At 31.4% G+C, this 144,179-nt stretch overlaps 1 protein-coding gene across 5 annotated transcripts; it reads right to left on the reverse strand.

Annotated features, from left to right (window-relative positions):
- Window positions 1–16,911: 16,911 nt before the first annotated feature.
- LOC134715488 (probable G-protein coupled receptor 139) lies at window positions 16,912–111,289 on the reverse strand. 5 transcript variants are annotated; one of them, XM_063577692.1, is made up of 3 exons: window positions 111,167–111,289; window positions 64,327–64,399; window positions 16,912–18,298 (listed from the first exon to the last, which is right to left on the reverse strand). In XM_063577692.1, exon 3 carries the CDS (start codon window positions 18,287–18,289, stop codon window positions 17,018–17,020), a length of 1,272 nt encoding a protein of 423 aa, XP_063433762.1. In that variant the 5' UTR covers window positions 18,290–18,298; window positions 64,327–64,399; window positions 111,167–111,289; the 3' UTR covers window positions 16,912–17,017. The 5 variants fall into 5 exon arrangements, with proteins under 5 accessions (XP_063433762.1, XP_063433763.1, XP_063433760.1 ...); XM_063577693.1 differs by lacking the exon at window positions 111,167–111,289 and adding an exon at window positions 95,556–95,638; XM_063577690.1 differs by lacking the exon at window positions 111,167–111,289 and adding an exon at window positions 78,512–78,638.
- Between the last annotated feature and the right edge of the window lie 32,890 nt (window positions 111,290–144,179).

A 144,179-nucleotide genomic window follows, 5' to 3' on the forward strand; every position in this document is an offset into this window, starting at 1 on the left:
GAACTTGATTAATGATTGATGATTTTATACAATGTGGTAGTCAACGTTTTAACAGCGAATTTACCAGTTGTATAAATTCGAGAAGGAAGTTTTAAATCTAAACATTTTAAAGATGTTTATTTCTTTTCAGCATTTTAGTGGAATGGTTATATGCTATTTGTAGCCGTATGGTATTAAGTTCGTACAAGATGCGTTTTCTGTTTTATTTTTGGAGTATAATCTGTGGTAGGTTTGATCTTTTCTCTCTTTTCATTGTATATAATACATGCGGGTCATACACATCTGTTGTATCCCCTTTACAAGAACTGCATTAATTTTGAAATGTCGAGTCTAGCACATTTGTTCTTCCTGTTTTCTCACACGAACTAATATTTAGACAATATACGTATAGTGTCTTGAAATATGAAATTTATTTGTATGAGGCTTAGAAACGGGAAAATGCGAGGTTCTACCGAGCATTTTCCCGTTTCGTGCCGAATACAAATAAATTTCATATTTCAAGACACTATACGTATATTGTTTTTATACTGAAATCGAAAAAAAAATGAAAAATGAAAAAAAAGATGTAACAAAAATTGTTCAAAAAAGTGTTTGGAATTTCCCTCTTGAGGTACCATTTTGGGGTATTTCCCTATGAGCGTAGTCCAGGTGGTAAGACATTGGCGTATTAAGGAATTAGAAAGGGAAAATGAACTTAATTAATAACATTTGATAAACATGATATATAAATAACCAATTTGAAGACATAAAAGTTTAAATTGAAAAAAGTTTGACCATTGTTACTTTACGTTGTCATGGTCGTGACGTGATGTTGTTGATGAAATACAATAAGGAGGCGGGGCTTATAGGTCAGTTGGGGTCATTGACGTATAAAGCTAACGTTTATACGTATAGCTTTATCTGAACAGTAAACTAGCTGATTGCAGTATAAAATAGTGTAAGTGTACTTGCAGATCTAGTACAAGCGTCAGTAGTATACGATTTGTGAATCAAAATGAAGGTACTCCAATTAACGAATGCTTTACACAATAAATTGATTAAGCATATACATATTTTCATATCAAAACAAAATCTTAAATAAATATAATGGTGATTTGGTTAGTTGTTTAATGATGATATTCATACGTTTTGAATCAAATACGTGATACATTTAGCTGTATTGCTGAACCAAACGCTATCTAAAATATATACAATTAAGTCGTTTGTTGTAGGTATTCTGTCAATGCTGTTTGATTCTTAGCTTCTTTTAAAGTTTTTGAGAAATGTCTTTCACTTCATCGCATTGGTCTGAATATGAATTTCATATTTGTAAAAGATGAGAACATATAATACAGAAAGACTTTGAAAAGTATAAACCTTTATCGGTAATTTGTACATTTTCCCTTTCATCCTATTGCCTAATATTAAATCAAGCACAGAACTCAATCCTCGAAATTAATAGGAAATGGCTTCAACATTCATGCAGTAACGTCAAGATTTGTCCATCCGCTTTAATTTAGTATCAATGAAAAGCGCGTGATGTTGTTCATGCCAACAATCGAACAACTATCAAGAGGCGTATAACGAATAAAGACAGTCTTATTTCAAAATTGCTTCCTGTAATTTCATGTCAAAACAACTACAACAAATACTCAACACATTTGTAAAACAAACTGATAAAAAAAAAAGGTTTTTTTTCTTCATTTTTTAGTACTGATTTAATCAGCTCGCCATTGTGACTTTGTTTGATACTGTTTTAACAGCGAATTTACCAGTTGTATAAATTCGAGAAGGAAGTTTTAAATCTAAACATTTTAAAGATGTTTATTTCTTTTCAGCATTTTAGTGGAATGGTTATATGCTATTTGTAGCCGTATGGTATTAAGTTCGTACAAGATGCGTTTTCTGTTTTATTTTTGGAGTATAATCTGTGGTAGGTTTGATCTTTTCTCTCTTTTCATTGTATATAATACATGCGGTTCATACACATCTGTTGTATCCCCTTTACAAGAACTGCATTAATTTTGAAATGTCGAGTCTAGCACATTTGTTCTTCCTGTTTTCTCACACGAACTAATATAATAGTGTAAGTGTACTTGCAGATCTAGTACAAGCGTCAGTAGTATACGATTTGTGAATCAAAATGAAGGTACTCCAATTGACGAATGCTTTACACAATAAATTGATTAAGCATATACATATTTTCATATCAAAACAAAATCTTAAATAAATATAATGGTGATTTGGTTAGTTGTTTAATGATGATATTCATACGTTTTGAATCAAATACGTGATACATTTAGCTGTATTGCTGAACCAAACGCTATCTAAAATATATACAATTAAGTCGTTTGTTGTAGGTATTCTGTCAATGCTGTTTGATTCTTAGCTTCTTTTAAAGTTTTTGAGAAATGTCTTTCACTTCATCGCATTGGTCTGAATATGAATTTCATATTTGTAAAAGATGAGAACATATAATACAGAAAGACTTTGAAAAGTATAAACCTTTATCGGTAATTTGTACATTTTCCCTTTCATCCTATTGCCTAATATTAAATCAAGCACAGAACTCAATCCTCGAAATTAATAGGAAATGGCTTCAACATTCATGCAGTAACGTCAAGATTTGTCCATCCGCTTTAATTTAGTATCAATGAAAAGCGCGTGATGTTGTTCATGCCAACAATCGAACAACTATCAAGAGGCGTATAACGAATAAAGACAGTCTTATTTCAAAATTGCTTCCTGTAATTTCATGTCAAAACAACTACAACAAATACTCAACACATTTGTAAAACAAACTGATAAAAAAAAAAGGTTTTTTTTCTTCATTTTTTAGTACTGATTTAATCAGCTCGCCATTGTGACTTTGTTTGATACTGTTTTAACAGCGAATTTACCAGTTGTATAAATTCGAGAAGGAAGTTTTAAATCTAAACATTTTAAAGATGTTTATTTCTTTTCAGCATTTTAGTGGAATGGTTATATGCTATTTGTAGCCGTATGGTATTAAGTTCGTACAAGATGCGTTTTCTGTTTTATTTTTGGAGTATAATCTGTGGTAGGTTTGATCTTTTCTCTCTTTTCATTGTATATAATACATGCGGTTCATACACATCTGTTGTATCCCCTTTACAAGAACTGCATTAATTTTGAAATGTCGAGTCTAGCACATTTGTTCTTCCTGTTTTCTCACACGAACTAATATAATAGTGTAAGTGTACTTGCAGATCTAGTACAAGCGTCAGTAGTATACGATTTGTGAATCAAAATGAAGGTACTCCAATTGACGAATGCTTTACACAATAAATTGATTAAGCATATACATATTTTCATATCAAAACAAAATCTTAAATAAATATAATGGTGATTTGGTTAGTTGTTTAATGATGATATTCATACGTTTTGAATCAAATACGTGATACATTTAGCTGTATTGCTGAACCAAACGCTATCTAAAATATATACAATTAAGTCGTTTGTTGTAGGTATTCTGTCAATGCTGTTTGATTCTTAGCTTCTTTTAAAGTTTTTGAGAAATGTCTTTCACTTCATCGCATTGGTCTGAATATGAATTTCATATTTGTAAAAGATGAGAACATATAATACAGAAAGACTTTGAAAAGTATAAACCTTTATCGGTAATTTGTACATTTTCCCTTTCATCCTATTGCCTAATATTAAATCAAGCACAGAACTCAATCCTCGAAATTAATAGGAAATGGCTTCAACATTCATGCAGTAACGTCAAGATTTGTCCATCCGCTTTAATTTAGTATCAATGAAAAGCGCGTGATGTTGTTCATGCCAACAATCGAACAACTATCAAGAGGCGTATAACGAATAAAGACAGTCTTATTTCAAAATTGCTTCCTGTAATTTCATATCAAAACAACTACAACAAATACTCAACACATTTGTAAAACAAACTGATAAAAAAAAAAGGTTTTTTTTCTTCATTTTTTAGTACTGATTTAATCAGCTCGCCATTGTGACTTTGTTTGATACTGTTTTAACAGCGAATTTACCAGTTGTATAAATTCGAGAAGGAAGTTTTAAATCTAAACATTTTAAAGATGTTTATTTCTTTTCAGCATTTTAGTGGAATGGTTATATGCTATTTGTAGCCGTATGGTATTAAGTTCGTACAAGATGCGTTTTCTGTTTTATTTTTGGAGTATAATCTGTGGTAGGTTTGATCTTTTCTCTCTTTTCATTGTATATAATACATGCGGGTCATACACATCTGTTATATCCCCTTTACAAGAACTGCATTAATTTTGAAATGTCGAGTCTAGCACATTTGTTCTTCCTGTTTTCTCACACGAACTAATATAATAGTGTAAGTGTACTTGCAGATCTAGTACAAGCGTCAGTAGTATACGATTTGTGAATCAAAATGAAGGTACTCCAATTAACGAATGCTTTACACAATAAATTGATTAAGCATATACATATTTTCATATCAAAACAAAATCTTAAATAAATATAATGGTGATTTGGTTAGTTGTTTAATGATGATATTCATACGTTTTGAATCAAATACGTGATACATTTAGCTGTATTGCTGAACCAAACGCTATCTAAAATATATACAATTAAGTCGTTTGTTGTAGGTATTCTGTCAATGCTGTTTGATTCTTAGCTTCTTTTAAAGTTTTTGAGAAATGTCTTTCACTTCATCGCATTGGTCTGAATATGAATTTCATATTTGTAAAAGATGAGAACATATATCACATATTAGGCCATAATCAAAACAATATAATTATTGTTTTTACTCTACATGTGTTGAAGAAGAAATTAAAATTTTCAAAGGTCGACGCATTTCTTTAAAATATCTATAATTGATCTAAACTTGAAAACAACAGCTTCGGTTTTTATGTCTACTGCAATCGAACATTTGTCACTGCTTTAAGATTCAATCTTTAAAAAAAACCCACCACCATAATAAACGAACGATACTTGAAAAAAGACAACTGTTCAAGATGTCCGATGTATCAATTACTTTTCTTATGATTTAATTCCACTTTATAGTGCTATATCAAACGAATAAGGACAAGGAATGTCATCTATTTTAACTATATATTTAATCTTAGCTTAATCTTGATTTCTATCAGTGTTAATTAAATCAAACCTCTCAGCGCTCCCGTTTCTAATATGTCGCGCTCCAACGCACATATCAGAAACGGGAGCGCTGAGAGGTTTAATTTTAGTTAGACTGGATTTCTATAATGGTTGGTTGAGAAACAATGTTGATGATATATTCCGTCATCAAACTACATATCTAATATCATTTATATGTTTTGGTTTGTAGTTTGAAATAAATTTGGATCGGGAAAAAAATCGGAAAACAGTAGATGTATGCCACATGTAGATCAGTATCTGCTTAATATCATTCCGGAGTACGTCTCCATATTGCCCTTGGTTTTTCACTTTTGTTATGACATTGGCAGTCTTTTTTCGATTTATGAGGGCCTGCTTAAATGTAGTATATAACAGACTTTTCTCCGAGGAGATACGATATTCCAGGGCTTGCGTTTTTCATCATGATTTCCATGAAACAAGGTTGCTGCTTAAACAAAAGCGACTCAATCAAGAGTCCCAAGTGGTGAAGTCAAAATCATTCCTTCGAACATTTTACAGACCCCATCACGAGTTGGTTGACCGTTATTGAAAATCTATTTCAGAGATGACGACAGAAATATTTTCAATCGTCGTAACCAAAATCCCGTCCTCCTTTTCCCCCCGAATGTAATTACCGAATTAGAATTATCATCGGTTGTTCTTACATGAGCAACACGACGGTTTTCGTATGTGGGTCAGGATCTGTTTATCATCCAGGGGCACATGAGATCAATCCGCTTATTCGTGTTGCTCAGTCCTTAAATTTCGATATTTGTATACTGTATTTTGTCTTTTTATTTGTCGTGGTTTTGTCAGTTTATTTTCAATTAACAGATTAGGGAGTTTGAATATTCTTTGATAATTCATCCCTCTCTTTTGTATTCCGTCTTTCTTTTGGTGTCAGACCACCAATTACTCCCTCCAATTTAGAACGTATGTAAAAGTAGCCCTACTCTGACAAAAAAATAGTGCTTTTGATGAACTTGTTTACTTAAACTAACCAACAAATATGCAGAAATAAAACTTTTGGTTAAAGAGACATATATTAAGATCATTTTGAGCCAAATTTTACTTGTCTATGAGTTTGCATTAAAAATTGAGGATTAATGCGCTCCATAGTATACTAATTTTAGATTTTTTAGAAAACCAGGTTTGTTTTTTTGAGTATCTCTGTTTGATGGTCAGTTAATTTGTTAGAAGGCTTTAAAGGTATGGTGAAAATTGGCATGTAGAATGCTGATACATGTTCAATTCAGGATATACGTGGTTTCTATGAAGTTAAACTTAAGGTAAAATATTTAGAAAGCTGTGAAAATTGCAAAATTTGGTTGAACAGATAGGGATTTTTAATTGGTGGTCTGACACCTTTTACACTGTGAACTAACCTAGATGCAATACGTTTGTAGATCATTCGATTCCAGATGTTCCCTTTCAATCTACTGATTTCTTATCATAGTAGTACCTGTTTAAAGAGATTTGAAGGGTTTTTGGTATACTTAATTTATATATTATATAGATGATAGACTGGCATAAACGAAAGCGGATTATCTTTAAAGCAGTTTGTTTTCAAATTAAATGTATGAGCTCATACTTAGAGTCTTATGATTGTCTCGTTTGATTAGATACTGTCCACTTTAAAACATGAAACTGATCGTTTTAAGGCTATCACTACCAAAATATACTGGAAACAATCATCGTTCACATCCACCGTACGTTAAGCAAGCAACAAGCAATCAAACATTGTTCACACCCACTGGACTTTAAGCTAGTAACAGTCAATTAACTATTGTGTACACTAACTGGACGTTTAGCAAGCAACAATCAATCAATCAATCAATCAATCATTGTTATCACCAACTATACTTTAAGAAAAAACCACAATCATTCAACCAACCAATCATTGTTCACACCCACTATACTTTAAGAAAAAAAAACCACAATCAATCAACCAACCAATCACTGTTAACACCCACTGGACTTAAGTTTACAAAAAATCAATCAATGCACTTTAATGGAGCAACGGTCAATTACTGTTCACAGCCCCTGGACGTTAAGCAAGAAACAATCAAACAATCATTAAAATAAAATTGAGAATGGAAATTGGAGTGTGTTAAGGAGACAACAACGTTAACCCGACCAAAGAGTTTTTTATAACCGCAGATAGAAACAGGTATAAATACGTACTTAACAAAAACAACCAATGACTCAACATGGAAGTTTTTATCAATGAAAATCATTTACATGATATATATTTGATTCATGTTAGATTTACTTCACATCTGTTTTATATGAAAATAGTAATTATTTAGGTCTAACGTTAATATCAAAATAAAACTGAACCGCCATAATGACTATGATACATTAGGTTACTCAAAAATAGCAAAACAATGAGCAATGACAAAAATTGAGACAGAAAAGACACGTGAACATAAAAATTAATAGCCATACTTAACTATATATCTTTCTTTAGTATTAATTCTATAAAGAAATTTCCGACTTCAGATTTTCGAAATTGGTTAGCATATTCTGCTCCCGATGGTATCCAGTCGTCCTGACCGATGGATACTCAATATCAAAAGTCAAGTTCTAAATGACAGTATTTTTTTTTTAGTGACATTATACCAATTACTAGTTAAATATAAATTTTCTTAGTTTGTATAGACCTGTATACTTTGAAGAAATCATTGCCAAAATAATTTATTTTTATCTGAAATTACTATAACAACAATATGTGTTACAGTAATCTCAGATTTTTTTATGCAATGCATAGCAGAACATTTAATAGATAGTAAAAGTGATTGAAATACCTTGAAGATGTCTTATTTAATTAAATTTAGTTTACAGTTTAGCTGCCAGTATTAGTCTGTTCCTAAAACCTTACTTGCAAAGTGTTAAAAACAATAGCCCATGATGAGTTGATTTATTTCATGTATTCGTCAAAAGTTTGTAGTGAAAGATTGTTAAAGGCATTCTGGCGAAGCTGTTAAAAGCATTAAAAAAATAACCATATTATGCTTTGGAAGATTCGTTGTTGTCAAATAAAGGCAACAGTAGTATACCGCTGACCAATAGTCGTATATCTATTTAGCGCATAACAATCCAGGTCACACAAACCAAAACCGGGGGAAACACATTAAATACAACAGGACTGGAAAACAAAGAAACAACAGACACACTGAACTGATGCATAAACAAACGTTAACAAACAAAGAAATGGACTATTTGATAACAACTGATATATTCATAACTTGGAACATGACATTTAAAGAAAATAATGTGGGTTGAATCTGGTTTTATGGTTAGCCAAACCGTCAACACCGTGTACGAACCTAATAGTATTATGAATTTATACTAGTCAAAGAAACCAGGTTCACAATTGAGTAAGCTAGACGACCAAGAGATCCACCAGTGACGCTCAAATAATTTTAAAAGTTAAAGGCTAGATAAATAATGAAGTTAAAGAGAAATTGAGGACCTAAAATTCCGTGAGTTTTTGTTACATGTGTATAGCGTATGTAATCTACAGTTGATTTTATATCGAAAAACAAATAGGAAAATATTACTTGTAGGTTTGATAGAAAGTACACAGTGAAATATTCATAAGGATTAAAGTTTTGCACACTTATGGCCTATATATTTTGTTACAAATATCTAAAACTAGTTTTAAAAGATTAACATAATGATAACTGCTGTACTCCTATTTTTTACATTTTTTTCTATTATTTCTGTTTGTTTTGATCACACACTGTTGTCAAAATATAAATGAAATTTAATGCAACTTTTATACAATTTAGCTAGCTATAAAACCAGGTTTGATTCACCATTTTTTTCATAGCAAAAATTCCTGTACCAAGTCAGGAATACTTTCCGTTTCGAATTTTCTTTGGAATTCGGTATTTTTATTATTTTCCTTTTCGGTTAAAACGAAAAAAGTTTACATCAGTCTTTAATTAGCCCGACCGAAACTATAACAATTAGAGAAAATTTACCTTTAAATATCTATGAAAAGTTACAGAAATATAATGTATAGGGCAAATGCAATCATACTATGCCTGGGATAAGAAAATCCTTAGTATTTCGAAAAAATCATAATTCTATAAATAGGAAATTTATAAAAATGACCATATAATTGATTGAAGTGCTGACTACTGGGCTGTTTATACCGTCGGGGACGAAACTTCCACCTGTAGTGGCATATACCCAGTGGTGTAAATATCAATGACCATATCAAGGACCAGCTAAATCTTATTCTTGGAACAATAATTAGATTAATTACTATGAATAGCAATACGACGGTTGCCACATTTGGAGAAGAATCTACTAAACCTTCCAGACAAACTGCTATCAATCCCGCTTGTTTGGTGGGTTTGCTTTGCTCAGTCTTTTGTTTTTGTGGTGTGTTTTTCACCATTAAATCGTGTTTTTTTTGTGTGTGTTTGACATGACATTGTCAGTTTGTTTTTGATTTATGAGTTTAGCTATTATTGTGGTATATATCGAACTCTTTTGTTTTAGATAATCTCCTGGTTGAATAATCCCAAGAGCCATCAAACTGTTTCTTTCAGTTTTACTTGTCCGTAGGAAGTTAATGTATTTTCCAATAAATTTCTGAATTAGTAAACGCAGAAGGTAGATCTTTTTTAGATATTCGCCATTTAATAACTGATATACTTGGTTGCAGATTAGTTTCACACACCCGACATTAACCCTGTTTTGTATAGAGTTTGGGTTGCTCAATCTTAATTTTTTTTCAATATTGTGTTTTGTATACTGTTGTTTGTCTTTTTGTAGTTTTTGGTATTTTGTTTTGAATTTTTTGTTTTTCATCGACCTACGAGTTTGAATATCCCTTTAGATTCAGCATACTCTTTTTGAAAAACTAAGGCTTTTTTTACCTCTGAAATAGAATACCTTAGCTGTATTTGGCTAAACTAATAAGGAATTTTTGGTCCTCAATGCTCTTCAACTTTGTACTCTATTTGGTCTTTTAAACATTTTTTGATTCGAGCGTCACTGATGAGTCTTTTTTTAGACGAAACGCGCGTCTGGCGTTAATACAAAATTTTGATCCTGGTATCTATGATGAGTGTATTTACACCGGTAGTATTCTTATACAATTGTTTCCATCCGTTTGGAGATAATGCGATTCCAGATGTTACCATTCGACCTACTGATTAAAAATCCTAAAACCTGGTTTAAGAGATTCGAATTGTTTTTGGTATACCTAATTCGTATTTAATATAGATGACAGACGGACATAAACAAAAGAGGATTAGCAATAAAGCAGTTTGTTTTCAAGTTAAAAGCATAAGACCGCAATTAGACTCTTATAACCGTTTGACTTACCAATATTCTCTTTACAACTACGAAACTGATGGTTTTAAGCTATGTTAACACGATCCAAATGTATGGTTATTAAAACAGCATACTTATCTTAAAAAGTTTTGAAATTCAGCATACTTTTTTATAATACAAATCAAGATAAGTGACAACATTGCATAAGAAATGTATAACAAAAATACCAAACTCCGAGGTAATTTCAAACAAATTGAAGTCCACAAAAACTGACAAACCAATCGTTAGACATATCAACCAACTAGACCGGAAATTATTTCGTTATTGAGTTTTGGTTTGCTGCGCTCTAGCTGACATTAAGTCAATATTGAAGTTATTCTATATTAGAAAAAAAGCAGATAAAAGTCGCAAATACTTTCTTAAATTTCGGACATACATGTATATGACTCAAAGCTTTATTTACTTATTCTTAAGATCAGTATACATTTTGAAAACACAAATGAAGTATTATTCGTTTATGTATAACTTTTATAAATATTCAGATAAAACTAAACTGCCCCAATTTGGTTCCTCGAAAATATAAAAATAAACAGTGAGTAATAAAAAATGGAGACAGAAAAGACGCGTGACCTATCAAATAACTAACGACAATTAAAAACCAATTGTTCAGAGAACAATTGAAGGTCTTTCCACTGGTAAAGATGAAATATAAAAAAAAAATTAAATGTTAGTTTATATGGCTTAAAGCAAAGGTCAAAATCTAGAACGTCCTATTAACCTATGTACTTGACCTCAATTTCAGGGTCACAAACCAAGGACCTTAAATAAAAAGACCCTAGGTCTTAAATATGTTTGTTTAATGAGTAATATCACTTTACGCATAATTCTAAATGTAAGATGGGCAAAAACTCTTATTTATTGTCTGTGCACCCTTTCAACCAAAATATACAAGTAAGGACATGTCGCAACTAACAATTTAGAAAAAAATAATTTGTCGATGTCTTGTACGGTTTCTAGAAATGAGTGGAAATAAGCCAAATTCACAAAATTTAGAATATGACCTTGACCTTTGACCTTGACCTTATTTTCATATTTTTGGACCAAGGACCTCAAATCAAAAGATCCTAGGTCTCTATTACTTATGGTTTACAAGATAGAAATGCATATCACTTATATAAAATGCATAAGGGGAAATAACTCTCATATGGAGTGTTCATATCGCTTCGGTCAAAATAGGACAAATAATGCGAGGGATATAACGAGCAATTTTGTAAAATAAATTTGTCGTTATCTTTTACAGTTGCGAAGGAGTCGTGGACACAAGGAAAACAGTGTTTGGGGAGATAACTCCTACAAAGAAGAGTATTCAGTTACGCAGGGTAAATTTCAAAAGCGCATACACTGTTCGATATCATATACCAAATATCTAAACGACATATTGTGAAACAAATAGTTATCGCAAGAACAAAATTAGGAGGAAGAAAAAAAAATAATCAGAAGAAAAACAATAGAAAAGTGGAAAGACCTAATTAAATACCTGTCTAATATATCAATACTAACAAAATGTTTCCGACTTAGATGTTCGAAATTCGTGGGAATATCCTGCTCCTGAGATTAACTTAACAACAATGTGTTACAGTAATATTTGATGTCATTGATTTTTTGCAATTCGTAGCAGAACATTTAGAAGTTGGTAGAAGTGATTGAAATATTTCGTAGATATTTGTTTCTATTACATTTAGTTACCAGTAAAGGGACCAATTGAACTCATCAGGGGCTATTGTTTTTTGTAATAAAAAAATTAGTTATAGACGAATATATTGGTCCCTTAACTGTTAACTAAATGTAATTTTTTGACGTGGTAAAAGTACATATACTCTTAATTTTTGATTTTTCTGTTCAAGCGTAGGATGGTTGTTCTATCTTCTTTTCTTTTATTCAGTTCAATCATACAATCATATACAAAACATAATTTTAGTATAGATAGTACATATTATAAAGCAAAATAGGATAAAATCAATAACCATGTCAAGGACCAACTGAAGACAAATCTTGAATCAATTGTAAGATAAATTAACAACACGACTGGCGCCACATGTGAAGCATGATATGCTTAGCCTTCCAGAACACCTGGATCACACCCATTTTTTTGGCGGGCTTGTGCTGCTCAGTCATTACTTTTCTATGTTGTGATTTGTAGACTTGTACATGTATGCCTTGTATCGTTATTTGTTGATTTTTTTTATCATGACATTATCAGTTTGTTTTTCATTTATGAGTTTTGAGTTTCGAAGAATGAAATAAGTCTAAAACAAAATGGAAATAGGTTTTCCACGTATATTCAGTATATTCCAAATCTTGATAAGTTAAAAGTAAGGAGAGCTTATGGACAGCGTGATGATGTTTTGGGTTCTTTTGTGCCCATTTCGTTCAGTCTTATTGCACAATGATAGAATATGAGTTGACTTCACTGATTTATTCGAAATATTTATAATTGAGTGGATGGATTTAACATGAACTTATTACTGGTCCTCGAATATATACAACCAAAATCAAAACACTGCATGGTGACCTGTTTTTCATTGCTTATAAAAAGGGATTTCAAGTTCGAGTTTACGTTCTAAAACTTTTCATTCAGTAACCCTATATATACGTTACAAATATTTTTCTAAACGTAGGTTCTGTTAAAGAATATTCACGAAATACTATGAATTTCCGATTGAATGTCCAAAAACTGAAGAGATGGCATAGTCTTACAAAATGTCAATTACATTGGCGGGAAAAGCCATTTATCAGTATAATATTTCATTATATTGACGTAAAGGACGAGGATGGTTAGACGATAAGTATGCTGCCTTCACTTTTAATCCCTGTGTAAATATTTTTACTAAATGGAAACATGACACCAGTATAACCTTCTTCCTTCATCAAAATACTACAGGAAAAAAACCAGAATCGTTAGAAACCGTTACGGGCAAAATTTTGTCATTTCTGATTGAAATTGACATTTAAGCTATTAATTTTTGAATAATTACTGTACATTTCTGTCATGCGTTATTGGAGAGAATTTGTTATTAATTCATATAACAGAATTTTTATTGATCTTTTACTGACATTACAAGATCAACAACATTTTACGATGGGGTCTATGGGCGCAGATTTACGTGACCAGAATCTCAGTGTTTTGTTTACAGAAAGTACTATGTGTACGTTATTTAAACTAAGAATAAAAAATACCTGTTTCTAGATTTAAAGAATCTAGCTTTTTCAGAGTTTCAGTTCTTATAGACATAACGTTTTATTCTCAGATTTTTTTGTTTTTGTTAACTGTCTTTTAGTAACTGTGAGTACTCTTTGATCTGTTTTTTGTGTTCTATGTGTTTTTGATAATTGAAACCAATTTTTAGTATCTACGAGTATACGCAGATCTGCTATTTGTGTTCTTTGTGTTTTTGTTAATTGTTTTTGTGTGTTATATCGGTTTGATAAATAAGCGACCTTTTCAGCTGATTTTATAGTTTGTTGTTCTGTAATATCAAGAGGTAGACTTTGGTGTCTGCAAACACGTTTACCCTTGTCGCTTTCTGTATGATTTTGAGTCGGCAAGCCTGTACAGTATGGGTGTTGCTCATGGCTATAGATGCTTATTTTTACGTCATATGGTCTCTGGTGGAGAGTTTTCGCATTGACAATCTTATTTTTTATATGGCGTGGTTCTCTTGTAACGATAGTCGAGACAGGATTAACAATGTATGCTGCAGTAAGGAGATAGAAGGGAAGTTCTTCATAACGCTGTGATGATACAATTCGTTAGTCAAATATCAATTAATGAAAAGCCCTTGAACACCAATATTATTTCTCTAATATTGAATCATGAATGTGTTAATCATTGCAATAACTATTGGGAATAAGGAAGTCTTTAAAAGAGAATAATACTAGTAATCAAATCTAACTGTATAATCATGGGAATATGTATAATGAGAGACTTTATACAAGTTATTTCTATCTTACACATTGTTTTGTGGTTTAAATAATGCTAAATATATGCTTGAAGCCGTCCAACAATGTCAAATTAAATGCTTTACAGAAAAGAGTGAAAAAACTTAACTTTTTGTGCTTGGTGTTGTTTAACGTGTGTTCTACAATTTTCGTGCTCATTTTTTATTTTGTGATCAGAAAACTCTGTTGGTGCCTGTTGTTCCTTGTAGCCTTCTTTTGATTAAAAAGACTTAAAATTGAATGGTACTTGCTGCTACTTCGCTAGGCAAACAGCATTGGTGAGTGAAAGCAAAAACTAGTCGGCTCGGAGTCAGAATAATGTGTCTTGGTAAGTTGACATATCGGCACTTAGCTTGTGCATAAGCACGTTAAAAATTCGCCTCAACATTTCAGTCTTAATTATAATTCAACCCTCATCCACCACCACTTATATGTAAGGATTGGGTCATTGAACTTCTATGTAGTAATTCTTATTTTGAATGAAAACACAGCTATATTTTTGTGAGATCTCATATATATATAATACCCAAGTATTAATGAGTAAACACATAAAGCAACAGCTATGGTGTTGGTTATTTACTGACATCCTTATAATAAATGATTTATTATGGTCAAATTTATGCATTTGAATATAATATAATCTACTTAGCTTCATGTAAAGGACTTTGTGGGAATATTTTTTCATATAAAACTTAATGTGGAATCTACAAAATAGCTTTACAGTCTTGAAATTCACAAATTCATGAGATTACATACGGGAAATCAATAAACATTTCTCAATTTAATAAACTTACTGAGTATTAAATAACATAATTGTATTTGCGAGATGACAAATTTCACATATTACATTCAGACAGTATTAAATACATTAGTTGTCGTACAAAGTAAATAATTGAAACTTTTTATTGATTTTGTTAACCTTCACTTCGAATACACCGTAGAAACTAATGCACTTCAACACCAACCGATGTCTTTCTTATATAAGCATGAATTTGCACCTTTACATTCAATTCAGTGCGAGATGGAAAATGTTAAAATTAACCTCATTTTGAAACGATAGTCCACATAATTTTGGATTTTTTTTTATCGTTTTCTTGCTGCGACACGCTTTGTAACGTTCATAATGACATTTCTTAACTTTTGGCCCTTAGATCAACATGAAGACCTTCTTGCCTTTCTTATATAATTCTGATTGGTATATATGGAGAAGCCGAGGTGCAAGTGAAAAACAAAAATATTTGGTTCGGAGGGTTGTGAATCACTTTTTTTAGTTTACATTTAATTTTTCGAAATGCAGTGGAAAAATGGACAAATTATTCACTTTGCTAATTAGCATGAAGGTCAACGCTGTAGAGCTGAGACTGAAGATTATGTCCTATAAAAGGCTTATAAACACCAAAGACATAATGTGGTTCAGTATTTTTGTTATTTTACTTTTATACGATTAGATATTCTACACATCAATATAATACTAAAACAACGAGGTCCAATTTGTCAGCCGTCATTGGGTAAAAACGACAAATCAAAGAATTCAACTTTATATATAGCTTATATAGGAGAATGGCGTTGATTAAAATTTACACCACTCCAGACCCTTTTGTTTTCCACATAATTAATATTGCAAATAATTAACAAGTTCCGGGTCGAATCCGATACCGATACCAATAGTATATTCACCTGTTACCAATACCTTATCTGTACGTTCTGCATCTGACAGGCGCACCACCAAACGGTGTATTTAGGATTTGCTATATATAAACACGGGTCATAATCACAAGGTTGACAATACTAAATTATATCATTGTCGCATTGTTTCCTTATTGTAGCATTTTAATCAGTATGACTTTAAAAGATGACAATACGAATACTAAAAATCTAGACTTAGAATAAGGCGTATAGGTACAGTTTCCAATTTGTTAGCCGGCACGACGCAAAACAGCGAAACCAAGAATTCGACTTTATTAATATCTAATATTGGACAATGCTGTTGATAAAAAATTACTCCATTCCAGGCCCTTTTTTTCAACTTGAATAGTTAATATTACGAATAATTGATAAGTTCCAGGTTGACGATTTCAAACAGAAAGATTTTGAAAGTAGAGAAAACTGTGCATCTTATAATCAGAATGACTTTATCAGATGACTAAATATCCAGGCTAAAATAAGGCTAACACATAGTTATATACTTTAATTCAGTCATGGACCAGCGATTTCACGGGTGTGTTCTAGTTATATTGAATGTTTTGAGATGCAGAACTTTACGATTTTCAATTTTGGGCCAAAGTATTACGGGATTAGGGAAAGAATGCTTTTTCGTGAATTCGGATGGCACCCCTCCTAACATCTTCATATGAAGGGATTGAGATCTAGATAAGACTACATTTTATATTCTCTATTCTGTTGTCTCAATAACGTATACTCAACATCAACTTTTAAACAAATTTTCAACAGCAATACTATATTTTCCTTTGTTAATTTGCTATGTATATATGCATGGCTCAGTAACATATTAGATGAAACAATATAATTTATATGAAGCAAAAATCAGTTGATATAAAACACATATAAGGCGAGATGTTACTAAAGCTTCACGTGAACTATAATACGTCATATAATGATCTCATAATGGCGTCTCTGAATCGTCAACGATCTTGTCGTTTCCGCTATGTCCATTCGGTTGACCATTTATCATGCGCACTGTTAAATGATTTGAACTCTCTGGGTCTGTTCGAACATTTGTATATTCGGTATTCCAAGATGGAATATGTTTTTTCTCCTTACGACAAATTATCCTTCGAACAAAAGATAGAAATTCCTCTCGAAATATTTTACCCGTTATCAAATAAATATAAAAGTTGAAAGCATAATGAGTCAAACCAATCTCTTCAATGATACTTTTAACAAGTATGTATCGAAAATGACTAGACCACTGATGAGTCAACGCTGAGGCATCTACTAAGTTGTATGTTGAGTTGTCTGATAAATAAGGCATAGTACTGTTCACTAACGAAAGCGAGTCTTCAGGTTCCACACTGTATTGAACATACAACGCCACAGCTATTGTCACTGGAAAAGTCGTGAATATATGGTAAAATGAAACTGCAATTAACATCACTGTTGTAGCATTTCCGTGAGATTTGGCATGAGATTTTAACTGATGTTTTTCAAACTTTGAGAGTCTTCTGGCCTCATTTATTACAAGGACATTAAAAAATAAAATCAACAGCGGTACTAACATAAATACCACGGTCTCCGAAAACCAGGTCCAAACTGACCAAAGAGATTTATCGCCATTTTTTATTGCTGAAGGACGAGGAAGACACTTGGCAAATTGAGAATTGTACGACCAAAAATAGCCTTGTATGAGGTTCATGCAAAGGCAAAATATTGCGAGACAGACGATCACTATCATAGCACGTGTTGTAGTGCAGAATCTTTCCCGCTTAAATGGATGGCAAATTGAAATATATCTTTCAACTGTAAAGGCTAAAACTAACAACGGCGATAAGTATTGTGATGTCATAAAAATAATTGGATAGAATTCACAAAGAAATTTAACATCAAGTGTGCTAATTTCCCAGGTATCATTCAGTTCATGAAACACTTGCAATGTAAGAAATAACAAATCCGACAAAGCTAAAGCTGCAAGGTAATATCCGGAGGAATTCGACATCCTTTTTTGTAACCATATGCATAAAGCGAATATGTTTCCAGGGAATCCTATGCTGTAGGTCAATAACGTCACATATCGTCCTACTATTGTTTTCTCTGGTATATATTTAGAATAATACTGAGACGGATTAACAAATGAGATATTTGCAGAAGGAGGAGTTACTGTTGAAGGAAGAGAAAAGCCAATCTGATCCGATATATCTGAAATGTTGTATTCCATTTTATCAGCCTGAAAAAGAATAAGAATTCATTTAATTTTCCAACAAAAAATTTGTAGCGAGAGAGAGTCAGTTCGAATTGTTTTTGAATTTGTTATTATACAATCCCGGAGGAGAACTAGATCAATTATGCTTAAGGGTCGTAACATTTTATCTGGCTATAACCGTTTTACTATCCTATTTTAAAATAACAAATAAACCGCTAATGAATACGACTTAGGATGTATACGAGTACGAGACAGCAACGCAGCAATGATATTGTTTGTACAGAAATGACATGCAGTCTCAGAAATCCAAAGAATGGAATTCAAAAATAGACATGTAGCAATCCTTGTCAAGCTTTAAATACTAGTTATAGTGTTTAGACAATTTGTATATATATATAAAAATATGAAAGAGGAAGATCTGTATTAAGAACATATTTTTGAATGGACAAAAACACAAAGATATAAATAAACATTATCACTGATGAGCTTCCTGACTTGATATATATATGCATTTACGGCGTATTGGTTGTATTAGACTACAAAGATGATACATATTTATGATTTCTTTTATATTTAACTTTCTACCGCCGTTTCAAAAACCTACAGATGTTTGCATGTCAGTTTCTTGTAATCCCAACAAGAACTTCCTGAAGAGGACTCAATCATACAATATATATCAATTGTAAATTTGTTCATTATAGAATTATACAATGCATGTGTCACGTGATGGTAGATGTTTTCCCTTGAAAGCTTCGGTTCTTTTTTTTTCTTTATTTTATTCGTCTTTCCTTATTTGCCCGTTCACATGTCTTGTTATTTTTAATTTGTCTCGTTTGTGTATATTCCGATTATGATCTGATTTCTAGCATGCTAACGTTAACACAAGAATGAGTAAAGGTACTAGCGTCGTCGGTGGGTGGTAAACAAAGGCAAACATACACATAATGTACATGTCATTTCAAATATTCAAAATAATTCAAGAATTACTAGGGTTACATCTTGTTTCAAGAGGAAATTAAAAAAAAAACTCAAAGAAATATATTTAATGTGGGTTCCATACTCTGGCAATATCATTGGTTCAATATGTATATTTTACTGACATGATAACGACCAAGAACAAGAAGAAATGTTTGTGGAAACTCACATGAATCAAAATATCCTATTCGATGTTATGACATAACATGTTAATTCCTTATATGTAGATAGGCACATGCATAATTTTGAAGGTCTCAATTGATGAAATGAAATATGCATATCTATCATGACCAATATGATGTGTTCATCAAAACCATTTACACTAAACATTAACAAACTGGCCTAGATTACATAGGTTATTTCTGAAGACGATAACATAGGATCTTCTGCAATGTTGAATCAAAATAAGATCGAACTACTATGATAATAAATGTTGGTATTCTATTGGTATATATAGTTTGTATTACAGTAATCAAGCACTCGGGAATAAATCGCTGTATTGGAAGATAGCATATTCTGACCACCAAAACAAACAGAATATGTATGAGGTCAAAACCTCTTAGGATATGTACAATACGATGAAAAAGGATCAATTGCTTTTTTCTTGCAGCTTGTGAATTTTTTTACCCGCAAGAATCATTTTATTAGAAAGAACAAATTACAGATCACGAGTACGTGGATGATTTCTGAATTTACGAAATTTGTAAGTGATATATCTTTAATATTCATAGATCGTTGATCATCTCAACGAGATTGATTTTCTCGCTTGAGCCGGTATGTTTTTTTCGGTCATTATAATCACTTACATACATTGTGTTATGTTGTGCAAGCATTATGTTCATTTGCTTCTTCAAAAAAAGATAAATGGATGCATTAATATTAGAAACACCCAAAATCGATGAAGTTGGTAAAGTCGAGTAAACCGATTAGTGTTATCAAATTAAAAATTAGTCTTCAACACTTGAGATAATTATTTGATACATGTAAATTTTGAGCATGTTTGACCTTAAACTCTAGAAGTCTCGTCTAAAAATAAACATACTGATGCTCGTGAAGTATGTAGATTAGAGTGACATAAAATATAATTGCCACTTAGGAATTATACATAAAAAATCACATTTACGGAACTGAATAAGCAATCGATTGCAATAAATATGCTCGTATTCTCATATCGGTATGACATGTAAATGAAATACATGTGGTAATATTCTTTTGTATAATTGCGAAGTGTTCTGTAAGTGATTTATAATATAATTCGCAACTTAATTAATGAGCATTTTGCGTTCAATCTAAGCATTTATTCCATAAGCGACTTTCTGACTGACAAAAAATAAAATACATGAAGGAAGGAGAATTTTTATTTCTAATTGGCAACTAGAAAACATTCATTCCACGCAACATAAATCTGGAAGAAAAGAATACGTGATTATTATGTATTATGGGAAAAAACGTGTAGTAAAGTATCCACGTCTCTGGGACCGAAGTACTTTGTTAACAGCACAGTGTATTACAAGTTACAGGCAATGATATGAATTTATTCTCATAGGAATAATATGGTCCAATGCTGTACAATGTCTGGTTCGAGTGGAAACAATTAACAACTGATTGACAACTTCATAATTACAAAAACACTAATCTGTCAGAATTCATCAATGTTGGAGAGTTATTGTCTATAAACTGTCTTTATTTCTCAATACAATCTTATATAACAAAGCAGGACTAATACAGAGACTAGGGAAAACCAAATATTGCTATTAATGCCAATATGTATACAAAGCTTCTCAATAGAACTTTTAGTTTTGTACTCTTGTATATTGTTAAGTAAACATTCTCTTAAAACAAACTGAATTCCATATATGAATCATTGACGAATGTTTTATCATATTTTTGATAACACAAGCTAGGAAAGAAATATAAAGACATTTCTTTAATTGAATGGAGGAATTTATGATGAAGCATACACAAAAGATATTGGCTTAGCGTCGATGGGACTTCAACCGAACACTTTGCGAAAATTAGCAAACTGCTGTAGTATCTTACTTCAATTCAACCAGATAAAAACTGTTCGTGTCATTTCAGTGTATGTTGCAACGAAAAATATTGCTGCCAAAGCTCTACAAAAAGTTTTTGTTTTGCTTTCTCTTACAGTCATCTGTGAAGGGAAATACACCAACAAACACACAAACAATCAAAGAAAGAGATTGATGATTCTATGGGGTAAATATTACCCTTGTTTCCCATTATTACCAATTTTCCCAACCAAAAATATTTCAACTGCACAATTGTTCACCATTACAGAAAAAAGACAATCCATCATTTTGAAAGCTCAATCTAAACAATATTTTTTACAATATAGCGTGAAATGAATCTACTAAAACCATATCTAGCTATCAATTTAAGATAAATAGCTGCATAGTGAGCTTCACTACGATACGTACACAAATCAGAACATTGAAGAAACAAAACATGTAAAGTGTTTGAAATTAAGAATTCGTTAAAACATACATTAGTCATTTTAAGCATGTGAACTATTGCATAGTTTTTAGAAATCAAAAAGGTATTATATTCAAACCTTATAGAACTACCATTCTCAATAATTTGCCGCTGAAGTTGAAAGATAAGTACATCGCTCAAGGCAAAATTGAGCCCACTTTGATGAAATGAACAGCGTCAGATAGAAATCTACCTTCGGCAAGTGCACGATTATAATACATGTATTATAGCTTATATTTCAGTGGTTGTCGTTTGTTGCTGTATATCATATTTGTTTTTGTTCAGTACTTTATACATAAGTTTTCACGTTTGAAATGGTTTTACATTTGTCATTTCGGAGCCTTTAATAGCTGACTAGGTAGTAAGGGTTTACTCATTGTTGAAGGCCGAAAGGTGACCTCTGTGTCATTTGGTCTCTTGTGGATAGTTGCCTCAATGGCAATCAAATCACATCTTCTTTTTTTAAAAGACTTTAATTGACTTTGGAACATTCAAAAACGAAATGAACGATGTCTCTTTTGTAGATTTCCTTTTAACAGATTACTCAGATATCAGTTGTCGCTGGTATAAGGTTATTTGCTAACTTGAACAGCGCCCTTTCCCTTAAAACACATTGTTTCTGCGAAAAAAGTTAATTTGGTTTTGACATTGCAATAAAGACAATTCGATTAAGACTAGTAACTATTATCTTAATTTCTTACTTAGAATCATTTCTTGTTTCTTTGCTGTTTAATATGTATTAAGTTTGATGAATAATGTATACATAGTTTAGATGCACTTGTCTAAAGATAAATGACCATGTATACATTTTTATAATACTTTCTTTAATTGCAAAACATACAGAAACCAATTTTGGTTATGGTAAATACATTGACAAAACAAACATAATCAAACATAATGAAAACTCGACAATGTTTTAAGAAATATGATAAAAACAGTTACTGTTCTCCTTTCCTCGTTTCTAATGACTCTTTTATAAAAGAAACAACTGCTTTTACATCATTTGGTGTTGATGGATTTAGTATTATCACGAGTTTATCAGTAAAACTAAGTGTATTAATAGACCATGTACTAATTTAGCCAGATGGTTTTATGATGTAAGTAAACACTGAATGACCATGTTATGTAAACCCCATTACACATGCTACTTTTAAGTGTATTGGGGAAGTTAAGAGTTTAAATCAGAGTAATTAAACGATGACTTTAAAAATGCAAAAGTTTAGTACCGACGTTTATGACTTTATTTGAATAATGGGATAATTTCTCCGGGTACTATATAAACTAGTTTGTTCAGTTGGTGTACTATCTGTGTATTCCAACTGAACAAAACTTTGTGTTTTTAATTTAAAGGTTAGTAGACTTTATACATTTTTGGTAACGACTTAATCATTTTAATTGAGAAAGAATTTGTGGACAATTAGTTATCAAAAGTACCAGGATTACAATTTTATACGCCAAACGCGCGTTTCGTCTACATAAGACTTATCAGTGACGCTCATATCAAAATAGTTAAAAAGCCAAATAAATAAAGTTGAAGAGCATTGAGGACCCAAAATTGCAAAAAGTTGTGCCAAATACGGCTAAGGTAATCTACTCCTGGGGTAAGAAAATCCTTAGTTTTGGAAAAAATTCTAAGTTTTGTAAACAGAAAATTTATAAAAATAACCATATAATTGATATTCATGCCAACACCGAAGTGCTGACTACTGGGCTGGTGATACCCTCGGGAACGAAACGTCTACCAGCAGTGGCATCGACCCAATGGTGTAAATAGTTATCAAAAGTACCAGGATTACAATTTTATACGCCAGACGCCCGTTTCGTCTACATAAGACTCATCAGTGACGCTCATATCAAAATAGTTAAAAAGCCAAATAAATAAAGTTGAAGAGCATTGAGGACCCATAATTGCAAAAAGTTGTGCCAAATACGGCTAAGGTAATCTACTCCTGGGGTAAGAAAATCCATAGTTTTTGGAAAAATTCTAAGTTTTGTAAACAGAAAATTTATAAAAATGACCATATAATTGATATTCATGCCAACACCGAAGTGCTGACTACTGGGCTGGTGATACCCTCGGGAACGAAACGTCCACCAGCAGTGGCATCGACCCAATGGTGTAAATAGTTATCAAAAGTTCCAGGATTACAATTTTATACGCCAGACGCGCGTTTCGTCTACATAAGACTCATCAGTGACGCTCATATCAAAATAGTTAAAAAGCCAAATAAATAAAGTTGAAGAGCATTGAGGACCCAAAATTGCAAAAAGTTGTGCCAAATACGGCTAAGGTAATCTACTCCTGGGGTAAGAAAATCCATAGTTTTTGGAAAAATTACAAGTTTTGTAAACAGAAAATTTATAAAAATGACCATATAATTGATATTCATGCCAACACCGAAGTGCTGACTACTGGGCTGGTGATACCCTCGGGGACGAAACGTCCACCAACAGTGGCATCGACCCAGTGGTAAAAGTACATTTTTAAACTGTAATCAGAAAATAGAAACAATGTACTCTTTTAATTTTATCAATTTAATGGAAAGCTTGATTTGTTCAATGTCATTTGATTTATTTACTTTATTGTATATGGTAATTATTACTATTTTAATTTGTAGTTTAATTTTAAGTTTAGTAGTGTACTATAATAAACAAAATGATCTGTGTATTCCAACTGAACAGAACTTTGTAACCGGACAATTTCAGAAAACCTAGCGGTAGGATAAAGTCCTAAAACACGAACAGCATACAATTTACTTGTCATCTGCATACACATACAAGTTTCATCCAACCTCTCTCTAAACCAAGCTGGGTAAAGTCTAACCCCAAACAACACCAAAACCAAGTATAAAAAGTGCTGGAGTCTAAGTATAAAAAGTAAATAATACGCATCTTATATACCACACTAAAAGTTGTATGGCTATAACCTCTGGTCAATAATGTGTGTTTATTGCAATAAATCAACATATTGTCAGCTTATTCTGTAAATGATTACCACTTTGATTAGAACTTCTCTGGAAATCTTCCTAAATTTCCAGACACAATTTCCGTTTTTTTTTTTATGTTTTGAATGTTCTTGTTTTGGTTCTATTTTCTTACAAAAAAGAATAATTACTTCAAGTATAAATTGGTGGAAAATAAACAAGAACATGTCAATCATCATTGATTTAAATACTAGTAGTTAAGTTCAAGAACTGCTAATCACATCATAGTAAGGTTTGTTTATTAGCATTTCTTTGTGTATGGGTTTTTGGTTTTTATAACTTTTCATGTGCCCTGCTTGCGCTGGAATTTCATGGAACACTTCTTGTAAACGTTCTTACTAATATTTATTTCACTTACATAAAACTGGCAACGGTTTTAATATAGCTAAGCATACGTATCTTAAAGCAATGACGGTTTTTTTTAAATATGAAAACACTAGTATTATTTAAAGAAGCTTTTGTAAAATAAAAAACAATGAGGCTATACTCATGTGTTTTAGGAAGTTAAAGACTCATTTGTAGAAGAAAAAACCTTCAAACTAAATGTTTGAAATCAAGTCATTATAGTCTGATCGGATAATTATTTACGAATATAATTCATTAGTTGATTGATATCTTACGGACACCACTGAATTTTCGAGTGACACACAGAGAGAGTATCTGTTTGTTAGACGGATACTCCTGGGAACTGAAATCTTATCAAAGTCTTATTGTATCGATAATGACAAAAATACCAAAGCTAGAATAGTAATCGTAAACAAAATCAAAGCATTGTGAAGGGTTCGAATTGAATCATGCAACACTACATCGCATCTGATTCTGAGATCGATGTCTTGATAATTATACCATTAATCAAGCTTTCTTGTGTCGAAAACAATAAGAAAATTTTCGAAAATGGAAGAACAGGCCAAAAGTTATCCTGATTACCAAATAAATTGAATGCATTTTGTAAAATCCTATATTTCATAACGCATAGAGTGAGAAGACATTAAAAATGTGTTTGTTTGCACGATGAATTATCGTAAATGTGAATGACAACTGTAATATCTTGAAAAATTACAAAACAACTTAATTGTCGGTAGTATCACGATACTTGAGTTGAAGCAATCTCTATCGATATTTGGTAAGACTAGGAATGATTACTTTTTTAACAAAAGAATGTTATCTTTTAAAATTAATGAGGTCCCAAAGGAAGGAGCAATTCGTCAAAATGTTTTATATCTTAGAGAAGCCGGAATTCAAAATTTCCTTGGTATTCATGCAGAAATTACCTAAAAAGTAACTTATGATGACAATATTGAATAAACGCAAGCATTCAAATGAACGCAAGCATACACAACAATAACTTATGACCGTGACATAACTGCACAGAGAAAAAAATCGCTCGCATCTGAAACGCAGAAACACTATTTCCTTGACCATTCAATGTATTTAGGGACCGAAAGGTTAATTGTATTTGTAATCAACAGGAAAGTACAGACAATTTGCACCCTTGGATCTAATGAATGGGACTGTCGTATACAAGTCTTCTCCTACGCTTATGCATTTTAAATGAGGCAGGGGCTGGTGAATTGATTGTGGCCAAGGTTTGGTGGATCGGTAGTCGATTGGAAAACAGTGGCTCAAAATCAATTCAGTCTGACTATGACTGAACATATCATTTCTTTAAAAGTGGTTATTGATACACACATGATTTTTTACATGCTAAATAATGATATTTATACAGTGATCTGTACTCATATGTTTTAGGAAGTTATAGACTCATTTGTAGAAAAAAAACCCTTCAAACTTAATATTTGAAATCAAGTCATTATAGTCTAATCGGATAATTATTTACGAATTTAATTCATTAGTTGATTGATATCTTGCGGACAGCACTGAATTTTTGAGTGACACAGAGAAAGAGTATCTGTTTGTTAGACGGATACTCATGGGAACTAAAATCTTATCAAAGTCCTATTGTATCGATAATGACAAAAATACCAAAGCTAGAATAGTAATCGTAAACAAAATCAAAGCATTGTGAAGGGTTTGAATTGAATCATGCAACAATACATCGCATCTGATTCTTAGATCTGTAACGCAGAAACACAATTTCCTTGACCATGCAATGTATTTTCAATCTCACATATTCATTGTTTCATTCCACTATTAGTACAGAAAAGTCCATGTTTTTCCTAAATAATTCCGGTCATAATATAGAAAAGGTGGTGTATTTTATCATAATAATCTGAGTTAACATCACCTCCAATTGCAATTGAAACAAATGCTGTATTTTTCTTAAGGAAAAGATTACATTTTAAACCAAATCACATGCTTTCAGCAAATATTTGATTATGCAAGTACCTATAATGGTTAACAGTAATATTCCAGAAAATGTTTCCTTTCATAAAATTGATTTTTTTCTTTTTTTTTCATTTTTTTCTCTCAATCTATTAACTTCATTGTTCGGGTAACAGTTACATCAGACTTGAATACAGAGCGGAATTAAATACTTTTTTGATTGAACATCAATATCTCTAATGTCTTAGTTTGTATACAGCAATTTTCATCTGTTACCGTAATTGGGTTTCTTAGAACGTATAATGGGAAACGCAGTTAATGCAGTGACATCTAAAACTATTACTTTAATCTTTTTTGTTAAAGTCATTAGTGGTAAAGAGCTTTTTATTGAGAAGTATGTACTTAAATTTCATTGTATTCTTTATTTTGTATAGATGTAGAATTTATTTGAAATTAAGTTTTTGCTTAAAAAGGGTAAAATGATACTTTTGGGAAATCGAAATCACAAAATTTACGACAATCACTGATGGTAGGGAATAAAAAAGATTGACTATATCAGAACCAAAAGAAAAAAGACAACTAATAGCGCACAGAACACTGTCCAAAGGGATTTAAAAAATATTGGACAACTCAAATGAATGCATGTTCGAACCCAGTTACAGATATCACATTTCTTTAACACAAAATACACCATTTGACAACCGTGATAACAAACAACTTTTTCAAAATCACTTTCTACTTTTTTTGCTTTACTCTTTCTTGAACTAGTAATTTGTACAAAGCAATAATGCTGATATGATTAACGACAATATGTGCAACAAGTATATATAATAAGACCAAAATTGCAAAATGATAGGGTTTTTTTATCTGACAGATAACGCCGTCCACATTATATTCGTTCCCCTGCTTTTTATTTTTATTTTTAACCAAAACGCAATTCTTTAAATTCCAAAAACAAATTTCATTGAAGGTAAAAGGAGGTCAACGATAGGCATATGTTCATGTCATAATCGAAAAATGGATTAATTATAGCTTTATATATTGAAGTGTTTATGAAGTCCTTTAAGGCGCATGTTATGAAGGTGTATGACAGTATAGTTCATAAGGAATATGACCGCGTTTTTTTTATCATCCTGTTCAAGTAGGATATTTGCCGAGAAATGATTGGCTGTGATCTTTCCATATCGGTCGGATGTCGGTTAGGTCAGTTTTACGGTAATGTTAGCTACTGCTCTGTAAAAATACCTATGCTGAACAGGGGCCAGTTTCACAAAGATGTCTTAGGACTAAGACATGTCTTATGATGGTCTTACGACGTATCTTAGTCCTAAGTGGGTTTCACAAAGTGGTCCTAAATAAGGCCATCTCTTAAGTTGGTCATAAAGTTAGGACTACACGAGAGGTGTATTATGATGGTCTTAGGATTGTCATAAGTTTATTTATATAAATAACACGCAGTTTTTATATTAATTTTGCAAAAATTATCTAATTCTCCTAATTCTTATCCAATTGTCTATTCTCCATTTCCTGCTCACAACTAAATCTTATTGGTTGAGGGATTATAATGATTTGTCAACAATGAACATTCGATGTATTGGTATCAAGAGTGCACGATTTTATCCTGTAACCTTATTTCTTTAAACCGATACAGGGACATTCAACTCACTTGTACAACAAATGTTATAGTTTTATTCCCTTTTCTCAATTTTTTATTTTAAGTTCATATGTACATGTATATTAGTAAATTATTAATAAACTTTTTATATAAGACTTATTCTTTATATTAATTTTGCAAATTATCTAATTATCAATACGCTTAGTAATTTAAAGGAAACCCATACTACATTTACATGAATTTTTCTATCAATCCATGTATTTTGTCTTTTAAATTTAAAGAAGTTGCGACATGTTTATGATATCTTTGCTAAGATCATCCTAAGACAGCTTCGAGACGAGGTCTGAGATATGTCATAGGATAGTCATAAGAGGGTCATAAGACATGTCCTAAGATATATCTTATGACATGTCTTAGGATAGCTTCGTGAAACCGGCCCCAGGTAGTTAGTAGTATTATGTTAGAACACTAAAATTGTTTTTCTACAAATTTTGAAAACCAAAACTTTATTTGTACAATTCTTTGAACATTTGTTGAATATACCAACATCATAAATTCTGATATGCATTTGGCAATGCATTTGTTTTATCTCATGCCAATCTGGTTTCCCTTCTAACAGAAAATTTACACTACAATTATTTTTTCTAACAGAATTACAAAATGCCTTTGCAACAGATGAATCAATTGGCATGTAAGACGTTATCTTTTTTGTGTACTGTGTTGATAAGATGCATGCAGGTTATTCTTTTTTATTTTTACTGTTAATGTATTGTATTCAATTATTTCATTTTGGGTTTTAAATTAGTGTAAATATATCTATAAATCGGTGCAAAACTGAAAGAAAGCAATTCGGGTACATTTGAATAGTGAGTTCTAATAACATTCGTTTGGGATATCGTAAAATATGAAAGGGAATGACATGCTTCAAGAAATTGCTTCTATTATCAGGAAAAAACATTTTGTTAAGTTGAGGTGAGATTTGAAGACCTTTGTTAAGTCGAAATAAATGTACAGCAAAACAAAAAGACTATAGATGAAGTAGATTAACGTTATCTAAAAAATAAACAAAAAAATAAAAACCAACAAAAAAACCCGAAAAATTATTATTTCAAAGCATTACCAGTTAGAAAGTATTTTACAAGTATGCTACAAATTCAGACAAATATGTTCTAGCATTCAATATAAGCTAAATTAAACTATATCTTGAAAATAAATCAAAAACCAAACTAAATGGATTGATATTATCAAACAGATAGCAAAGTTATAGACAATGATTGCAAACGATTAAGTTATTAACCTCTCTCCCCTCAAACACAAAAAATAAAAGAAAGAAATCTGCAAAACAATATAATCCTTAATTAAAAATGGAAAAAAATACACGTACCTCTATGTAATCAAAGTCCGGGAACTTGTACGCCATGATTAACGTTAAAGAGAAAATCTCTACGAATAACAAATAGCAAAACTAAACGGGCATATATTTACGGATATCAGTTTATATAATTAAGTGTCCAATGTTTGAGGCAAAACTAAATGCAATGCAATGGTAGTAATCACTAATGATTGTTTTGAAGACAAATCCTATATTAGCTCTGTCTCTTTCCAGTACATGGAAGCGTCGGTGTCAACAATAACCAATTTATGTCCTCTATGATTTATTTCTTGTAGAAACTTTATCTTGGGAATATTTGAATAATTTGAAAATGCTCAAGCTTTCTATTGATTCGAGTAGATAATTTTATACGAATTATCCAGAGTGTTCCGAATGTGTTTCTGACCAAGACGATTTCCGTTCAGTGTTTTTTTCACTCGAGATTAACTTGTGTAAAATTTACATTGATTGAAACGCTGACATAACACATTTTTCTTTCAAATGTTTTAGTAAATTCTTCTTTATTCTGTTCTCGTAGTTGAAATCGGTCAAGTTCTAACACTTGTAACAATTATAAACTGATCTTCCAATACCATTAGTTTTATAGCTAAGTTGTTTAATTTGTCCCTGGAGATACTCTCCGCAGTTATGTCTAACTAAAAGCAAAATACATAGGAACAAATGATCCAAAATAAGACAAAGTGATCCAATTCTCATTGCAATGTTAAGTCGTTCGATGTTATTTATATACTCCACTATCGCACGTGGAAAATAAAACATTCAAGATTATGCAAGAGCAAAAAATTATTGAATGCATTGCTGTCATGTACTCTATTGGTAAGTGATTTTCGGATAGGGCGTTTTGAAATTTTAATTACTTTGTGGAAATGAGACTTGACCATTAAGATTTCTTCGACCTAGAATGTTTTCAGTACTAGATTATTAATCGATAAGAATTTTTTACATTTCTCACTTAACTGTTTTATTTGACAATTGAAATGTTGATTTATTTATTCATTCTTTGATTTCTCCGACTGTGATTTGAATGGATTGGTGTACAAAGCAGTGTAAAGTTTTGCATATCTCATATGCGAAAAACAGATCAAGAATTTTGATTTTATTTTAACCCGTCAGGGTTTCATGTTTTTTTGCAATAAAGTAATTATATATATTTATTTCTTTAAGTACATTTATGATGAACAATGCCAAAGTTTGATCTTGCAAATCATTTCATATGTTGCTAAATGATAATTTTTTGTACACAAAAATACAAAACTATGAAGATTTGGTAACAATTCAAAAGAGACAACTTTCCACCAGAGACCAAACGACGTAGACGGAAGCAACTACACAACACCATACGGCCTTTAACAATGAGCAAAATCCATACCGCATAACTAACTTTAAAAAGCCCCGACATGAAAAATGTTAAACAATTCAAACAAGAAAGATTATGTGTTAGTGTACAGCAGCATTATTGCCTTATCAACACTTTGAGCTTGCTTTTAAAACCTGTGATGTTCTTTTCGTTAATTTAGTTTTTTGTAAATCTTTGAAATCATATGAAAAACTTCGACTTTCTTGCCTCTGGCAGGCGTATACTGCCTAAGCCAGATTTGACATAACTTTGAGGACTTTTTGGTTTTAAATGTTTTACAACTTCATAATTGATATGGCCTGTCGACTGCTTTGTTTCCGGAAAGCCACATACATGGTTCTTGTGTAGATGAAACGTGTGCCTGGCGTAGTAACTTATAAGCCTGGTATCTTCAATGAGTTTTTAAATTGTGTTACGTAACAGAAAGATAAAGAATCCTATGTCAGCCAAACTCATTTTAAACTGACCTATATTCTATTAGAACATCCGTTGATTTCTACCATACCATACAAATATTTGTCTAATGCTCATAAAAATGTCAGAGCCAACTGTACGTAAACGTTTTTGAGTACATATCAGACTGAGTAAACTACAAATGTAGCTATGTTGTCATTAAAGTTGTTTGGTTTAATAGAAAGAGGGTTAACCAAGTATAACACCACGTCCCTGTCAAAGTTGATCCGTCGTTGTCGCTATATCGCTTCTTATCTAAGCTAGAATCGGATCGTTTTTTAATGAGTAAAGAAGTTAAAATCTTTCATGTTAACTAATTTGATCAACTGAAATAGACACTTCAGTGTTTAAAAAGTGTCCAAAATCTTTCGTCAGATGAACCTGAAATGAGGCCAAAATCGGCCCTTATCGGACCTACTCCTTTGTACAGACCAGCTTTAAGAATGCCTCACCTGTTTATACTCGATAATAAATTTTCTATTATTTACGAAGACAGCTTTAAGACCAAAACAGGACACAATGAAAATTGTCAAATCCATCTAACTTGAAGGTAAACTTTGCCTGAGAAAGTTGGTACACTTGAACCTTGGTTTTGAAAAAAAAATGTTCTTATAATTATGATGACATGACGTACTATATATACCATGGTTCTTACGAGTTAACATATTTAAACAAACGAATCCGAATGATGAGTTTGTTTAAATATGTTAATGAGTAAGACACATGGTATATAAAATTTGTAATATAATCAAAATGATTGACAGTTTCAAGACCTTGAACTAATATAGGAAATTGATCGCGTTACAGTTTTATCCAATGAAATGGAAGCTCGCGCAAGTCACTTTTGCGCCTTTTTTATGATCTTCTGTGTATTTCACGTAATAGAACCCCAGTAACAAGGATTAAATAATTATTCTAATGACTGTAAGAATTGTTTTTTTTTGTTGGTTTTCAAGGTATTATACAAATTAATCATATTTTACAGGTTGTTCGTCTCATTGAAAAATGCATATTTATACATTTATAGTTTTCGTAAAAACTGCTTTTCTCAAGTTCCGTTATTTTATCAATTCGATTATTAGATTATTTATTAAAACACAATTTTAATGATAAAAACAATGTATTTAAACAGTGGTGGATCCAGGGATCGTAGATAGTGCACGTCCCCCTAATTGATCGCAAAAAAAATCATGTTTTTTCACAGATTTTTGTAGCCCATATTTATTCCTTTTCTATAGTAACGCCCCCTCTATTTTTGAATCGTAATTTAATTGAATTTTCGCAAAAGAAATGGTAGTACATTTTTTTTTCAAAACTGAAAGAAGAAACGTTTAGTAGTTTTTTTCCAAAATTAAAGGAACTCGTAACTATCCTATATAGTTTGAAAAGGGTTTCTTAAGATGTGGTACACATGCTTTATTGCTTTTTGTTATAAAATGAAAACAAATGCAGATCTTGACCTTTTCGTACATTTTTCAGTTTCTTAATATTTCAGAGGCGGATTTCTTTAAAAAAAAGAAAAAGGTGGAGCTTCAGCCATGGAATAACGTGAAAATGAATATGTTGTACCATAGCTTAAGCTCCGCCTTCTTTCCTTTGGATTCTAGTTGAGTTGCATATTTAATTAGCAAAGTATGGTACAACATCAATTTGCATATAATATACTATGGTTTTCCCTCACCACACTTTTTAAGCAAATTATTTCATTAAAACATCAAAGGAAAATAATCACATTTATGTTACAACTTTTTGTTAGATAAAGCTTAACATTATTACAAAGTAATTTTAATGAAATCTTGTCCTGAATTTAAAATTTCGAAACAGTTGCAAAACGTTTACCCCTCTCTTTATCTCTCTGATGATAACAATTTGTGAATGAGTTAAATTGGTCATTAACAGAACATTTCGGTGGAAAGTTTAAATTAATGCACTTATGTTGTTGCAAATAAAGAAAATAACTAAATCTTACAAGCTTGCATACAAAATAATGTAAACATAAAGATATGTGGTATGATTACCAATGAGACAACTCGCTACCAGAGACCAAAATGCTGTGTATGTAAAAAACTATAGATCCACCGTATGACATTCAGCAATGGGCAAAACCCACACCGCATTATAATGCAAGCTATGAAAGGCCACAAGATGACAACATATGAAATATTTCAAATAAGAATACCAACGGCCTGTTTTTTGGTATAACAATTATCGGAAAACAAATATGACAGCACAGACATGCATTCATAAATTGTATTATGATATAATATTGTTTACCGTTTAATGTGTATATAGCCATTCCATTTGTATAAAAAGTTAATTGTATGATTTTATCACCAGATATTCCGAAAAACACACCTTTTCGATTGAAAACATAAAGATTTTTCTTTGTTGATTTCTTTTCTTCACAACTATCATAGAGATATTTTAACTAATTGAACACTGCAACTAAACTACACTAATATTCATTTTAGTTACAGACATTAACGCTTTGATGTTTTGTCTTTTAACTTCTTCATTCTTTCAAAAATATTCTTTTAGTAAAATTAAATGAATATTTGCACGGATTTGCAATTTGTCAAAAATATATAGGGTATAATTTGTCGGATATGGCCTACAACGGACTATTTCTGATTTCTATTAGGTGTAACGTAACACATTTTACTCCTTACCATCCGATGCCGCCATGAAGTAAAGCTTTGTAGACAGAAGACTTAAAACATGATCACGTCGATTACATAAGTATTAAAGATGCAACAGATCATTATCTGCTGTAATAAATCACACTTACTGTGCAAAGAAAATATATCAAAAGTGAAAATCATATCTTTAATACAAATTTAATATTTAAACGTGGTGTTTTTATTCATTGATTGGTGTTTTATATAACGCCACTTTGTCGATAAAAGATTAATGATCCATTAACATACCGTAATGGCTAAGGAAAACAGTTCTTTTTTTATTCTGAAATTCCATTTACAATTAAAGAATGCAGACCCTGCTGAAATCTTGATTGATTACGCTGATCACAGTTTTCTCTGACCGCAAACTCTAATGGCCCATTATATATTTATTCATATTCTTTGAAATATAGGTTATAAACATATTTAAAACATATTTAGTATGGTATATGTTTATGTGCGTGTTTATCAGATAAGCATGACAACAATTTGGCTCTCATAACCTAGCAATATGTACATATCCAATAACAATTCGACAAATGAAACAAGATCCTGTTTGCATCCATTTGATACAAATCTTTCAGGAACAAATGAAATAAATTTCCTTGTTTGAATGGTTTTAAAATATTAATTTTTGCAGCCCGTTATAGCTTGCTGTTTGGTGTGAGCCAAGGTTCCGTGTTGAAGGCCGTACGTTGACCTATAATGGTTTACTTTTTACAAATTGTGCTTGGTTGGCGAGTTGTCACAGTTACACTCTTACCACATCTTCTTATATCAAGTGAACGAATAAATAATAAACTCAAAATTTGACATTATGGATGACACCAGTCTTTTGCCATCCTCAAATTTTAAACGAAATTACATTTCCTTTACATAATTGGTTGTCTTCTCACATTTCTTTGATTTATAATGTGTGAATCAAAAAGATAATTAATACTTGTATATAAGTATTCTAATGAATCAACTATTTTCTGAAATGCACACATTATCATGTTTGTTTTAGCGATTTTTTGTTAACGAAATGTAGGTTATTAGGTCAGACATATTCTTTTTATATTGCATTTTAAACTCGATTCAAATAAAAATCGATTATATTTTATACAAAATTAATGTAAACGGGGTCTAAATAGTGGATTCAAACTCCTTTTGCAAAGTTTAAAAGCATCAGTATTTTAAAGTTGATCTACTCAACATATTGGAAATTGTAAAATTTGGAACATACTGCCGAAACATACAGTTATTGATGAAAATATTTCAAAGAAAACCTGCCCCTTATTAAAACCGAAAACAAACAAACAAAATTGTTAACAACAAACAAACAAGCATCACCTATTGTTGAACTCATGATAGACATATGAATCAACATCAAGGTCTTATCACCATCATATGTTCATTTCAAAGAGAATGCATGATAAGCTAATGTTCGTTTAAAGAGGATCTGTGATAATATTTGAATTTATTATCAGTTTTTCTCAATTATTGTTTTAAATAATATTTTAGCTAGACACATATCACTTAAGGTTTGGCTAAAACATGACAACAGGATTTGAGATAATCTTCTACGCTATATACTACGTCTGTTTATAGTCGAAAAATCGTTTTGATCAATCTTTTTAAAATAAATATTTTAGCTGACCACAATTAAGGTTTGGCTAAAATATGACAACATGATTCTAGATTACCTGCTATGCTTCACAACGTCTGCTTATAGTTAAAAAAAACATCGTTTTGATGAAACTGTTTTGAAAAACAATTCAACCTTAATTTGTCATGGTCAAATAGGAAAGAGAAAATTCCCAGATTAAATTTTATTTATGGAAAATAAACTTTGTATCGCCTTAGGTCACGATGGCATGCACGCTATCAGTACCATCATGCGACATTTATCAAAGGATCGTTTGAAACACAGTATTCCCATAAAATAATCGTCGATTATAAATTGTTACTTATATAGATCATAAATGTCAGGCTCAGATTTGTAAGTAATTTTATAGACAACAGTCTTCTATTAACCTTTTAATCATGTTACCCGATAACATCACCGTACAAATTTAATGTAAAGCTATGGTGGTTATGATCAAAGTACATTCGATATAAGAGATAGTTATATTGGAATATCAGAAACCAAATTCAATAGAAGAATAATTGGTAAATTTAGAATAATGCTGATTACAATTAAATACAATAACGAATGAAGTATATAAATTTTCTTGTTTGTCTTCGCTATCAAAGATATAATTTGATTTCTAAAATACTGATGTTATATAATTCAATATTATTAAAAAACCGTTTTCAAATTGTCAATGTCTAACTTGCCCATATTTCAGAGTTAACTTGAAAGCATAAGATGACAAATAAATATATGAAGTGCCATCTTCATTCAGTCATTTTTCATTGCTGTGCTTTTTTATACCTGGTTTTATGGGTTATTGTTTATAACTTCAGCATCCATTCATATCCAATCATTTCGTAGTAATAATTTATAAAACATCTGATTCAGAGTTGATGCTGACAATGAATATACACAGCAGCTAGTCGCGAAAGCAAATACTTATTCAGAAAGCGTGTCTTATTGATGAGTGTTATGTTGTAAAAGTAGTGAAGCAGCTATAAACAATGCGCTCCTGCATTTCCTGCTTTCCGTACAGAACCCATTTTGTAAAAGACGTTACTTATGCAATCAAAGCACTGAGGCATTCGACAGTATCTTGTTTTTTAATAATAGCAACCCCTACAGGTAAACTCCTGGTGAAGTATATATAAGGCAATAGAAGGTAAAAGATGTTATAATATTTGAACTTAAGTTTAAATCTTGTCATATTGTGTTATCTAGAGAAGAAAAAAAAATATGAGTAGCTCAAAAGTTTCCTATTTCAGAAGATGAATGCGTTGCGCCGTTAAAGAACCAATCTCGACAGTTTATTTTGTGTTTCACTGTTTTATCCTTGTCTTGTGATATCTTGGTCTTTTCAATTTGGAATCGAACCCCGTCGAGTAAATATTACGACTTTTTACTTGTATATTTTCTGCTGTTTCACTATAGCTGTGACATTTAGATACAAGAGCAAAGACTGGTCGGTTTTCGATTACCTGTCTTTCTGTGAACTAATAACTCGAATGTCTGTCTTAAAGCTGTGTTCACACTGCCGATCAGATCAACTCGATGACCCCGATTGTCCAAATTTCCACGACCAAGCTCAACCAAATTCTTGATCGGGCCTGTTTACGACTTCTACCCTACCACCATCCGACTGTACACGACCTAAACTCGACAATTTACGACTCCTCAATGACTCCATCACGACTCCATCCCGACAACAAAATGAATACTTATTCAATAATTCCGATCAATTCACGATCTTTACACGATCTTTACTCGACTAGCTAGACCAAATCAACTATTCACGATCTCAGCCTGATTTCGACTAGACCAGATCGACCTGATCGTATATAGGTCGTAGGGATAATCGGGAATTGGAAGAGTATGCTCATTTTTAGTAAAAAAACGTCCGATGTTTTTTATTCCCTGCCACTTCGGAGTGAGCATTAAGTGTTACCCTTGTCCGTTAGTACGCACATACGTCCCAACATTACCCTTCTTTATAATGTTATATATGCTAGCTGGGGCATTATTGGTGTCCCATGGACAGATTCTCCGTTTATTTGGTTATATTGAGTAGAAGTTCCGAGTAAAATCATACATTTAAAATATCTACATAGAAATAAAGCAGTTGGATTTGTGGGCAAGGTGGTAAAAGCTCAGAGGGAGGGTTAATATCTGTGACGCAGCTTGTAGAGTACATAGAAGACGAAGACGATGGTGTAGACATCAACAGGCGCGGAGAAATCTAGGTGAGGCAGTGGCTGACACGATGACCACTGTGTGGGCAGTTTGAAAGACTTGCACTAACTCAATAAAGAGGGACCCATAGCTTGTAAAAACTTCCTCATAGTGAAAACTGATAAGTTTTATTGCTCTTTTTTGGAAATGACACTACAAAATGAGATTTGTCACTGGATTAGTACTTATGTTAGATAGCAATATACATAAACTTTACCATCCCCATTTCCTTGCTTTCCTACAAATAAAAGCGTACTGTTTGTCAAATATATGTGCAAAATGTAAGTATGTAATCAGTATTTTTCATAGATTTGATATCAAGTATTTGAATGGTTAAAGAATGCAAAAAGAGGGCAAAGATGTCACATATTTCCTCAAAATTTGACCCAAAGTAGAATTTCAATCCCCTGGAGTGATACCTTTTCTAAAACAGTTTACAACTTTATATATATATCTATCTATCAAGAGACCAAGGGTGCATTTCTTTCTAACCGGCAATGTTTGGTAAACGTTGTGTGCCGTTTGTTATGGTTTGTTAAACGTAACAGAAGTAGAAACAAATGCATCATTTGGTTAGAGGGGATTGAAATTTTGAGTAATTTTAGACCACGTTTTGAGTTATGACAAGAAAGAACACGTTTAGATTATTGATTTAATTTTAAAGTTAGAAAGAAATGCATCGTTTGAACAAACAAACAACGAACGACCAACTGTAGACGCATTTGCAGCGAGTGTATAGTTTGTCAAAGTTTATAATAAACTTGCAAAAGTATGTTAGAAACAAATGATCAAAACTTGTACTCGCTGAACAGTTTGTATCTTTACTGTTAGAAAGAATTCGCACCAAATAAAAATTATTTGTCTTTCGTCTCATTTTTGTGTGAAATTAGGTCAAAAAGTTCGGATGAAAAATAAATTGACTGTTAGGTGACCTATACATGTTATTGATAATTTCTGTGTCATTTGGTGTTCTGTGAAGAGCTGTCTCATTGGCAATTGTATATACCACATCTTCTTTTTTTATGCTACAAACATTTCTGGACAAACGGAAAATACGGACAGACAGAACAGAAAATAGCCCATAACATAGGTAAAATATAATCTTGATGTTTTTATAAACCAACTTTGAAAATATATATCATTGCACAATTACTTTAATATTTGAAAAATCCGCCGGTGCCAAAATTGCAGGATTTTCTTCCCTTTCCGGAACATCTGAGATCATCCCAGGTTTTGTTGGGTAACGTGTTGCTAAGTTTTAGTTTTTATGTTATGTGGACTGCTGTTTGTCTTCTCGTCGGTTACCGTTTTTTGGCTATGGCTGTGTCGGTTTGTTTTCGACCTCTGAGATTGATTGTTCCTTTTGTGTCTTTTGTCTCTCTTTTAAAAGGTTACCCTTCCTTGCAAAAGTAAAGACACGTGCTGTACACGGAGGAATTTTTGTACAGTTTAAAATAATGTTGCCAATGATATTTTTGCGGACGCATAGTTATGAGAGTTAATCAGATCTGCACATACTTTTAAAGAATCGTGTAGCAGTCATGTGATCTCGTGTATGGCCGAGTAAAGATCGAAGAGTGGTAGAATGTAGTCGCGAAGGGATCGGATATTGGTCGAGTTGGTCTGGGATAATATAAATATACAAGTCACAGTGATCTGGAAGCGATCGGGCATTGGTCGAGTAATTCTGAAAATGATCGGACATCAGTCGAGCAAAGGTCGAAATGATCGAATACTGATTGGTAGTTTTTTGGTATTCCGACCAAACTCGATCTCTACACGATCCTTTCCCGATCAATTCGACCGCTACTCGACGAATTCTCGATCTCTTCTCGAGTGACTTGCTTCTCGATCTTTACTCGAATGTTTTTGACATTTCAAAAACTCTCGGGTAGAAAGTCAGATCGATGTCGAGCAAGGTAGACTATCCCGAACATTCTTGTCGATTGTGTCAGACCAGTCTCCCGATCACGTAATTTGTCTCGATCGTGCTTGATCGAGTTGATCTGATCGGCAGTGTGAACCTACCTTTAAGCTAGGTTCCCGATCGCTCCATTATAAGCCGTTAGCTTTGTAAGTTTACAGGTCAAACTCTCATTGTGTCGGTTTGAACAAAGCAGTTTTCAAAACATATCACATTAAAAGAAGAATAGATAAATAACAGAACAGTTGTTTAAACATGCATGCTTTAGTTCAAAGCATTTAACCATTAAAATAACAAATTTCAAAAAAATACTGGACGGGTGTTTAAACATCAATTCTATGGTGTTGGCCTTTTGTTTATACGTTGTGAAACATGTTTTCGGTGATCCCTTATATACATTGACTATTTACTAAATATAATATTTACATACCGTGATTTTCTATTTCGATCTTCCAATTATCCTATTCTAACAACAATTAAAAGATAGCATTATGTACAATATTCATGTTTACCAGTTTCAACTTTTTCCGAACAAACAATAAAAGACCGATACCAATAATGTCAACAGTTTGAAAACGAACTTTGTACACGAGTTTTAACATGACACTTTCTATTCTTTAAGGAAATAAGTTTACGTTAAGTATTATTTAGGGAATTTATTCTTCTTATCTTTGTATGATTCCTGGCCAGCAATAAGAATTACACGTAATGCCCTCTTTCCCATTAATTTCTTGCAATATTTTGCTATTGATTTGCCGATCAATTATCAGCGTTGACACAACAGAGTGTCGTTGTAATGTCAGATGTCTCACTGTGCTTGCATGTTTTCTGACTTCTCAAACTTTCGTCCATAGGTATATCCGTTAGTTCTTCACGCAATTTACCACAGTTTAAATTTGTTTAATTGAATAAGTTTCTTATTATGAATTTAATGGGGTGTTTTTTTTGTTTTTTTTTGGATAAAAACAAATAGGAAATTATATTTTAATTTCTTTCGTTAATTTTTTTTTTACCACATTATTCAGTTCCTATCAAGCAGTACCATCAAATAATGGAATTGTAATGGATATTTTAACATGCTAGGTGGTTTTAAAAACTATAGTTAAAGAAATTGTTATAACATCATTATATATTCGTGTCCAATATGCATCATCTCCCACGCTTAAAACAATACAAACATTAGCAATGTTTACAGTAAAGGAAGACATTTTCCGGTTAATTACGTTAATTCTTTTTAAACTTTAAAAACACCATCAAAAGCCTTGGAGGAAGTTGTAAAAATAATGAAAAAAAGGTTTAAAAAAATTACTGTATATATAACTATAGCCTTTACCAAGATGTTGTTAAATGGAATTGCATATAATGTATTTATGGAGTTTTTCAATAACATATAGCCAAATTGTTAAAAGACGTCCTCCTTAATTAATGAAAACTATCATCCTTCTTTAACAATGATATTATGGCTGACCCTAAATCTGGTTTCTAATACATGTTGCCTAATGATGGTGTATGGCATGTGTATGCTACAACAGTATCAAAACTATGCTACAGATAACACTCGTGCCTGCATGTATATAACTTATGATACACTGTAACTTAGTCTACACGACTACAGAAACAACGATGATATTTGGTATACAAGTATACAACATGTTGAATAAAATCATGTTTCCAATTTATGTTATGCTGTTTCTTCCTTGTTCTTTTATTGTGTGTTTATGACACATGGTGTAGATATAGAACGGGGATAGTCATGAACGTTAAAGTTTTTTTTATCCAACCACATTGTGTGCCTGCATGTATAACTTCCAGCTTTTACGACCATGTGGTGTTCGTTTTTGCTTCTCTTTATGTCTAAGTTAGTATGTTTTTGGGAAGTCGGTATAACATAAACAGTACCATTTTTGCTGCACTAGATAGATGCTCATTTCGACACATATCCCATACCTCTATTTATCCGGCACCATTGGTATTACCGTACAATCAGATTTTTCTTTTTTTCAAATTATTTACTTTTCTCTAGTTCACTTTCTGAAAACGTCGTCATCTGTATCCCAGACTAATGAAATAACCTTCTTAATTAATAGACTAAATTTCTGGTGGGCCAGGCTTTCAGTAAATCATACAATACAAAGGCTGCAAACCATTTACAAACCTATTGAACTGTGTGTCACGTTATAGGGGTACTTTAACATCAATCACGTGACAAGATGACACTTTGCTAATAATTGATATGACTGGACATCTATGCACACTTGTGATAAATATACTTTCAAGAGCTTTCTTGTACTCTAGCGAATATCGGAATCAATCGGAATGATTTTGATATCGAATAAGAAGAATGGTGAATAAACATTGCGTATCATATTAATAGCTTCTGTATTCATTGGAATACAATATAGTCTTTTCCTGATTAAAGAGTTCTTTATATTTACCGAGGAATGTTGCAGACGCTTTTGGTTTCATCAGCAATTTTCAATGCTGCTTTAAAATGAATTCTCCTGTATTTAACGGGCCAATAATTAGTTTTGTTAAAAAAAACTTGTAGGTTGCGAATGATAACATTTATTCAATATGCTTAAAATATTCATCAAGTGTCCTTTGACAAATTTAAATGAACGCGGAGGTTTTATTTGTGTCTCTAGTTAATTGGCTTTCTCTAGCATTGTTTAATTCTATTCTCATAGCAGAACTTCCTTTATGTTACATTGAAATACAATTATAGGTTGGAATCATACTAATACCGACAGTATATACATTGAAGAAAGTTGCCCTCCAAAACAACCTAATCAATACCGTGACTGAAAGAGCGTGCAATCTCCGGAACTATGTATGCTTTTCTTTAGAAAAAGGTTGCTTTCCAAAAAACATATCAATACCAACCGAAAGAGCATGCAATTTTCGAAGCCTTATGCTTGTCTGAAAATGCTTAAAATCCCACGAAGATAGCAGGAAGACAATGTAAATGCTTTGTGAAAGATAACACACCTAACACTGTCAAACAAACCGAAAAAGCAACAAAATCAACAGGTGAATTAAACAAAAAATAGAAGAAGCGATAACCAATACGAGTCTGAGCTAAACTAGGATACATTGTGTTTCAAGGGAGGTCTTCCTGTCTCAAAAGTTACAGGTGTTTGGAGGCCGTTTTCACTAACAACAGCATCAAAGGCTTTCACATAATTATCATAGATAGTAATTTTCTAAAATATTGTATTTTCACAGGAAACATTTTGTTAAAAACGTTAATAATCAAAATAAAGAAATGCTTATAAATGTCAGTTTTATATTTCGATATATATACTCATACATTTTATATTGCCGTTGACACATATTAAATATGCCAAGGATTTGAAGTCATTTGAAGTCATTAATGTTCATGACTATGCCGTTTCCGCGTCTTTTGTGCACTGTCAAGAATTATAATTATGCTATCATGTGCTATAATCGATGTTCCTTTTATTTTATGACAGATGTCATTTGCAACTGTTAAAGTACGTTTCATTCATAAAATCATAAAAGTCGTAAATGGAGTCACTAATATCTTTATATTCATATTTTGATTTACGTATGACAGCTTTCCTCGTGTATTTATTAATTAGTGGTTATTTATAAAGGTATTCATAGCAATAACATAAAGGCATTAATCAGTTAATTAACATGTGATGGTACTGTTTCCGCGTTTTCTATAATGATGCGAGCTGTACATTATATTGCTGAAGAGTGCCAATCAAGCTAAGATAACATCAGGTACTAATAAGACAGAATTTACGTCTTGAACTTCAACATCTGCTATATTGTGCTATATTTATCGCTCTGTCTTATTCTCATGTTCTCCTAAATGTTTGCATTATTAGTCTGTAAGTACTGGGAGTCGTGCCAGACATATCGGTCTTGACTATTGACCACTACAAAAACAAACATTACCGATAGTTCAGTCAGTACGTCATATGAATAGTTGCCCTCTCCAGTCTAGCAGCTATAGACTTGACCAGAAGGAAAGGATATACATGGATAAACAAGACACAACGAACCTATGATAAAAGGATTAAAGTTCATATTTTGCAATGCAACTACTGTTGTGTCAATTGAAGCAACATCTGTAAAAGAGATGAAGGGAAAGTTCAAAAGTCTGTTTTGCCACTTTTTAATTGTAGGGTGGATGTCTCATTTACATTAACTCACATCCACTTTTATTCAGATTTTATTTAAGGATATTGATTGTGTGCGTTTGAAGCATTCTTTTGAATTCATCTCCATCAAAAAGAGCACTCAGTGCCAAAGATGTAATTATATAAATACTTCAGAAATACTTGTATTTCATCAAGGAATCTCCAATTTCGTCAAAGATCAGCTTTGTCTGTTTGTCTGAGGCAGTTCAAACACTTTAACAGTATGCATACTACATCACACGGGTCTGTGTCGAATGAACGGAAGACGGATTTGTCAGTTATTAACCAACTAATAGGGAGTAAATCTATTATTACAATTCACCAAAAAAAATGGGAGGAGAACGGGTTATAAACGTCCAATAAATTGGTACTATTATGACACTTTAAAATAATGCATATATGGTATTTAATAGTATTTATTAAACCTTAACAAAAACTCTGATGCTTTTTTTTAATTGATGGTTCCCAGTTTAGTGTCTGACAGATGTTTCGAGGGTATTTTGTTTACATTGCTTTCGTTTGGTTTATTGGGTAGCTTTGATTTACATCAATATTTGTGCTGTCTTTAATTGCGTCTTATTTTATCATTTCTGTTGATCTGAGACTACTATCTCAGTGTTGATGAATTAAAAAAAAGGTTAATTGACTGAACTTACACTACTCTGAGACTACTATAACACATGTTATAGTAGTCTCAGCACTAATATACTGTATTTCATTCCACTATCAAAACATAAGATAACAAGAATGTGTCCATAGTACACGAATACGCGATCCCCCTATAATTTTCTATGTTCAATGGACCGTGAAAATGGGGTAAAATCTCTAATTTGGCATTACAATTAGAAAGATTAATTATCATAGGGAACATGTGTACTAAGTTTCAAGTTGATTGGACTTTAACTTCATCAAAAACTACCTCGACCAAAAACTTTAACCTGAAGCGGGACGAACGGACGGTAAGAACAGTACAACAGACAGACGGACGCACAGACCAGAAAACATAATGCCCATAAATGGGGCATAAAAAAAAGGACAGACACAAAATTAGCCATTTTTCTGTGTACGTATTGTTTTACTTCCACTATCATGCAGTTTCCGTTTGTTGAATTAAAGAACGAATCTTTTTCTCCTATTAATGAAAATCAAAACGTCGCAAACACCCATTTTAAATAAAATGTAATGTGTTATTGTCTACTGATAACTTAGAAAGATATAAGCTTTCAACATAGCAGGAATATATCAACTTTCAGTTGAACGGCAAACGATTTAATGGCTTCTAAGGTCAAGACATTGGTCACGTGGTAAAAGGTCAGAGTTTACGATTTTTTGGTAAACGTGCACGCCTCGTGGTTTTTGGACTCGTATTGTCTTATTTGTACTCGTACATTAATAAAAACCAAAGAGTTCAATTCTAGATTGAATAAGCTTCCTTATTTTATATAATTATCATTACAAAGTGTTGTTAAAATGTTATAAATTCACGAGTGAAGTGAAACTTTTTTTCTGAAAATTTGCGTAGGTCCACGGAAAATCCTTTATAATTCCTCAAATGGGTTTGGTAACGTGTTGAGGGGTATAAAATATGAAGTAAAACCATTTTTTGCTTCTTATTTTACTATATCAGATCACAAAAACCCCGGATACGCAATTGTGTCAGATTATTCGTTGCGAAGCGGAGATCAAAGGGAGATAACTCGGTACGCGCATCGTAGGATATTGCAAGTTCACAACAGTAAATTCGAGTAAAATTAATGATTGCAGATATATTTCGACGATTTCTTCAGTAAATTTTCAATATTCCATGTTCCTCTACTGTTGTAACATTAAAATAGTCATGGAAAGGTTGAATATGACATTTTTTTCAAGTACTTACAGGTTATTGAACACTTCCAAAGAAGAAAATTCTGAACTTGGACTTATTGTATTTTCTCAAACACCCTTTTGGTAGATAGAAGGATACAAGAGGGGTTTATCAGTTGTCAGTAGAACCTGTGTTACAATAGAATTGAACTTTTCATTGCATGAAAGCAAACTGAATATGGAAACAAAGGAAATATAGTCTTTAAAATTGTGAACATTTATACTTTTGAATGAAAATAATATGAATTTGCAGTGGACAGAAGTACATGTACATGCAATGCTTGTTTTATTGTACCTGTTTTAAGATACAGTGGTGGATCCCAGGGGTTCTGGTGACCTCCTCTTTTTATGGAAGATTAATGCATTTGAATTCAGGGATCATATAATTAACTCTCCTTTTTATCCTTGGTTGAGAATACCACCACTTATGTTTAAAATTGTCTGGATTCACCCTGAGATAAGAACCTTTATAAGATGTACAAGTTATGTTGCTTGCCTTAATCAAGAGAAAATATCTGAACCCAAAGAACCAGAAAGGAATTTAGAACATAATAATCAACACAAAGATAACTAAGCAAAAGCTGTATTGCAACCTGATATCATGCAGTTCTCACCATAATTCCTATTATATGTATTATTTCAAATTTTGCTTAATTTTTCTTCTTTTTATATTTGAATTCAAAAGTCCTGCAACCGACTGTTGAGTGCATTCAATTAAATTATTGATTGAATAATAAGCTATAAAGCTGACCAGTAAATAAAGTTTGAAAATGCTTTGTTGAAATACAATAGTGGTATTATATCATAAAATATACTGAATCAACTTCAAATTTAATCCAAATTCATACCTATCTGCTCTAAAATGCATAATCAATTGAAAAACAAAAACCTGAGAATACTACAATGTATAAAATAGAGATTTCATGGACACTTCCCATGTTATAGTAGTCATAGACAAAAATAAAACTGACTTAAATAAAGTATGTTCATGTTTTTTTGTAAAAAGGACAACAATAAGATATTTATTATTCTGATATCAGAAATAATCTCATAGTATCAAATAAGAATGTCAGTTCTTTTAATTGAGATAATCAATTTAATCACATTATTTACTTTTATAAAAAAAAACTCATGACATTATCTGTATTTACAATCATGGACTATATAAAAGCTTGTCAACATCTCACTTACTTCAAATGCTTTTAAAATTAACCTGTTAGTACTAAAATAAAGAGATGTGGTATAAGATAAGATAAAATATTTTATTCTAATTAAAAAAGGCCATGAAGAGCAAAGTAATTTGTTACAATAATTTATATAATTGACACAATAATGTTGATATAAATCAGATAAACATGAATATAACCAACTCCATTCTTAGATTTTAAACCACAGCCAGACCAGGGCCACACATATATTAGAAAAAAGGGTATAACAATTATATCTTCTATTATCATGATTATTAAACAGGCAAATATTCTCAAAGTCTTAATTAAATCAATATCTGTACTGTATTTATAGTTTTCTGAGTGCAAAACATTTATTTTAAATTGCAACATTTTTCAATACCTCTAGATTTTCTTGAATAAAATGCCAATTAAATTTTGCACTTGTGCTAAACATTTCAAATTTTTTACAACTTATTATTCTATCATTAAATTCTTTTCTTTAAAAGTTATTACATCATATTACACCCTCACTATTTAAAGACCTAGTAAAGGAAGTCCCTGCACCTCGCTAGACCTGTTTCTTAGACAAGATGTATTATATAAATCTTGAAAGTATAACACGATAAAGGTTATTGCTAAGTATATAGTAACATCGACGTGCAATTCAGGTAAAGCAAACTGTCAAACATAAACAATCTACCACGTGTTTGTTGGCTGTACTTGAATTCAAAACGACCGTTCAGGCCTTATTTACACGAATTTTTGCTAAAGCAGACAGTTAAATATGTCTGTTTACCTTATGAGGTCTGTAAAGAATGGATTTGGTGGTATGACTTGTGTATGCATGGAAATATAATGAAGAAAACATTGATTTTTACCGTAACTTTTGAATACACAACATTCCCAAGGTATCCCCACAAAACACATGGCTACTTTGTCACGATGGCTGGTAACGTATAGCCACTTTCTAACGGCAAATCTAATTGGATGATCTCCAAATATCAATAATAAAATTGCTAATAAATGATTGGATACGAAATTGTGTCAGATTATAAATAGAGGAAAAAATGTAAACATTGAAATCCGCCATTTTGACGTAGGAAACAAACTAATTTTCAATCTTCGATTAAAGGACATTGCGCACATTGCCAGCGTATCATGCATAACCAGTCATCTGCAAATATATCTTTCAATATGTTTTTTACACTTACTTTTCTATGTTTTAGTTAATTTAATGTTTTAATTTACTACAGAACGGGACATCGTTCTCAAAGATGCCGTAGAAAAAATTATAGGTGGCGCTGTTTGTGGGCGTAAACCTTTTACATACGGGTCCTTTTTGTGTCGACAAATTGACCTTTATCTGTCAGATTCAGGCGTTTGCCGTCCAACTGTTTGAAAGTCATTTGTATAACCAAATAACTGTTCACAATACGACCAACTCCCGTAATAGTTGAGGTTAAACAGATAATGACACAACGGCTGGGAAATACTATCGTTTCATATTAAATTAAAAGCTTCTTCTATGCATTTGCTAGACTTGACCAAACTTAAGTAGCTGATATAAATCCAATTTGATATTGCAATACGGTTTTGATTAAAATTTAATGAAGTTTTCAGGTTTAATTTAATTCGTTTCTCTATCATTTTCTCGTATGTCTGCATTTTGCGCCAATTTTTTCTCGAAACACTTGATGTTCCAATCTATCACTTGGCATTGCTTTGACAATAACAAATTGTATGGTAATCAAATAAATACTGTGTTACGAACATAATAGACTCAACATTAATACAAATGTACATTTTCATTCCAGTGAAGTATGTTATGTGTCGTAACGATATGCATCAAACCATTTAAATGGATGTGTGTATAATAAATGCATCCGCATGTGCTTAATAAATCAAATCAATCAAATATTTTTATTGTCGTATAAACTTTACAGTTTGTGACCAACATATATTATCACAATAAACACAATAAACATATCATACATACATATCAAACATACGCATGTTTACTTTGTTGAATTGTACGTATCATGTCAGACTATAAATACAATTAACTTACTTACTGAATTACTTACTCTGAAAATTAGATGTATTTAGATAAGATTCTAGTTTGTAATCTTTTTAAAGTTTTTTATATAGATAAAATTTACTTTTATCATCAATGTTTTCAAATTGAGTTTGAATTAAATCTTCATATCTATTTTTCATTTTTGATTTTATATCGTTTTTTGTTTTATTCTCAATTTAACATGATACCATGGATACGACAAGAAATGGCCGAGACTAAATATGGTGTGGGTAAGAATTACAATGTCTGTTCTATGTGTTGTACTGAGTTGTCAAGTTTCCTGCGATTGGAACCCATAAGCTTTGATACTTTACATTTTTTCAAGAAGCATGAAAATAGCTTTTGACAAAAAACAAGAATCACATAAAACATATTATTAATACATTCTATACAAAAAACTGCTAAAATAATATAATTTCGACCGAAAAATAATCCTACTCAATTTTGGGCATTAATTATAGTATGTTGATGCATTTTTGAATATAATTTCAACAACGAAAATTGGAGATCTATTGTCATCGCCTTTTGTCTTTTGTTCAAATTTCATCTTTGCTAGATGTTAAAACTAAGCCAAAGTTGCGGTTAAAGGATAAAGTTGATTGGAGTAATGTATGAAACATTATATTTACATTATGATCTTACTAGGTCTTTGTCAGCTTTGATAAAATTTAGAATGTAAATGGGGAATGTGTCAAAGAGACTAGAACCCGACCACAACAGCCGAAGGCCATCAGTGGGTCTTCAATGCAGCGATAAACTCTATAGGCTGTTCTTGACAACGATCAGTCAATTTGTTTCTCTGATTTGATGGCAAATTACTGAGATTCCTTAAGGTACATAACATTTTCTTCAAAATTTATCTAAATCTATGTTCTGTTACATTTTTTTATTTGTTGATATAAACTTAAGAATGGAACTGAGAGAATATTTCAAAGTGACAACAATCCGACTAAAGAACACGGAAAAAACGAAGGGCATGCACTAATTGACTTCAACACAACGAGAAAATACCGTACCTGGAAAAAAAGATATCGATGCGTTTGACGTCTTTTGACAGGTATTGGAAATGTTTTGATTAAATTCATAAAAAAATATTGCAAAAATATAAATTAAGAATTGCTAATTATAAATTAATATAAAAGTGCAAAACAATAAGAATCTAATATGCCCGTTGTATGAACTTCATGGCATTGCATGCTCTAAAAATATATCTATTATCTATTATTATTATATAAGAGATCAACAATAATGGATGTATTTACGTCATGTAATCAATTACATTTGGCAGGACATTTGATGTAATTATACCTGCAAAAATGTATATTTATTTCTAAATATATGCTATTTGTCAAAATTACACTACAGCTTCGATTAACATTTGAACTTCATTCAATTCCTCTTTACACCCTATTTGCAAAAATGACAACCAGATCTAATGAGATGATAACGATAAACCAGCATGCTATTTTTGTATGTATTAATTATAGTCATCTTTTCCAGTATCTAGCTGAAGTACCCATTTATCGATAAACAGCTGAGATGGTGAATACATTGTACCTTCAGTACCCTTCCGGTGGTATTTGCGAGACTTTTTCACTGTTATTAAATTGTTAACGATGTTGTTGTATGTATGACAAAAATTTTGGATATTACAATTGCATACGGTCAAATAAAAAAAACCATTCTCGTTCCCTATTGTTATTTTTCCTTTTTGTACTACTAGTATGTTGTTCCTTCATACCGAATGTATATTCCCCAACTCGTTTGCTTTAATCGTGTCTGCAAATTCGTATAATATTTTAATGAACGAAATCATAATCTATGTATAACTAGTTAATTCATGATTAAGTCAGGGATTTTGTGAATTCTTTCATAGATACAAATATTTGGTTTTGAAGTGTGGTTTATCAGAAATGGAATATCACATCCTAATTTGTACGGATTATTTTATCGGAAAGAACACAATCTGTCTACGCATTAATTGAAAAAGTTGTGAACTATTTGGTATGTTAATATAACTTGAACAAGTATATAAAATAGTAAATTTTCTGTTAGATTTTTCCTCCTTATCAATCGGGCAATACATTCACCTTCTTTAAATTTCCTTGCTAACTCAAAATAAAAATTTCATAAAATTCCCCAAAAAGTCAAATAAACAAACCAATAAAAATCAATCAACAAACAAAATCCTGACTCAATGAGAAATAACAGAACACCCTAAAAATAAACAAACAAAAAACCCAACGAAGACGTCTACGTGCAAAGAAAACAGAAACATAAGAATTCAGATAATTGGCCAAAGAACGGAATGGTATAATGAGAATCAATCACAAAGCACAAAAAAACATGTTATTCTATGTATATCTTAAATAAACAGTCACTTGTAAATTGTATTATGGAAATGATCATAACGACTCGATTATAAATATTTGGGACAGATGGATTTTTGATAAGTTGTTTTCTATATCCTATTGCTAACAATCATCCACATGTTATACAGCTATGAGGAAAGTAAATACTTTCAGAAGTTGTTGCTTATTTCTGGGTTTTCAGTGCTCCGGAGGCCTCATTAAAATCGCGTTGTAATTCTACTACCGATCGATGATGACATAATTATATTTACAGAAATTTATCATAACGTTGGGCATGAAAAGTGATAGAATAGTTATTCGCGCGAAGCTCATCATGTTCTAGTTAAAAATATAATTAATTTGGCAATTTGTGCCTCATTATCGATCCAAAATGTTCGGAATTTTCTTCAGAAATTAATTCGGTCGATTATTTTTTTATCATCATTTATTTAATGATCTTCCTCCTTCGATAAAACTTATGTCGACTCTTAACAAACACATCTGCGTTTTTGTCAAAATGATTAAATAAACTAATATCTTTTAGATCACAGTTAACTATAAGATCGAATGCTAGTGCGGAACAATCAAGCTTTCTTCGTTTTTGTCAACAAAAGATATAATATGGAAAAGACCGTGTGTGGTCTTATATCGTGATATAAGATGAACAACTCAAGTATTAGCGGTTTAAGAACAGATACCTACTTTTCAATAAAATCCAATAAAAGAAACATAAAAGTTGGACAATACTGTTATCGAATAGAGTTTAGATCATGTAAACAAAATAAATAAAGACCAATAACATAAAAACATGTTCTTAAGATAAAACGTTTATGTTATATAAGGCAGATAAATGCGAATATCAAAAGATCGAAAGTTTGATTCACAACTATGTCTATCAAGTTGATTTGTTGTTATTTTAGTTTTCAGTTTTATATAAATAATCGATTTACGATTGATTGTGTGGGTGTTTCTTAGTGTCCACTAACATTTGAATATCAATCAAAAGCTTTCCAGATATTAACTGAAGTCTCGCTGTGGGGAAACTATAGCGTTGGAGAGGTCCAAATAGCAACAATGTAACCTGATATGCACGCCCTGGGGGAATAGTTTACAAAGATAAGCATAATATTACAGTATTGCATTGTTTTAGTATAAGGTAGGACTGGATATGAAAATATTTTGAAAATGGCATTAGACCGTTGGTTTTCCCGTTTGAATGGTTTTACACTAGTAATTTTGGGGCCCTTTATAGCTTGTTGTTCGGTGTGAGCCAAGACTCCGTGTTGAAGGCCGTACTTTAACCTAAAATGGTTTACTTTTTAAATTGTTATTTGGATGGAGAGTTGTCTCATTAGCACTCACACCACATCTTCCTATATCTAAGTACTTTATTGTTAATAAGAATTCATTGATTAAATCTAAATTGCCTATCGCCCAGTGGCAAATACTGAATGCATGTGCAGGATGACACACAAATGATGTATACATGTAACTGCTTTTGTTGTTTCTGTTTGTTTTCCTCGTTCACCTACCTAGATTACGATGATGGACATGTAGACATATGTCGCAAAGAGTTGCCTATAATTCTTATCATATAAACTGAAGACTTTGCCGAGACATCAGATGAAATTTCAAAAATACAACGATGTTTCTTGCCAAAGGAATAACGCTCAATCGCATATCTATACACCGGGACTGTAATTTTAGTTGACAATACAGAGTTACAACATGATAAGAAGTTTACAGTGTTATATTTTGCAATCTACATGAGATCTAACATGATGTTAGATCATTGAAAGGTAGTTCCAAAGGTGAAGTTTAACTTGAAAAAAACATTTTTTTACGCTCTCCCATGAAAAAAGAATCAAGTAATGAATGGTTAACTTGAAGATTTCCCTCCCCCTCAACCTCAAGAGGCTATAATAAATATAAAGCCTCATTGCTCAACTCAAATGGAAGACTGATGTATAGAAATATGGTTAAATTGGACTTTTTTGTTCACTAATGAGACTCATGCCGACGTAGCATAGTCCGGTCAGAATCGAAACGTTAAACAAAACCCTTTGCAACAACTAAGTGACGTGTCTGTATTAATGGCCATTTGCAAGGCAAATTTCTATCCCATCAATTGATCTTATTTTCCATGGAGGCTCTAATTTCCCAACCATCCACCTGTTGGTTTTTTTTTATCTTTTCTTTGAAGACACTTCCTTTTCGATTTATATTTTATGTGTTCTCTTTCTGAATATGAATGTAACATTGGTCACTGGACGTTAAGCAAACATTTATCAATCAGTTTCCTCTATCGAGTTTCTAAATTAATCATTTCCAATATAATCAATTAATAACTAACAGTGTACGACCTCCATTTAAGTCAATGTCGTTTGTAATAGATAAAACTGAAAAACTTGAAACCGACGGCGTGTTTCGTAAACATTCTTGCATGTGGGAATCACATGTGTATACACATAAACGTCAGTTTTGTTTATTTGTTGGATTCGTAAACCAAAATGAGGTCTATTTGTACACAAGAATGCATGTTATTTATATGCTTTAATCTTATCAATTAATGAAACAAGACTTCGTAATTTTCCCCAATCAAGATAATGGTTGTTTTCATTAATATCGTAATATACAATGATAGTGAAATGTAGTTAGTTACTGTAATTGTCACACTTTTTATGTATTAATAATTAATACGTTCTTAAATAGGTCCTCTATAGTAAATTTAATTGTGGACTTTACGGTGTTTTCTTGTGAACTTTAGCGGAGGTCATTTTGTTGACTTTAGCGGAAATTTTGTGGACTTTAACGGTGTTGTGGACTTTAGAGGAATTGTGAGCTTTAACGGTGCCACAATGCATTTTTAAAACTTACCAGGTTTTAAATCTCACCCCAGGAAAAATTTTGATGGATTAATCTGTCACAATAATGAAGCTACTCTCGTACAATATTGTCAAACATTTATGAATACTTTATCATTTATATCAAGAGCGGATCATGTAGAAATGCTTAACTCGCTTATGATATAGTATTATCATTTGATACTAGATAGAAGGTCAATGAGTTCAAAGTCGTACTCAAGATACTGAGAAGAAAATTTGTTTTGACCAATGAATCATGATCATGAGTTCAAGGTCATTTGACAATGACAAAAATAGATGTTACTTTAATAGGTAATACCATTATGATAAAATATTAACATGGACCGTTTCGAATGAAAATAAGGTTAATGAGAGATGTTTTAAAAAGGACACATCAAGACATCACTTGCATAATGAAAATATATACAGCTGATACGATATTACGGGGATTGCATTTTCTATAATGATTTGTTTAATATTGGTCACATGAAAGTCATTGCACAGATTGTTCTGGCCATATTCCTGTCATTCTTTCTACATTCATAACATTAAAGTCATAAGAAACGAGTGACCGGTGAAAAATAATGTTCTTCCAATTCTTGAACCAATGCATACAAACATCATAAACTTAGTCTTCTGTGCACGAATTTCTCATTTTTTTTCGTGTAAATTTCGTATAATCGTCATTTTTTTTTCAATTGGCCAGTGTTGGTGTGAAAATATGGCAGGTAATTAAAGTTCGTGTTTTGAATCCGAAGTTTAACGATTGTCCCCTGTTTGTCAACAATCGACATAAAATCAACAAAAAGCATGGAAATTGAGCACGTGTTTAACATGTAAATTCAGATAATAGTTTATTTTAAGGACATTCATGCGTATTGTGATCACCGGATTTTTACGAGGTGGGTCACACTGAGGTCACTTTGCATACGGAAAATATGTCGGGGGAATTGCTTGCTGGAAGCAAGCAATTGAAATAAAGTAAACTTCTTCTAAATATGAATAAATTAAAGAATTTTCCTCAGAAAAAAGTATATGTACATAAGTTTTATAATGAAAACTATCCATTGAGTTATAAAAAAACATATGCAATATTATTTTTGATTTGAGGTTTCTTATGACTTTAAAGGTCGGCAAAATTCACCAGATTTCTTCTTTTACTGCAACACGATGCAGAAACAAACATTACTACATATTTATAAACATGTATATATATATATATATATATATATATTAACTTTGGTCAAGGAACCGAAAATTAGGTCAAGGGCAAGGGAACCCTGTCGAATGGTTCTATAAAATAATTGTAGCATAGTTACTAACAAAAATGAGGGATAGGAAACACTGACACAGTCAAGGGATTTACCTTAGTTAACACGCTCATGACATGAGGTCAAGGTCATAAAAGCCGTTTCTGATGACACCGTTTATCTATAGACTAAATATTATAGTTGGCACAGATGATGCACCCACTTCCATATTTTTTACCTGATCTGAGAGTTGTGGTAATAAGTCTTGTGTATAAGTTTCATAGCTGTAGGTTGAGGCAAACTTAAGTTAGCCTCGGGAACGGAAACGAAAAAATCAAAAAAAAAATCCGTTTGTAAAGGTTTATAACTATAGAGCGGTTAAAAATCAAAATTGCTCTGTGTTTTGTGGTAGTAATCATTTTTGTCAGTTTCATAACATTTGGTTGAGGCAAACTAAAGTAAGGGAACAGTAACAAAACTTAACTCTCCCTTCACTACGACCGGGGCATAAAAACGAACATCGTTTTTATGATGGCGAGACAAAAATTAGATGCATTCTTGGCTAAAAACAAGTTAATTTTGAAAAAAAGAACTTAGTCCGATGCTTATATACTTCTAACTAAATAAGACAGTTCATTTGCTATTAAAGAATTGCTTGGGAAATTTATTTGTCATAAACATTCTAAATCAAAGCTATATAAGTGTTTCTTTATCACTTTTGAATTTGAATGAATTGCCACCCTGTTTTTCTCTCATTTTATAATTTTAAAAGATTTTGGCTCGTTTGGAATGCGTGGACTAATTCAGTTTCAAGAATGAATCTATTGTTTGTGTAAGTTATAAATAACTTAAGCATAGGAAAATATTTACGTTTATATCATTTTAACCCTTTATTTATTTGATAATAAATATCAGATTTAGGATTAAATTTCCGAAGGGAATATTTTATATTTTCTGCATGATAAATCACACAAAGTGTGAAGAAATTGAACAACAAATACTTAACCAGACTTGACAAATCTAAACAATATGTTATTTGCTCAAATATAACACCATTTTTAAAGATTTATTTTTGATAATGACGTCCTAATTTGGGTAACAGATGTGGATAGATTGATTTATATGTTTTATAAATTTTCCTTTTAGTTGTACATCTCCCAATGTAATAAAGTGGAAAACTGAATTAAAAAAAATGCGCAAACTTAAGAATGAAAATGCTAACCAATTTGTTATGTTTTTCAAACGATATCATTAAGTTTTATGCACACAAATTTAGACATATGTCACCAATTACACTTTGTTGTTGTTTTCTGCTAGAGTAATTTCTTCTCATTAAATTGGTATATAAAGGCAGGCAGAGAAAATGTCAAGAAGTACAACTCCCCTTAGTATTTACTAGGAATATAAAATTGAACGGAAAATTACTATGGTACAAATATAATTAATGTGTTTGTGTACAGGGAATCTCAAATCTTCCTTTTTCCACCGACGGTCAAGAAATGCTCGGTCAAATTCTTTAAAACATTCATAGAAATTATTCATTGGGCTACAAGTCTCATACAAGAACCGTTGTTGAGATAAAAAGGCATACGGAACAAACACTTGATTGCTTCTTGAAAATTATATGTGTTCCGAATGATTGTAAGAAAATATGTTTGTAAAAACATTTCGTTATAGGTTCTTGTTGTAATGTGATAACGTTAATAAAATCCAAAACAATCATATGCACATTAGCATATCACATCACAGATATAAATAACATAGTTTATATTACCCACATTCTTTATTTCTTCAGCAGTAATATAAGAAACAATGGCACCACGAAGCTAACGGTCTAAAACATTTGAATACCGAAAAGCTTTCATATATTTGCTGCAACCGTGAGAGAACTATAACAAGTTATTCTATAGTAAAACTCTACTAAAATATTCGTTCAGAATGAAATAAATGTGATCTGTCTTTTATCTCTTAAAGTATCAAAATTTAGAATAAGCTGAACAATTTAATTATAAATTATGACATTAAAAACTAGAGGCTCTAAAGAGCCTGTGTCGCTCACCTTGGTCTATGTGAATATTAAACAAAGGACGCAGACAGATTCATGACAAAATTGTGTTTTGGTGATGATGATGTGTTTGTACATCTTACTTTACTGAATATTCTTGCTGCTTACAATTAACTCTATCTATAATGAACTTGGCCCAGTAGTTTCAGTGGAAAATGTTAGTAAAATTTACAATTTTTATGAAAATTGTTAAAAAATACTCCTGGGGGGGGGGGGAGTCAATTGATCATTTTGGTCATGTTGACTTATTTTTAGGTCTTACTTTGCTGTACATTATTGCTGTTTATAGTTTATCTCTATCTATAATGATATTCAAGATAATAACGGCAAAATTTCCTTAAAATTACCAATTCAGGGGCAGCAACTTACAACAGGTTGTCCGATCCATCTGAAATTTCAGGGAAGATAGATATTGACCTGATAAACAATTAAACCCCGTCAGATTTGGTTTTTGAGTTATAATCCAAAAACTGCATGTTACCACATATGTTCTATTTTTAGCCGTGGCAGCCATCTTGGTTGGATGGCCGGGTCACCGGATACATTTTTTAAAATAGATACCCCAAAGATGATTCTGGCCAAGTTTAGTTAAATTTGACCCAGTAGTTTTAGAGTAGAAGATTTTTGTAAAAGATAACAAAGATTTACGAAAAATGGTTAAAAATTGACTTTAAAGGGCAATAACTCCTAAAGGGGTCAACTGACCATTTCGGTCATGTTGACTTATTTGTAAATCTTACTTTGCTGAACATTATTGCTGTTTACAGTTTATCTCTATCTATAATAATATTCAAGATAATAACCAAAAACAGCAAAATTTCCTTAAAATTAACAATTCAGGGGCAGCAACCCCCCAACGGGTTGTCTGATTCATCTTAAAGTGTCAGGGCAGATAGATCTTTACCTGATAAACAATTTTACAACATGTCAGATTTGCTCTTAATGTTTTGGTTTTGAGTTATAAGCCAAAAACTGCATTTTACCCTATGTTCTATTTTTAGCCATGGCGGCCATTTTGGATGGTTGGCCGTGTCACCGGACACATTTTTAAACTAGATACCTCAATGATGATTGTGGCCAAGTTTGGTTAAATTTGACCCAGTAGTTTCAGAAGAGAAGATTTTTGTAAAAGTTAACAAGACCGTACGCCGGACGACGACGACGACGGACGCCGGACGCAAAGTTATGTGAAAAGCTCACTTCGGGCCAAGTGAGCTAAAAATCACATCTTTAACAACTGACGCGATGCATACCATAATTATTTCTCTAAAGCAAGTGATACGAGATCTCTGTAATCTAAATAAACCTTCATTCTCAATCAGTGTCATAAAGATTTTACATGAACTGAACGGCAAACTGCATACAAACAGGCTGGTGCTAACAAATAACAGATCGCATATCATATATGCAAAAAATCTGTTTTGTTCTTCAAAGAAACATTGCTCACTATGGCATGTTAATTTCAATATCAATTGATTTTTGATTGCCCTGATTATTTTTTCATCCTCTTTTTGCGTGGTATATTATTGTTTAAGACCTTTTGTTTATGATAGAAAAGGGAGTTTATTGCTTTTTAATAAAAAATCTGTGTGTTGCTTTTAGTCTTATTGTATAAACAGAAAATTGAAGCAAAACGAAAAATAGTTTTTGAGTGTGAATATTCTAAACTAAATGGAAAAATAAAAAAAGGATAACACAAAGCCTTTACTCATTAACTCAAGAATCGGAATATGAGACAGGTTGCTACGAGATCAATCATGTTTGTTAATGCTCAGCTAACTTGGCTATCGTTTTGCAATACATGTATTTAGATATACCTAAAGGGACACTGACACATACCGACAAAAGAGCCAGCGAAAACCGAGACGTTAATTCGTGTTTTACCTTGATTTGGATATCAATCATTACCCTCAAGATTGATTAAGTGCAATATGTAGACATTCCAAGAAAAGTATGACATCGTTCAATGGGGTAATAAATCTTAAAGTCTAACAGAAATGCTACATATATACACACCTTGATAATTCAATGGACCCGAATTTAAAGGAAATATTTGTAGCCATTTAATTTTTGTTTGGTTTCAATTTGTGGTTGACGAAATATTTTGCTTAAGGATAGTTCAGTTATAAATATACAATTACGTTCATAGAAACAGAAAGAAAATCTCTAGCGCACATTGCAGAAGGAACCTGTGGCAAGTCGCACACACCCATAACATAAGTTGACCTTAAGGAGCATCAAAAGACAGACAATGAACTATAAAAAAACAAAACAAATCGTGTTTTTCTCGCTAATATTGGAAAGGAAATCAAAAGAGAGATGTCGTTTGATTTAATTAAATTCAAGGCAATAGGGTAAATGACTGACGTTTAAGTTGAGAAATTAGTCTTATTACAAATAAAACCAACTGCTTGTTGGAATTTGTAAGAGATTACGAGTTCTATCGCCGGCTCTGTTAAACTCAACTTGGTATTTCAATAACATATTTCACTTTTGAAATACTGTAGTTATCAAAATCGGCAAACGATAAATTATATACATGCATGTAGCTGTTACACTTTAAAAATGTGAGCATTCATTGATTTTGCAATTCTTATCATAACTGTAACGATAGAAGATGTATTCTTTATTTGAACAACCATACACTGTATCATGCTTAGGATTTAAACACTCGTGATACATGTTTAGATCTAAACGTGTTCAGGATTGTGTTTAATTTCTTAACTTTTTATGTAAGCACATAATATTTAATCATGACGTGAATTTAAACACGTTTAAAAATGAAAATGTATAGAAATTAAACACATTTTTCTAAGCTAAACAGGATTCTAAACACAATCCTAAACACATTGTACTGAGACACGTTTAGATCTCTACGTGTAAAAAAAAGTGCAAAAAGATGTGCTTAGAATTGTGTTTAGGATCTAAACACCATTTTTACAGTGTAGACATATTAATTATACACCGCTACTTCGGTGGAACAACCAACCTTCTACCATGGAAGTATCAAAGACAATATACACACTTCCATGTTTCTACAGATAATGCTAATTATTTTTACATATTACCTAAGCAAGCTATATTCTGTATTGGAACGTTCAAAACACAACAGATTCAGTAAACGTTTCTCTCAACGCCTAACAATATTTCGTACTTGGTCGGTTTGATTTCTCATCATTTATATAATCAGACCCAGAATGCATCAATCATTTGTTAGTTACGATCGTCTAAAGATTCTAATATGTTTACATTCGTCAAATGTCTGACCATCATAATACCAATTTGTTCCACTTGTAGTGAAAGCTATTTGTTAATGCAAATCGCATTTTTCTGTATAGACTGGCTAGTATGCCGAATGAAGCTATTATGGAAGTAACCATTGTACCATGTTGTAGTGTTTGACAGAGTTATTGGTTCGTTAAAATTAGTGCCAAGCGCACAATAAAGAATTTCTGTAGAAAAGTTATTTGGGATGAAATTGTTTTTCTTTTGTAAAGTGTTGATATCATATAAATATTATTATGAACTCTTTTGTATACATATTGAAAATCTAGTGTGTTCCTCTTGTTCTCGATGATGCACGTTTATAAGTTTATGCGGATTTGAAATACATATTTTAACCATTACTGTTATTATGGCTGTTCTTAAGGCTAGCAATTAAATATGGATAAAAAATTATGTGAGGTCTTCTTCAATGAAACACCGAGTACCGAATGACACAAATAAAACATTTTATTCTTTTAAATCTTTGTCCAAAATGTTGATCCTAGTATCTATTGAACAACGTGATACATTTTACAAATGTAATACAATGTTGCTGTTACACGACCATGTAAATATGTGTGTACATATATATGTACATGCGTTATAATAATGATTAACTTTCGTTTTTTAAAGCGTGTTTGTCATGATCTGTCATGATTGTGTCTTTCTGTAAAAAATATCATTTCAGTCAAATGCAACATTGCCTTTACAACATCTGCTATGTAAAAACTTTTCTAAATTATGTTTTTGACATAATCCTGTAAATTAATATTTCTCACAAAGATTCCCTAGACGTATACATTTCCTTTAGGTTTATTGGAAAAATAAAACAACTTTCTGATTAAGTGGATTAACACCGTAATCTCTTAAAAGGTATAAAAGATACAGATCAACACCAAATATCAAAGCTACACTTGAAAAACAGAAATTTGCATCATATCATAATGGATCTTGAGCAAAGTAGACACGATAAAATGTTGCAAATCATGCTTATCTAAACATTTTAAACTCATTTTTAATATTTGCATATGTGTTTCAAATCTCTATCAACACTTATACAAACCCTCATAAATCTATAGAAGTAGGTTACTATATTTTAGAGATTACTTAGGCGTAAAAATAGAACAAAAACAATGTACTCATAATTTGCGATGCAACATTTAAAACATCTGTTCACTTTAAACTTTAGAGGTAATTCTTTACAACGTTCACGCGTTCTTAAATTTCTGGATTTACCCTCATCGCGAACGCTCGAAGTCGAATATTTGAAAGCCTATGATGTATGAGAAACGAAAAAGTTGAAGAAGTGGATGACAAATAAGGACATAAGAAATAACTACATGTAAATCCATGTAATGTCAACTTAAAATAATTTTACGAAACTAAAGCTCCAAGTTCTGCATGCAAAGTTGACCTTGGATGTATTTGACCTCACGTTTTACCGTACCTATACATCCTTTTTGGATTTCATATTTTGCGTTCAAGTCTATGTAAATAAGGTTATAAAATACAGAAAACTGCGTAGGACGCATCAAATTTAAAGTGTTATTTTTTTCGTATTAAACTTCTTTGTTGTAAGTTAAAAGATGCAACATATTCTTTTGTACCGAAACAAATCTATTTAATATGTAATTTGCATAGGATGTTACTAGGTGAACTCTATTTGTCTATGTGTACTCTATTTGATCCTGTCATACTTAGTGCACGATACGGATAATTGGTGCTGCATATAATGCCTCAATATGATGAAAATAGGAAAGAACTTGTCAATACTATTCAAACATTTGGATCCATCTTATTACTCCTATATGCAGATTTTCGTGCTGTGTTGTTTAGTCATGCTAATTCTTTTTGTCATGATTTTAATAGTATGTCAGATGATGATAAATTTGTATTTTTATTTAGTGATGAAAATGTTTATTTTTACACTGCCAAAATCTGCTATGATATTTTACTGAAAAGAAAATGTTTATTATATTCTTAAAATTTGTTTACTTTTAAACTGTTTTATGTTATTCTTAACATTTGTATACTATTAATTTGTTTTATGTTTTATGTATGTAAATATATATATGTAAATGTATATACCTTTTTTTTTATAGTCTCTCATAACTCTTTTTAGAGTGGCTCTTGTTTTATATTGTAATATTTAAATTGTAATATTATGTAAATGTTTTAGAAGAGGTGAGACTCAAATAAAATATTGTCTTGTCTTGTCTCTCCTATAGTACACGACATTTTAATATCTAATAGATAATTAATTTCGTACTTATTAATTTTTATATCCTTCAGGTTATATTACATTATTATTACATTATTATTAATATCCAATTATTTTATGCCATGTTTGTGCTTCAGATTATAACATCGAAAGATGGTAGTATGCTGATTTTGAAGTATATATATCAACCATTCCAGAGATATTTTTTATGGATTTAGTAGGAAAAATTATGCTACAACATGCTTTTACAGATTCATACAAAATCAAATAAACACTTTATAAATGTGGTACATCCGAAGCACTTTCCTGTATTTACCTTCACCAGTAAAACTCAAACCCAAAAATGTGATAGCCAAGTATTATAAATATCGTCAAAGAGCGGAGTTATATGACCAAAAGGGGACCAAAATTAATAGCATAATTCTTCTACGGTCAACTTCAAATCCAATATCAATTTCGGAATGTACAAATCATACTAAATAAGTTTTAATCAGTGACTGTTTTTATTTATTAAGTTAATTGGCGTGAAAAACAAAAACAAAAATCATTTAGCAGGTACCAATGAGCCTTTGTTCTATGCTCTAATTGATATCTCTTATAATCTATAAAGGTTATCTTGTTTCCATATACCATTGTATATTAACACTGCAATCATATGTAATATGTCATGTTTTCAAATAAAAAAATACATGTATTTAAAACCAAGATGAATTACTTATATATTGAATATCGAGAGGAATATAAATATATCACTTACTTTTTCCAATAGAAATCATTTGTCCATATTAATTACTACTACAAGTCCTTAATTGCTGAAAGTTTATCGTAGCCTGAAAATATAAATTGTTATCATTGGATTTTTAACTCGTTAATAAGCACAAAATTTCCACAGAAAACTAACAAGCTCTAACACAAAATCAGTGAAGTCCAGCCAATCAATTCGCTAAAATGTTGATTTTATGCAGCATTAAAACAACATGCACGTCCTCTCCAAAATGTTAATCTGTGCATACGCCAAGACTTTCTGAATCTGATGAGATGTTATAGGTAAATCATTATATATCTTCATCTCCTGTACTTATCGCATTATGAGGAAAATATCGTAAAAATACGCCTGAATGAACTCCATATGACATATACTTGTGGTAAACGTGCTACGTTGGGTTCATACTGTAGGTTTATATACTATAGACGAAGGTGGTACACGAAAATTATAGTATATTAAACTCTTTATCAACGAAGTCCATCGTGATTAAAGACTGGCTTGACTGAAATTTAACAAAGTAACGACCAGCCTCATCCATTTAGAGTTAATTGAAACTCTGACATGTAATTTTATATATACACTAATAACTTTGTGTTCTTTTAAATCGACTTTTTCTTGTCCTGAAATATAACATCGCCCGAAAATCATAAACAAAACAGTGGAAGTAAATTGAGAAAGAGTTTACAATTTACTTTGTTTGCATAACCATTGAAATAGAAGCTGTACAAATATTCAATTTTGAAGTTAAACATTTTGCTTAGACAAAAACACAATAATTATACACTAATTAACCATTAGCAAAAGTTGACTACTTTTGAATTTACAAAATTTCAGATCTAATTTGCATTTTGATGGATGTTTTTGTAAGTAGAAATTCCAAAGTCTAGAACTAATAGAAACAGGTATTTTGATCGTTAGAAATAACACATTACAAACATGTAAATAAAAAGTAATGAGACCAAGAAATTTCCCATTAATATCCGTAAAATCAAGAGTATTTTTTTGTTTATTGTTCCAAAAATTGATGCCTCTAAAAAAGCAAAAGTTGGGAAACGGATTTAAAACTTAAATTTGTTAAATATTTATTATCTATACATCAATTACTTTAAATATCGTTTCTACACTCTGTTAATACAGAGATATGTAAGCGTGAAACACTTCAGTTACCATAGCGAATGCATCTTACTCTCTTATGTTATTCTTTTGCTAATGTGCAAATCTAACAATTTAACTTCCTGGGTCTATCATACATAGATAGTCGTAACATCCTAGTACTTAATCCAAAATCAAATATCAAACTTTCAAATGTATGTAAAGAGGGAAGAATCAAACTGATTTGACATTCTAAAGCGAGGCACACAACTGTTATTAATCGTTAATTTATACAAAAGTGTACGTAAGCAACAATGCGTATATCACGTGTAAAGAGCAAACACTTGTTACCCTTCCGGAGAATCCGAGATCAAATTTGAAGTTTCTTTGTGGTGATTATAGTAAACTTGTTTGTGTATTCGTCTTTTTTTATGGCCATGGTAGTTACTGCTTTTTCTGATATATGTAGCATTTGTTTGTACTTTACGTATTTTGTAACTCCTTTCCCCGATAATCATGTCAAGCATTGCATTCATATTTGTTCACAAGTATTTCGATCGTTAAACTTTATTTACTACAGGCACAAATGAAAGTAACAAATTTTCGGAGGGTACGGAGAACTTAGCGTGAAATAAATACAAATTCAATTGATCCAAAATTAATTTTTGATACATTCTGTACGACCCCTGGTGTGTGCATCAATTAATGCAAATCAAGAGATTATAATTTCAAATGATATTTTTACCTCGTTGAATGTTTTCACCGAATAAGCATTTCAAATATTATTTTTATAGATAAATTTATACTGCTGATTTAAGGTTTAAAGTCCGAAAGAATTTTTACATAGATTCGAAAATTCTAATAAACACCATGGCAGGATGGCAAACATTAAATATGAATAAATCTCTACGATTGAAGTCATATAAATAATACTGTTCCTTAACAATGCAGTTCAAAATATAAAAACATACTTTCATGGAGTTTCTATAATCTTTCCGTTCAATTTCACAATGTTAAATGCCATAATTTGAAATTTTTTAGCTTTCGACATGGTTTTTGGTAAATTAATTTCTTGTACAGTTTATGGCTTTTTTGTGACAAGTTATCCCGAAGTTTACGTCACATAAATCCACAACACCTGTTAATGTCGTTTTATTCCTCAGTCGCTAAATATCCAGATAATCCGTTTCTTATGAGAAAATTATTCCTTATAATTTATGCATCATTCCGAATAAAAAGAGATGTTTAAACCTTATGATTTATTTGTTGTATCAACCGATTGTATTCTTCAGGTATGTTAAATCACATTTCTGAACAACACTGAAATATAAGTACAAGATCATATAAAATCTGTAACATGGAAGATTCGGAGCAGGCCTGGTATTGCCTTGTACTATAATCAATAAAAATCGTCTCAATCTTTTTATTGGTACTTCAAAATCATACTTATTGCATACTTACAAGTAACGAATTTTCCCATGCATATAAGGTACTCATATAAATAAAATCACTAAATAGGTATAAATCTAAGCACTTGATACTTGACGAGTGAATATTAGTTTAAACATATTTTATTGTTCAAAATGACAAAAGGATCAGACACAAGTTTTACAACTTAGTAACGTCTTCTCCAAAAAGACGTTAATATTAACTGACATACATGCCAAACTTGTACATCTGTAGAATTATAACTATTATGGAGCAAATTTTCCGTCTAAATCTGATGAAAAACAACCATAATTGAAGCAAATGAAGTAATACTTTCATGTATTGATTGTAATTATGAAATTAAACGTCTCAAACATTTTAATTTCAGATTGACAGACTATAAAGATTCATTCAGAATCCTCTTTTTAAAGATGCAATGGTGTTTTTGACAGACATATATAATGGATGAATAACAACTTCTGTCTAGATGATTATAGAGCAGACACATAATTGTATATATGTAGAATAAGTATACTGTATGAGCAAGAAATCTGATTTATGAATAAGAAATAACAGAACTTTTGATTTTTGTCTGATTTGTTATACATGTACCATTCGATCAATATTGACAATCGCAGACCGTCATTATCAGATCGAGAATCCGATTGTTCAGCTTCAAGTAATATAACATATTACATCGTTTAATTTAAAAATTCCCAAATGGACAGAAAATTATCTCAACCTTAAAGAAACTTATATACTATATCATGGCCCAATGTATATAGTTATGTTAAGAGCCAGAGCTAATGTCAAAAGTTCAGCTTTACGACAGACTAGGTTAATATACAACATCGCAGAAACATAAATTGAAACGAGCATGATACTGAAAGACTAATTAAAAAAGCAAGTCCCTTTGCGCCATTTTCTTATTAAACCTCTCTTCTCGCCTTCATTTATCTTTTTAAGATTATTTTTTGAAGTGTTATTTGCGTGAAAAAAAGGGGGAACATAAATCGACTGTTAACCTGTAACCTTGCAGAATAATAACATTTGACCTTGCAGAATTGAAAAATGACAAATATTAAATATAAGATTTTGTGTCAAAGACATCTGTAAATAAATGATTGTTATGTTTGAAGATTATACCTATACATAATATAATATATAAGTATAATATAAGATTTGATCTCTAATTCATATTCCAAAACATAAAGATGAAATGTTTTCCACTGGACGTTAAGCAAATAACAATCAACCAATCAAGTTAAAGATCGAAGAATGCTACACGATTAACATATGATTAGAATATATGGTTCATTCAGATTTACCCTAGTTTTTTGACAGCTAGATATTTGTGTAATAATTATATTTTCCCCTATATAGATATAGGAAGATGTGGTATGAGTGCCAATGAGACAACTCTATATGTTGACTACGTACGACGCTTCAAACTCCATTATAGAAGATTGCTATTTTCTACCACATTTTTCTTTGCATAAAGAATGTATCTCAAGGACTCAAATATATTGTATAATTTATATATGTCACATGTATCATTTCAATAACAAATCAATTTTCAGAAAAATAAATGATTTGTTATAAATAAATTTAATCTTTATGTCAAATAGAACTATTTTTCATTTTAGGAAACATCGTGACATTCATTTTTATATAAAAATAAGAATTTATTTGCTTCGGAACTAAACACATTTATTCTAAAAACAGTTGTTGACATGACACGGGTTATGTTCTTCTCATATATGTTATGATGGTATGATAATAAACCCCTAACGGGAAGGATTGTGCCTGATGTTCATATGATGAAATCATAATCTTTCAGTCAGTTTAATTGAAGTCTGGAGCTGGCATGTCAGTTAACTGTTAGTAGTCTGTTGTTATTTATGTATTATTGTCATTTTGTTTATTTTCTTTGGTTACATCTTCTGACATCAGACTCGGACTTCTCTTGAACTGAATTTTAATGTGCGTATTGTTATGCGTTTACTTTTCTACATTGGTTAGAGGTATAGGGGGAGGGTTGAGATCTCACAAACATGTTTAACCCCGCCGCATTTTTGCGCCTGTCCCAAGTCAGGAGCCTCTGTCCTTTGTTAGTCTTGTATTATTTTAATTTTAGTTTCTTGTGTACAATTTGGAAATTAGTATGGCGTTCATTATCACTGAACTAGTATATATTTGTTTAGGGGCCAGCTGAAGGACGCCTCCGGGTGCGGGAATTTCTCGCTACATTGAAGACCTGTTGGTGACCTTCTGCTGTTGTTTTTTATTTGGTCGGGCTGTTGTCTCTTTGACACATTCCCCATTTCCATTCTCAATGTTATTCTCCTAATGATATTTTGTTTAGTTTGACATTCGAAAGTGAAGCTGAATTATTTATAATCTGATAGCACCGCTTTAAATACAAATATTTTGTTCTAATGCAGTGAAAAGAAAATGCCGTGAGACATAACCATAACCGTTTCTTTTTATCACAACATGACTTATTTTGCTTGTGATTGTCTTACTTTTTATTGGGGAACCAGTTCAGTCTAGCCTGTATTATTTTATTGTCCAGGTTTTTTATTAGTTTGCATTTTTGTTTGCATTTTTAAGTCAGTTGTGTGTTATGTCTGTTATGTATGTTTACACAGTTTTGGCTGCCGCATCCCAATTATTGTCACATTAATCTATAATTTCTGTTTGGTTTGCTAACCAAATTTTGTGAATATTACAGACTATAAACTACTGTCAGACATGTTGGAGGTTAAGCTAGCTATAACACCAGGTTTAACCCACCATTTTCTTCGGGAAGTGTCTGTTCCAAGTCATACAACTTTTTTTTTAATTGTCCCGTTGATTATTAGCGAATGATTATGTCATTTTTTATGGACTTCACGTTTTTCAATCAGTTGTAAATTATTTTTTTTTGTAATTTAAGAAGCAAAACATATCAAGAAGTAAAGACTTTTCCGGATAAAACTTTTATCTTTTATTGAATTGCATTTGGAAATGAAAGTTAATCAAATTTAAATCTTTCATTGATCGATTCCACGTTCTTTAAGTACGTTTGTGTGGTTTCACATTCAATTATCAAACAAAAATGTAACAAAGTTTTCACTTTAAAAATGATTATAAAGAATAAACAAGTCTTTAATCATTAAAAACAAAAACAAAATTACACGATATTAACAATTTGTGATTATAAAAGGGATGTATAACTTCAAGGCGCGATGTATCCTGCTTTCAAAATGTTCTACGTCATGCACCTTCTAATGAACAGATATCAAGAAGTATGGTTTCCGAGCACTTTCTCCACCAATTAAAACTGAGTGCCACAACATGGCAAATTAACATCAACATTCCTTCACTCACTCAATCATTCAAACAATCAATCAATCAATCAATCAATCAATCAATCAATCAATCAATCAATCAATCAGTCAATCAATCAATAGTATAATTGTAAAAAAAAACAACAATAAAATGACACTAAAATGAAAACTACTTTCATATTCCTGACTTGGTACAGTTATTTCATTGTGTAGAAAATGGTGGATTAAACTTAGTTTTAAAGCTAGCTACCTCTAACTTGTATGCCAGTCTTAAAGAATTCCATCGTATTGACAACAATGTTTGACAACAATGTGTGAGCACAACAAATTAAAGCTGTAACGAAATAGAAAAATGACAAAAAGAATACTAGTAACCAACTATCGTTGATGGTAATGGTAATGAAAAAATACATTTCGTGGTAGAAAAAAGAGGTCAAGTAATCGGGTGTGTTAAACTGAAAGACGAAAGTTGATATGATCTGAGCCAAGAAACAATTAGAAATGGACATGTGCAAAGTTATTCCTTTAAGAATTGGACAAGGAAGACAGTGAAGAAACAGATAACGACTTAGGTGATAAAAATCTTAGATTTAATTGTAAACTAAAACCATAGGCCCTTAGAGATGATTAGGAAGGTTGATATAGTAATTTCTTTAATTAATGATTGCAATTTCCCAGTTAAGTTGGGGTCAAAATCTTGCAGTCCAAAATAATATTTTTCAATCGAAAAAAATACTGGCATTCAAGTCACTCAATTTTCCATTTCTATTTGCTTTGCTTTTTTTTTATTAGATATTTCTATTTATGCTGTTTTGATCAATTGTTGAGCCTAAATTATAGCACAAACCATCTCATCGACTGAAAATATTAAGATTGCCTTAAGGTGGACTTGGTTTCCTAAATGACCACCTGGACTTCTAATCCGGCATTCAACATTATAGACAAAGTGGAGCGTCTCCTAGGCTGTGTAATGATGCATTCTTTAATGAGCAATACTGTTCAAATGGGAATGCTTAAAGTTTATTGTTCTGGCTGAAAACCGCCCTCTATAGCAATGTAGGTGTCATGTCTTAATATCTTTGCTTAGTTTTTGTTTGGTAACATTAAATCCCCAATACATGTAAATTGTTCGTATATATACGTATACACTCACTTATAAATCCTTAGACTTAAAGCAAATCAGAAATAGTTTGGTTATTTTAAATATCATAGAGGAGAGTGTCGACATTCCTTCTTTATGTCTGATTACAAGAATCCGTTTAAAGATTTAACTTCACAAAGCGGCATTTTGTCGATGTTCGTCAAAAACCCTCCCATCTTCATAACACTTTGAACAAACACACATATATATATATATAGTATCGTTCTAAAGATATATATAAATGCTTTCAATCACAACCACAATTACTTTACATCAACACAAAACTTTGACTACACTACAATGCAGTACACCAGTACTCTTTTCGAAATTTAAAGTTCGTCTACATTTTCTGTTTTAACAATCTGTTTCAGCATTTGTCTTCAATAAGAATGTTAAATGCAAAAAACAGATTATATTCTAATAAAAATTCTCAACGCCGATACCAGTTAGTTTTCTTATCCTATTTAGAAATTGAAAAACCAACAGACAGGGTTTACTGTAAGTACCTAGTGTGTCCCCTACCTGATCTTCTCATCATATTAGGAACATCTAATATACTAGTACATTTCTTTTATCATTAATTTTTACTTTCAGATTTTCTAATACCGGTGACGTTCTATTCACTCAATACCATGATACCATCCATAACTAGTTCCATAAAAACACAAAAAACGTTTTGACAAGTTTCCGATTTTTGTTGCAATAATTTACGAATTAATTGGTGATCACTTCTTTTTGTAATAATAATAATTTTAATGTTTTCTCAAGTAGTGAGATTGAAAAAAAATCTTTACCCGTGCTTACATATTGTTTCAGTACGATCGTGTCTGAACTGCATACTTTCAAATAGTTTTCAAAACTTCTAAAATCACATATGTAAAGATTAAATTGATTTCAATTCCCTTTCCATCTACCATAAATTAACTAACAGTCAGTAAAATGTTAATGATTTTGACCTTTTGTCCGACTATTTTTACATTTTTCGACTTAGGACAATATTTAGGGACCAGCTGAACCCGCCTCCGGGTGCGAAATTTCTCGCCATTTTGAAGACCCATTGGTGGACTTTGGCTTTTTTCTGTCCTTTGATCAGGTTTTTGTCTCTTTGACACATTCATTTTTTCCATTCTTAATTTTATTACTGAGATTTTTTTTTTAAATAAAACGTAATCGGTCTGTTCTCAATTTATCTAATATGTCATATGATTCAGTAGAAAGAAAATATATTAATCAATTGGAATGGGAAATATTATTTGCTTTTCCTCAATTGTCACTTTTGATAAAGTATACCTGCGCTTCAAACACAAGTTTAGTGACAAGAATGTCTCGTGGCAATCGATTGTAAACATTGTAAATGAATGAAAATACCAGAGCACCTGTAATGAGATACAAACCTGTTAAAATAATTGACAATGTGCATGACCGCAATTTATCAAAAATAGACACAAACAAAGCGTACACATCCCCAAACCCTACATAAACTTAGAAAAAGAAAAATGTTAGATATAAATTAAAATCCCTGGGGTATATAATATGCAAGTAACACAATATCGTACATAATAAAGTGACAAGACAGCTTTCAATATAAATGTCATTTTGTATCTAACATAAAAGTTTTCTTCTTGCAATATATTTAGCATAGAAACTGATAAGCAGTTTAAATATTTTTCAATTGATGAATTACTTTTATAAGTCAATTTAATTTATGGCGGTATAAAGTTTTTAACCCCTAGATATTGTAAGCGTGATGTTAAAACCTATAAAATTCGCTTTAAAGATTATATAGTGACGTTAAACTTAAAAAATATTTTTGCACTGTTTTTTTCCCTATTAAACTTGAATTTTCTCTTTTCTATTTCTAATAAGGAAATACAAATAACTATATGCATATACGTCTAATACATCAAAGAAAATATCTTAATGAAGAAAAGGGATTTTAGGTAAAGTACGTTTGACATGAGTATCACAGAGTAACCAGTGAAGCAGGAATACAAGAGGTAATCATCAGTTCATGTTGAATTTTTGAGTTTTGCTTTGAAAGCAACCGATTTGGTTGATAACATAGTTTTTTTACCTGTTGTGTTATTGATGAGTTATTATTGTTATAACGGATTTTTTTTTTAGTTTTAGTCAGTTGTTTCTCTGATTAAAAGATTTCCGATTCTTGATTTCTGGATTTTGATCCAGGTTGTGTGTGCTCCTCCATTTAATATTTTACAACAATGGAGATTTATAGTTTTTGTTTGTTCTGTTTTCCTAAATTTTACTATAGCAATTCTTTAGCACAAACTCGTATTTTATTATTTCGTATATATGGTGGACGTTAAACATGAAAAGGTACAGCCGAGCATCTACAAGAGATCGATTCGTTGCGAAATTTGAACTGTTTCTAAAAATATTTCCCCATTATACACCTTTCAGATTCAAACAAATTTTGAAAATGACATATTATTATCGATTAAACAATAATACAATGTTATATATACTTATTATACGATGGATATGAAAAGGTACTTGACAGGTGTTTTTTATATTGGTTTCCTGTTTATTGGAACATACTTCTTAGGTACAAGACATGTTTTTCCGATAATTGGAATCAGATTCCATCTTCCAAAGATGGCGTTATAGGCCAAGTACAAATGTACAAGTAGAAATTTCATAAAGTTTCCAATATTACAGCGTGATGGGTAGATGGGCGCGAAAAGAGTACATGTTATTAAAAGAATTCCAAGAAAACAGAGACTAAGTATGTTATTATAAAATTTCTCGTCCAATTCATCTTCACCAAATGCTGACAAGTAACACAAGTACACAATGACTTCATGATAAAGATTTAGTTCATTTGAAGACAAACCTCCCTTTAATTCTCAGTTGATAAAATTCGGAAATTATAAATAAAATTAGGTTCCAAAGTCACCATTGACAGTTGACCTTAAATAGATTTGGCCATTCACTCAAGACCCTTTCATATCACATAGTTTTTCACTGATCCCAGCTTCTATGCATCCTACAGTAGGCTTTCATTTTAAGGGTCGAGCGTTCTTGATGGAGGCTAATACAAAAAAGCGCTTTTGACGGAATCAAAGTCTTCGTATTTAGCAAAATGTCATTAAACAAAATCACTAAAAATGGCAAAAAATGCATTAACTTACCCCCCCCCCCCCAAAAAAAACAAAAACAACCCAACAATAGTAGCAAGATTAACATTCTTCAAATGTGTATGTCGTGTCAGAGTCATAGTTTTTTTATGTGTTGTTTCTTCAAATGTTCTTATACGTAACTAGATAGTGTTTGTATTCGATTTCAATTAAGAGAAGGTCGAGTCAAAATTCGCACGACACCGTATATGAATTATATATTTTGTTAATGAACCTGGTTGAATTATAAGATAATTTTAACTGATTTTTATTTTATTTCAATAGTGATTATCGTTAAAGGGAAAGACTATCGAAACAGATGACAAAATGTTTCCTTAGAACAATGAAATAAACAGAAAGCACTAACGTATTCATAAGAACAATTAGAGAAAGCACAGAAAGAACAATGTGCATCAAATCATAAAAAAGGATCTATTAGCAAACACCACAGATTCCGAACGACAAGAATATGTTGAACGTATCGTCTTTATGCTCATCGTTGCGTAGAAAGTGCACTCTTTTGTTTCATTACATGATTCAGTGTTGTATTGGTTTATCCATTACTCTAATGATGAGAGTACCAGATCCTATTTATTAAAGTGCATAAGGTTCACTAGCATATAAACATCAACCAAAATCTTTATATCCAATAAAAATTAATATGTTCACATCAGTTTGGCAGAATAACCTTGCTTAATGTGAACATCATAAATGATAAATGCTTTATAAAATATAAGTCAAAATCGTTCAAAATCGACGTAAACGTGAAAAATTAGCATTTTTCTAAAACTAGGAAACACGTTAGCCTTTTCCATAAATTGTTTACCCGATTATGTGTGTTGAACTTCAAAGCCACAATAAAATGCAAATAGCCCTTAACTGTGTATCAATTGTCTTGTCATATGCTTTTAATCATCACTAATCACTTTATGGCAATATGTTTGTGCATTGCTACTCCCCTTCAGTTTCGTTTGAAATTCATTAAAGCTCAACCCAGTTACGAAAAATGAATTATGGTTGAAAGTTGCCTCATTGGCAATCATACCCATAGCTCATCTCCACATTTATATATAATTAAAAAAAAAGAAGACTAACCATTACATAAAAAGTTTTTTGTCTTTCTTAAAATCATCGTGATATCAAAAATACTACTTTTCCCCAAAATGCGTGAAATGGAAAATGTTGAAACCAAATTTTAAAAAGGAATTTAATATTAGTAAGGGTGACTTGGGTCACTTATGTCTCCTTCCGACCAACAGTAAAACCGATGGGGCGTCGTATGGCTTTTCAGGATATACAAGTTCAAAGTCATGTCATTCTGGTTGGAATGTGGACGTTAAATCCAATACCTCGTTGAAAGTGGGTGACACGCTCTTTGAACGTCAAGAACCCTTGCAACAACTACTTGAGAGGCAGTAGTTGGTATGTTGCAAAGGAGAATGTATGTCCTTATCCAATATACCCTCATTTCCCAGTAACAGTCCAAAGTTTCCAGACCTAAACATGCACAACATGATTGCCACTAGACGTTAAACAACCAACAATCAATCGATCATATTTAGAGTATTGACGTAAAGTTCTTTTTAGGAATAGATACGTTAGCAATAAGGCACCGTGGAGCCTCTATTCTGTCCTAAGTGTCTATAGATGTCATATCTACCTTAATGATCACCGAACGCTGACTTTTAAACGAAAGTAAAAGATTGTATTAAAAAAGTATATGTACAATTATATCAACTTAAATGTTATGAAAATGTGAATGACAGCGAGTGAATATAAAGCTTTTATTAAAAAAAGTATACTTTTTAAATACCGAGAAAAAGTGCAGGTATAAACCCTGCTTTGCAAAAAATATAACTCAAAATTGTATATTTACAAAACATAGCATCATTTATATAATAATGCCCAAGTAAATATATGAAATACATAGAAAAGAAATTCATCTTATAAATAATATGATTTAGGGATACGGTTATCACACGCATAGTTTTCTGAATATATTGGATGTATTAATAATAAATATATAAGGATTAAAGACATAAAATCAAACTCACATGGTGCAATTGATTCATAAAGTCTAGTGAAGCTGAATCACCAGTAAAAATCCTTTTATCTAAATCATTTTTCTTAAAACTTCTCCACCTATTCGTTAAGTATAATGTCGATAAAATCAAAAGGTGCTCTCACATTCTTTAAGCATCAAATAAAAATTTCTTAACATGCTTTTTGAACCAATCAAAAGAAATTAATGCAAGATAAATATAGATTTAGTGGTCGTCTGCAATGCTAAAATTGGCGCTACAATTCACCATTTGTCATAGTTGTCATTAACCGATTTGATACATTTGTACTTGTAATTTATAAATATGTAAAATTTGTTCCGTGTTTAAACATGTAAAGGAAATAGATCCGCCACTCAATTGAGATTTAAGTCCTCAATCAATTAGTTTCTGAATAATGTATGCCTATAGATAGACTATACCAATTCTAAACATCACAGAAGGTATTTGGGATAAAATGTCTGAATCAACATAATAAGCAATAGGGCAGGGTATAGATGAAAAATTACACTATATAAAAAAAGTGCACATTAATTTGTGATTATGTTTGACAAGTGTAAATGGAGCGATGTACGGAATTGACCTCTACCAATAATATTAGGACGCATTTAAGACAACATGGTCAGTAGTTAACCAATGTTTAAGTCTCATAATTCAATTACGAAGAAAAACCAATGTAACAAACAAAAACTGAGGGAATCACATGAAATCCAAAAAGGATCGAGACTATAGGTACGTCTACATGGTAAGCGTTTCCTGCTTTGCATACAGCACTCGCAACGCGATGCAAGAGGCGAGAAACAGCCACTCTATAAACTTCATGATCTTAGAAAGCGGTAACAAACAGTCTGGTGAAAAACCCAAAACTGGAATTATCAGAACTATGATAATTAATGGGAATCCTGCATTTATGTCCGACTTTTATAATAAGTAGTCTTTTTTCACGTTTGTTCATCGATTTCGCAATCGAAACCTATAAATAATAGGTCTAATCTGGTTTTTAAGATACTTTGCAACTTGGTACTGGATGTTTGTCATACAACCGATTAATCAAGATCACACCAAAGGCTTGCTGGGCTAAAGAATTATGGCCATTAGAAATTATACACCTATGTTTAAAGGGGTCATTTGTTTGGCTCTTCAGTATGGAAATACGCAGCCATGATCAGTAACAGTAAACGCATTGTTGAGGGAACATTTTAAAAGTGTAACACAGTATCTGCACGTTAAAAAAAACACCTATAATTGGTCTGTAGGTGGAGAGTTGCAACCACTTTTATTTTCCAGTTGTAGCCAAAATTTCTTTTTCTGTCAACCCACTTTGCAGATCATATGCATACCTGTAAGATTGATGGCTAATTTGTGTTGTCTTTAATATGCATAAAGTATATTCCAAAACAGACAACAAGCCTTCAGATCTGATTTAAAACATATGCAGGAGAAGTACAAAGGAATATTGAGTATGATGAATTGAAATTGCATGTCTATGTATTTTTCATTGGAACGATCAAAGCTACAGAACATATCTGAACATAAATTCATCAAAGATTCATTTTAATGAATTTAACTTCGTGAGAAAAAAACATGACGTGTGATTCCCCCCATCCCTCTAAGAGGACTAAAAGTTCACGATTAATGGTATAGAACAAGTAGCAGAATATCAAAAGTTATATTTTCCAAAGAAGGAGGGTTATGAGAGCTCCAAAATTCGATCCAAAAAAGTATACTTCAGCTAGATATAGTTGCAAGCTTGATAATATTTTTCTATAGTTACTGTAGTCAAATGCTTATAAAAGGCAGTTTTAAAATAAAAATGTCCGGATCTTCCAGGATTACATACATAAGTTTATGACGGAAAATTCCCATATAAAGGATAGAATAGTTGAACATGGTTTTTTTACACAGCAAAGGGATATTTAAAATAGGCTGTGTTAATTTATTCCACTGTTGATTATTTTTGGAATGATATTACATAACTGTTCTTACCTTTTTTGGAGAAAATATGTCACTACAAAATATTCTTTACAGTAAAAAATCAAATTTTCAATTAACCGGAAATATCAAGAGGGATTAAAGTTAAATATAACATCTATAACACTTGACCCTTAGTTTACTTCACAATATAGGCATTGATGTAGACGAGTGGGATCAAATTATTTCTGCTTAAAATGATATAAAATTCCGATATGGCACAGATTAACATTACGTAAGCATTCGATTAATTCAAAGTAAGACATGAAAACCATTAATTTAATTATATAAAGAAATGACAACATTACATTAACGTGATAATTTTGCAAATCAAAATTATGTAAGAGAATTAATTTTCATTTATTTTAATTATATTGTTGGGTTCACGATGTATACATGACATAAAAACACGACTATAATGATTAGTTTTCTAGAAAATTTAGAGAAATCCATCGAGATTATTTCTTATGTCTGAGATTGGTGTTTCAATAATAATAAACAAAAAATACGGAGGTATAAACAAAAACCCTGTTGTACTTGTACCAAGGATTTGTGTAGTCTCCCTATTATTAATTGCAAATGCATCACAATATTCTGAAGTGCCCTTTGTGTCTTTGTAATTTTATATATGAACATGTTACTTGTGAACATTCTTTGATAAATAAAGGGAACGGGCTCTATTATATTGCAACCCCCTTTACTAAAACCAGATGCAACCATATACAAAACAATTTAGCAGTTGTGCAATGGTTGTTTCCAACAACAATCTACGACAAAGTTGCCTCTCTAAATGCAGGATGGACCCTTTTGTCAAAGGTTAAGACTAGTTCTTATTGTTGATATTATATCGTTTGAGTTTTCTAACTTTAATGGTTATATCCTCTTTTCAATGAGGAAACATGCTAAAAAGTTCTCCGTATTAAAGGCTTAATAAATGTCACTGATTTAGATATGAATAATCCACGTCAACATCAAGATGCTGTCATGCATTTGTTAAACATCAAAAAATGAAAAAGCATGTTACGACTAGATAGTATCAAAGCTTCAAGCAACATATCAACATGTAACAGTTAATGTCAAGGCGTGTATAAATAAGAGAATGTTTTGTTTTCTTATCGCCATAGATGAAATATTATTACATTTATTATATGAACAAACACCACTGCAGCCTTTGCTATCGAAAACAAACCAGCACGCAACAGACAAACACAAATATGCCGTTTTTGCATGCTTTTTGAACATTTAATTTCTAAATTTGTAAAGCAATTACAGATAATGTTCAATGTCTAATAGATAAACAGTTTTTTACTGTTTCTGATAACATCAGTAGAAAATACAAGTCATCATTTTCTCTAAATTTGAATTAGTTTACAAGTTGCAATTTAATTAGAACATGTCATTTCCAGGAGATTATTTGCTTGCTCCCTCTACACTTGTAAAAAGTGCGGTCAATTATAACGGAAAGGCTTAAACTCTAATAAAATTGCAACAAAAACTACTTGCCTATGCCTGTATGTGTGTCCAGTATCATGTCTGATATTAAATATACATTTACGAAAAGTCTATCAAGTTAAAAGTGGGGATAGCAGATGAGTTTGGGTTAACTTTGAATCATCGTTTTCATATTAAAAATCTTTAAAAAAAATGGTATTTTTTAAATTTTGTAATTGATGGAGTAGCAGCATATTTTGGTTCAATATAACAATTTCATCATCAGCACAAACAAGATTGCATAACGAAACTGACAAAATATCATGTCCATAAATTAGTAATTTTAACACAGAAACTTAAGATTGTGTATAAAACAATCTCCAAAATAGGCAACCGGAAGAAAACAAGGATGATTGCTTACGGAAACTTACAAAATTTCATAACCAAAAAAAGTTTTTTTCTCACTAAATCTTTGAAAACATGAAACAGAAAATTTGTAATAAAATAAATTTAGACTTGCAACAGACAACCTTACGACACCTCTGAAATTTGTTAAAAGGGTTCTTGCGAGTGCGGAGCGCATGGTATCGAATTTAATCCTTTTACTCCAAACGGGCTCCGTAATTATACAACCAAAAGAGCCATACGGACGCCCATCTTTACTATGGGTTGTACATCCAAACAAAGAAGTCGTTAGATGTTCATATACCTATAACAAAGTCCAACTGTGTTAAAAATTGACAGAAAGAGTTAAACAATGCTACATTATTCTGTGCGTGTCAGAAAGCTTGAATTTTCGAGTTCTTGTTTATTTAGAATTTAGATTTATTTTTGTGTGAGACGTTTAGTAGTATCTGTCGAATTAGTTGTCACTAGGTGTGGGAACATGTCCGTCGTTGAAGTATAAAATGTTTACTAAATGGATAAGTTATATCGGTAGCATTTCGTTTCGTTGGAATTACACAATATCTGTAACTCAAACTTTGGATTTATTGGCTTTAATTATTACATTATTACTAGAGGAATTGCATCGACACACAAAATTACTGTAAGAACAGTAATCAATAAATGGGGAATGTGCCCATGAGACAGAGTTCATACTCCCGCTTGCATATAACGTTATAAAGGGACATCATTAAAGAACGGTACAAGTTGCGCTACTGTGCTTGGTTTGAGCTTTGTTGTAATGATCACTGTGTATAAGTTTCATAAGAGTAAACTTATGTTATAGAACAGAAACATTTGCAAAGGGGCATAACTCTCGCTATGGTGGTGGCTGTATAAAATATTTTTTTCTGTAAATATCAGGTTTAAATCCAGATAGAATAAAACCATCGAAAATAAAGTTATTAATAGATCCTCCATAAAAATCACTGTAACATCATCCAGAAAAGGGAAGTTTACGATCGGGTAAAAAGTCTGATGATTTTGGATGTCATGTAATTTTTAGTTGAAGAATAGTTACCTATTTTTGATCTTGTAACTTCTGAATTTGTAGACATATCAAATAAAGTAATAAGTTTTACTTCAGAACTATTATTCTAAAAATGTACAAATGGATTTGATCGTGACCATTACTAACAGCCAATTGAAAGTAATTCAGGTCGTCAAATACGTGTTCGTGTCTACTTGATATCGTCTGGATCTTTATGGTATGTGATTATGATTGTAAGACACTCAGTATAAGGTAGTTGCTGCTATCAAATGGTATATTTCTACTTGCTCTGGTTAACTTATGTGTGGGCTTTTTCCTGTCCGTTTACTGTTGCAGATTATTTCTTCTTAGCAATACAGTCACTTCATATGTAAAAAAAATCATTGTAGTTTTCTAATCATACGATATTTGTATGTCACCCTGACGGAGGGTCGGGTGACATATTGTTATTGTTCCATTCTTTTTTTAATTTATAATTATTTATTCCACACTTTTATGTTACCCTGACGGAGGTCGATGACATATTGTTATTGTTCCATTCTTCTTTTTTATTTATAATTATTTATTCCACACTTTTTTGTCCAGACTATTCCTCAAAATTGGATGGACCAATAATGATGGAACTTTACCATAATGTTAAACCCCATTTATAGATGTGCAATCGGGGGTTGGCATTTCCAAGATGGCTGCCGTTGTCATGGAAACAGAAATAATGTGAAAAATTGAAAGTCTTCCAAAATGAATGAACTTTGTTGAAATGTTACTTGGCATGCAAAGACTTGCCATCCATCTTTATAATTTTCAAAATGGCGGCCGTTGCCATAGAAACAGTACAAACATGAAAATATTCAAAATGCTTTAAAATTTTTGAAAATTTGCAGAATGATGAATAGTGAAGTAAATATGTTAATTAAATTTTAAAAAATCCAAATGACAGCCACTTATTGGCTCTTGGCGGACCAGGGTGACATCCGCTATTGCTCGCAATGGCAATTTTTTTTACCTTTAGCAACCAGTGTTTTGTAGTGGTCAAGTTTGATTTTTAAATCAAATTTGGTACAGAATGATACGTATTTTTAGAGTGTGCATGGTCACTAAAACAAAGCGGCAATATTTCAAGAAAATAGACTCAGGACAAAATGAATGTCCACTTGAGGTGATCGCGTATTCTAAAGTCCTTCTCAGCAAACGAACTGCCTTTCGAGTCTTACTGCTGACAGGAGTAGTTTCGATGGCCATATTTGAGTACGCCAGTCAATACTGATGCGTCTATGCCATGGTCAATATAATACGTATAATGCTTTTTGTATTACAACACTCCATAAAGTGGAACAGATGTAATGACAAGAAAAACACATATTGTAAAGATGCCTTGTATGATAGATCTACTTTGAGAAAAAAGAACATACATTTATCTAGATCAGAAGTCGTAATCTTCAAATTAATTCTACCGTAACTTTTTAAACATTTAACAATGTTTAACAATTACTCCTTATGGGTTTTGTATATTCATGTTACAATAAAAGCATCAAATTTATGTTGCAATTTCCCTGAAATTTCCATAAAATGCTTTTGAGATGTCTTTCTGATAAGTATTTTACTCAAGGATTGGAGATCAGTTATCAATTTCAGTCTAATAAAAGGAACAAAAAACAAATTGCATGTCATTTTCAGGCGTTGATAGTCAACAATAGCTGTAATTCAATTAACTAGTCAACATAAATAAAAAGAATAAGATGTTATATAGAAAGAAAGAAATTCATTCGCAACCATTGGAGGATAAAACCGACATCACGTCTGCTAGCCAGTTCCCAAATGACATATATACAAACGCCAGGAAGGAATAAATCTGTCTTCTAGGACACATTCTTTGGTCAAATCGATTCAAACGTTTGATTAGTGTTATAATCTTTATTTCAATAAAAATTATGTTCTGAAACCAATTCAGAAAAAAACATCAGAATTAAATTGTTATTTAACTGATATATTACATTTGTTTGCTCAACTGCATTATGTGATTTCGCATGAAAACGGCATTGTTTAAGTAGATATCACGATAGGAAACGCACGCACTGGAGTTTCATATCAAGAAGAAATAAGTTTGCTAGTGCTGCTGGAATTTTGCTGCTTAGAAATGGAAAGTTAACAATTTGAAAGCTGAAATCATCAGTTAAATGTTCTCAATCGTCCAAGCAAACAACAATCAAACAACATTTTAAATAAAACCCCCAATAGAAAAGCAAGAACAAATTGGCTGGTAGGAGTCAGCTTCCAAATATGCCTCCATTGAAATACCAACTGTCTGTTTAAAACTCATTCAACGCACAAAAGTTTTTCGTGTCTTCGTGCAAATGTTTAGTACAAAAAGTACAAAACAAAGAGATGCTACATGAGAAATCGAGTACTAAAGTACCAGAAAATTATCTAAAAGTCGTGCTGATTCTTCCAAACATTCCCTTATTTTCGATGAGAGTCCAAGTAAGTTGTAGACCCTCCTAATGACACAACTCTCTTGTTTGATTGTTTTCATAATACATCAATATGCATAATAAATTGTTCTCGTCTTATTTTCTGCAACATTTGGCACTGGACGTAAGTAATAACACTTAGACCTGAAAAAAAGCTTTTACGCAGTGTTAAATACAACTTTACCATCCTGAATATCACTAATAAAATACAAATGCATATACATATGTAGCCTTAAGTATCAAATTGTTACATGAGCATTATTTAGTTTAAACATATTTAAACATATTTACTTATAGTGGATGGGGAAACAAGTTTTGCAACTTATATTAATTCCTTTCCACTTTGCGGGTGCGAGTGTTGCCTTGTAGCGGCTTTAATTTCTCTTTGTCGAAATCTACAAGGGTGTCTTTAACGTGCAAGATATATGGCTCTCTCTTAACACGGGTCAGCCATTTATCGTCCCCTTCCGACGGACTATCCTCGTTTCCTCAAGACCATACTCGCAAATGGTGTCAAGGGAGAGCCAAAACCGAGACCGTGAGATGTTCATCCCGGAACGGGAATCGAACCAGGAACCTTTGTGTTAGTAGTCCGATGCACTAATCAATTATTTAAAACAAATATATCTTGGTGACAAAAGTGTTTAGGTACAGCTTTATTATACTACAGTTTAAACATTGTATATCATTTTATGGGACAATTTACCTTATTTATGGTTTTAAGATGTGTGCAACTGTGGATATAAAAAAAGATATAAGTAATAAATTATGTGCTTTGTAAACAAATTGATGCAAATTAATTACTTTGCAACAAATTGACACAACATGTATTTTTCATCGAGGTCTTTGATGTTGTTCCGGACAACCACAATAGTACAAAATGTCATGCTACCCTCAATATTCAAACTATAACCTTGAATTAATGGTACATGTATACCTGAATACTAGGCCATACATTGGTGTGATTGACATGTCAGAAATTCGGTGAAAGGGTCATAATATCTGAAAACGGCTTTTTAAAGTATGCTTGATTTGTTTTAAAGCAATGTATATTTTGAAAAATAAAAACAGAATTTTTAAAATTCAAAGTAGGGTTAAACAACAAACACAAAACTAATTATCTCTGATCGGGTATGCAATCGAAAAAAAGGTCATACAAGCTGAGACTACTATAGTGTGTTATAGTAGTCTCAGATACAAGCGACTATAGCGTATATATGTTTGACAATTATACACTGCTGTTGAGAGGGCAAACTTCAACGAGAAAAATACCAAACCGGAAAATCCGCTTCAGCGAAATTTATTTGAAGAAAGAAAATACTGTGAATATGTACCTGTATTGATAAACAGGTGTAGGATCTGGTTTTTTTAATTGAAAGGAGAGCAGCAGGACATAGCCATACGTTTTGACGGCTTATCCGTAGCCCTTACTTTCTATGCACTTGTAATAAATCCGGATGGTTAACGTTCCGATCTAATTTAGTTTTTACAAAGGATGGGTGTGATTTCGTTATAGCCAATTAGAATTTCTGTTTTATCATGTAACGTTGTCTGACAATTAACAAATTTTGATAGGGGTATTATTGTTAGAGTATGGTGTGTGGCGTATGAAATTTTAAGCCTGGTACCTTTAATTACTATTTTCACCACTGGGTCGATGACACTGCTGGTGGACGTTTCGTCCCCGAGGGTATCACCAGCCCAGTATTCAGCACTTCGGTGTTGACATGAATATCAATTATATGGTTATTTTTATAAATTTCCAGTTTACAAAAGTATGAATTTTTCGAAAAACTAAGAATTTTCTTATCCCAGGCATAGATTACCTTTGCCGCATTTGGTACAACTTTTGGGCATTTAGGGTACTAAAGCTCTTTAACTTTGTACTTGTTTGGCTTTATAACTATTTTGACCAGAGCGTCACTGATGAGTCTTACTAAAATATAGGAGAAACGCGCGTCTGGCGTATGAAATTTTAAGCCTGGTACCTTTGATAACTTTTGTGATTGTATACAAAACGAAAGATACATGTACCATTGAATTTCCTCGTATATTCAACAATTTCTAATACATTTGGCAAATAATATTTGTGTAGATCATTGTTAAGAAGTCTACATGCCTATCTTTATTTCTAAAGTATCCGGGGTATAAGCAGGATCATGACAAGGAGTGAGTCTGTTTGGATGTGTAGAAGGTATTACGTGTAGTCATTTTAGTACGTGGGCGCTAATTTTGTATGGTTTTCGCTCTTTGCACGTTTAAAAATCGTTCGAAACTCTTTATGGAAAGTCTTGCGTGGCAAAATTTCTGCCCTTTCCTATCATACACTCCTTTAGATACGGAAAAATACTAGTCAAAATGTATGAAATTAGGACAGTTTGGTACTAGACCACCATCGACAAGCAACAAAGTTTGACAATTCACTGAAAATTGTACATAGGGTATGTGTTTTACAAGATGGTGTTCATCGCCGTTATATTCAACAGTCGCATTTTAAACGTCAATTCTACTTAACTTGGGTTTGTTGACCATTTAAATCTTAGACCTTAAAAAAGAACGACCAAATGTATAAAAACGAACGCCTACACAAACCATATACGTACGTTTAATCTGTTTTGAAAATTCTGTAACGATAAATAGATAGAGTTTTTGCAATTAACTAATTTCGTAAGATAAAAGTGGCTGTAAAAATAGTTTAAACATAAAATGCATAATATTGACAATAAAACAATGATCCTATCCAGAATTCAATTTGTAGAAATACATAAATAATTCCACCCAGAGCATGTTTGTATTGTTCCGGAAATTGAATTTACACATGGTCTATAATAACATACACTTTATTTCTCAATAGAGAAATAATCATTTGTTTGAAATTTGAATTGAAATGCTTATGAACTTGATATGTATATAGTAATGATCGTATGAAGAAATTTTTAAAGGCAATTATTTTATTAAAATTTTATTCCAAATCGGTCAATAAACAATAAACAACATTTGTCGGCTGTGATGCGAACACCAATAAATAAATCAATTATAATAGACATGCAACCCGAATAAATTCAGTTCCACACCGTAAAAATTAAAAGAACAAAAATATTGAAATCCAAGGAAAATCCAAAATTGAAAGTCATTTATCAAATGGCAAAATCAAAAGCCCAAACACATCAACCAAATGGAAAACAACTGTCATATGACGCCTCCCCCTATCGCTTAAGCGCCACAACTTCCCAAATCGTAATGACAAAGTTCACTATTTTTTGTATTCTGCGTTTGGTAGATCAAGTTTTATGCCGTTGCTTGCTTCAAACATTTCTTGTAATTTGGTAACCAGTATTGAAGAAATATTTTTCAATTTCTAAACTTTTTTAATACACAAATTATTACTGAACGTAATTATTTATACAAATTTATTAGAGATGCGTTAGAAATAAGAAACAATTCTTAAAAATATGGTAACAATTATATTATTATATCTATACATGTATATATAACTTGTGAAATTTTGAAATGTTGTTTTGTATATCATCATATGATTTGTAATGGAGAACACCGTAATGTAATTTAGTTATCTAATAAAGAATCTATTCGGCACTCAATTTTCTTCAGTAAAAACTAGCGAATTAGATATGCTTTATAGCTAGCTTAACCTCTCACTAGTATGAAAGTTGCATATAATTGCATCATATAAAACACAATGTGTGAACAAAACAAACAAACATAGTATAGGCAAAAATGTCAAAATTGAAGTCAACTTTGAGTTCTTATTTTATATTTTGTACTTCACTCAAAAACATACCTTTAATACCTCCCTTTTTTGCATAGAGAAACATGCTATTATATATAAGCACAAATTGAAGAGTTGTGAACGGAAAAATTTATTTAGAAAACAGGGCGAATTAAAAACAACATAATTTGCGTAATTTTGCTTTTTTGAATAAAAAAAAGCAGTCAATATTTTTAATTGAAAAACAATAATGTGTTCGCACTTGATGTCTACAAATTAAAGCAAACAATCGTTTTCCTCTACAAGCTATAATTATACATATAAGTCAGAGCACAAACCCATTATATCTTTGGTAAATTCAAAGCTGTTGGCGATAAAAACCCAATAATATGACTGTAAAATTGTGCAATGAAACGTCGTGTTTTTCTTTTCTGGACTAAAGCATAAACCAATTTCTTGGAATTTGTCAACAAACATATATCATAAATAACAAATATTTAACATTGGTTTAGAGTGTATAGGCATTTCTAACTGATTATGAAGTACCTAATGGACCGTTCTCAATATGGTAATGTTAGTTAATTTCATAATATAAACTACCTTGATATCTTGTAAACCTCACATGAACGGAAATAGGTTACATTGATCATAATTAAATATGCATAAATCAATCACTTTAATGTGATGGCTAATTACAGGTTGAGTTGAAAATTGTTATTATTTCTGGGCTAACGATTTTAATCAGAATGTGTTATTTTTCTATTATTTTATCCAATTAAAACATTATAATGTGCTCTTTCTGGGAACATGTGTAGGATATTGAGTATTTGGACCATACGCGTATGGTCATGACCATATGCGTATATTCATATGGTCCGACCATACGCGTATGGTCCGACCGTACGCGTATGGTCGGACCATATGAGTATGATACTCGTTTGGTCATTAACGGGCCGGACCATATGAGTATTTGGACCATATAGGTATTTGTTTTTCAATAATATGCATTAGAAAACTTTATAAAAACAATGATTTCTACATGCAATAGTATTATTTACAATTCAAATAGCACTAAATAATTATGCCAAATCTTCTTTTCATCGCTTATGGTATTCTTGCTTGTATGCGTAGAGTGACATTTATTCCATACGGTACCATAGCTTTTCTTGGGTACTGGGTCATTCCGATGTGTCTACGATGTTTTTAAAAAGCTCTAGATCTCCAATATCGTAACACGACTGAAGTGCACTAGATATCACCAGACAACATAGAAAATTAAACTAGGGTCCTTGCCGGTTACGTCATTCATTTTTTAACAACAAAAACACGTATTAGTATACACATTCTGAATATTGCACTGCTAAATAAATGCTAATTATATAAAGTTTCAAAAGTAAGCAAATTATTAGACTCTTTATCTTGTCAACTATTACGTCAGTTTTCAGTAAAACAATTGATTTCTTGTGTAACAGTTCATTAAGATATGTTTGGAAGTTATCTTCCCAGGTCGACATTTTGCCATTCACTCATAATAATACATCGAAAAATGAAAAAAAAAAAATGTTTTTACTGTAGTTTTGACTAGTGATGAAATTTACTGTGTGAAACTGCTTATTTCATTTTGTTAATCTTGTTAATATTAAATTTTGTATAGATCTATAATAAAATTACCTTTGGTAGTGTCGTTTTAATAATGATATGACAACTAGAAGTAAACCTGTTAATTACCCCGACCATACGCGTACGGTCGGACCATACGCGTATGGTCGGACCATATGAGTATATACCCATATGGTCATGACCATACGCGTATGGTCCAAATACTCATATGGTCCGGAACATATATACAAATAAGGAGATGTGGTATAATAACGCAGACAAATTGTGTCACTCACCAGTTTCATTAGTAACATAGACAGTACAATTACCATAAAGACAAAAGGTATCGTTCAAGGAGTACTAATCAAAGGTCATTACAACTAGTATACAAACCATGTTCTCTCGACTAAAGTATCAATCAGTATACATCCAAGAAGTTTAGTGTAAAGACCTCACAAACAGTATGGGAAAGGCAAGACATTGTACAATGCAAAAATATAAGTACATAGTATCTACATCATGTAAAACCATAAGTTTAATAAAAGTAAATCAATACAGTTTTTAATTATGTTTTAATTTATCTAATTAAAATCAAAATCAGTTTTATTAACGATAAAACAATCTTACAGATATCTTACTACGATTTTTAATTGATCAATGAATTCATCTTTATGTACTGGATCTATAAACAACATTACCGTAAATATTAGGATGTGATATATGTATTCGTTTAAACCCGCTGCATTTGTATGCACCAACCTGTTGTTCATGTGGTTGTCGTTTGTTGGTGTGGTTCATAATAATTTTCTCGTTTTTTATATAGATTAGAACTGTCCTGTTTGAATTGTTTTACACTAATCATTTTGGGGCCAATGAAAGCTTGTTGTTAGTTGTGAGCCAATGCTCCGTGTTGCATGTCGTACTTTGAGCTATAATTGTTCATTTTGTTGCATGTCGTACTTTGAGCTATAATTGTTCAATTTATTTACATCTGACTTGAATGGTGAGTTCATTTAAGCTCACAATCTGCCTTCGAAAGAAGCATACATTTTTGTTAATGCCCTTTTTTTCTGTTGAACTAATAGGAGAAATATTGGTAATATCGAAATAAAAAAAGAACTAAATTACAGAAATCGCTTTAATTTTACAATTATTTAGTTTCCGTACAGCCTGTTTGAAAACAATAATAAAAAATATATGTCACCGATGAGTTAAAAAAGATATTTCAATTTAAACGAAAAAAAACAAACATTTTTGCACCAAAGGGAGATAATTTGGGGCGTTTTCAATGATATAAACATTTTTAAAGTCATCTGTGGCCAAACCAAATCGATTTGTCCAGGTGATTTTTGTACCATATTATGAAGTAATAACTAATAGTGTAATAAATAAAATTTGTAATGAAAAAACAAATGTTCAATTTTTTATACCCGCGAGCTTTTTGGTAAATATATATAAAGTTAGATTTCTTGCATGGAATATATATTTTTTTAACAAAATTCCAATTGTTAAATGTGAAGTTTCTTGAAACAATTAATGTCTCTATGAAATGTTGTATTTAAGTGAATTGCAAGATTTTTTTGTCTATACAGCATAGCGAATGAAAGTTGTTCTAAAACAAGTTAAGATCAGTTAAGGGTGCAAGAGAATCGATATTATATTTTTTTAAATACTACCACCGGATCGACGGTGCTGCTGGTGTCATTCCCAGATGACACAATGCGCCGACTCCTAGTATTCAGTTACTGCCTCGTAATTTGAAAATTTATTGTTTTTAACTAATATACTTGAACCAACACTAAGGTTGCATTTCCATCATGGAATTTTGAACTTGATTGTTCTATTATTTGGTTTTAATGCTCTGAAAGTTTTATACGTTTGTAAACATGTCTAAGTTTATAAAATGTTTAGACATATGATAAGTAAGAACGAATGTCTCAACAAGACCAGTGATGTTTGAAGACGGAAGTGAATGTCTTAAATACAAAACAAATTGCTGTAGTTTCCGTAATCTCAAGTAGTTCAAGTCATATATTCTTGATTTATAGCATAACAAAACTTTAATTGGATCAATGTATACCAGGTAAGTACGCTCCTTGTCCTCGTTTCTCAAAGAGAAAAACCAACAAAAAATTTCCATCGAAAAATTGATATAAAAAGATCAGTCTTGTATTTTTAGTTTGAATATACTATAATATAAAAGTTTAAACACATTTTTTAAAATTGTGTATAAAACATATTCATACCGAATAAATAAAACTAGTGATTGTTCGTAGCTTGTTGTAACATCCAGTGTCGAATAAATGGAATTGAAAATTCAATGGAAAGCAATCGAACAACACATTCGCATGTTACTTCGTTAATCTAAACTTTTTAATTGTTATGTGAACATTGATAGACAAAACAAATCATTGCATACATTGTTCAAGAGTAGTTAAGCTAAGTTGACAGAAGGATTTTAGAATAAAGGGTAAAGATTGAGCACGGTGCTCCAAAAAATCACACCAAAGGACAGACATACTGAGCATGGCGCTGTCAAAAATCTTATCGAATGACAGACATGCTTAGCACGGCGCTATAAAATATAAATTAGGAGGGGGAAAATACTGAGCGCAGAGCTATAAATAAATATGTTACCATTGAAAAGGGAAACACGGCAAAAAAATTAAGAGCAGTCATCATAACATTTTGGAGACTCATTTAGATTTAGTGAACACGAATAAGCTTGTGAAATAAATGGGATGTTCTAAAAGGGTAAACATGCAAAAGAAGTACTTGTCGTGTTTCTCATGGCAACCGTAATTGTTGTTTGACAAACGAATCTTTATAGTCTCTGTAACACAGATATTCCGAAAAGGTCAACCGAGTAATGATTGAAGACAACCCTTCCCATTTCATAACATTTTTCGTTCTTACTTGTAAATCCAATAGGAGTTTTTTCTTTTTTTTCTTTCTTCAAAGGTTAACTATTAAATGATACCTTGAAAGACAGGGAAACGTTGGCTAAGTCTATCTGTACTTTTTAAGTAATTCCAAAGAGTATAACATATAACTAATTGTACGCAAATTCGTTTATAAATGAAGGTAACACTAGTAGCAAAAAACATATAAATCGATTGAGAGAAAACAAATCCATGTTACAAACTAAAACCGAGGGAAACACACCAACTATAAGTGGAAAACAACAGAAACACCGAAGTGTAACAAAAAACAAACGACAATGCAAGACACAGAGAAACGAACTATCAGATAACAACTGCCATTTCCTGGGAAGTTATCTTTAAGTATAAACACCCTTCTAACTGGATTTATTTTTAACTGGTCAGTCTTGTCTGTATAGTATATCGTACTTTTATTTTCCTACACTAGTTGGTACTCAATTTGTTGTCCATGAATTTGTGTAATATTTTTGACATTCCATATAACATTCATGACCGGATTTTGATAAGAAAACGATTACAAACAAGAATAAAATTAATGTTAGGGTGAATATTTTTGTTTTTAATAAATATAATTATTAAGTCATATGATGTATGTAGTCATTTACCTGCTGGTAGTATTTGAAAAATGACAAATATTTCTGGATTATTCACGACTAGACCAAAATATACTAATATTAATCAATGAAGAATTGAGATATGTTAAGAAAATCAGATCACCTCTTGTTTTGTTTTTTTTAGTTGCCAGTTTGTTTTTGTGATTATGAATATTCTTTTTGACATCACTCTCCGCATCATCTCGTAATTAATAAGCACAAGACGGATATTCGAGGACATGATGGAACTATAATTCATTTAAAAGGGAAAGAATTGCTGTCTTTAATGACATCTAAAGTCAGATTATAAGCCAAAATTGTGACACTGTACGAGTTCTTTTTAGTCATCCGAATTACAAATATCTTATTTTCGTTTTGGCGTTAATGTCGGACAAGCATGGCTAAACAAATGCATGTCAAGCAAGGATAAGGATCCTACTACCACACTTAAGAACGATGAACTAATTTCTTTAAGGAGTAGATATCTAAATAAAATGCCATAAAATAAGGTGTTATGGTATATATTATAGATTACCAATAAAAAAAGTACTACTATATCAACAAAGTCGAGGTACATATATAAACAAATTTTATATGTTATATATTATTAGTTGATTGAAAACTGATGGTAAAAAAACCCACAAAATATCAAAATGAAGATATTTTTTTTTTATAAAATTATCAAACAATTAAAAGAAACTCCTGTAAAACGAATCGTCGCCATGGTCGCTGTTCCAAGGCCAGGGTATTTTGAAGGTAAAAAAAGATATCATCACTAAACATACTTTAATAAAAAAAACCTCAAAAACTATGTGATATATGTAAAAATTGTTATGAATTTATGAGTATTAGAATGTGGTATGATTGCCAATGGACAAATCTCTAAAAGAGACCAAATGACACAGAGTTTGGAAACTGTAGATCATCGTACGCCCTTCAACAATGAGTTAAACCAAAACGGCATAGTCAGATTTATAAGACCCCTAATGACAAATGTATGTAACAAATGCGAGAAAACTAACGGCCCAATTTATGTACAAAAAAAATGAACGAAAAACAGAATATTATATACAGCAACAAACGACAACCCCTGAATTTCAGGCTCAGAACTTGGGACATGACCACATATACATAATGTGGCGAGGTAAAGCATGTTAAAAAGCTCTCACCCCCTTTTTAATCTAGGATTTTGGTGTAACATAACATGACTGAATACAGCTATTATACCTTTTACGTCTGCTTAGAAAAGGAGAAACCTGATTAACCTGACCAATAATTCGGTGAGCGTTTTGGTTTTCTGTGTGTTATGTTTACGTAAGATGTCAGATTAGTTAAGATTGCCATATGTGCGTCTATGTTTCTTATTATTCTGTATATATAAAATGTCAAAGAATGAAAATAACCAGCTTTGATACGATTTGTCGCCTAAGGTCGAGAAGCTTAGGTCAGAACTGTTATTCTAAAAAATGTTTTATCAAAGAATATTTTAATAGTAGAACATTGTTTGAATTCTATAAATTTTCACTTTTTACAATATTATGTTAAATTGAACACAATGACACATGAATTTGATAATCTGCAGAACCCTAGAAGAAACTAGTTTATCAGCATGATGGGCGGTAAATAGAACACAAGATGCTCTTTATCTACTGGGTACGTTTTTTGTTTCAACTGCTGTTGGTATCGATGATTTAATATATGATTATATACATATATTTTTGTGAGTATGATGACAGACAAGTTTATCATAAGTATATATATAACAGACAACTATTTTGCAACAGTTGCTTTACACCAATCTGAAAACACTCAATAAATCTCCGATAAACATTTTAAAGCAATCCTACTTTAAGATCTCGTATTTTCTACGATCTGATCTTACAAATGTGAAAGACTTAGTTTCAAACTTTCGCTGCTTATTAACACGTTAACCAAATTGGTTATGGGTAACCTAATTGGTTATAGGAACTTGTACAAAACCTGCAAGTTTTGTATTATCCCTTTATAATTACAGCTCTTAAACAATTAAGACCATTGCATTAGGCAGCATCGACTTAATTTTGCGACAGGGCGACCGGATACTTTAAGATGTGCTTTATGTTTCAAATTTTCCATCAACTTTGCTACATATAATATTATTTTTTTATTTTATCCCCGTTTATCCTAGTACCTTGTACCTTTAAAAGAACTTGTAAATGAGCAATTGTGCTGTTGGTTTGATGGATCAAATCAATTACCATAAACATTTAAAGTTATACCAATGAACCAATATATTTTTCTAAAATATTGTTGCTAGATTACAAGCTTCTCGTTTCCCCCAAAATATCTTCTTTTATACAAGAACCAATTTGCTTCCATTACCAAATCATTTTTTATTCAAAGTTTATTATATTTTTGTGGTATATGTTTCAACGATTGACCACTGCACTGTTGTACTCCGAGGTCACGCTCATACAGCAATTAAGCAAACATTTCCCGAAAGACAGACAATTAAATTCATTTCGTAAAATTGCACAAACCTATTGACATGATTTTCAGTTTATAAAATTGAGAATGGAAATGGGGAATGTGTCAAAGAGACAACAACCCGACCAAATAAAAAACAACAGCAGAAGGTCACCAACAGGTCTTCAATGCAGCGAGAAATTCCCGCACCCGGAGGCGTCCTTCAGCTGGCCCCTAAACAAATGTATACTTGTCCAGTGATAATGAACGCCAAGTACTAATTTCCAAATTGTAAACATAACATCGTAATAAGACACATCTCCTTCGGAACCTAACATCTATTAAAACATACATAAAAAGGGGAATAAAAAAGATGGTATTTACATTTTTAATGGATATTAGATATGTCTATTACTTACCCTAATCATGTAATCATATTTTAGAACATTTGAATCCAACAAAACCTACAAGTTTGAAATACCAGTGCGTACAAAAAGTGTCTATATGTTATGATGGTTAAATATTTGTGGTTATTCTAAACTTGTTAAAAATAACATCAAAACAAGAAAAACTACTTGTAATAAATAATTACCACACCTTTTGTTGTTTTTATGACTTATACTTGTAATATTAATAATATTTATAATATATTATGTTCATACTTCTGTCGCAAACAGGGACTAGGCGGCTGTCGACACTTTCCACTACAGAACCTACACAAAAGAAACATTCTTATACATCTAAGTAAACACGAGAGTTAATACGCTCTTCAATTAAAACAGCACAAGTAAAAATATAATATTCTACTAATGTCGTTAAGCAATAAGCTTTTCCAGCTGTTATTTATGTTCATTTGATATAGATATGTAAACGTTATATATAATAAAGAAGCTTTTATTTTTAACGTATTGGCGTTGTTAAATGGTTGTCTGTCAAGGGTTTTGTCTTAAATCTAGGATTTCTCTAGCATTTCTTTTTGTTTGCCTTTCCTCAAAGACGTTCATTTGAACGTGGGCGTCTTTCCAATTTTTATCAATAATTGTATAAAAACAGCATCACATTATGATCAAATAGTTTATCGTTTCTTTATTTATTAATAATTTTATATTATTTACCATCAGATGAGAAAAAGACAATTTCATCTTGCATATAGCATTATTCTGTATTCATTTTCGTGCTCTTGACAATTAAGTACTAAAATATTACCAACTCGCGTTCGATGACCCTTTAAATGCTTCGAAAATTAATAAAATTCTGATTAGTGAAGATGATTTCTATTTCAGTGTTTACTTTTTCTAAAAGGTTCAAACAAAACTTGCTGCAATTGATCATAAAACCATGCGTAATTATTTCAATACAAATAGGGATGTTATTGGCTTAATCAAGAAAATGACATGAAAAACTAATTTGAGAATAATGTTTAGGAAACAATCTTTCCTGTTAGTTAATTTCTTGTGTCAATACTGAGATAATATAGAGTTAAAGTACCTGCTTTTAGAGTATATATTTGCCAATATCGAGCGTGACATGGTTGCATAACAAGATTTTTCGGATTTCGAAAACAAACTTAAATTAGATTTCCGGGTTAGAAAGAAGTCTAGTTAGGTTTTAAGGTTGAATTATTTTCATTTACAAATCTTTTGTGGAATTTCACTTTCATTTATTTCCTAATTTGCTGTTAAAAGCTATTTAGAAATCGACTTAACAAATTCTGATATTCGAAATGTAAGCAGCTATATATGTCGACAGGTAGTTAAAAAGATTAATTCAATGATGAACATTTGCCCAGCATATTACAACTTGAAGCCGAAGGAACATGTCAAAGTTCCTATTTTTTGGCAAATGCATTTTTTTTAAAGGGTGGAATGTATTTTATTACGTAACTTTATTTTGACATGAAAACAAAATTAAACAAAACAGTTGCCTTCTCATAATATTACACTGATATTAAACAACAAAAGAGAAGAACAAAACAACAACTGAATTATATTGGAATATTCAAAAAGTCTATTTGTTTTGACTCCCTTTGCATACAATCTGTTGCTATTTGTCAGCCATTACAAGCCATCTCGGATGTTCCAGTAAAACTGTAACGTCATCAGATGAAATATCTGACGCAAAAACGCAAAAGTGTCAATAGTTCAAGTGTCGCAAAGTCTTCGTTCAAGTGTCACAGATTTCGAAATAGCGATAAGGTCTATTGGAAACTAAGTTATAATATCTACGACTACAAGGGTAACAGAAACACAATCTGGTATCGGCTGATATAAAAACAAACCACTACTTTCTTTAAACTTCTACAAATATTTAACATAAAGCAAAGTCTCAAACATGAAATAAAAGCAGCGTGGTATGGGGTGGCCATGCCTACATGTATATAGTAAGGAGTAATATTATAATTTATCTTGTAAATGTTTCACACACAAGGTAAAATTTTAAATGGCAAAGATGCTAAATTGCAGTTTATGCTATGTGTTCTTTTTTTGCTTTGTTGCATTATTGAAAGATATCCGGATCCAAAAAGAATATGTTTTCATTTAGAAGAGAACACATAACTTATAGCATCCGATAATATATGAGTTGGTTTTCTTAAATTCAAAAAACCCAACCTACCTACAGATTTATCAATATTGCAGTTTTAGGCCAACTTGAGACCGTAAGAATTTAAACATTTTGACACATACAGACAGAGAAGTGCTCATTTGTTGCGTTAAAATCAAAATCTCAACACATAAACATGTGATATACTGAGATTTTTTTGAAAATTTCCTCGCTGTGAAATACATCCATGGTAAATTGGCGTTATTTCTATGTACAGAAATATTGAAACGACCATCCTGCAATTTAAAACAAAAACACTACAATTCAATGACAAAAGGCTAGCATGATAAATATAACGAAGAACTGTAGAAGTCCATTCAGCCGAAAAAGAAAGAACAATCTGAGTTTGTTATCTTTTATGACTCTATTGGTAAAAATAATCTTTTAAACGTGTGGGTGTGACGTCACATTTCAAAACCCTGCAAACTGAATCTTACACCAGTTACAGAAGAGATGCGAAAAATACCAAAGGGACATTCAAACTCAGAAGCCAAGGAGAACCAGACAAAGCCATGATAAAAAGTACAAAAAGACAAACATCAGCTTACAACAATAAAGAAAACAAAAGACTGAGCAACACAAACTCCACTAAAACCGGTGTGATCTTAGGATCTCCAGAACAACAATTCCCTTTTATTTGTAGTTAGGCTAAAAATATATCTGAATCAATTCATAATATCAATATCGTCGATGTTAAAAGTAAAATTTACTATAGTGTTTGACCATTTTTGTTCCTTATGGCTACGAATATGGATGACATACATGCAATTTATTTATAAATACAACATCACCATGGATGTCCTTTTTTGGACGGATTTGAATGGACTGGTTAAACTTATAACCTCCAATCGACGAACAGGACCAAATATTGATGTTTAATGAATATTTAATCGGCGTATATGAATAAAAAAATATAACTCAAGTACTAGAAAGATAAACGATGGATTACAACTTTTAATGTTTTAGGATTATAGTGCTTATAAATATAAGCTGATTTATCAAGTCTTGAAGACATGAAAGTCAAGATTTATTCTATTCATACGAGTTTCTAAACGTGTAAATCCCTATAACTGGCGTACTCAAATTAGGTTGAAGTAAGCAAAATATTGTCATTTTCAAATGAAAACATATAGATAAATTTTATTTATTTCAGTAATATATGAAATAAATGAAAGTCATTATGTAAATATTTTTGCATTTACGATCAATATTGTCACGATGTGAATGAAATTTAAATTTTCACGGATTAGGAGTGATCAATGCCCCGAAGTAAGTTGTTATCAATATACTATTAAAATTTTTCTGTTGCTATTAAATTTTACCTTAAGTTTGTAAGGTTGCACTTTTTTAAAGTTCATTTCATCAAGTCAATCAATGAAACACAATAATATCTTTTTGCAATTTTGTGTCTGTTTCAGCTTTCGGCTTCGCTTCTCCTAGGTTACTCCATTTGGCGTGAATATGAAGAGAAAGATGTTTAAATTAGTATATAAAGGAGAACATTATTGTACTTCTTTGAAGAATCATTTGTATAAATTCCTTCGAATATTAAAGTACACATGGTTTCATCTAAAGATGAAATAAACATTAGTAAATAAACTATTATTATGAAAGTTGAAATTGGTAAACTAGTATACTAGTAGATAGCAGTTCTACTCCAAAGTTTCAACCGTTTTTCCTGAATCTTTTTACAGCTTGTATTATAATTATATATGCGTTACCTATATGTAATGTTTAAAAAAATAAAACACAAGCAGACACAAATACTGTTCTGTTTGCTTGTGACGGGTCACAAATTTGGAAAATGTGAATGAAATAAAACGGAGTGGTCTTAAAATATAGAAATGTGTCTGCATAATAGTTGTTATTTAAACAAAGACTATGAATAGCATATAACCACCAATGACTAAAAAGAACAAAACCATTATTAAAATGTAATTGACTTTGGACAGGTATACATGACTATACGACCCCAAAAATACCAGAAACACTTTATCAAGCAGTAACTTGTCACGTAAAGAATTTCTGTGTATGTCCAACTAGAATGTTGGTAAGTTTCATCGGATATACTAGTGGTAACACCTAGATTAACTGCAAAGCCATCTTATTAAAATAATAGCAAAACGATTGAAGACTGTTACACATTAAGTGGCTTATATTTCATGCATACGGTGGAGATCACTTCTAACCTACCATTAGAACTGTCAGAATAATCTGTCATATATATAACTGTTCTAACTTGTCCTAGAACAGTTTTTCCTAGAACTGTTCTAAGTAGAACTGTCAGAACCAGTTCTAGGTAGAACTGTCAGAATCAGTTCTAGGTAGAAATGTCATTATCAGTTCTAGGTAGAACTGACCAAATCAGTTCTAGGTAGAACTGTAGAACTGTCAGGATCATGCAGTTCTAGGGTAGAAAACTGTCTAAAACTGTTCTAGGTAGAACTGTACAAATCAGTTCTTGTCGTAGAACTGTCAGCAGAACTGACTAAATCAGTTGTAACCGTAGAACTGTCAGCAGAACTGTCTAAAACTGTTCTAGCTGTAGAACTAGTCAATCCTGTCAGGATTGTAGAACAATTCTAAATGACGTCACTGCAGTTAGGGCATCTCGAGAAATGTTAAAACAGTGCTGCGATGAGAATGTTTTAATATATACTATATTCTTTTGACGTATTTATATATATTATAGACAAAGAGTTCTTAAAACTATAACTGTTTTTGTCGTATAGAACTGTCTAAAACTGTTCTGTCTTAATCAGTTCTAGGTAGAACTGACCAAATTAGTTCTAGGCTAAAACTGTTCTAGCTAGAACTGTCTGAAAGGTATCAGAATGAAAGTTCTACATACTGTCATTTTGTGATTTTAGAACAGTTCTCCTTACAGATTCTGACAGATTTGATGAGAGGTTAGAAATGATCTCCACTATAGTAACTAGACCATTACATGATAATGAGATATGAATTCTATTCAGTTTTCTCGACTAACAAAAAAAAAGCCACATGTACGGCAAAAATGCAAGCTTATCAGTTTAAACTGCAAGACAAAAGGAAAAACACACATAAATAATCACATGAACAAAAATTAACATGACATCTTTAACTCTGAACATCTAAAATAAACAAGAAAGAAGTTGAGCTTTTACATGTAATACTTATCATAACATAACAACTCGGGTAACAGAATTCTGGTAATTCGTAGTGATTTTTCATTAAACTTAAAACTCTCGTTGTAAATTTAAAGATTTGATATGATTCGCCGCTTGGAAACACATTCAGCACGTGGATATAGTTACGGGGCGCCGAATGGGACTCTTGTGGTTTTGTACAAAATTCAATTCTGTCATAACAAAATCATTTTTGTCTTACAAAACTATGTGCTACAGATTTGTTTTGTGAGAACTTCAATTTTGTGATGACAAAATTCATTTGTGTAGACAAAGTTCATTTTTGTCATGACAAAATTCATTTTTGTAGACAAAATTCACATTTGTCATGACAAAAGTCAATTTTGTCTAAAAGGTATGCAAATATAAACATATTTGCATACAAAATTGACTTTTGATACCTGATATGGAAATTAAATCACAAAAGTCAATTGTGTGATGTTAGATTCAATTTTGTGAGACAAAATTGACTTTTGTGAGACAAAATTGACTTTTGTGAGACAAAATTAACTTTTGTGAGACAAAATTAACTTTTGTGAGACAAAATTTACTTTTGTGAGACAAAATTCAATTTTGTTAATTTTGTTGAGACAAAAGTCAATTTTGTCAATTTTGTTCAGACAAAAATCAATTTTGTCAATTTTGTTGAGACAAAAGTCAATTTTGTCAATTTTGTTGAGACAAAAGTCAATTTTGTCAATTTTGTTGAGACGAAATTCAATTTTGTGACGACAAAATTCATTTTTGTGACGACAAAGTTCAATTTTGTAACAACAAAATTTACTTTTATGAGACAAAATTGACTTTCGTGAGACAAAATTGACTTTCGTGAGACAAAAATCAATTTGTTGAGACAAAATTTAATTTTGTCAATTTTGTTGAGACAAAATTCAATTTTGTCAATTTTGTTCAGACAAAATTCAATTTTGTCAATTTTGTTGAGACAAAATTCAATTTTGTCAACTTTGTTGAGACAAAATTCAGTTTTGTCAATTTTGGTGAGACAAAAGTCAATTTTGTCTCACATTGGTTAATTTTGTCTCACAAAAGTCAATTTTGTTGATCACATTGGTCAATTTTGTCTCACAAAAGTCAATTTTGTGTAACAAAAGTCGATTTTGTATGCAAATTAGCTCACAGAAACCAAACTAAACTAATTTGAATACAAAATTGACTTTTGTCGCCCAACTTTCAAATTAGGTAACAAAAGTCAAGTCTGTGTAACAAAAATGAATTCTGTCATGACAAAAGTGACTTTTGTCCGCTGATAGATCATTTTGTATGACAAAATTTTAAATTTGTAGTATGATACAAATTTTGTTAAACTGAACTCATTTTTGTTGAACAAAAGTCACTTTTGTCCGTACAAAATTGAATTTTGAGTACAAAACCACAAGAGTCCCATTCGGCGCCCTGTAATAGTGGGGAAGACCTTTAGGGATCACAGTAAACTATTTGCCCTTATACGTTATTATTTATTCATGAAAGATACTCAAACTGAATGTTTACAGAAATCACGAAGTATAAAACCATTAAATTGTTTATTGTATGGTTGACGTTACAGAAGTAGTCGTGATGAACTTCTTTTATAACCTTAAAACATACGCAAAACGAAAAAACAAATGCATCGTATACTGAATGTTGTTTGCAATGCACAAACCTAATTACATATAAGTAAGAAGCAATGAGGCAATCAAAATCATAAATCGAAAGACAGTTTTTATCGAAAAAAAGACGAAAAGATTAATATGTCGAAAAAAAGACGAAAATATTAATATGTTCATTTCTCCTGTAAAAGTACACGGCAAAAGTGTATGAAAAAAACTTTTTTTTTTTTTATCTTATACTAGATTTCCATTCCTAAAATTGTTCGATGTTTTTTTTTTTTTTTTTAAATAAGATGAATTTTAATATTTTGCAAATGAATAAAAAAAATCTCACGAATGATTACAGCAAGGAATTCTAAATATGACAGTATTTTACAAAAACATCCGAATTAATCATAAATAACTGTCGAATTAAAGCAATGATTTTTAGGGATTTTGACATGTGCATAACAACAGAAGTACAAAAGAAGCATAATGCGATACTAAATCAGACATTAAACATATTGACTGGAACAAATAAATGAAAATTAGGAATGCATTACAGCATGTTCACTCATATATAACTAATTGAGAGCCAATATTTAGATTGGAAGTCGATAAATAAAGATGGGGATCATTGAATAGCCTTTATGAAAACTCCCGAGACTATTTAATTTCATCTGATACCCAAACATGACGAATTGGTAATGGTTATTGCGCAATCTGTTCCGTTTAATTCTATTATGTCTCTATTTTATTTTAGGATCTTTTCCGAAGATAACCTATTTATAGAAAACTTTTCATATACGACGAATTGCATATTAACGTTGTTGCTGTAAAATGTGATATTTTTTATGATCGGGAAATAATTCGGTAAACAGAAAATGGGATACGGATAAAGGTTCTTACGAGACCTTATCAATATTTGTCTCCAATCGATCCCCCCTGTCTAAGTTGCAAAGGACAGTAACTATGAAAACTCATCTAAATTACCAGGCTTATAATGTTGAACGCCAGACTCCTAGGGCCGTTATGTCTACATCAAAGTCACAAGTAACGCTCGAAAACAATTGGAAGGTAAAATTAGGTACGAAGAGCATTAAAAACCGAAATAAACCGAAAAGTTAAATACAGCTTTGGAAATCTAAAGTCTGGGTCATAAGAAAAGGATTTTTCATGTCACTAAAACATGAGGACTTCCTTGTCGGTTTTGTACTTTAATTTATTGCTATTATATAGTGATCATATTCTGTAACAGTTACTGCTTAAATCAATTAATAAGACAGTTTTCAAATTATTATTTTTTTTTTTTCTTTTTTGAACTTTCGATTTGTAGGTCAAAGAACACTTTAATCTGACAAATACAACAATATAAGAATTTACAATCTAGGACCTACAACCCAATTGACGTTCTAAAAAAATGAAAAATGAAAGTTGTATTAATTTTCTTATAAAACAAAGGGACTGAAACGAGCGATATCTTTTTGCGCCAAAAAGTAACTCATTTGCGCCACAACTTAATTGCGCCAATACTTCTTTTGCGCCACCTTATTTTCAAAACTATAGTTATCATTTGCGCCAATAAAATAATGATCCAATTTGCGACAATCTTATTTATTTTCATTCATACATATCAACTAAATAATTGACTTCCCTCCTCCTTTGTCCGGGTTTGGGAAATCTATATGACTTAATAACGACTTCTGGGGGAAAAGGTCTCTTACTGTTTTGTGCATTTTATTTTCAAAATCGAGATGAATGATGGTATTATTCAAGGTCAGATTAATCTTTTTGCACCTTTAACCAAGTAAGGAAAACATTTAAGAATTGAATGCTTTTTTTTGTAACTTTATTGGGATGTAAAAGCGTTGACCGAATTAAGTACATTTTGTATGAAGCTAAACATGTGCGCACGGTCAACGCTTTTACAACCTTATGAAGTTACAAAAAGAAGCATTCAATACTTATAATTACATTTTTTAGCTAAAATCACGAAAACACGATTGTTATCAAGTTTTTATTTAATTTACCTGTGCACTTTATTTTTTGACCACGTGTTATCATAAATGAAAAGTTTTATTGAGTGATGCAATTGCTTAAGGAATAACACATGATGTGCAGTTATCCAATCAGAATAAAGTATTATAATGAAACATACATCTAATGTAATCATTTTCTTGTAACAAGCTTTTGATTTTGACGGCAACAGACATTTGTTTCATGAATATGATCTATTTATCCATTCAAAATAATTGAATATGAATAACCTAGCACAACACGACCTTATTTCTCCAGTTTTCTTCACAAATGCCTGACTCTCTTTTCTTGAATGGTATATATCAGACATCTTGACTCGTGAAAAAATATTCTACTACTAAACAATTTATTTTTTTGTGAGTTATCTTAAATTTAATGATTTAAATCTTAAGTGGAAAGGTTAATTATAGTACATGTGTGATATAGGCAAAACATGAAGAGGTATGATATAAGTAAAAAATATTTACAGGTAAATGTGGCGCAATTTCGTTTCATTTATTGGCGCAATTAATACCATCAAAATAAAAGAGAGTGGCGCAGTTAATACCTTTTCAAGACTACAATTGGCGCAAATTGATTCTGCCTACTGAAACACTGAAATATCGATTTTTTTCTTCAGGTAAACTAATGAATTTGATATAACAAAGTTCAGAGTCTTTGATATTCCCGAATTGTAGCAGTAATGAGGCTTTAATAAGTTTTGGCCCTAAACTGGAACAATGGGGTGCAGTAGTTGATGGCAGTTAAGTCCGTTAAGATCATTTAACCTAATAAAATAAGAAAAGAGTCGGTTTCAGATTAAATTTGACGTTTAGTTACAGGTTAATTTCTTATAAATTTATGAGAGATCAAACAGAAATACAAAATGGTAATTCATTTAAGCAAAACATCAGCTAGTAGATTTTTCTGTAAGTAGAATTATCGTTCGATAAAATGAAAAAGCTTCACCCTCTACTAACAACCAATATACTTCATTATTAAGTGCGTCAAGTGAGTCAAGCCTCAGCGAAATATATGCAAATAAGTAACATCAGATAAATATGTTACATCATAACAAACTGTGCGAATTTCTGTGTGTTAGTTGTTTCTACATTGGCTAGAGGATTAGAGAGGATTGAGATATCACTAAACATGTTTAACCCCGCTGCATTTTTGAGCCTGTCTCAAGTCAGGAGCCTCTGGCCTTTGTTTGTCTTGTATAATTTTGGTATTATGTCCGGTTTCCCTGAACTAGTACACATTATTGTTAGGGAGCCAGCTGAAGCCCGCCTCCGGACTTGGGATTTTCTCGCTGTGGTGAAGATTCATTGGTGGCCTTCGTCTGTGTTCTGCTCTTTAGTCAGGTTGTTTTCTCTTTGACACACTCCCCATTTCCATTTTTCAATTTCTCAATTTTGTTTTATATGTTACTGAAATATCATCAGTGACAGATCAAACAACTCATATTTAGACGAAAGATCCGGATCAAACAATTCATACTTAGACGAAAGATCCGGTTCAAACAACTCATACTTATACGAAAGATCTTGACGACTTTATGATGGTTGCTTGATTTCAACCTTTTTATCAACAATGTGTAACCTCTCTTGTTTTTAGCTAGCACCACAATATTTCTGGACATTTTGTAAACCTCAAGTCTCTTATACTCTTCTGCTAAATATTTTTATTGTAGCTATTTCCAATTCATTTGTTTTATATTAACTATTTCCCATACATGTGTACTTTTAATATGAAAAATCAAGAAATAATTCTATACTTCTTATAAAATGCTTGTATTGAAAAACAAGCTCATGTACTAAACATGTATATGTATTCTGATATACGAAAATTTATTATTGCACTAGTATTGGTATCAAGCGATATATACAATTTAACTCGTTATATTCCTTTTCATATAGACGGAAGAAACACGCTATTGTAAATATGTTTACTTCAATGGAACAGTTACTGTAAATTGTTCAACTAGAAACCAGTAAAAGACTTCGAGACTTCAACTTGATGGAAAAATATTAAGACGTGCACTTGTGTCGAATTCATCTGTACACTTTGATCTTTGACAGATATTTATGTTTTCGAAATACGCATGCAAGCGATTTTCAATAAATAAAATTTAAAACCTCAAAAGTCTTCCTACAAATTTTTATGATTATTCGTTATAGATTTAACAGTCAAAACAGCCATGAACAAACAAGGATTTCATAATTCAGGATTTCGTGTTCAATGCAGATCATTAACAGTTTTAAACATATACTCGGTTTTTTTCCAGACGTGGGGAGACTTAGAATGTGACACATTGTATCGACACTTGTCTATTGTTGACGACCGTATGGTGACCTCTAGATACCTTTGGTTCTGAGGTCTGTTGACGACCGTATGGTGACCTCTAGATACCTTTGGTTCTGAGGTCTGTTGACGACCGTATGGTGACCTCTAGATACCTTTGGTTCTGAGGTCTGTTGACGACCGTATGGTGACCTCTAGATACCTTTGGTTCTGAGGTCTGTTGACGACCGTATGGTGACCTCTAGATACCTTTGGTTCTGAGGTCTGTTGACGACCGTATGGTGACCTCTAGATACCTTTGGTTCTGAGGTCTTGTTACATCTCCATTTATTTAGATAGATTGCATGGATTATAAAAGACAAGGAGGTCTTTGTTGGAAAATGTGACAACAAAATGATACTAGGTTGAAAGGGAATCTGGTAAATAATTGATAAACTTTGAAGAAAAAACAGTATTATATATTATGTCATGAACGTCGTTTTTGTCCCAGAATTCAGAAAACTCTTGCCTGTTTTATTACCAGTGCCTTCATCAACCGGAAATAAGAATCCTTCTTTTTTATGTCAGTCAAAACCTAAGTATTTCCTTGTCAGTTGTGAACTTTAATTTATAGTACTTTAACATGACGATATACTCTCACTGCTTAAATCAATTGTCTGGTAGAAAAAAAATAAGACATTTAATACATGATATACATATTTGCCAATCATATTCAGTTTATATGCATCAGCCACGAGGAGGACTTAATGTATAAAAGCTTATTTCATAATGGATACGAAGCTACTCCTGCCGCATAGCCCACGAGCACTGAACATTATGATTTATATGGTTATATGCTGTTTTTTTTTTTCTTTTGTATCAATATATTGTTGTTGTTTGATATACTTATCATTGTACTGGTTTGCCAATAATGCACGGATCCTCTATTGGAAATAGAATAAGATTATTTCTTATATTTATTGTCTGCCAATTAGCTGATTTAACAAGAAAGTAGCAGAGAGTTTACCATAAAACTAAAATGTTTTATCGATACACTAACTGTAAGAGTGGAGCTTTAACAGAGAATGGGGGCCCATTTTATCAAGGTTTTGACATGAGAACAATGCAAATGTTTGATATCAATTTCAGAGTATTTTTTAAATTTTTTTTTATAATTACCTTTGTCAAAAACGGACGAGATAAAAGTTTGTGGAGTCAAATACATGCAATATTTTGGTGCATACAAACGATAATTCAAAACAACCGAGATTATCTCAAGTTAGGTCGAGATTGAGAGTTTTAGAAATTGAAATTTTGCCATACTGCAGAAATAGTATCATGCATGTGTATCCAATGCTCGCTGTATTATGACGGGAAGAACATGCATTCTCGGTGATAGCAAAAGCCATAAGCAAGTACAGGCAATCAAAGTTCCACAATGAACCGATCAGCTTGTACGTAACCTTTGCTTTCACTTATGTTTTCTGTTCCTGAGGTATTTTTTTTTACAATAGTCTTACTTTAAAATTTCAAAAATGGCATCGACTGATAAAGGTCCTTCATTTTGAGGACGTTTCTTCGATAACGTTTTGACGACTTGACACATATTATCTTGAAATCGATAAAATATTCAAGACGAAATCATTTTATAATAAACGGTTGCTACCCATTTTTAAGAAACCTATAGTTCACGCAAAATTTACATTAAACTTGTAAAAAAGACAACCTAAGAGCACGTTTTTTTCCTTGGTGAACATTTTAAAGCATCGTAGATCTTAAGAGAAATCTGTCAACAAACTTAAGATTTGTCTAGTTTGAACATGAAACACATGTTTATTTTGAAATTTACAATAATGAACCTTTTTTTGCAAAAAGCAGGCTAATTAATAATTAACGAGTGTTGAAATTATGGTGCATTGTGTTGAAATTAAGATTCATCGCATCCAAGAACTTGTTGTTTTCTATCGATTTTTGTTTATCTTTTCAAGCTGCTAATGATTTTCAATGCTCTAATGTTTATTGTATTCATGCAAATAGACCTCACATAAAGACTGCAGATATGATGTCATCAACAAGTCATTTTGCGAATTTCGATAACAAGTTACAACGTAACGAATTAGCCGTCTATCTTCTATCTTAACTGATATGAATTGACATTTAATCGTTATACTTTTTTCATAAAGACAAATACATATATGTCAAATATAATAGGTTTTTTCACTAAAATGCTATTTTGAATTCAATTATTCAGTACAAAACCATGAAAAACGGTGTTATAATCAAGTCATTAAAGCAGATACGGATCGAGTACTTTATTTTGTTTTTTTGTTTCTCGGCTTGTTTATAGATTACAATGTTATTTTTGGAATAAATAAGATATATATGAAAGGAAACGAATGTACGTTCCCAACGGCCATAAAAACAAGCTGGTCAATAACAATGTACATTCTCAAAAGCCATAAAATCAAACTGGTCAAACCGGAAATAACAAAGGATGAGACAGATGTTATGGTACTTTACAATATAATGTTATTGTAACTTTCTGAAATCTTCTTAAAATAATTCGATAATTAAAAGAAAACGAAATTTAAGCAATTATACTTACAGCTATTATATGGCAATGCCATTCAAGGTTAAATGATAATGTATCGTTTGTTATTCTTCAAGAGATCATCAGTTCATTCATTAACCACCCAAAAAAACAAGTCTTTTAAGTAAGAGTTGACGAAGTAAATTCGAAAAAAAAACACTTTTAAAAGAAATTATTTTAGTTAATTACCAAATTTGAATGGTCAATTACTTAAATTGCCTTCAACAAAGATGCACACAATTTTGAGACAAACGTGCATACGCAGAGATATCTCGTCTGCTTTGCTGATCATGATAAGACTAAAGATGCAAGTCTTCAAGATCAAGGCTTTACAATAGGTGTCATATACATTTAGATATCAATGAGCCATGAAAATGAAGACAAGGTCAGATTACACACATACACACCTTTCAGTGTCTGAGAAACCGACCTAACCACAAAAATCTAATGTTGACCAACGAACCATCAATAAGACAACAAAGTCAGGTGGACATGTACATCTTAGTACGATCAGTCCATATAGTTGATATATCTATAATACTAAAATTATGAGGTCCAATTTTTCATCACGTAAAAACGACGAATCAACGAATTCAACTTTATATATAACTAATATAGTACAAAGGTGTAGATTAAAAATTAAACCACTCCAGGCCCTTTTGTTTTCCACGTAATTAATATTGCCAATAATTAAGAAGTTCCGGGTCGAGTCCGATACTGATACCAATAGTTTATTCACCTGTTACCTATTACCTTATCTGTACGTTCCGCATCTGACAGGCGCACCAACAAACGGTGTATTTAAGAATTGAATGCTTCTTTTTGTAAATTTATTTGGGTGTAAAAGCGTTGACCGAAGTACATTTTGTATGAAGCGCGGAAGCGCTTCATTCTAAAAATGTACGCACGGTCAACGCTTTTACAACCCTATAAAGTTACAAAAAGAAGCATTCAATACTTATAATTACATTTTTTAGCTAGGATTATAAAAACACGATTTTCATGAAGTTAAATGTTTAAATTCACCTGTGCACTTTATTGTGGGACCTTGTGTCATCATGAATGAAATGTTATTGTCTCATGCAACTGCTTACGGAATAACATGTGATGTGCAATTAGCCAATCAGAATAACGTATTATAATGAAACACAATCTAATTGAAATATTGATCTCTGATTACGTTATCAGAAGATCGTTATTTTAGTAGTATAGATAGGTATAGGAATCAACGAATACGCAATAAATCTAATTTTTGTCATCATTTAAACAAATGAACCCATTTAAATGGTGCAAAGAAAGGGGCTGGAAATATTTATGAAGATTGTGTTAGATGTATATTTAACAGCGTAAATCAAGAACCAATATACTTCTTTAATGAATTAGTATTCTTTTGTATATATAGAAAGTATTGATTTTATACCTTGAATAATTACAAGTACGCTTCTTTTTATTCGGTAAGTCCATCTCAAATAATACAATCAATGCTTTAATCAGCAAAAGGTTTTTTTACACGGTGAGGGGATTTGTACTTAATTATCAAATTTTACAGCAATTAACCAAACGAGAGAATACTCCAAAAACACGAACATTTAATTTAAGAATAAATAAAATCAATATTCATCATAAAAAGGCTTCTGTCATTTTATATAATGTTTGACAAGTGAAATTAAAATCAAATTTAAAATGAATTGTAATTTTATGTCACGGTGGCACATGATTACATCTAAAAACTAATATTCACTTAAATAGGGAAAAAAGTCATTTATAATGGGAAAAAAGTTACTTACCACTAGATATATTAATCCATAAACTGACAAAAACGTTACATAATCATAAAGATAAGGTAAAAAGATAGTCATCAAATAAATAGCATTCACTTCCTTATCAAAGAGAAATCACACCGATTTTCATTTATGATATAGATAATCGGTGCATGCAGTAGATTTTGACGATATGTCAAGCATGCGCAATAAAATAGATATTCTATATATGGTAGTATTAAAATAATATTAGGTAGAAAAGAAAATGAAATACGAGTAATCTCGATTGTTTATTTGTAATCAATAGATAAGATTCAGTAAAACTTAATCAAAACACGGTTTCATATTTGGTACATATAAAGAAGGTGCATTAAAAACAAAAGGTGGCGACTGATTTTTTTTGTTTTTTTATTTCTCTACTAATTTTTTATTGAGAAAATAACTTTTGACGCGTGGGCAGTTTGTATTATTTAGGATGGCGTCTATAAATTACAACTGAATTTATGACCGTTATTAATGTTAATATAGATCAATGCATTTCGTGCCATAACTTTTGATTTCTTGATAAAAAAAAAATCGCGAATTACTTGCAGCTGCAAATATCATATGCATTTCCGTAAATAAAGAGAAAAATATATAGACTTAGTTTTGATTTGGTCTCATTGGCAGTCATACCATATCTTCTTTTTTATATGTGTGTAGAAATGTGGTAAGATGGACTTATCCAATCACTCAGAAAGGACTATGCTAAAGATGGGTGTTCCATATGCACACAGGCGACAGTCTAAACTTCATGACGTTCAACCAAGTAGACCCATATTGCAGGATATATGAACTGACAATTTAATCGTTACAATTTTATTCTTGCCCTTATTCTTGAATACTGGAAATATTTGCCACATGAAGAAAAAATATCTACAAAACAAATCCAAAAACAGAAATATTTAGCAACCAGATACCCATCAAAAACATTTGGGTGCTCCAAAAGGATAAGAAGTTTCTGTTCCGGTATAATCACCAGTCGTTTGGCAAAAGACAACCATAAATGAAGAAAGGAGGATGGAATAGTGGCCATGACTAATGGATAATATCAATTGTCATCCGTGACACGGATGTTTCATAACGACCAATAAAACCATGATGACATCTAAAGATGACTTCAACTTTAATATTTAGAACCCTTTGATCAATAGCTTCCCTGTAAGTGGCAACTCCTCTGTCACAAAAACAATGACAGCCTAAGAATACCTTATCAAGTTGGAGATGTAAATTCTGCATGCAGGCTTCTTTTTTTTTTGTGTCTTGTTAATAAAATTGAAAGTTCACCGATTCTCTTTTGGCATAAAGATCGGGACTCAATCTCACTTAATGTCCCATTCTAGCTGTCAGTCAAGACATTAAACCTACTCTAATTTCTCTGCCCTGTCCTAGAATTAAAGTTCAGTAAGACAGACACGATCAACATAGATACCAAAATTTGAACGCACACACTCATTTAGACGCGAAAGGTGAGACTTTGTACATATCCAAGCTAGTAATGTGACTTTGTACATATGACGTTACGCACGTTATTGCGTCAATACCGTGTAGTCAACCAATCCACACTAATAAACAGCTTTTCTATAAAAGCATAACAGTTAAGGTATATAAAACTTATATCCGTAGACTAGACAGGTAAATACTATTCAGAAAAAAGTACAAATTGTTTTATCATATTTAACTTTAGTCTAAAATAAGGACAACATATTGATAAAACGTCAAAAATATGCGTGTCAGACGTAACAGACAATACGCACTATAATCACTTTAGCAGGGGTGTTTGTGTTCTTCAAAACAGTGTTATATCCACGAAAATTCGAATGAATGATATACTTCATATATAAAGTATAACAATATTACTGGATATGTGTTTCTGATACGAACAACGATATTTTTTGGCAAAAACAAATAGTGTTCATATTGGTCATATTTTGGAAGATGTTAAGTTATCAAAATTTATAGGTTTTAAAATATAAGATTATATGATATTTCGTTTGTGTAAATTCGGCTCACATATGTGCATACATAGACCATATCAAAATCGAATTTTTGGAGCACTCACACTATATATAAAAATTCAACGGCTTCTGGCAAATGTCTTGCAAGATGTCCAATGTCGGATTTTGCCGCTTTTTACAAATAAATTGTCATTTGTGACGTTATTTATTAAAAATTTAGAATAGTTGCATGCTACATAGTGCTTTTCCGTAATTGTGCTTTAATTTTACAAAACAGCTACATACTTTTTGATAACTTGCGTAGTCAAAACGACTTCGTTTTCAAAGAAATGAAATGTCTTGCAAGTTTGTTCACTGGACGATTTTCGTACGTTTTCAACGTTGTCTATTCGGGGTACGCTATTTATGGTCGATCATCTGTATATAGTTCCTCAGATAGAATTTTCCTGATAGTCAGATACTATCAACAAGACTGAATTATAATTGACCTTTTTTTTCTTCTGATAATCGTAATCTAATTGTACATACCGCTATTAAAGAAAGTAAAGTGAATTTTATAAGCAAGACCCGTTTAACTTGTTATTCTCGACAAACTTTTTATATTGAAGCAAAATATATATCCTCCTCCTTTTCGGATCTAAATGGGAAAACGTTGCACTTTAATACGTTTTATGTCACTTGATCTCTGGTAGAGAGTTGTCTCATTGGCACTCATCATACCGTATATATCTTCTCATTTCATAAAGATATGCATTACCCAAATACGATATATTTTGTTGTTTGATGCTTACGTTACCTTCATTGGAAAATATTCAATGCATATTCAGTACAACAAAATATTATAAGAAGTATCCATATTGATGTGCAAAACAAAAATTGCAAGCGAAATACAAAACTTATCACAAATAATCGGTAATCGCAGTAAAACGTAAAAATTTGGCGTTACCATTTGAGACGCAATATCGTACTTAACGTCATATCCAAGCTAGTCATGTTACCGCTTTTTGAGTTATGGATGAGGTGTATATCTTAACTATATAGACTTTGTACATATCCAAACTAGTCATGTTACCGCTTTTTGAGTTATGTATGAGGTGTATATCTTAACTATATATTTTAAAGCTTACTTAAGTTTTTCTTCTCACTCAAACCTAAGTAATTATAATAGATAATGTACAAGGAGGGGAGAATTCAAAGGAGATAGCCCTTCCAATTAGATACAAGTATTGCATTCTATAGAGTGATAAAGATAATTATTGTAAGGATAATCGTGTAAACCATATACTCCCAATTCTTTCTAATACATTACTTTCATAAAATTGGACATGTACATCTTTAATGAACAAGTTATAAAAGACATTAATTGTCGAAATGCACATCTGTTGCAGTTCAGTTGGTACTGTTCATGCTTTTTCAATTAGACTGATGAGTCCAAATTCTATTAAAGTTGAAGGAATATATATTTTTACCAACTGGATGGTATTTGAAAGTAATTCATTGGAACACTTCAGAAATCTATCTTTTAATTAGGTATATTATTTATGCTCCTGACCGATTCTTTCATTGGTTTTTAAGGTGGTGTCGTTCTGTTTTGCTATACGCCATTGGTCCTGTTTTTTTCTTCGATTTGTTCAACTATAAATATGCAGCGGATATCATAAACGAGCTTCTCAGAAAGAATGAGAAGAAACTAGCGTTACCCTCAAACTTAACTTTCCGCTATATAAATTAATTCATCTCATAAAATACCTTGAAGTTTGAAGACTATTTTTAATGCATATTTCCTACCTTATCATCCCATCTACATTAAATTAAAGAATACCACATACACAGTTCTACTGCTTCATACATTAACTTACATCTAGAAACTATTAATGAGGGTCATTTGAGAACTAGACTTTACAACAACAGGGATGATTTCAGCTTTCAAATTGTAAACTTTCAAATTGTATGAATCAACATTCCAGCAGCGGCTGCATACAGGAGTATATATTTCCTAGTGGAATGATATTTAAGAGCTTTTCGTTTTAACTATAACGATAAAGGGTTGCTGTTTATTAAAGGAAACTATTGAACCTAATCTTTTTAATTTTAAAGTTGAAGTCATTTATTCGAAGAACACCAGCATTGTTTTGATGACTTCTAGAATAAAACAGTCAGAATTTGTTCTATCGTAGAACTTCACTAGTAAAGTCGCCAAAGAAACCAGGCTTATAATTTTGTACACCAGACGCGCTTTTCGTCTACATAAGAATAATAAGTGACCTTTCTAACTAAAACATTAGAAGGATTTATAGTGAAGTACACTACATCCTTCACCTTATCTTGGTGTTGAAGTACTTTACCTTTTTTTAGACTTGGATGTATGTTCTCGAGTGTATGTAAGTTCCGTTATTTCTCCATGTTTGAAATTTATTTAAATCTTTTACATTTGTTAATGTTACTTCTAAAATATATATATATACTTCGAATAAAGCAATAAGTAGTATGAAAATAGTATATCTTCTTTGGAAACAAAAATTGTACAGTTCAGTTGAGATAATATTGTAAAATTGGATTACATTTCACGGCGAGTAGCTAATACCCGAGTTTCAATGAGCTCAAATTGATAATTGTGACATAACACAATCTTATAAAAGGATACATCTGCGGCTTAGTGGTTATTAGTAAATTATATATACCATGTACACTTAATAACCCTAAAAAAAATCAATAAAAAAATAAAACCAAAATGATAAGTTTTCAAATAAAATAATCAAAACTAAATAATCAGAAAAGAACCAATGATAAAACTTAAACATTGTGTTAATGATATTACTAAAATATTGTGTTTGAAATGATTAATATAAAACAAATTCAGTGCAACCTGCCTAATCCGGCATCTGAGTATTCCAACACCCTGTCTTAACCACCGACACATTACCATGGTCCCAAATTATGTCTATCCTTGAAAAAAATTTCTGAGAGTTTTCCGACACCCTGTTTCATCATACATCCCCCCGTGTATCGGATAACACATTTTACACTGAAGATGGATAAATAAATAAAAAAAGCTAGATAGAACTATCCAAATCTGATCTTGAATGGAAATGTTCAAAACTGTTCTTGTACAGAACTGTGGAAAGATATTATATAGTATGTCAATAGCAAAGCTCTGACTACTCAGCTGTATATACTTTCAGAGCAATTCACAAGCAGCGGTCTCTACCTATATCTATGTTTTTTTTTAACCAACTTCAAATATTTTGTTGCACTATTTGTGACAATGTCTCTTCACGCTACAACACTGATGGTATTTGTTCTCCCTGTATTGTTAATTGCTAATGAAACCTAGTAAAGAAAATGAAAATAACACTTCATAATTTAAATTTGATATTTTCTTACTTCAGTTTTACATTATAACATAATTTACATATCATCAGGGTTAAGTGAAAACATAAATTACCAAAAATCATTCGTTTTCATTTAATATCATAAACACAAAGTTAAAACAAAAAAGGGTAAAGCAACCAGAACCATCATTAAAGAAATAAGTTAAAGATAAAAAGATAGAGATAGATCAATTATTTCTTTCTTGGAGGTCTTGTATCTAGGGATGTATGTGAACAAAAATCAAATGCACAGATTGACAAACCACTTTCCACATCATAATGAAGGTTAAATGCCTTTGGATAAAAATACGGGTGTGAACTTGAATCAATTAACAAAGAGGTAATCATGGTAATTGAAAGAAAGTAAAATTTTATTTCAAGTTGTAATAATAAAGATGGAATAAAACAAATACTATTAGAAGCTTTATACTGTTTAAATCTCTTTCCTCGTCTAAGACTCTATCCTGTTGCATAAAGGACTTTTTATCATTATACATGTAATTGTAATTCAAAATTCAAATTGCCAGCGTCGAAAGACATGTCTTGCCTTAAAGAGTGTCAGACCATTCTGTGTATAAAACCCTATCGGATTAAATCAAAGTTTACCTGAAACTGAATCAACAAGATGCTTGATTTGTTGATTAACAACATATTTAATATTTAAGAGGACCGGTTTTCAACAAACAATCGACAATCCCATGATCCTATGAGAATGCAACTGTGCTCCTCTTCTTGACGACTTACAAACATGTATTTTTTAATTCATATGAGGCATACATCATACAGCAGCGTTTGTGGTATTACACAAGGGGGAATCACTATTCTTTAACTCACGTTCCGTAATAAAGATGATGTCCTACCACCAAAGAGTTCAAAGTTTTGTTACCTTTGCACGCAGCTATCCCCGCGAACTTTAAACAAAGGATATAACAGATTCCGAAATATCTGTTTCATATGTTGACTTCTATCTAGAAACTTATAATTGAGTTGTCGATTGAAAAAATATCTTTTCAAATCAGGAGATTATTTCAGCTTCCAAACTGTCAAATTCCCATTTCTATGTAGCAACATTTTAGGAGCGCCTGCATAGGAAGTTTATATCTCGCAGTTAATACGGAATTCCAGAGCTTGCATTTCATGATTAAATAAATAGAGATTTGCTGCTAACAAGTAAGTTTTTTTTTTTACACGGCGTTTTCTGTTGGATTCAACTTATGAGTTGGAACATTCGTTTAATATTTTCCGCCTCTCTCCTTAATATGTCTGATCCATCATATCCCTTCCAGTTTTATTTTAGTTATTTCAAATATCTTTATCTTTTACATAATGCAAATGTGTCGATTTTCAGGTTTTTCAGGAAATTACTGGTAACTACTATTTAACAAGTGAATGCAGCAAAAATTTGTGCCTTATCTGTTCACAGCATCATCAATTTACACTTGAGAGGATCTAGATTGAAACAGCATTATGGTATATGATGGATCAGAATTGAAATTCTAAAAATAATTTTTAGTAAGAAGACTGATTTTTCTTATTACCTACAATCTGAAATAAAATGCATTGTCTTGAAAATAAAAAGAATAGTTCATATTAATTTAACTTAAAGGATTTTCTTTAGTGGATTTATAAAAAAAAACGAATAACTTTAGATAAACCCGTACAAAAAAACTGGCATCCAGTACCTTATGTAATTTTTTGTGGATACGTCAAATATGCAACTGTACAAAGATTAACTGTTGGTTGTGTAACATGCAGCGGCAAAAAAACAAAAAAGTAAAAACACAAAAATACTGAACTCCGAGGAAAATTCAAAAATGAAACTCAAAAATCAAAAGGCAAAATCAAAAGTCCAAACACATCAAACGAATGGATTACAACTGTCATATTCCTGACTTGATACAGACATTTTCTAATGTAGAAAATGGTGGATTGAACCTGGTTTTATAGCTAGCTAAACCTCTCACTTGTATGACAGTCGCATCAAATTCCATTACATTGTCAAAGATGGACGAAAGATACCAGAGGGACTGTCAACAGTTATAACTGTATACTGACATAAAACGAATGTTAACGTATTAACGCTTGCAACTTCTGTAATACTTTTTATCAGCTGTTTTCAGTTATGTCTGATTGACTACATTTAAAGCACTCAGACATAACATTCAATAAAACAATCATACTCTATATAAAACAGCATATTTATTTAGCTCATGCTGCTTCTGCAATGCAAGAGGTGAAATTCAGTTGAATATCAAAATACATAAATATTTTATCAAGATCAAAAACTGTTAATTATATGATTATCTCGATAGATAGCAAATACTGAAAAATAAAAAATAAATTTTACTGAAGCAAGTATTTAAACGAATAATGGTGGTATTGGAACCGTTGCAAGTATTTTAACGAGTGGTGGTGGTATTGGAACCGTTGCAAGTATTTTAATGAGGCAGAGATGGTGGTGGAAAGATGTCATATTATTAATTTATAATTTCCAGCAGCACATGGCGTATTACAAACATTTTGAATAAACGATTATTGTTACAGTTGTTATCCATTCGTTGGATGTGTTTCAGCTTTTGATTTTGATATTTGATTAGGGACTTTCCGTTTTGAATTTCCTCGGAGTTCGGTATTTTTGTCATATTACATTTTTGGAAATGTACATAGTTCTGACCCATTGATTTGTATATTTAGTTTTCCCTTCATATGGTCATGTTGCTAACAAGATGAAAGATTGTATAATTAGTTATCAAAGGTACCAGGATTATAATTTTATACGCCAGACGCGCGTTTCGTCTACATAAGACTCATCAGTGACGCTCAGATCAAAATAGTTATGGAGCCAAACAAATTATAATTTCTACAGGGTTTTTGTACTAGTTATAAGTATTTTGACACATACCTTTTTGCACCAGATGATTAAAGTTTATCTTCTTAAATTTATCAGCTTAATATCTTAAATTCAAATTTCTATACTTCAACCTAACATTTAATGCTATTCTCCGTGTTCTAAAACTGGAAATAAGGACACCTGAATGGTTTAAATTTTAGTTTTATTTGACTCCTTATAGCAAAATCATATCCATAAAAAAATTGTGTTCATATAATGGGTTTTGTATCAATGCTCAGTATTATACTGTATCATGTAGACATAGAAATATGACAGAAATATGCGAAACAAACGAATGTGTGATTGTATCATCCATTTGTGTTAAGAGGATCATAAAACACTGATAAATTGTACAAATTATAACATAACAACTTGTACACAACAAATATAAACGTTTCTAATGAATATTAATCAAGAAATTGAATAATGCAGCAACATTTATAGTTTTTATTTTTACTGTTATCAAAATTGGTTATATCTAAAACAAAATAGTATTGTACGCTCAGATTGTACGTCATTTCAACTCTTTATGATTGCGTTATATATATATAATTTCATTTTGGATGTAACACGTCTTCTGATTGGCTGACGTCGTTTTGTTTATCAGCTCATAGACATAATATTGTCATGTGACCGTGACGTCATCAACGTTTGTTCATGATTTACTCCGGGTTAAAATGGAATAATGAATTAAATTATAAGCGTGACTGTAATAGTTTTTCTGCCTATTCGAAATAACATAAAACACATGTGGTGCACACTTTAAAATAACCCTGTACCCGGGTTATTCAGTGTGCACCACATTTTTGATGTTATTTCTTCATAGACAGAAACAATATTATTGTCATTCCTTAAATAAATCACACAAGTATAAAAATTGTTCCCAATTTTTTCGTTTTAGCGGAATCTGCCAATTATACTGTTCACATTATACAGCTTTTCTCTCAACGTACTTGTTCAAACAACCCAAAATAAGTATAAGAGGTTTTCTTCGAAATTTTCGAGAATGAGCTATTGCACGTTCTAAATGTTTTGGCAATTCATGTTTATATCCTTGTTCTATTTATCAAATCCATTTGATGTATTGCGAAAGACTGCGTCTTTGTAGTGTTAAATATTCTCCGTAGTTAATTTGTAGAGGTCAACAGACGTGATGTCTATACCAACAGATTAAAAACATTAAACCTATAAACCCAATAGTTTTAATAGGTTAAAGAATTATGGTGACTTAACCTGCCTGGAATAAATACCAATGAACAGGGATTTTCAGTTTGCTTGTAAGTTTTGTAATGTATTAATAAGAAGCCATCCCATGTCATAATATGGTCGTTCATTAATTGGTCTGGTTTTTGGCAAGCGTATGGTCAAGTGTCAAGTCTGTAAGTGGTCTCGTCATAAATATACATAAAATGTTTGCTACTGGATGGATATCCTTACCATAACCAATATATACATTATTCTAGCAGTCGGAGTTGAAAAGAAGAAGTTTGTTTGAAGAGATATGGGCCTAAGATAAGTTCTACAGCAGAATCTTTTCTGTGGTTGTAAATGTTTATATATTATGATGCTGTGTCCATTACACAGGTCAATGTTCTTGAAATATCTTTAAGTTATCTCTGCTTAATTTATTTTTATAATAGGCTTGGTTCCATTTACATTCGTCATTTGATGTTGTTTACCAGGAGATATCTTTATTTGTATAGACTTGACAATTGTTGAAGATATTGCCATCATATTTTTTTCTGATTTCATTGTATGATGGTTGCAGTTTCGTTATGGTATTCCCCTCAAGTTCGATTCATGTTTGTAATAATATCTCGAGATCGAAACTGTCTACTAGTTGCATTTATCTTCTTCATTTGAACTCTGGTGGATAGTTGTTTCATTTGCAATCATACCACATATCTTTATTTTAGTCTAGTATTAATGGTATTTATCATAAAGATCTCGTATTTCAAGTTATTCAATTGTGATGTGTCTGATGATATTATTTCTATTGCAAATGTTAATTACTCTCATAAATGTAATTTAACATCTATACTTTACCAGGTGTCATCATCTTTTATTTTCATTTTTTTAGTACTATGTCTGAAAGTGTTGGCACATCTCTAAAATCCATCTTAAAAGAAAGCATTATTGTTTTACATTGCTGAGTTTAGAAGACTAATTGATGTTTATAATATTTTTTCAACTACTAACAAACATCGTCTTTTCATGTTGTTTGCAAAAGATCAGGTGAGATCTAGTATACATGAAATTAGAAAGAAAAATATTCAACAAAAATACTTTATGAAAGGAAAATATTTTGAAAGAATGCAATGGTTCAGAAGCTCAAGGGACAAAGCATGTTTGTGTGTCAAAGTGAAACATCACTCATGTCTAAATATTATTTAAAAATGTTGCAGTAGTAAATGGACGACCCCCTTTAAACAACAAGAGATACATGTTAGAATGTCAAAACGATGATTCACTCCTTACTATCATTTAAAGAATTTTGCACTCGTATACAGACGATCCCCTTTTAAAATATTAAACATCAAAACAATTATGTTAGCACCAATGCATCAAGATATCTTCTATTGATTTTATTACGGAAATCTCTTAAACAATTTTGTGTTATATTTGCTTTCTATCTCTAAATAGAGTACTAGTATGTTTTATGGGATGGTTCAATTAAATAACATGAAATGCAGGTTTTCAAACAAAAAACTTGTCTAATTGTAGCTGGCTGATTTGATAATTGTTTTCTGGGATACATATGCTTGTAAGCACCTTGTACTTAAAACACTCCATGATGATATAAACACACTATTTTAGCTACGCTCGTAAAAGGAAGGGAGAACAAATAAACCTCGAATAGAGTAATCCAATAAAATAATACAATATTCTAGGGGAAACCACAGCGTTAAGTCACAGTTCTTATACATCAAAGTTATCGTTAACCTAGGTGTCGTTTTCATACATGAATTTACATTAAAGTAACACAATTCAACAGAAATATGTTTCTGACTATGCATAATGGGTTTTACTCATTGTTGAAGGCTATTCAGTGTCCTATAATTGTTAATTTCTTTGTCATATATAACATGCATAATGTGGCGGGGTTAAACATGTTTGCGGGTAACCAACCCTCCCCTAACCCGAATCAGTAGTGTAACAGCACAAATAAGCAGTGATGGAGGTGCAATGATTTGTGATAATCAAGATATATCATAAGATAAAATTTAGAACAATGAAAAATGTCGGTTTCTAATAAATGACTGTTTAGCAGATATGTATGCCCTTCATAATTTTTAAACATTAATTTAATAACTCTATCCACTTTGTGCTTTATACATTTTTCAAAATGTCATATCATTTAACTGCTGGTATATTACAGTGCTGGTCCAGAAGGCTTTGCCATTATTCTATACCAATTGTTTAAGACGTTTTACCAAATTGTATCATGTATTCACCACTATAAACTGATCAACTGGTTAAACAGTTTATTGTATTGCTTTAGTGAAAAGTTGTTAGTATGAAGTGAGTGTTGTAAAATGAGATATAAGAAAACAAAGCAATAAATCATTGACCAACTTATTAATAATCAGAACTAATTATTTATCAAATTTCATTAGAAAAGATTTTTTTATTTCCAAATTTCCTTTTTCAGTGCCCCGAATCATGATAGGTGATAGATATTTTCATATCATGACAAACACATTAAATAACTGTATTTTGGATGGCAAGCATTACTTTTATTTCACTGTACCCACTTTATACTAACAACTAAAGCAATGAGGTAGACTGTTTTACCAGTTGACCAGTTTTTAGAGATGGATACATACGGCAATTGAGTAAATGTGTTTTTTTAGAAATTGGTATAGTGATAGGACAGAGCCTTCTGGATAAGCACTGTAATTTATAAATAAATGAAAAACATGACAAAGTCTATTTTTCAATCTTAATATCACTACTGTTTGAAAAACTCTAAATCAAAATTCACTTATTATCGATGTTGTTTCTTCAAAGTATAAATGTAATAGAGTACCCTAGACACTCGACCAGCAAGACCTCATTAGTATATAGCTTTCTTTATTCGAGTAATGTCTTTCGTCTTCGGCTTTATCTAGGGATGTAATAAAGATTGACGATTGGATGGTAAATATTGCAGATCAGCTTTATATTATTAGTTATATGATGTGCCAGTGACATAATAAGATATCTGTAAATACAGAATTTACTATCCCAATATATATCGCATTAGGTTACTTGCACACTAAGTAACTAATAATATTGGTATTTACCAAAGATATCTGCATATCTGTTTTGATGTTGATAACCCCTTTGCGTCCCCTTTGTATAATTGAAGGCAATTATGACCAGTTTAAACCGTTCGTGAATTAACGTAATAGTGTCTCATTTTTGATGCGTTATGTGGACATTTTCAGAATCAACCTTCACAAGAAAGTAGCCAAAAATGTGTGGTTGGTGTATACAAACCGATAAGATGGTTAGTGTTTTTTTGACAGAATTAAAGTCTTAGTTTTTGTTACATTTTGAAGATTATCAGCCAAAACAATAAACGTAATAAAACTTTAAAAAAACAATAAATAAAAAAAATAAGAATGTTTTACCTACCATTTTTTTCTTAAAATGTCTTTGTACCATGTCAGGAATATGGCAGTTGTTATCAAAAAGTTCGTTTCTATGTATGTTGGCAGGGTTGTTTTTTTTTGTTGGTTTTTTTTATGCACTTTAGTGTTCATGTTTTTTTCCTCTTATAGGTTATGTGTTTCCTTCAGTTTTAGTTTGTAACCCGGATTTGTTTTCTCTTAATCGATTTATGACTTTGAACACCAGTATGCTACTGTTGTCTTTATTCAAATCAAATCAAATAATTTTATGCCATATAAATCAAAAACATGATCTGTGACAAACATGACATATATACAAAAATAAACAATACAATATTGAAATACAAAATGTATCAGTTCAGATTATTGTTTTGGGTCTCCGGTCCTCACTCCTAATGACTGTCTTATAAAGGAAACTGTATTTTTAATTTGTCTGTGAGATGTGGGGTTTAGTATTATTTTAAGTTAAAGTATGTCATCTTTAGCAGTATTTTTCCACTCCGAATTAATTTTCATGAAGTCAAAATATTTGTTTCTATTAAATTTATATTTAGGGAGAAAGAAGTGTTTTTCGTCCTCTATCTCATTACAGAATTTGCAATATCTCTGATCTCTAGGAATCTTAATATGTCTACCCTTATCTAATAAAATAGTGTGTTCGCTAATTCTGAATTTTGCTAATAGTTTTCTAGAGTCAGAATGGTTATGTTTTAGGTAAAATTCTTGTTCCAAGTTAATCTTAATATTTTTGTATAGGAAAATTTTATTACTTTCATTTAAGTCCTTTATCTTTTTTTCCAATAGTGAATCTCCCTGTGATACCCCTCTTTGAATATTGAATGGGTCTGATTGTAAATGTTTATGTTTAAAGCAAATTCTAGTCTGGTTAAATAGGTTTTTTAATAGGTTATATAATTTTTAATCAACACCAATATTTGTTGATTTATATAATAACCCATTTCTCCATATAGAGTCGAAGGCTTTCTTTTAATCAATGAAACAAAGATATTGTTTTTGCTTCTTTTTGTGTATATATTTATTTATCAAATATTTCAATATAAAAATACTATCTGTGGTCTTATGTTTTTCTCTTGATCCAAATTGGGATTTGGTGAGTTTATATTTGTTATTCTGTTAGTCTTATAACCCCTACCTACGTTAAGAAAATCCTAATGCAAAGTTAATTGTAATCGTTGTTGTTTCTTGACATTTATATTGGTGTTTCCAAAAGACAGATTTCTATTCATGTTGATGTATATTCTATATGTTTTTCCCGTATTGTTTCTTATCTTTTACTTGATGACGATGGACTCCTTTATCAGCTAACTATTCTTAATGTGGCGTGCTTCAAAGTGGATTCAAAAAATCCCCAAAATATTGCAGAGAACAATCAATCTTAAACTCTTTCATCTTGCAATAATTTTGAAACATTTGACTTTTCTTCAAATTGCATAAGTATTCCCTATTCTAAACTGCAAGAATAATTGAAATAGTCGATCATGCTTTATTTCATAAATTGAATAGCCGACGAAGATATAAGTATCCATATGTCGTTACTACAGGCCCGTCCACCTTTCCTACGAATGTGACCAACCCAATTAGACTTATTACCGTGTTTGTGCTACCTTTATCTTTTTTTCCAATAGATTATTGAAAAAGACATTATAATTAGATTTAATTTTCTTTTTAGCTCACCTGGCCTAAAAGGCCAAGTGAGCCTTTCTCATCACTTGGCGTCCGGCGTCAGGCGTTCGTCGTCCGTCGTCTGTCGTCCGGCGTCGTTAACTTTTACAAAAATCTTCTCCTCTGAATTTACTGGGCCAAATTAAACCAAACTTGGCCACAATCATCATTGATGTGTCTAGTTTAAAAAATTTGTTTTTTGACCCGGCCAACCATCAAAGATGGCCGCCATGGATAAAAATAGAACATGGGGGGAAAATGCAGTTTTTGGCTTATAACTCAAAAACCAAAGCATTTAGAGAAAATCTGACATGTGGTAAAATTGTTTATCAGGTCAAGATCTATCTGCCCTGAAATTTTTAGATGAATCGGACTACTCGTTGTTTGGTTGCTGCCCCTAAATTGGTAGTTTTAAGGAAATTTTGCTGTTTTGGGTTATTATTTTGAATATTATTATAGATGGAGATAAACTGTAAACAGCAATAATGTTCAGCAAAGTAAGATTTACAAACATGTAAACATGACCAAAATGGTCAATTGACCCCATAAGAAGTTATTGTCCTTTATAATCAATTTTTAACAATTTTCATAAAATTTGTAAATTTTTGCCAACATTTTCCACTGAAACTACACGGACAAGTTCATTATTGATAGAGATAATTGTAAGCAGCAAGAATGTTCAGGAAAGTAAGATGTATAAATACATCACAATCACCTAAACAAAAAGTTGTCATGAACTGTCTGCTTCCTTTGTTTAATTCCCATTTACCAAGGTGAGCGACACAGGCTCTTTAGAGCCTCTAGTTTATGTTATTTAATGCTGTACCTGTTTTATGTACAGTTGTTAATATTTCTGGATCAATATCTAATTCTGTTAAAAAATCAGTAAGGTAAGTCATGTATATATTCCTCCTGAATGCATTTTTTTACACATTTCAGAAGCCTCTTTTAATAAGGGGTTTACATTTTGGGTTTCCAGGCGGGAAAAGTATAGCAATGTTTGTGAGAGTATATAATCTTCAATAGGAAGTCGACCAAGCTCTGTTCGTGTTGCTATATTTGATGAGGTTTTTTTACCCCAAGTATATGCCCACAGAATGAAAGGTTGACTTTTTCAGTGGGACTTTTTGTCAATAAAAGGTAACTTATCAACAGTGTGATTAGTTTTCTTTGCTCTCTCTTTAGCTCTATAATAGGATATATATGTGTCCATATATTAAACATACTTCAGAATTGTATGTTAACACTGGTTGTACCATTGTTTCAAATAGATTACATGAAACATTTATAGGCAGCTTTTCGAGAGAGGATGTATAGGACTTAAAAGAAAATAGTACTTTTCTACTTAGTCTAGTGTACTTTGTATAAATGAACCATTACATTTTATAACATTATCTAAATATTTATATTCAGAACGTTTCTCCGTTTATCTTCAAAGCAGTTGTCTTTTTTTTTTTTTTGCATTTTGATTGCCCTACTGTCATAGTTTTTCTTTTTTTAGTATTCACTTTAAGTTACCAGTTTTCACAGTAATCATTTAATTTATTTAAACTGTTTTGAAGTCCCTCTTGACTTTCTGAGATAATGATCAGATCATCAGCAAATATATGGCTTCCTATTTTTGATTCAATAAAATAGACTGGGTTTGAGTCAGGGTGGGGCTTAGTGAATCTCCCTGTGGTACCCCTCTTTGAATATTGAATGGGTCTGATTGTAAATGTTTATGTTTAAAGCAAATTCTAGTCTGGTTAAATTGGTTTTTTAATAGGTTATATAATTTTAATCAACACCAATATTTGTTGATTTATATAATAACCCATTTCTCCATATGGAGTCGAAGGCTTTCTTTTAATCAATGAAACACAGATATTGTTTTTGCTTCTTTTTGTGTATATATTTATTTATCAAATATTTCAATATAAAAATACTATCTGTGGTCTTATGTTTTTCTCTTGATCCAAATTGGGATTTGGTGAGTTTATATTTGTTATTCTGTTAGTCTTATAACCCCTACCTACGTTAAGAAAATCCTAATGCAAAGTTAATTGTAATCGTTGTTTCTTGACATTTATATTGGTGTTCCCAAAAGACTGTTTTCTACTCATGTTGATGTATATACTACATGATTTTCCCGTATTGTTTCTTATCTTTTACTTGATGACGATGGACTCCTTTATCAGCTAACTATTCTTAATGCGGCGTGCTTCAAAGTGGATACAAAAAATCCCCAAAATATTGCAGAGAACAATCAATCTTAAACTCTTTCATCTTGCAATAATTTTGAAACATTTGACTTTTCTTCAACTTGCATAAGTATTCCCTATTCTAAACTGCAAGAGAAATTGAAATAGTCGATCATGCTTTATTTCATAAATTAAAAAGCCAACGAAGATATAAGTATCCATATGTCGTTACTACAATTCCGTCCACCTTTCCTACGAATGTGACCAACCCAATTAGACTTATCAGCGTGTTTGTGCTACCTTGGGCAACACGACGGGTACCGCATGTGTAGCAGATCTGCCTACCCTTCTGGAGCACCTTTAGGGTTTAGTTTTTAGTATCTATGATGTTTTATGTGTACTTATTTCAGACAGAGTACAAATCTTAATTTTTCTTACATTTTAGGAATCTATAAAAATATACGTAGTAAATCATGACTAATATATTAACACTGACTACTAAACGTATGATATCCTCGGGGGACGAACAATCCATCAACAGTGATATCGATCAAGAGGTAGTATATCAATGAGGAAAGCAGATAACATAATTTTGCAAACAAATTTCTTTAGTTAGAATGATTTATTATTCCGAAGCACATGGAATTAATAATATGACAATAGTGGTACTGACCCCTAGTGTTAATGGTATTGAGAAATGTTCCTGTTCCAAACATGGATCTTGTAGAACAGTTGTTGTCGTTTGCTGCCTTTTCACTTTATTGATTCTCGTTCTATTTAATTCTTTGAAGTTTTACCATTATTACTGTTTTCGCAATTAATTATCACGGTGCATACTAAACAGTATAGGATTTGTTCATTGTTGAAGACTGTACGGTAACCTTTAGTTGTTTATATCCTTGTTTGTTTGTCTTTATAAAAGGTTCAATGTTATCGACAATTACACCACATCGTCTTTAGTTTTATGATAGTTTTTGTTAACCGTTTGTTATGGGTCTTTTCGTCGATTTTTATTTTTTGCCTTGTCGTTGTCATTTTGTTTTCATTTTGCAGTATATATTTTGTTCATGTTTGCCGTAAGATTTGAACTGACATTTTTAATATTTTTCCACATACGGCACCTTGTAACGTCTGATTGGTGATGTTACAATAAAGGAAAAGAGAGCAGGAGAATAGTTCGAAAATATCTGTAGTCATCTTCTACACAAATATTCCAATCCAGTCAGCCAACTCATGATGCGAAGATGAAAACTGTTTGGGATTTTTAGATTCGTTTTTTCAGCATAATTCAATTTTTTCTGGAAAAATTATAATTAAAAAAAATCTCATTACATAGGATAGATATAACAAGGAATTACGAGCAAAACATCGCCGTTGTCAAAAATTATGATTGAGATTTTGTAATGAAAATCATAAATAATCTTTTATTTAGCAATGAAGATATCCTCAAAATTGCGCCATTAAGAAATTGACTGATACAGTTTATAAAAAGAACTAAGTTACATAATTTGTTATTAAAAGATTTGAAAAAAGCAAATACATTGTGATTCAGTTCCTAATCATTCTATCCAAGGAACTGAAAAACTCGTATATTGCATATTTATCATAATTATTAAGTGCGTGCTGCTGGTATTTTAAGTATTTAGTATGATTTTGTAGGAGTTAAGCTAAGCTCCAACATAAATTGAAGTAAATAAACTCATCATCAGGATTAAAATTATGCATGCCATACGCAAACTAATGATTTTAATATTAGATTAATTTTAAGATCTACATATTAATATAGATAGTTTCAGTAGAAGAGTTGAGTGAAGATACTTACTAGTACTAACTACATTAATAATAATAATAAAAAAAAACTAGTTCTCGGTAACACGTAAAATATTTGCTAAATAATTTGTCTATATATTATTCAGGATAAATTTCTTAAAAAAAAACAACTACCAACAAAATTTCATATACAAATGATAAAAAAAGTTTTAGACTTACTTTTTAATCGAACATTAAATTTGGTATAAGCTTTTTGATAGAAAAAAAAATATAGGTTTAATATAAAAAAAAAAAAAAAAAAAAAGAAGATGCGATGTGGTTTCAAATGAGACAACTCCCCACAAGTGACCAAAATGACAGTGAAATTGACAACTATATGTCACCGTCAGGCCTTCAACAATGAGCAAAGCCCATACCGCATATTTAGCTATAAAAGGCCCCGAAATGACAATGTAAACTATTCAAATCAGAAAATTAACGGCCTAATTTATGTAAAAAAATGAACGAAAAACAAATATGTAACACATTAACAAACGACAACCACTGAATTACAGGCTTCTGACTTGGGACAGGTACATACATACAGAATGTGGCGGGGTTCAACATTTTAGCGGGATCCCAACCCTCCCCTAAATTGGGGCAGTGGTATCACAGTACAACATAAGAACGAACTATAAAAATCAGTTAAAAATGTCTTAACGCAATGCCAAAATACAGGTATCGACAGCTTGTAGATCCATGAATGTGTTTATGTATATAACATACAAGTAATATTTAGTTTGCTTTTAATTTACTGATAACAAAATCAATATTTATAACAATACAAACAATATTCAATGATCTTATTACAGTGTTGAATTGGTAACCTTTTAGAATAAGATTATTTAAAGGGTCGACACGTTTACCTGGATCATTTCTGATTTCGGGCACAGTTAACAACATTTCCGTAAAAATTAGGATGTGCTATCCCGTTAGAAATAAGTTTAAGTATAGTTGAGTTGGCGATAGAATCTCATTTGTATGAAAGTTCATATTCATTATAGAGGCCCTCGATCTCAAGTGGTCACTCAGTTTGGCTTGGCAAAAAGTTAATATTTCTGTTTGATTTGTTCACACATTGTTGTCAAAATATTGAAAATTTGTGCGACTGTCGTACAAGTGAGAGGTTTAGCTAGCTTTAAACCCAGGTTGAATCCCCCGCTAATACATAAGGAAATGCATATACCAAGTCAGAAATATGACAGCTATTTTCCATTCGTTTGATTTGTTTAAGCTTTTGATTTTGCCATTTGAGAAGGGACTTTCCACTTTGAATTTTCGTTGGAGTTCTGTTCTTTTGTTATTTTACTTTTGTCATATCAATTCAAAGTTGAATATGAAAGCTTGCAATATCCATATTTTAGTACAAATGCCCTAATGATAATATCAAGCACAGCGACAGCTTTTGCCAATAGCTGAAATAGAAGTGTTGGTACACCTTCTAAGATTACCACAAGAAACTACTAAATGCATATTCATTACAGTGTAATTTCTCTTCGGGCCATCATGTTAATAATTTTCTTTACTTAGTATCTTAATTTACTCAATCATCTTTTTTTGGGTACCGACTTATTGTTTCCGCAACAAATGTTCTCATTACATCGCTTAATATCCAAATAGTTTTAATGTTTAATATATGATGAAGATCGCAATTACCGTTAACTATCAGCAATTCTATAATCCAAAATTCTATATATTTTTTTTATTTAAGCTATAATTTTGACCAGCTGATGACCTAAATGCCATTTCTTTACTGGTGAAACATTTCCTCAAGATAAGACGTTTCACATTTTTCTTTGCGAGTTTCTCACTTATGTGTAAGAAAGAGCACTATCTGCTATGGTGACATGCAAGTGATGATTATAATACAACATTTTGGAATTTTATATGTAAATCATTTTTATTCTGTTTGCTGGAAAGATGATGGGTTACGACAATCAAGTTTTAAGATGAAGGTTATTGACCATTGAGACAGCAATTACAAAGATAAAAAAAAACTAAAAGATATATATGAAGAGATCAACATACAGTCATCAACAATAAATATGTTTCAACACACTCGGTCTAGTTCCAAATCGTCCTGAGAGTCATAAATCGCATTAGCAACCCTCTTGTGATTTTACGATAACATGCAGTAAGGCATTAGTACTATGATATGATTCATTTTAATTGCATTGGGTGTTAAAATTACGTTACATCTGCTACATTTCTCAGTTCAGAAGATCAGACCATTTTCTATGATTGATATTTTACTTTATACTTTGAAATATATGATATATTGGTCGGTTTGTTGGAAAGGAACAGGTGCGAGGTAAAAAACCCAAATAAATGAAAAATTATTGTAAGATGTTAAACTAATATAATAAGGGACATTTAAGATGTAAAAAAATGCAAATAACAAATTTCTGACAGGCATATTTCCAAAAAGAATGAATTTAATTACACAAAAACAACCAATATCTTTTCAAATGATGTAAAATACTTTCAAAAGCTATATCCTATTGAATTTGAGCAAATGACTATCTTTTAACTAAAGATTTAATACTTGTTGGAAATGTCATTAAAAACAATTGCTTGGTTTTTTCTTTCGAGCTCCAATTGCATGAAAGACAAATGAATGCCATTATTTAAACGGCAGAAGTCTAAGACACGTTTTTGTTTGATGTATGGACATCTGACTTTTAAGAAGATTTTTCAAAGTACCATTGGTTCTTTTATATCGATAACATACGTTTATTTACTCATTTACTAGTGCTTTTATATAACTTTGGGGAAGATGTTTTTTTAAATACCTACCTACTATTCATTACTAGTATTACATTCAAGAAAAATGTTCCATTTTTTCAGTCATTGTCCTATAAAAGAATATAAGTATTATTACACATGTACTATTTTTTCCTGGTAATACAGTGCACCTTTTCAGCCTACTGTTTCCCGGACATCTGGTTTAAATGGAAACGGGAATCCACAGATTGCATCCTGGAAAACTGAGGAAATTAAAAAAACAAAACAAAAAAAAACCCTACCTAGATGTGTTTCGTTGCTTGAAAGAAAACCATAGTTTAAAAGCATATTTCCAGCAGTCTTGATTGTTTGTTTTATTTATTATTGTGGCGTAATTTAGCTTCAGTATACATTTGATTCAAGTATCGGCATATATATAACTGATTAATAGAATCACAAAGAACTACGACACAAAGACCGTTTTCTTATTTAAATATAGCAAAGAAAATACGATCACCGATTGTAAACAATTTTCAGACTGTTTTAAATAAGGAGATGACGAAACTATTTTTCTTTTAGGAAAAACATGAATAATAAAATAAGTTTACACAAGAAAATGCCTGTGCCAGGTTAGGAATATGACAGTAGTTATCCATTTATTTGGTGTGTTTGAGCTTTTGATTTTGCCGTTTGATTTTCCTTTTTGAGTTACAAATGGAAGTTTTTAACGACCTTGACTGGCTATACAGCTCTTACGCGGTCGAATTTGAGGTTTTTACGGAGTTGGGTATTTATGTGATTTTACTTTTTTTTGGTAACAATCGTGAAAATATACAGACGGCTTAATATAATACCTGTTATTATTCATATTTCATTGGTTTTAATAATAAAAGAAGTTTATACTAAACATCCATGGAAATGAGTAAAAATTTCTAGCCTCAAAAAGACCACATTTTGTCGGCCATAATTATTCGAAGTCGGCAGATCGCTATCAGTCCATACAATTCCTTGGTATAAACCATTGCAATAAGTGTAGAAATATAGATTCCACAACTGCAACAAGTGTATTACGATATTTCTCCACTCGAGACAGTTAAATTTTAATATTTAAAGCGCGAGGCTTGCCGAGGTTTTTAAATAATTAAAATTTAACTGTTGAGAGTGGAGAAATATCGTAATACACGAGTTACAATGGTGGAATCTGTTTCTCTAATGATTTTTATGCCTCCTTTATAAAGATTTGAGGAAAATTGTATACGTTTGATGTGACGTCATCAGGCATGGTCATCTTTTTTTGATGACGTCACAATAAAAAAATCAGAAGAAAACAAGAAAATTTAACGTCACAATTAAATTTCAACTAATCATTTGCCGAGAAAAGATTTTTCACTAGTGAGGAGAAATAGTTTTCTCACACCGGTCAGGAAATGAGAAAATAGCACAAGAATTAGAGAAAATTAATATTTAATGATCGTCTCATGTTTGAAATGGATAATTATAAGAGGTTGATTTTTAAGATTAACAGTGTTCGACAGGCATTTGAAATGAACTAGGCATCAGCACTCTGAGTACTTATGACATTAAATATTAAGAAGAAGTAACAACCACGGAAACACTACTATGACATTAGTCTTTCTTACCGTCATTATCAAAAATTATTCTGGCTGTAAGTAGTCATCAACTAATAGGAACGGGTTATATTGTTGTGATATAAGTAAATTATGTCATTACGCCCACATTTTTAGGCGCATCTAAGAGACAACGTATATATATACCATCATTTCAAGATCTTGATCAATTTATTTAATAACTATGCGTTCTAAGCAAACTCCCTAAACTTGTTTGTCATATTTGAGTCTTTAGAACTGTGTGCGCCATATCCATGTAAGCCAAGTTCGTGCTAATTATGAAGATATTTAAATTTGCTTTTGTGTATCTAATTGATTGTTTATTTGTTGTAGTTTGTATTTCATTCGGTATTGGTGGACCTTTATCATTGTCATTTTTTTTAATAATTGAAATACAACTTATGTTAAAATATGACAAATAAAATGCATTTTATGACAGTTTATCGTTTAATATGTTTGATTTAAAACTATAATTTCTTTCGAAAGGTGTTTTGCCACTTTCACCACTGTTAGTATTATCCAGGTTGTAGTTGTTTATTGGTTTAGTAAGGGTCTCCATTATAGGATTTTCCTTTCTAAGTTATAACTTTCGGGTTTTTTTTTCATACACAAAAAAAATTAAAAAAAAAATTAAAGAATGAAAATAAAAAACCCCATATGAATTGTGAATAAGGTGTAAATTTAATGTGTAGTTGACAGAGCAGATATAAAGTACAGCACTTGAAACAAGACCGTTTTTGTCTTAATAAGACATTCGTCTTTGTTAATTGTTCTATAAATAGGTATAATCGACCTACAACATAATATGTCTGATCAGATTTTGTAAAGTGTCATATGAAGTTAATATTGTGTGAAATTCGATAACCGAACCATACGCTTAGTTTAATTTATAAGATATATTGTTTCATAGAGATGACATATATACTCTCAAGGGAACCTCATTTATAAATCATCACATGAATTTTCAGAATAGCACATTGAAAGTCTAACAGTAACTGTAAAATATTAAAAATACCGAATCCAAGGAAAATTAAAAACGGAAAGACCATTTTGCCTAATCAAATGTCAAAATAAAAAAACCTCAAAAACCTCAAAAGTATGGGTAATAACTGTCATATTCCTGGCTTGGTATAGGCATTTTCTGATGTACAAAATGGTGGATTAAACCTGGTTTTATAAGGTAGCTAATCCTCTCATTTGTATTGCAGTCTAAAAAACAATTCATTATATTGACAACAGTGTGTGAACAAATCAAACATATTTAATAGTTAAAAAATGCAAAATAATCAGGGAACAGTAGTCAACATCGTCTTATAATCTTAATCATACAAAAAACAAAGAAATGTGCCAACAAAGAATCTCTAAAAGGCATAGAGCAAAGCATATAAGCAAACACGAAAGACAAGAATACGAAAAATTACCATTGCACCAGATAACACAATGATAGGATGTGAGAAACTATCCACGTTAAATGAATCTTACCAAAAAAGACTAAGTAATAAGTTACAAGAACTAAGAACACTATAACACGTTATTAAACAACGTCGGTAACTATAATCTATTCTTCATGATCATCGTGTATAATTCGTGAAGTTGATACGGAATATTTATCAACAATGTCTTAGTACTAGTATCTTCCGATGAACTTTTTTTTGTATTGAAAACAAGACAGGAATTAATGTGAGTAAATACGATACTTATGAGGTAAGCCGTCAATGAAACAGCAATCCATTTATAAGGAATAGATGCATAGAAGTCCACACTCAAATATATGCAAAGTCTAATTTTGTTAAAAAATAAGGAGAAGTGATATGATTAACACTGAATCAAATATTCATTGTTATCAACATTTAGACTAAGTGATCATTCATTATGTATCAAAATGGGTAGATACGGTACCATTCCAAGAATGCGCGTATTATGTTAGAAATGTAGAGTTTTTGGTAATGAATATAATGTCTTTCCATTGTGATTTTGAAACGATTTGTCATTCCGCCCAGATTTTGTGCTCACATAACAGACAGCGTGCCACCATTTAAAGATCAAGATTTATTTAAATAAATAAGTACATAATTTATTCTAAGCCCACCCCTGGACTTGTTTGTCCGATTGTATATGAATTAGAATTCTTTTTAAACAGTTTTTAGTAATACGGGCGACTGACCCATGTCAGACAGGTTCGTAGTTCATATGAAATAAGATTAATCTAACATTTGGGTATTAAGTTATTAGTAATTGTTCATTTGTTGTATTCTTCTAGGTGTGTATTTTATTGTTATTGATTAGTCCTTATGAGTGTTATTTTGCAATAAACATATATTAAGCAGTAAAACTATACATTCTAGCTATAAAAAGACCCGAGGAAACAAAATGTGAAACAATTATAAAAGAAAAAACAGCAACATGATTTAAACTGATAGGTTCCACAGATAGCAACTGACGACCCCCTCATAATATGTAAAACTCTCAACTTGAAAAAAAGAAAATCCCTAGGACAGAATTTCAATAGAGATACTTTTTTAAATAATTGGTATTTATATGTATTCTTCTCTTTTATGACATTTTAAAAGTTTGTTATACCTAGGGAAATAGTTGGATTTAGTGAGAAGACGCCATTAACAGTCACAGAAAAATATGATTTCGTTCAATGTCAAAATATAGGTATTAACAGAATATAGGACCGATAATGTTTATATGTGTATATCGAAATAATGTTTTGTTGGGTTTTAATTTATTGATAACAAAATCAATATATATATACCGATAAAAACAATATTCAAAGATCTTATTACAGTGTTGAATTGATAACCTTTTAGAATGCGTTAATTTAAAGGATTGACAATTCTATTCAGATCGTATCTAAATGTACAGTTGCGATAAACATCACCTTAAAAGTTAAAATGAGTTAAACTCGTTTTTGATTAGTACAGATAACCATCCAACTTTCAAAATGACAGAAAGCATTAAGATATGTCATTCAACAATTAAATACAAAGACCTGACCTAGAACAGGTCCACGAACATGTCACGGGGTTAGGTTAGATATCGGCCATCCAACTTTTTGAATCTTGATCAGTAGACTGTACACAATGAAAAATACAGCATAAACAATACAGGAAAAGTATTTCCTCGGGAAATTGTGTTAATATTAATTTTTCTTTTTGGAGATTATCACATAAAACAAAATCGTAGGACTGTGAAACGGAAGCACTTTGCTTGATCTCTTTAGAGCTTCAAAATCAGTTTATTCTAATTAGGTTAATTGTCACTATTTTCAACGTAGCCTACTTTTCAATGCATATGCTAACACTCTTAATCTGGTATCCGAGGAAATAAAAAAGATAGGAATCTAGTATTCATAATAAAACATTAATTAACTGTATAATTTGAAATAATTTCCTATTTGTATTTCAAACATTTGTTTTCTAGTGTCTTACTGACATTTATTACGTATCATAAATATATACTTTGCAAACATATTGACAAGTCGTAGAAATTATTTAGAGTTTTTTATGGAATTTTCATACATTCTATTTATATTGTTCTTTTATCATATCACACTTCCTTAGAACAAATGGAATTACAAATATGAATGACAGCATAAATATACGAAAATCTGCGTACACCCCGTGCAATCAAATGGACAGAATTTAATAGCAGATGAAAGATTTACTAAACTCAAATGTGGTCTATAACATCGGAGGCTTAGACAAATCGTCTAAATGAAAATAGATATTTGACAGGCAAATACAAATGGTATGGATTCATATAACCCTGTACCAAGTAAGGAAATTGACAGTTGTTATCAAGTAGTTAGCTTAGATGTATGTTGGCTGGTTTTTTGGTTGCACTTCAGTGTTTCTTCAGTTCCGTTGTTTACCTCTTATAGTTGATGTGTGCCCATTGCTTTTAGTTTGTTACCTGGATTTGTTTTCTATAAACAGCGATATAATTGTTGCCTTTATTTAGTATAAAGGTGTTGTGTGAAGGTAACATACCAGTTTAAGTTTAAAGCTTTTAACTTTTTTATTATTGAGTGCTGTATCGATATCATCTCATCTGATGATATTTAGACAGATGATGTACAAAAAAAGAAACAATCAATGACCTAGAATAACAAAATGTTACATATAAAAAAAATATGATAGTATTAAAAAAGATACCATTTTGGGAAAAATGTTTTACATATTTTCATAATTTGCACTTTCATTTCATCATCAACCTTGTAGGGATATGATACAAGCTCAAATGATGTTTCTCAGATTTCTGGGAACATTTCTTATTACAGAAAAAAAAGTCATTGCATCATCACATAAGCTTATGTGCATACTTAATTATAATCCTGGTACCTTTTATAAATATTGGGCATGCATGACCTTCATGGTATGTACCGCGTTTTCAATACAAGCTAAGGCCTTGTAGCAGGAATCGCAAAGATTAACACAACAACAAACAAACAACAGTCAAACTCGTAGATAGAAAATAAACTGACAACGCCATGGCTAAAAATAAATAAAACAAACAAATAAAACAGACAAATAAAAGTACAGAAGACACAACATAGAAAACTAAAGACTAAGCAACACGAAACCCACAAACACTGGGAGTGATCTCAGGTGCTCAGGAAGGGTAAGCAGATCCTGCTCCACATGTGACACCCGTCGTGTTGCTTATGTTATTACAAATCCGGTAAATAGTATAAATCGGAAGGTCACATTAACTTAAATTGTAAATATCCTAGTAGTTCATTATAACTGAATATAAACTCTTATAGATTCATCTTACATGTAACGTCTAGTGCTCTTTACTAAAGAAATACAATGAGAATTTCAACAACAAAAATCGATTAAAAAAATATAGGAACAATAAAAGAAAATTTAAATTAAAGCTGTTTACCGATGTTCTTTACCGCTGTTCAAATGACTGTACCAAGTCAGGAATATGACAGTTGTTGTCCATTCGTGTGATGTGTTTTATCATTTGATTTTGCCATTTAATTAGGGACTCTCCGTTTTGAATTTTCCTCTGAGTTCAGTATTTTTGTGATTTTACATTTTGCTTCTCTAGATATACAATACATGTACACTGTATTACAACTTAGTTTTCGGTAATAACACGGGCTACACAGTTCCTTTAGACCCCGAAACCTACGTATTGTGTGCTAAGATTGCCGACCGACGCGCCCCAGAGCCCTAACAATGAAGTCTAAGAGTCCTTTAAATGCACCAGGTGTTTTATCAGTAAAGCATCGGTCTCATAATGTGGAACTAAACGATAAGATTTGAAAGACACCTGAGTCCAGAGCCCATGTGATCTCCAATTATTTGTACCTTGTTCCGTGACAACAACAACAAAAAAATTATATTTCAGACAATGAATATTACGTTAAACTGCAAATAAAGTTTGGAGCTTTTGTGTTTAGTTTCCTTTTCAAAAAACAATAGTCGTTTGTTTAATCAAAACATAACCTTTTGCTCAGGACACAAGTAGAATATCAGGAGACCTTTTTTGTATAAGAATTATCTGTATCAATGATATTTGTACAATTGTTTGATTATAACAAGATAAAAATCATTATATCTGGAACCTGCTGACTCGGCGTTTAATAACAACTTGTATTTATAATAGTCCCAAGGTTTATCTTTTACAAAAAGAACGTCATCAGGTATTTTGATAATCGTTTTGGTATAATAATTATATTGGTTATATAAATTTGTTCTAATTTCATTTATAAGAACCTCATTAACCCTAGCAATCCCCTAAGTCCCGCTGCTAAAATTCATTAGTATGAGAAAACGGTTGAATTGATTTCAGAAAAAAATGGTTTCTTTCAACAAATATTCCGACACTAAGCGGCAATCAATTTTCCCACTTTAATATGCAGTAAATGATAAATTGTTCCCCATAGGGATTTTTATAATTTTCTTGTACACAAGTTCAAGATAGTGCAATTTATAAATCTTCCAGTAAACCAATAACGAGTTTCAAGAGAAAAAGATAGCTTTTGATAATGATATATAAGTTTTAAAGCAATTTGTTTGGTTTCAAGGATAATTTGAGCGTATGCAATTTTGAAGTATTATAATATATACTAATCAAAAGTACCAGGATTAAAATTTAGTATGCCAGACGCGCTTTTCGTCTACATAACACTCTTCGGTGACGCTCATATCAAATTAGTTATTAAGCCAAACAAGTACAAAGTTGAAGAGCATTGAGGATTCAAAATTCCAAAAAGTTGTGCCAAATACGGCTAAGGTAATCTATTCCTGGGACAAGAAAATACTTAGTTTTTCGAATACAGTTTCCCATCGATGTACGAGTTCTGAACAGCGGTATACTACTGTTGCCTTTATATTTCTGCATGTGCAGCACATTTACGAATTACTTTCTTGGCCCTAAAATTTGTGTCATTGGTCGTTCTTGATAAAAGTCAATCTAGAAATGCGAACCGGACGAACCAAATATAAAGTATTCTTATCCGTTTTCTGCGTGTGTTATCGATATCCAAGGTTTGGAAAACCTGAAAGATATGGTAACCATTTGGTAAGGGGAAATTCATCCTCTTTAACCAAATAATTATAACAACATATAAATAATTCAATGTATCCATGTTGTATGTTTATCTTAGGTGAAAGTTGCAGTTCTCAGTCTTTATTCTATGTGTTCTTTACTCATTGTTTGTCTTTTGGTCGTTTTTTGGGGAATTTTTAACCATGGTCTTGTCCGATTGGTTTGAAGATCCAATTGGTACTTTCTGCCTGTTTTTCATAAGGTAGAAAATATACATATATTTTCATTGAGAATTTTTTTAATCAATAGTGTTGCAAAATGACACAAATCTATTACTGTTTTTCTATATCTTACAGGAAAATATCACAGTCTCGGTAATATTTCATAAGTTGACAGACACGTAGGAGTCTTACACTTGCCGCATTCCAAAATGATTCCAATTTCTAAAAATAGCACTATTCTTTTTATGATTCTGTTATCTTCCTTAATCAGAAGGTTTTGTCCTTTCACAATACAAAGTGCTAAATAGATTAACCAATTGCAGTTTAAATTCACTTCTACAAACTGATGAACTGCGAAACAATTGTATCTCAATGCTTCAGTGAAAGGTTGGAATAACTAGTATGAAATTAGTGCAGTGAAGTAAAACGAATGCTTACCATCCAAGTCAATTTCGGTTAATCAGCGCCTGTGTCATAACTTCAATCAAACAAATCCCCTACTAAAGACCAAGGCACTGCATATGATTCAATCATGTTTGGCTTGGATATGAAAACTTTTATAATAATAAAATTTTATAATTGATTAATTCTTAACTTTGTTTTGTTGATCAATAATTAAAGGCTCCAAACATCTAAGCACGCAATCGATTTTTAAGCTTGCGCACAGGGTCATCGAGTTAAAAAAAGTAATTATACAGAGTTTTGAGACTGAGTTCAAAAACCACAACCAATTTGTTCCCCAATTTTAGTTCCAAAATGGTTTCGTCGAAATGTTGAGATTCTAAGTTGTTACTGTTGAAAAATTGTTAGATGTTTACTTTTTATTAGTGTAAAGTGTGGATAGCTTTTCCTCTGAAAGTTTGTATTCAATTACACCGAACTTCAATGAGCTGACCCTAATGACCCCTATTGTGGTCTTTAAGTATACATTCTGTGTAAGGACGTTGTTTACCATCTCAGCAACGTGATATAGTATTCTTTTATTTGTCTTTTTGAATATTATTATTGTTTAGATTCTTTTTGGTGATGTCTTTTTGACGTGGCTCTGATCTTGTACACCCTATCATTTTGCTATTGTGCTTTTGAAAATGTTTCTTTTCATGTCTTAAATTTTTGCTAATATTCTCTGTCTATATGCCTTTTTGTGTTTCTTTGTTACATATGACTATGCTCTGTACTTATACATCACGTCATTGTGTTATTGTGCCATGGTACAATTTCGTATTCTTGTTTAAATTTGTGCTAATGTACTTTGTTTGTATGTCATTTTGTGTTTCCTTGTCAGGAACTTTTGGTCATCAATGCTCTTTAACTTCGTACTTTATTTCGCCTTTTTGACTTATTTTTATTTGAACGTCACTGGTGGGAGTTTTGAAGACGAAACGTGCGTTTGGCGCAAACACAAATCGATGATGAGTTTATTTACAACCATGTGGTCGATGTCACTACTGGTGAAGGTTTTACTCCCCGAGGCTATAACCAGTCCAAGTGTCAGCACTATTTTGTTGACATGAAAAATATCATTGATTTGGTCATAATTAAATAATAGTTACATGTATCGTGACTCTGTACTTATACATTGCGTCATTGTGTTAGGGAAATTTTTCTATTATGCTCTGTCTATATGCCAATTTGTGTTTCTTTGTAACTTATTGTTTCTTTTCTTTTCATTGTGATTAATATTATAACACAATGTTGGCTGTTTAACTCAAATGTGTATGCGACCGCCATACAAGTGAGAGGTTTAGCTGGCTATAAAACCAAGTTAAATCCACCATTTTCTGCTTAGGAAAATGCCTGTACCAAGTTAGGAATATGACAGTTGTTATCCATTCATTTGATATGTTTGAGCTTTTAATTTTGCCATTTGATTAGGGTCTTCGAACTTTCCTCGGAGTTTGGTATTTTTGTAATTTTTCTTTTCCTTACAAATAATTGATGTTTCGAAATCCTGCACATTTTCGATAAATGAATACAGGTATTGAAAATTAGGTAAACGGACAAAAGGCACAGAACAAACAGTCTCAGGACAAAAGGTCACAGGACAGAAAGTCACAAATCCAAAAGGACTAAACACCATAGGACAAAAAGAAACAAATATTTTTTTGGGAATATACCAGAGAAAGTTCTTGAAAGAATATCTTTTTATTTCTTTTATTTAAAAACGTTGATAAAACACAATAAAGAAAGATTTATCAAATTTTAAACATTGAAAGGATACATTTCTTGACATCGTCATGAAACAATTTAATTACCAATCCAATTTTACAAGCTGTTTTCATAACAAATCAATGATCATTATTGGGCTTTTTTCATAATAAATCTTGTTTACAAAATTGCTTATATGACAATTAAACAAAACTAAAAATCACTGTTGTCGAACCTTCGACTTTGGTCGAAAAAGCGAGACATATCGATCCTACACTCCGTTGTCGTCGTCGTCAGCGTCGTCCACAAATATTCACTCTGTGGTTAAAGTTTTTGAAATTTTAATAACTTTCTCAAACTATCCTGGTTTTCTACCAAACTTGGACAGTAGCTTGTTTGTGATCAAAAGCTAGTATCTAGAAGGAAATTTTGTTGAAATTTTGTACAAGTTTATCCGTATTTTACTTATGAATTGATTTAGCTTTTCTTCCAGTTAACATTACTTACAGTCTGCAGTTAAAGTTTTAAAAACATTTATTAGATTCATAAACTATCCTGGATTTTTACCAAACTTGGACAGAAACTTCTTACATTCAAAAGATAGTATCGAATGGAATATTTTTATTGATTTTTTTCTTCATTTTTGTTGAGCCTGCAATTAACAGCAAAAGTAGGCGAGACTTTTTTTTTTAAATAGTTAAAAACTGAATTTTGACTTTTTGTCCTATGACTTTTGGTTTTGTGACTTTTTGTCCTGGGCTTTCTGTCCTGCATGACATATTTTGTATGAATTCTTACTGAAAGTTATTGTTTTGGCTTTGTGTGTTCCAGAACTGGTTGCAGTAAATCCATAACAGCGCTCAGCGGACGAATAACATTTAGTAAGTGCAATTTCATTTTAAAGTCGACAAAAAGATTAAATGATAATTTAAACATGAAAAAGTGCTATGAACGTTTCTAGACTGGCAGCATAATGCAGGTTTTATGTCTTACTTATTGAAAGAAGCCCATAAATATCATTTATGATCAATATTGATAAATGAATTTGGTTCATAAAAATAATAAATTAACGTCTTCAAACTCACCAACTAAGAAAATTGTGAATGTAATTTCGTAGCTTGTGTATATAATAAAATTTCTGGTGGGAAATTTAGGAAAAATGACACAATCATTTATCATTAAAAATAGTAAAACAATATCATATAGATCACTTTATTAGCATCGGCGTCATTAAACGCCATTAATCAAAGACAACAT

The sequence above is a fragment of the Mytilus trossulus genome, chromosome 4 (assembly GCF_036588685.1).
Source record: "Mytilus trossulus isolate FHL-02 chromosome 4, PNRI_Mtr1.1.1.hap1, whole genome shotgun sequence".
In the NCBI taxonomy this organism is placed as follows: Eukaryota; Metazoa; Mollusca; class Bivalvia; order Mytilida; family Mytilidae; genus Mytilus; species Mytilus trossulus.

Bases quoted from the DNA above. Each gene is read 5' to 3' on its own strand.
- LOC134715488 (XM_063577689.1), bottom strand. From the start codon at position 30,044: ATGGCGTACAAGTTCCCGGACTTTGATTACATAGAG. The intron at 18,299-30,008 runs GTACGTGTATTT...ATTCTTTTTCAG, and splicing joins CGGACTTTGATTACATAGAG to GCTGATAAAATGGAATACAA.